Source organism: Halichoeres trimaculatus, unplaced genomic scaffold, assembly GCF_033239565.1.
Source record: "Halichoeres trimaculatus isolate MK-OKI-2021-1 unplaced genomic scaffold, fHalTri1.1 fHalTri1_scaffold_11, whole genome shotgun sequence".
Taxonomy (NCBI): Eukaryota; Metazoa; Chordata; class Actinopteri; order Labriformes; family Labridae; genus Halichoeres; species Halichoeres trimaculatus.
The window spans coordinates 28,799,427-28,943,605 of NW_027437189.1; the positions used below are offsets into that span (position 1 = coordinate 28,799,427).

The 144,179-nt window shown below is 39.9% G+C and overlaps 2 protein-coding genes across 3 annotated transcripts; both read left to right on the forward strand.

Annotated features, from left to right (window-relative positions):
• The first annotated feature begins 9,298 nt into the window (after nucleotides 1-9,298).
• LOC141800054 (E3 ubiquitin/ISG15 ligase TRIM25) lies at nucleotides 9,299-15,578 on the forward strand. The gene is made up of 4 exons (XM_074682512.1): nucleotides 9,299-9,919; nucleotides 12,386-12,525; nucleotides 14,075-14,242; nucleotides 14,870-15,578. The coding sequence occupies exons 1-4, from the start codon at nucleotides 9,299-9,301 to the stop codon at nucleotides 15,576-15,578; spliced, it is 1,638 nt and encodes a 545-aa protein (XP_074538613.1).
• Nucleotides 15,579-16,536: 958 nt separating this feature from the next.
• Nucleotides 16,537-110,820, forward strand: chchd6a (coiled-coil-helix-coiled-coil-helix domain containing 6a). 2 transcript variants are annotated; one of them, XM_074681710.1, is made up of 9 exons: nucleotides 16,537-16,741; nucleotides 18,897-18,990; nucleotides 19,435-19,540; nucleotides 20,273-20,417; nucleotides 47,603-47,626; nucleotides 51,240-51,323; nucleotides 67,412-67,482; nucleotides 82,067-82,202; nucleotides 110,191-110,819. In XM_074681710.1, the coding sequence occupies exons 1-9, from the start codon at nucleotides 16,658-16,660 to the stop codon at nucleotides 110,212-110,214; spliced, it is 768 nt and encodes a 255-aa protein (XP_074537811.1). In that variant the 5' UTR covers nucleotides 16,537-16,657; the 3' UTR covers nucleotides 110,215-110,819. The 2 variants fall into 2 exon arrangements, with proteins under 2 accessions (XP_074537811.1, XP_074537812.1); XM_074681711.1 differs by lacking the exon at nucleotides 47,603-47,626 and having other exon boundaries at nucleotides 110,191-110,820.
• Nucleotides 110,821-144,179: the final 33,359 nt, after the last annotated feature.

Below are 144,179 nucleotides of genomic sequence, written 5' to 3' on the forward strand. Positions count from 1 at the left end.
ACCTGTAAGCATCCTGGAGCTTTTTAAGGTCTTCCTGATCCACAACAAAGAAAGCAGCAGAGAGGAGCTGGCAAAAAGTGCTGAAAAGAGGGTGATGCTCAGAGGTACACTCCTGTGAAAAGCGCCTCAGACAATGAAACAAGTCCAGTTTCACAACAATGACGTTGTTATACTGAGAGCGGGAGGCACAGGTGTTCAGCTTCTCTCCAGAAGTCGCTCTATCAAAAATAGACTGGGTAGTCTTCCAGGCGTCCCAGTTCAGGTGTTCACCAGGGATGCTGTCAGGGATCTTGAGCACAGCACAGCAATCCCTAATGTAAGGCACAAAGACAGAAAGTTTAGAAAAATCATTTGAGAAACCAAATTAAATTAAAAACATATGCATTACTTTTATTTATTAAAGATACCGTTGTTAGTTTAAATTAGATTAAAAGCATAAAAGAGCTGTGCTGACCTGTCCACCCAGTGGTAGCCTGCTTTTTTCACTCCAGCATTGCTGTACCTCGTGTCCAACCCCTGGTACACTGGCTCCAAGGACCTCTCAGTCTCAGACTGAACCATCACCCAGGAAATAATAAGCCAGTGTTCATTCATCACGGCATAACTGGACATGACCCCAGAGGCCAAGGTCACCTTCCTCGCCACTTTTCTGGTGTGGTCAGACCTGAAAACATGTCCAAATATTCCCTGGAGGAGCCTAGTCATAGCTGACTCTTGACGTTTGAACTCCTCCAGCAGGCAGTCAGTCAGGTAGAAACTGGACACAGAGACTCCACCCCAGCCATCCTGCTCGTCATAAGGCCCAAAAGTGCATGGTTGGTTGTCTTTTCTTAAAAACTGCCTGATGGTCTTCTGACCATACACTCCAGCCTCAGCATCTCTGACACTCTCTATGGCTTGAAGGTATACCAGGTGAGCTCGCTCATACTTGAGGTGTATGAGCTCATTCACCTGGTTGGCCATGTCCGTGGGTAATTTGCCAGTGCGCCTCAGCTCATCCATGAAAGACTTACAGATGGCCTTCTTGTAAGTCAGGAATGCAGGCAGTAGGTTGGTGAAACGCTTGGGCAGTTGCTTAGGCCATCGTGGACTGTCAGCGAACCAGGTCTTTTGACAGGCCTTGCAGCAGAATCGTGATGAGAAAATGTAATATTGGCCGCTGGTGCCAACAATCACTCGAGGCCTGCTCATCCCTGCAGAGACAACCTGTGGCTGTGGACAGCCATGGAGACAGGGCAAGATGTAATTGTTCCTGACCATGATGTCACTCTCGGGTTTCCAAATGAAAAACGGATGGAGCTGAAAAAAATTGGGGGATGGGAGCTCAGCCACAGAATCGATCAGCTCAGGTTGTGGAGGGAGACGCCACAATGAAATAGTGTACCCTGGATTACACACTGGACGAGACCCAGGCCACAGTCCAAGATCCTGAAGCTCTGTCTTCATCCAGAGCTTCTGGTGCTGAGAACAGCTCCAGCTGCTGATGTCATGGTTCTGCCTAGGCACAGGAACAGTAACAGGAATTTGGGGCTGAGCTGACGCAACTAGGATTTAAAAAAGAAAAAAGAGACACAAATGATTATTTAGGTTCAGATAACTATTGTGCGTTGCATAGTTTGAAACAGAATGAACAAAATGTGTTAGTTTTCAGGAGTTCAGAAAAATGGAGGGATTGTTTACATTCTCTACGTTCTTACCATCTTCAGCACTGTCTTTGAGTCTGACTTGTGTAGATGAGCAAGAAGCAGTTGTATTGTGGTGAAGAAATATAGAGATATTGTAAAATTATAGTCATTAAAGTCAGTTGTGCATCAATCGGAAATAAACATCAGCCTTGCAATAAAATGAAAACATCCTGTACCTGGAACTGACTTAGGTACCTCTGTTTTAATGGGCACAGCTGTCCCCTTGACTAGGAATGCCAGCTCTTGTGGAAGGGGCAGAGGTGTCTTCCTTGTCACACCTGATGAGGCTGATGCAGCTAATACAACATTTCAGAGGAAAAAGATTATACCAGTATGCCATTATTTTACTCTTAATCATGTTAGTACTATTATTCTTCTTATCCAACATCACTATCTTGTCTTATGTAGGCTTGTACATATAACTTAACTGTTTGTACATGAACAAATAGTGTACTGCAGCCAAATTCCTTGTGTGTGTAAAGATGCCTTGCTAATTAAGATAGTATAGATTCTAATTGTGGTACATAAAAAGCATTACAGTATTTTTACCTTTGTCCTGTGATGCCTGCAGTTCAGAGGTGGTGTCTGGTATGGGTTTGGACAGCGTTGCTGATGGAACTAAAACAGAAAAAGTAATTAAACATTTCAAAGTGAACAAAATATATGACTGTCTTTGTGAGTAGACTCAAAGAGTCAAGATTACTTCTCCTGCTTCTCGAAATTTGTGTTGTTAGATGATAAATTGTCACAGACACACCAAATTAACTTACAATACTATTAACTACTCTCTAGTCTAAGCAGGAGGAGCATTATGACTTAATGAACAAGCATGCATCTAAGTGTTAGCATATATATGCTATGCAGCATATATATTCCTCTATAAGTACAACATGCATAGAAACCAAAATGCTTACTTACCCTCAACGTAGCAGTGATCAATTCATAGTCCTTAGGACAGTTTTTATAATGCCTACTAACAGTATTATTTAAAAACACGGCCGGAACATGGCAACACAAACAAAACAAAGAAATAGTTCAAGTCAAGGTTCAGTTTGAAGGTGGCAATTCATCATGTAAAAGAATCATACTACTGTCTTAAAATCTATTATTTAAAAGCCTGTCTTTGCTCCTGGCCCCAATGGCACTCCTGGTACGACAGCTGCTGGTATGGATGCTGCTGACCCTGAAAATGGGAAGTAGCAGATATCAGATTTAAACAGAGTTTTTCAGCTGCAAGTTTTGACAATCAATCAATGTGAGCAAAGTGAGCTTACTGGTCTGCACTTGAAGTTCAGAGGATTCAATGCTTTTCATTGCACTCTCAAGCTCTTCATCCTCATCCATCACTGTGGTCCAGACAAATATTACAGGGTAAAAAAAAGAAAACATTTACCCAAATTAAGATAGGTAAAAGTATTAGTTACATTTAATCAGAAATGTCAAATACAAATATAAATGAATTAATTAACCCAGGGGTTTGGGGACCCTTGAGGCATGTTTGACAGGTGGGGAAGCTGAGGCTTCTTGCTGCCTCTTTTTCAGGTACTGCTGGAGTTTGAACATGCGTGTCCCTGGGATGCAGCTCTACCCCAAAACGAAGCTCATATACCCATCAGCTCTGCTGTCCCAAATCTCCTTCCAGGTGCTCTTAGCACAAGCGCCAAAGCCAACCAGCTGGTCATCTTCCTGGGAGGCTGAGTACTGTCCTCATAATTTTGGAGGGACTGGATCTCAGGAAATCTGAGGGAATAACTCACAAAGGACTGCAGGCTGTCCTTGCTATGTCCTGCAGTCACACCGACACCTGATGCTTCCTCCTTCTGTACATTCTTTATATGATACATTGTGTACCCTATGTCATTATTCAACAGCCACCTGAAAGACTTCCCTTTGTACTTCCCAAACTGCAGGATGTAGTTTCCCAGCACCTCTGTACGGTCTGAGGCGTCCCCTCCTCTCTGACGGACCACAGCCAGAGCATTCTTGTGGACAAGGTCAGCCCGAATGGGGGCAGACTTGTCCTGCAGAGTGGCGTCCTCCTTCATTCTCCTTGCTTCGATTGTCGGCTCCTGGAGGAGAATTCCAAGTGGTCCCTTGCGGAACAAAACACAGACTTTCCCTGGGAAGAACTGCAGTTTCTTGTGCATCTTCACCAAATACAAGACAATAATACAAATTTAGGTTTAGTTAAAAAAATGCTACAATATTTCAGATCACATGTTATAATCTCACTCAAGTAGAACTGTAAAATTGGCAAATTTGATATTTTACAGCTGCAAAACTTGATATCGATCTAACTCTCTGACATGATCTTAACCAAAAAGTTAAGAAGGCCAAGACGACAATAGCTTTTCACACCTATTTGATCTTTACTGACTCTGGGATCTAAGGGGAGGAGGTGTGTGGGTATATGAGTGACTGTGTGTGTGTGTGTGTGTGTGTGTGTGTGTGTGTGTGTGTGTGTGTGTGTGTGTGTGTGTGTGTGTGTGTGTGTGTGTCTTTACATTTGAGAGTCTGCCTGAGATCTAAGAGGGTGGGGTGAAGCACCAGGAGGGAAATAGCCCAGCATGTGTGAGGGGGGAGTAAGAGGGGCAGTAGATGTGGCAAAAAAACAGTGACCCCCTAAGCACCTGCTTTAAGCTTTTGAGTTTGGACAGGGGCATATAGGACAGGAGAGGGATTTTTATCAAATAATTACGAAAAAAAAAAATGACATTGTAGTTAAGACTTTGTGGAACTTAATTGCTAATCTTATGCTGAGGCCTTCTTTCCTGCTTACTTGTTGTGCACTTATTTCATTGCTTTTTCAATTGTATTTTATTGTTTATTTTATTAACCTATTCCATTTCATTCCAGTTTTATTTCCTACTGCTGTACTGTGTGACAAACAACTGGTAAAAATTTCCTCCTGGGGATTAACAAAGAATAAATTAAGAAAAGTTCTTTTGATTCTGAAGTTACTCTGAAAGCTAGTGTAAACCGACAATGTTTGTTAATACATCATAATAGGGGTTAATAGTATCATATGGCAAATGATTTTAGTTTGAGATAGACTATAAAATTGTTTTAAATCATTCATTTTAATGATCATCTATCTATGATTTAACTTTTAACTATGCCATGAGCAAATCTTAAAACAAACAATTCTTGATGGCCCGAGTTCGCCAAATTTACAAAAACCTAAAACAGAGGTTAGACCCTGTAGAGTTGATTTAGAATGCATTTTTGTCACCCTGGGTGGCATTGGCTTCAATAGGGGACACATATTTCATGGAATTTCTGCCAAAACTGGGAAGTCAGAATCTGAACCAAAATCTAAGGGCCAGCCCTTAAAATTCTGAGCCAAATTTGCGAAAACCTAAAAACCCAGGTGATTTTGCTCAGACTTGACTCAGGATGCATTTTTGTCACCTGGGATGGCGTGGGCTTTGACGGGGGACATATATTTCATGGAATTTCAGCCAAAACTTGGAAGTCAAAATTTGGCTCCAAACCGTAATGGGTTGGCCACGAGGTACAGCAATGCTGGAGTGGAAAAAGCAGGCTACCACTGGGTGGACAGGTCAGCACAGCCATTTTATGCGCTTAATCTCATTTAAACTAGCAATGGTATCTTTAATTAACAAAAGTAATGTATAGGTTTTTAATTTAATTTGATTTCTCAAATGATTTTAAAGATTTCGCGTCTTTGTGCTTTACATTAGGGATTGATGTGCTGTGTTCAGGCGTGGCAGGCGAGAATTCTACCATTGAACCACCAATGCTTAAGGAGAGGCAATTTCATGAACTTCCGGTGGAAATTGTACAAAGTACGGAAAGAATTTAATGATATCTTAGCTATAAAGGACACTAAAAAAAACTCCCAACCACCACTTTAAACACGTTTTTAATCTTTCTCGAGCACAAACATAAAGATGTATTTAGTTTAACACCTTGTAAAACTCACATGAACATAAATTTGCCGAGCCTGGCGAAGACTGATAAAGCCATGGAAATCCCTCGTTCACATTTTTAGGTCATTAAAACATTTCAGAGTATTCCTGATAAAAATCTATTTTGTGCTCACCTGGAGGTCTGGCCTTGCGTCTTGGCTGCCCTCGCAGATCCTGTAGGAAATGTAGCCTGAGGACTGTGGCGTCCTCTCGCGGCTCTTTATCTTTACCAACCGATTCCAGGCCTTTATCTGTAGATATATGAAGCTTCGGGTCAAAGTTCTTCAAAAAGCAGCGACAACACGCTTAAGAAGCAGCAATGGCGGTTTACGCAAAAGCGTGCACAGATTTGATTGGAGGAAAGAGCATGCGCATGGTCTGGATACGACCCCTCTATCATACCTCACTGATCCAAAATGGTTAGATGAAAAGATTTATGCTGAGTGTTATAAATAAAAATCTACATAAACAGAGTGCCATCATTGCTGACGAAAATTGCTTAAAGAAACAGTTTGCATAACATAGTCTGTTTATCTTATATGATTTATTCTATCAATTTGACCCCAAATAGTTAAAACTTTTACAAGCTGTCAACTTCTGGGTCTGATTCTGTATTTCAGTACAAAGTGTGTCATTGTCTTACACTGTTGAGTATAAATAACGATATAAACCAGAATATTAGGGTGTGTTTAATCCTTTAAGTTCTTTAATTTTGTTTCTCATTTCGCCCAAAACAAGTAAACACTTTCAGTCTAAATCCGGGGCCTAAATCAGGGGAACTTTGAAGACATTGGTCCCAGAAGAATCACAAACAGAACTTCAACGAAGTACTCAATGGAGTAAAATTCAAGGTTAGGTTTTCCTTCTTTCTTTAAATTCAGATGTGGGTGGAATTACCTTTAATGTCCACAAGGTGGCATCAGAGATGACGCAAATACTGTGCATTGTGCCCTGGTGGAAGATACTGAAAAGCTGATCATACATAAACTTGAGTGGATCATAGTCAGTCAGCTGACTGTTTTTTTTTTTTTCTTTTTACATCAATTTCAGTTTATACTAATTTAATTGAGGTCATAGCCATTTTAAACGTGGTTTAGTAGCTGGTTTAATAGAGCCTACAATCTTAAAGAGAGTGAAACAGGTTAACATTTTTTTTGTTTTTTTCTCCAAAAGATGGAGGACTGGGAAGAAAAGTTTAAAATATTAAGAGGATGCATTATTTACACATTCTATGCATCAGCTAGTTTTTAATGTGAACACAAGTTGACATTTTAGAGCTACAAACATGCTGATTAAGTTTCAGAAAGTAATCAGCAGTTTGACTGTTTAATAATGAGAATGACATATGTTTGTTTTAATGTAACATATTGAATATGATGGGACACATACCCATAAACTCATATTCATTCTAATCCGGCTCTATGAACTTAAACTTGAACGAAATTTGCAATAGTTTGTTGCTGCTGTGCCTCAATCATTCTTTTAGTGTGCGGATGATCTGCTGTGTGAACTTTTGAGAACAGTGGTAGAATAACCTGAAACAAACAGGAAAGATCAGAGATGACATAATTGGGGTCTTGTTGCGGGAAACAACAAAGGCATGTGCACCATTTACATACGTGATAGGCGTGAGAGGTTCACAGTGTGAGGCTTCTTTAAGTCATATTTTTGGTCAGTCACTGGACCACAGGAACTGAACTTTATGCTTTAATCCTCTTTATGTTTGTCATACATTAACTGATGATTCAGTGCCTACAGTTATCAAATATTTTGAAAACAAACACATAAATGATCAAGTTTCTAATTTTAGCATCATTCCCCCTCTTTCACAGAAATGTTTTTATCTTTCCCCCTCTTGACTTTTTGTTTGTTGACCTTGATAATTCAACAGAAAATACTTACAGAAGCCCAGATACTATATGAAAACATAAAACATAGCAACACTTAAGGAGGTGGGGGTGTTTACAGTCAACAGGCTGTGTCAGAGCGTGTGATCGTACTGTGTGTACAACACCAAGCTCCTCCATTTACCGTACGTCCAGGCAATAATAGGAACAACATTCCTGATGGATAAAACTTTCATCTCTTTTCAGATGATTATCTGTCCTTTGAGTATTTAATGGAGAATAATAATAAAAATAATAATAAAAAAAACGTGTTGAAGCAGAAATCATTAACTTTGATATGTACAAAATTTAGTAAATACAAAGAAACTTTTGCCAACAAAACCCATGTCTAAAAATTTAAAGTAAACTGGTTATTATTTTTTCAGTTGAGGGAAAAGTATGTCATGTGAGTGCTCTGAAAGCCCCCAGGTCTTAGAAGAAATCCTTTGAGAGCACTTTGCCAACAGGCATGTCATCAGTCACTTCAGACATGATACTATGAATAGCATCCTCCAGTCTAGCATGACTCTACACTTTGCCTAGATTGAGGTCTTCACAAAAACCGGTCTGGGTTTACATTTTGCATTAACCTCTTAAGACCCAAGCTTTTTTCTGGTGTGCAACTTTTGATTCACCTTGCTATTTGGGATGAGTAAGACCTAATAAGTGTAATAGCTAAACTTGGTCTTTGCAGGGGAATTTTGATTATTTGTGTTATGAGTTCTTATTAGTCGTTGGTTGGTAGTGTTATTGTATTAAAATATGTTGTTTTTTTTTCACAAAAATGGGTGAAATGTTGTAATTTCACCCAACGATAATGTGGGCTGTGTCCCTAAATGTGACTAATCGGTCAAAGTTAAAAAAATGAAGTATCATGAGTCTGAGAGGCAGAAATGTATTGTGCTTTTTTGCACATCTTTCCAGTACTTCCTGTAAATTTTTAGTGTCAAGTGCTTTTCATTCTCAAGAACCAATCTCTGTATATATCTTGCTCCTATAGAAACATAGAAATAGTAAGTTTTTTCTACTTTCTATATATTTCTTTAAATTTCTAATTTTTTTAATCTTATCATCATTATTCTATTTTTATTGTTATTGCATTATAGCGCTTTTTTGTGAGAAGCTGTGACTAATACATTTCCCCACGGGGGGTCAATAAAGAATATTCTATTCTATTCTATTCTGTATGTGGACGCCTGGTCTTAAGAGGTTAAGATGTTGGAAAGTGTGTCGGAGATGCTTGTCCAAAATCTTAACCTGGTGTCACTTTGGGGAGATAACAAGTAAACCTTCCACTTTTAAGCTCTTTGACTTTTTGTTTTTAATGAAAACTGTATCAGAAACAACAAATGTGATGATCGGATCTAGAAGGTTTTTGCTATTTGGCTGCAAGGAAAGACTGATCTTGACCTTTAACTTCCTTTAAATTTTCCAAAATGAGTCTTGAAGACTTGAGTCACATGTAGCATATTTGTACAGTCAACAGTAGCCCGTATGCCGGTGTGACTTCCAGGTAGCAGAGATGGCAGGGCCTCTCAGAAAGGAATGCTGCCCTACACACAATTATAGATGCACCTCCTGTTGTTCCGATAAATGCTCAGAGGACTGCTGACAAGCTTGTCTGCTCTTCATTCTGCATATATACCTGTTGTCCCTGCAGACTCACCTGTTGGAGCTGTAGTGAGGAAGAAAGGAAAAGAAAGTTGGGGGAGGAGTAAGATGGGTAAGGGGTTTTGACTAAAAGAGACTGGAGAGAAAAGAACTAACTGACTAAAAAAGAGCGTCTAATCTCATCATGTCTTCCTGCAAGCCGGATGAGCAGTTAGCCTACGAGCTGAGCTGTCCCATCTGCCTCCAACTCTACTCTGACCCGGTGGTTCTTCCCTGTGGCCACAACTACTGCCGATCCTGCATCTGCCTGACCGCAAACACTGCTGTTAAGAATGACAAAAGCCATCCACGTTGTCCAGAATGTCGTGTGGAGTTTCAGAGTGTGGACACCCTGCAGAAGAACTTCAAGCTCTGCAGCATCATCGAAGGATACATAGCCACAGCTCCCCTCCTGGACTTGCGCCCTGAGCCTGAGAGGATGGAGGTTTTGTGTGACCACTGCATTGATGAGCAGACCCCTGCTGTGAAGACCTGTCTGAAGTGTGAGGTGTCTCTGTGTTCCAGACACCTCCAGAAACACCAAGACAAGGAGTCGTTCAGAGGCCACATCGTGGTGGGGCCCATGGATGAGCAGGGGATGAGGGGCTGTTCAGTCCACCGGCGCCCCTTTGAGTACTTTTGCTCCAGTGATATGGCCTTGCTGTGTGCCATGTGCTTTAAAGAGGGCTTTCACCAGAAGCATGATGTCCTCACCTTCAACGTAGCTGCGGAGGAGATGAGACGAGCACTGGAGAGCCGTAATAAGGTACCAGACTTTTATCAGAAATAGAAAATACATCCCATCAGGTTGGATGAAAAAAGCATTTAATCTAGGGACTAACCGTTAGAAAAATTGGGATTGTTTGATTGCAAAGGCCTTTAGTGTATATTTTGACAATTTTTTGTATGTTGGTAGTAGAAAATCACTTGGTCTGAAAGGGGATCCAATTATGATCTCTGTAGACCTGCATTCTTCCTACAGGCATGTGGGAGATGACTGTATTGATCCAAATCTATAAAAACAGTGGACAAACCAGGAGGAATCCTCAGTGGAGTCAAAATTTGGGGGGCTCTCTCTGCTGGTTATTTGCTACAGTACAGATCTTGAGCCCCCTTCCTTGTAAAGAACGAAGGTCTGAAACCAGCTAACTTTTTAAAAAATTATGTCCTCAGCCATGTCTATATGTTTTTGTTTCTGAGAAGTTTAGTTTGGATAAGTTATTTTATTTAAAAAAAAGATGACTGAGTGATAGCTCAGCCGAGAGATCCTCCTGCAGCACTGTATCAACAGGGAAGTAAAATAATGTGAAATCATAACATGCCAAACTTAAAACAAACACTCTATTCTACTGTGGATTGGACTGATCTGAAAAATCTTTTTTAATCAGTATATTTCTGCGTGTTCTGATTAAGCAGAACAGGGTTTGGTGCTATCTAGGCATGGGTACCTTTCACATTTGAAACAATACGGTACCAATTACTGGTACTTGGCAATCAGTATCAATACTCAATGGTACCTTTTTTTTGGTACATTTGTGTGTTTATGTGGTAAAATTTATCATTTTTTTTAAATAATAAAAGGTAAATTCTTTTTGATCTAACATATTTATTCCTCAGTATATAATCTTTTAATGCTGTGTTCATGTCCAGCATGGAAAATCACCTACTCTTCCACTCCCTCACAGTCACAAGGATACATTTAGGTACCTAAACATGGTACCTTTTGGTTTTACGTGATTCGGTACTTGGTACTTTTGACAAATTCAGTCAGTACCTATAGGAGTACCTTATTTAGGACCCATAAAGAGTGTATAAAACATGGACGTAGTCTCCTCGACGACACCCGTCTGTTTCTGAAACAGAAAATGAAGCACATCAGCTATAGCGGCCATATTGTTAGTGGCAGGGCCTTCACGTACAGCTATAGGGCGCCTGTCTGTCACGTGACCCTGAGCTGTGCCTCTGATTGGGCGAGCTTGTGATCTTAATATCCTCTGAATGGCCAGATTTGAACTCCCCCCCCCCATACAGTGTGTGCCGTTAGTGAAATCAGCGACTCAGACAGGAGACGTTTTTTGAACCAGGCTGTAAATAGGTTAATTTCTGCTTTGAAAACAGCTTTTTTTTGGCTTGGTGTGTATGTGACTTCTGGTACTTCCAGAGCCAGCCTCAAGCACACACTCAAGAAACTGCACTTCTGCACATTCTTAGACCAGAGGTTGGCGCTTGGATACCCATCCCTAGTGCTATCAGTCCTGTGGTTCCATCACTTTCAACACACCTGTGCCACACCAGCACAATGTGTCCGTGCCTATGGAGGGGATAATTTTGCTTCATATCTCAAAGCTAGGACGGAAGCATACTGTTGACATAAACAGGCAGTCAAAGTTTCAAACACTACCTGCTAGCTGTAAAATCAGCTATCTGGTTATTTATGCTCTTGTATGTGTCATGTTTTATTTACTAAATTACTCCTGTTGGATAATCCCGACCAAAGTGGACAAAAACAGTCTTTTTTGGTTGAATTAGATATGTTCTGATGTATCTAACAATATTTTTCCTTTCCTTTTTGCTTTTCTTGAGTGCCCACTTCTCTAAATATGGTCTCCTCTGTCTCTATAAAGTCAACATGTCATTAGCCAAACTTTAGGATTTAGAACAGTTCAGGAAGTTATGACTGACATCATGGTGGTTACTTCTATCTCTCATACAGTCTATGCAAATAAGGTTTCTGGCCATTCATACTGAATTTTATCATGTTCTGAATCATTCTTTTTTTTATCCTTTAGTTGTATAATACTGAATTACTTTAGGAGGACAACTGAGAATTCAGATACATCAGACCTGTTGAAATAATTGTCAACAAACAGAGGAGATGAGAGAGTTCAGTTTGTGTGTAATGATGATGATGCATCACGTTGTGATCGTGAGAGACAATAAAGGAAACGTGACATTGAAGAGTTTTTAAAAAGAACACCTTGAGGCTGTTGGCACTTTGCCATCATGAAAGTATGCAGGTTAATCATATGGACATGAAGGTTTCTGACTGACAACAGAGACATTTAAACTAATGACACAGACAAAGAGGTCTCCAGTGATGGAATAAAACACTGAAATTACATCTAAGCGCCTTTTCAGCAGTCACTTAAAAGAAAAGAACTTCCAGTCACACCAGATTTTCTCCTAACTGGTGAGCTCTCAGATGTCTAAAGACTCGAACGTGTGTTTGCAGGTGATTTCCAGCCGTCTGCAGATGACAGAGAGTCTCCTGCAGAAGACGACAGAGGAGGTGGGAGCCTCTGAAGCTGTCGGAGATAAACTGGTCAACAGTGCCGTCACTGTGATGGACAACATTGCTATATTGGTGGACAGGTAATATGCATGTAATGTGCACCTGTGTTGAGACTGTCTTCGAAATCAATGTTTCTCATTCCATTTTTCCACCTGTATTACTCCATGAGCAGTAAATGCAGTCGCCTGATAGGATTGCTTTCCCTGCAATGCTTTGTCTGTATCCCTCTCATGAGTTCAGGGCCAAGCTGCCCTGGACAAAATATAAGTTGATGTCACGTACTGTCGTGCACTGTTCAAAGTTTGGACAGATTTTTATCTGATGAAGACTTTTGTTTTGTTTGGTTCATTCGATTGAAATCCAATCTGATCAAACCTTACCTTCATCATCCAGATAAAGCAGATAAGCAAAGCTCTTGACCTCTTAATCTACCATAATGTTATGTAATGGTGTTGATTTGGATTTTCCTGAGTGTTATTGCGTAGTCAGATGTCTTCAGTATTGACAACAGACATAAGCATCATGAATGTTTAATCTTTTATCAATGGCTGTAGAGAGTCCTAAATGAAAGCCATTATAATCTAAGAACTTTTACATACTTTATTTTAATTTTTGTGCAACAATCTCCATTAAAAAAACACATTATCAACTCTTTTGAGATGCAACTACAAGAAAACAAACAAAAACTAAAAAAATAAACAGTCCTACTTCACCTTGCATGCTCTCAAGAGATTGTTATGGATCTAACTTATAATGTGCAGCATTTATTTTGTTTAAATATTCATGTGGGCTTTTATGCTTTATTTGGATATGGTAATTTGAAAGAGACTGGTGGTTGAATTGTGCACTACCATGCCAACACTGAGAACAAAAATCATGGGCACCTGATTCACCTCATGAGTTAAACCAGTGTCCCCTGTGCATCTTATTTTTAATGTAATTTTGCTGCAGGTGGGAGAATTATCTTTAATTACAGCTGTTTATACAGCACAAAGTATGTTTTTTTTTTTTCCTGTGAATTCTCCTTTAGAAAGTATATTGCAAAGAAATGTCGAAAGAAAGACAATTTTTATGGTTCAAAGTATCTGTGGGTTGTATCTCAGTAAGAATGTCTTCTCTGTTTCTTTTTTTTTTTGTAAAGCCATGTCATCAGCAGGGCCAGACAGCTACCTTCACAGATAAAGATCTATGCCCAAACTCATTGCACCCATCACATTGTATAATGAATCTAGTTTATCAACATTTTTAGACTGCCAGTACGTTTTGTAATGAAGTCTCTGTTGGAGTGTCTGACTGGGCAGAACATTCCTCAGACTTTTAGTTCATAAAATGCTGAAAAACAATAACTTTTTATTTTCTTGCAACTTATTGTAAAACAAACAAAAAAAGACTGCCAACTCTATCTTTAGTGATGAGCAGCATGATCAGGTTACAGTCTTGGCAAAGTGATGCTCTACATCTTAATGTTACCAGCTTAACAACACAGTGTTTACATACTGGCTGTTAACTTTATAAGACATTATGTAAGGTGAGGTATGAGGTATCACACAGATGCGATGTTTTGCCTTTGAGAATTAAGCGCTTAAAAGCTGTTTCTATCCTCCTTATCTTCTGTTGTTTTGTGTTCAGGTACAGGGAACGTTTGCATAAGCTGTTGGAAGAGGAGAGAGGCCAACGCAGAAACAGCTGGCAGCAAGGACTGGGTACACTTGAGATTCAAAAGCAGGAGCTACGGGCAGCCCAGCAAAATGTCACACTACTCCTCAATGAGACAGACACCTGCGCATTTATTCACAGGTAAAAAAAAAAAAATAGTGCTGCTCTGAGAACTTAGAGGAATATTTTCAAACAAACTTTTTATTACATTTCAGGTTTCTTGCTTAAAATTGGTAGAATGACTTTGCTGGAAGCCATTCGTCCTACCAAAGTGAACAAATTTGGTTTTATAGAGTGTTGAGGCTCTAAGCAGATGCTCAGGGGTATAAGCAGAGGCAAGGTAAATGCATTATTGGTTAAGAATGCAAGACCAATATACCAGTTATTTCAATTAGGATCAACAAATTTAGAAATTGTGTGGTTTTTCCGAGCTAGGAGAGTGGATTTGAACATGAAGGTGGGAATACTTGGCTGCATCTTATTCCAGGTTTACAGGTGGCTGTGATTCCAACCTTTTGTTGACCAAATTTACAAGTCAGCAGTTGATTGTTTTTTTCTATGTCTCTCAAATGGCAAGTGTCCTGTTTTTGTAGCATTCAAAGTCGCCCCCTGCTGGAATTTAGAAACAATGAATAAATATGATGGTGCCGTTTTAAGTATAAATGTGTCTGCACTTTCATGCAGCCTCCCTAAGTAAAGGCATGTGATGCTGAGAGAGCGCGTGGTAGCTTAGTAAGTCAGCTAAGTGAATTCTTCTCCTCTCTCCAGGTTCATGCTGAATGATCATAGGCTGAGAGAAGTTGTTGCAGGTCCCATTCCCTCCAAGATCCCATCAAAGGCTCCACTCAACACAAAGCGTCTCCAAGCAGGCCTTAAAACCCAGGACTTCCGCACAGAAATGACATGCCTCTTGGAATCTCTTCATATACTCCTGAACCCTCTGGAGCTCACCTTTAATATCTTCACTGCCCACCCCAGCCTGATCATCTCCAATGATCTGCGCACAGTCAAGTACAGCCCCACCAAGCAGTTGTATGTGGAGCACCCAGAGCGGTTTGTGAGTGCCCCTCAGGTCCTGTGCAGCCAGGGGTTCTCTGGAGGAGAACACGTGTGGGTGGTAGAAGTTGGCCCCAACACCCAGTGGTCACTGGGTGTTTGCTACAGGAGCATCCCTCGGCGTGCCGACCACAGTCGCCTAGGACACAACTCGGTGTCCTGGCGGCTGCAGTGGAAAAACGGCAAGCTGACAGTGTGCCAGTCCTCCTGTAATGTGGCTCTGGGAGAAGTTACCAATCATCCACTGAGGATAGAAGTAGCTCTGGACTATGAGGGGGGGACTTTAATTTTTCACAGCACCAAAGGGCGAAGGGAACACCTCCATACCTTTAGGGCTGTGTTCAGGGAGCCGGTTTACCCAGCATTTAGTATCCATTCCAACACACCAGAATCCTGGATCACACTGCAAAGTGGAATTTAAATTGCATTAACCTGCTTTATTTTACTACTCACATTAAAAATAAAATTAAAGTAAAAAAAAAAATGCAGGAAAAATAAAAAATCCATATGTATATGTAGTTCAGATGTAATGTACTGGAGAAATGACTTTCATTTTCTTGAATGTGTCTTTAAATGTCATTGTGTGAAGATTTTGATGCATTAATACGCCTTTAACTACTATAGATCAATACTGTGTAATTCATGCTTTGATAGGAAAAATTTACATTTTATCTGATAGGGCTGCATTATGTAAACAAGGCAATTGATAACAAAATAAACTCTGTATAAAACCATCTTATGCAGGTATTTGTATTTATTTTGACAAAACAGTTACTTATTAAATGTCTGCCTTTAGTTTTTGGAAAGGCAGGGACCAGTGGGAATGGACACTGTGTTTTCTTTGATACTACTACTACTACTACTACTACTACTACTACTACTACTACTAATAATAATAATAATAATAATAATAATGATAATAATAATGATAATGATAATAATCAAAAAGTAAAAATGGTGTACAGGGCAAAGGCAATAAGAAGACATTACTATAGCAGGTCAGTAAAAACGTGTTTTAAGAAGTGATTTAAGACGTGCTTTTATTTGAAGAACAAACAAACTTATGAAAATGTTGCATTTTGGTTTGAACTTCTCTTCATCCAAAGATTTTATTTTATTGTCAATATGTAAGGCTTGATTGGAATGCGGTTGTGTCTAGACGGTTAGTGTCCAGCATTTATAGGATTATGACGGGGTTGCCAGGTTTAGTGAAAATGGGGGATAATAAGTGCATGGGCAGCTTTCATCATACATAGATTTATATGCTAAAAACAAAAGGAAAAAATAGGTATTCTATATTTTTCTTCAATACTTGCTCTATATAAAAATTTAATCAAGCTACAGGGTCGTAGTTACGAGAGGGGGATGGTTGATGAAGACTCTGGCAACCCACATCCCATCTGTCACTTATCTGTCATTGGGCAGGATAGTAACATTGCTTTCGGAAACATTATTCCACGTTTAACAGTTATCAAGTCTGTTGCTTAAAAAGCCGAAGGAATGGGCTCAGGAGAGAGTACGACCAGGAAAGTGTCTTTCGGTGTCGATGATGAGGACAGAGTCCGGATCCTCCGTGGAGTCAAGGTAAAGCTAATTTAGCCTTCGCATTTGATAAGCCATGCTAACATTACTTTTATGTTACACCCATTGCTAACGAGGCTAGCTGTATTAGCATGTAGCTGCATAACCAGCCGAGTTCTTAGTTAATTTTTAATGTAATTATCGTAACGTCTACAACCTGTGAGGAGACCGCAGGCATGAGGGTGTGAGGGATGCAGGGGCTGGGGCAGGTTGACATGAGACCTGAAACAACCCATATTTTCGTCACGCCAAACTCCATCCACAATAAGGTCACATGTAGCTGTTTTGTGAATATCAAAAAACTTTGACACATCTAACAAATGATACATAACTTATTAAACATTTCAGGCTGCCAGAATTAATTCGGCATTCGTCATTTTTACTGAAAAGCCCGACATTATCTTTAATTCACGAGCAATGCTTGCTAACATCATGAGATATTCACCTAGCAGTTAAAATGCTACAAAATCGTCTGTGGAAGTAGAAAGATAAATTTCTGGTAAGTGTTATGTGTTAAAACAGTTTTCCGTTCATGCTAGAACTCTTTTATTTAACTGCACTGTTGCAGTTAAACGAAGGGCCTTTGAATGAACAGATATTGAAAGGAGTTCTGTTATCTGCTCTCCCTCTGACATTGCTGCCTTCACGTGCAACTGGGAATTTCGGAATTTTGCAAACAGCAAGTCATGAAAATTCACCAGTGAAAATACAAGTGGATGGCGATATGGAATAGTAAACTGGCGCAGATTTCAACTGTAATAATGTAATATGTGCATGCGCTGTGGCCCAAAAAAATATCTGAACTGTGTTTTGTTTATTTATTTATTTACTTATTTATTTATTGTGTTTCTCAATGCAGTAATGAACCAACAAAACAAAACAAAACAAAAAAGATTTTCAAGGGTTCCTTATCCTTTCCTGCTTATTTATATCCTGACATGAAAACCTGTGAGCAGATGGAGGAGTGGGAAAATAGGATTATGTGGGAAAAAAAGGAAACTGATTATGCAATTACCAGATAATGAGATCCACTTTTTCATTTACAAGCAGTCTAAACCAAGAGTATACCTAAAAAAAAGACCTGGCTGGGTATGTAATAGTTATTTCTGCATTACTATTTACACCACACATCTTCCATTGTTTGACCTTCAATTTGTGGTTAGATGATCAAATCAATTTATAGTGTCAATCACATAGACGTCAGACGTTTTGTTTTATGAATTAGCCGAAGATCAAATTTACTATAAATGTATTAAGTTTCCAATTTTTCCCTATCACTAACAACACAAAGTTCAAAGGGTCACATCTGCAAGTAAATAAAAATAAAGCATGAAAATTTTACCTTCAATACAAAAAAATATTCACATAATTCATACTCAGAAAGTAAAAGATCAATACCATGCAATGAAAAGTCAATTGCTGAATTTTGAATGTGTGTTTGATAGTTGTAGGTTGGCAGGAAGACTTTGTGTTTATTTGTTTTATTTCTTGAAAGTCAGTAGTCTGGCCTCATTTTGCAGTAAAGATGGAGAAAATGTGTCACTGCACCTTTAACGTACCAGCCTGTTTGAGTGTTGTTACAGGAAGAGCTCACGTCTGACCACACCCAACAGAGATGTTGGTGTTTGGTGTGAACTATGGTTATGACAGAAAAAAACAGCCTGAATAGGCGAGATACACTGCTGCAATTAAAAAAGTGAAAGATTTTAGTTTTGATACCTCAGTGCATCATGTTAATGGTAAAATGTTTGTCAAAATGCACGTAAAACTTAGAAATGTTGAGACACAGAGATAATCCTGTTTCCCTGCTCAGCCTGCACATTCAAATACTATGAGTCACAGAAACAGTGAGTCAGAGACTTGTGCCCTCCTCCTGTGGTTTTTTGGTGAAGCTATGTTTAACTGTTCTGGACACACACACTCTGAGACACACATTAAGAAGAGTTGTGTGACCCTGTTTTCAGGCACAGTTTCCCGTTTAATATGTTCAACCTTAAGGGGGGTAAAGAAAATAAAAGGATTATTGTTTTGAACTGAGATGCCTTATAATGTGCACGATGAACCCTCCTCTGTTCATGCTTAATCCTCAGCTCTCTGCTGTTCCTGCTTGTATAGACTTAACATCTTTTCTGTTTTCATTCCTCGTCTCTCCTGCTAGCTCTCAGAGGATGTTCTCCAGAGGATGAAAGGAGTGGCAAACTTGTCTCCAGAACGCAAACCATCAACAAACTCAAACATCCAAAAAGACACAGGTATAATCCACCTAACAGTGTTATTCTCACATGTTTAATCAACTAGAAACATGTTCCGGCTAACCAGAAGATTTGTGTCATTTAAATATCATATTGAGATCACACTCAAAGGAACTGTGAGGAGTTTTTTTTAGTGGTTTTATTAAAGTCTCACTCTTACAGTAATTACTGTTCATGACCTGAACAGTAAAACAAGATTATCAGGGACAAGACTGGTTGTTTCTTCATACAGTGCACGCTTTGGTTAGGGCCACAGCAGGTGATGATGCTTGTGGGAAATGCAGTCTTCATCCGAAAAGAAAATGCTGCAGATTTTCACATTGCAGATTGTCACATCCACATGAAAACTCCTCACAGTACCTCTAAGCACTGACTGTCATTGAAAGGGAAGTGCAAAATCTATATCTGTGTGTAACTTTGTGGAGCTGTAATTTCTCTTTTCAGTTCCCACAAGTCCACGGCCCCAGCAGAACCCACAGAACCTGGCACCTCCAAAGACCCAGTCCAGCACCAGCAAACCAGCCTCCTACGCAAAAGAAGAACAGAAACGGTGAGTTAAAGCAAATCAGGGAATTTGTTGCAGGCCTGGGTTGGTTGATTAAAGTTGTGGATAAATCATGCTTGGGACACATGCACACAACTGAAGTGACAAAAATAACTTGCTGCAAACATCAAAAAGATTTCAAAGCAGTTATTTTTAGGCCGACAGTTATATAACGTTGCTTTAAATGTTAATGTACAAAAATAGTCACGTCAGATGGAGTCAGCAGAGAGTCAGTCGATCTGGGTTTGAACGATGTAAATCGTTGATGCAGTGATGAACATTGCTATTAAAGGAGGTTAAATGAGAGAGCTGCAGTTGTTTTTCCATATATTCATGCACTGAGACACGCCTCCTCTCAGTAGACTCTATATTACACTGTCCTTATCAGAATAAGCTGTTTTTATTCTGTCTTCAAATCATAGAAACTCTGTCGCACAAAAAAGTAATGAGCTGAAAAAGCAGAATGCTGCTTAAAGCAGTGGAAAACTGAAATTGAAAAGTAAAAAAAAATGAATTAATGAAGTAGTTCTTCTGCAGAGCTAATGAAACACTGAAAAGATTATATTTATCTTCATTACTGGGATGCTTTGCTCTTTCTTCTGATTGTCTTAATAAATCTGACTCAATATAGTCTTTGCTGCCCCCCTGTGGAAGCATATGTTAAAAACATTTTCACTTTATTCAGAAGACTTTGAAGAGCAAAATCCAATGACTTGTGTGTGTTTGTGTGTGTGTCAGGTTTGAACGCCAGCAAACAAAACTGAAGGAGGACTTGGCGAGGGCGGCACAAAAAGAAAGCGAGGCAGCGAAGGAGGAGATGATTAAAGCCATGAGCCGGGACCGACACAACAAACGCCAGGAAGCAGAAAAGGCCAAACAACTGGTACACACACGCACCCACTCAGTGAATACACACATAAAGAATCTCGTTTACACACTTTAACACATAATTAATTCTGTCTCTAGCTGAAAGCTCAGTTGTTTCTGCTTTTCCTCCTCTCATGCCCGTCATGAAGCACAGACCCTCTGCCTCCAGGTGTCTGAAATAGAGATCGTACCGTCTCTCTAATTGGGTTTATTTGTTGGAAAATAAAACAAAATCAAATGGGTCACATTCAAAGGTCGCATCAACAGGAAATACAAATTTTAACCTTAGTAAAACATCAGGAAGTCTTCGTTAACCTCTAAAAATACGTCTGACACACTTATATGATTTGATTGTGATGGATAAATCAAGGCCGCATTACTGATGGGTGAAATACACCAGATGCGTCTGCAGTGCGTCTCCATTCCGTTTCAGCACATGGATCAAATAAGTTTCCATTCAAGTCAACTTACACTGGATCTGTTCTGTTGTGGTACGTCTGCATGGCTGGTCCATCATATCACAGGTAATACACAGCCATCCTATTTTTGACAGACGCAGAGTTGTGACGCATAAGCGTAGGGAAGATCAAGCAGGACAGGAAGTCATGCCCAGAAACTGCCTAAAAACCCCAAGTGACTTTCAAAATGAAACAAACCGTGTCAAAATCTGCTCGTATCTAGATTGTGGACATGATGAGCAGAGTCAACAGGTTTGAGGTTTTACAGCCCAGCATGAATGAAAAGAGACTTATCAATGGAGAGGAAAGCACGGGGACTTCTGGGTCTTGCGAGCTGTCTGTCAGTCATGCAGCTTGTCGGACTGAACAGGCAGCTGGTGTAAGTTGACAAGCGCAGTCAAAACGTGACCAAACACGGCACATCCAGACTGCAGACGAATCTGGTGTATTTGAGGTGTGACTCCTCAGAGATGATAGATGTTTTGTATCTTCTGGGAGTTAGTTCAATATTATACGGCATTCAATGATGAAAACACCACCCTCATCTTTGCACAAAAAATATTTTATACATGATTTGCATTGAGTAGAAGAGTGGCAGCAAAACATGCAGCAAAAAGCCCTTTCAGAGTTCATCGAATGAAGTTCTGCAAACTACAGGATGTTGAGGTATTTTTTTATCATGATTCTTAGAGCACAAAAAATATCACACATCACCTTTTTTACTCATGAACTTCTAACTATTTTAGTCAGTTTGAGGTTTTGGGTCCTGATGTTTCCACACTTCCCTTCTTTTTCGCTCCTTTAAAGTGTGAAATTGTCAATTAGAGATGCACTGATCCAACTTTTCTGGTCCTGATACTGATACCAATACCTGGGCTTTGGGTATCGACCGATACTGATCTTGATCCAGTACTAGTGTTAAATAATAACCTGCATGCCGTACTGTGGGATAAGACTGGTAATGTTTTGAGTTAAAGACAAAAATGAGTGCATATGGAATTACTGAATATTTATTTAACCTATAAGTTTTTAAATTTTTAACAGTAGCTTGGTTAAAAATGCTTTAGAATTTACAGAAATTACTATTTGATTGTAAAATTTTATACCTTGTAGACCAGGGGTGGCCAACCAGTCAGAGACCAAGAGCCACAAAAATCACTGTGATACTACAAAAAGCCACATCACACACGTGGTCGTACAACTGCACTTTCTCTCAAACATATGAAATGACATAAAATGAAAATCAAAGTTTCCAATTTCCAAAGCGAGATTTATTGTGTTTGTAAAAGTGTTTATATCTGTATTTGGAGCTGTGTCAAAAAAAAAAAAGTCTGTTTTACTGCAGAAGAGACGAAGTTCTCTCTCTCTCTCTCTCTCTCTCTCTCTCTCTCTCTCTATCTATCTATCTATCTATCTATCTATCTATCTATCTATCTATCTATCTATCTATCTATCTATCTATCTATCTATCTAGATACATAGATAGATAGACAGATAGATAGATTGATGTAAGCACATGAAATATTAAGAGGAGCACATGTAGAGAAGAGAAACTGAGACTTAAGTATCGATCTCATCACCCAAGTATTGATCAATACTGATCCCAACTTTGGCATGAGTATATGATAATAATATATAATATATAATATTGTAGATTGATTGGCTGTTACTTATAACTATATAGTGGACAGAAGAGCCACACACCCTGTAGACTAAATCATAGTTTAGCCTCAGTGTCAATTTTGGACCGATCCTTTCCCACCAATACCCGATCCAGCTTTGAGGGGCTGGATCAGCGCAGATACCCGGATCGGGTTGGTGCATCCCTATTGTCAATGTGGGACATGTTTTGACTGCGCCAGATCCTCAAATCATTTCAGGTGAAAGGGGTCGGCTGGATGGTTTAGAGAGAGGAGGAAGAATCTTGTGTGATGTTGATGCTTTGAAACTCTTCATGTATTGATGCAGTGCAGTGATGTTATGAGGTTTTCAGTAAGACTCAGACAAGGTGATCTAGGTAGGCTCTTGAAAAGTTGTGGTGTAAAAGTCGTGCTGGATGCTGGTATATTATGACAAGGTAATAAAGAGTCATACTAACAAATGTAAGTTCAAAATGAGGTGAAGGAATCTTTCCACTGTAATGTCTGCTACTGGCCTGTAGGTGGGGCTGTTGTTGTCAAATTCTGAGTTGTGCTCAGCTGTCATTAAAGTACTTTGACTGAAGTTTCAAACGCAGTGATAAAGCCGTAAAAGCGGATTAATAATGGAGTGTCTCTCTTGAGATAGGTTTGTATACAGTCAAGTCAAGACTCAGTCTGGTCAGGTTTTCTCGGCTGTAATCACGTGTAGGAGCGTTTGCACCGATACAAATTGAGTTTCCGGATTGTGTTTGTAATTTCCATGGTTATACTCCCTCTGCCTCCCTCATTCTCCTCCTCCTTTCACTCATCACATCCCCCTTCTCTTTCTATCGCCTCCTCTCTTCCCATTTTCCCTCTCGTTCTTTTCTGTCCCCCACCCCCCTACCTCTATCTCCCTCCGTCGTTCTCTCTGTCTTTTCTATCCCAGCCCATCACTCTCCCCCTCCTGCCCCGGAGACAGTATTATCAGTGCAGTGCAAGCGGTAAATTGCACCCTGAGAGTTTCCTGAGGCTGGAGATAGGAGTGCTGCGGGCCCAGAGGCTTAATCGTGGGAAGGGGAGAGCTTGTTTTACACGCAAGCCGGCGCCTGTTTCACGTGATTCCTCCGCCCCTTCCTCCACCTGCCTCCCCCGTGTCGAGACATGCTGTAGTTCTCGTCTTATCTCCACTCCAACACACTCCCACCACTAATAGAAAGCCGCTGGAGGGACGTCGTGAGCAGAATGACCGGTCGAGCGGGACCGGACCTCCTGATGCTGAGGGCTCTATGTAATTACTGTTGCGTGTGCCGTGAATTCATATGTGCACATACACATGAAGTACAGCAGATTGTGCACATTCTGGAGTCAAATGAGATTTTTCCTCCGTGTTATGAAATCAAAGACGTAATCACTCATCATCTGCGGCTCTTTATTCTCCTCAACTCCCACAAAATCACTGTGCAGTCGAGCATGTAATGTGACAGATTTTTTATCTGTTGAGAACTTGACGGTTAGAAAACTCAATCAAAGGAAGACAGATAGCTATGTTTGTGAACAGATTGTGCAGTATGTTTAGTGACAACTTCACGACATGCATGTGACATGGTTTGACGGAAAGCTGGCACTGGATGTCAGTGTTCAGTCTGAAAGCTGCAAAAACAAAAATATACCTGAAAAAGGAAAAGATGTCATAGCTCTTTTTTGACGGATGAGTGAAAGCGAAAGAAAAACAAAAGTCAGTGGATCTCTGAAGTTTGGAGAGACTTCCAGAATTCAGCCACTGGCCGTCTTTCATACTGTGAGCCTGAAACAGCGCTGTAATGGAGCTCCATCATCATCATCATCATGGCTTTTCTACTTTTATATCGATCAAGTTGTGTCATGTTGGTGTCCCAGAGTCTGATTTCACAGCGTGTTATCATGAGGTAAACACACAGCAGTTTCTCCACATACACACACAGTTTGTGACACCTCGACATTCCTACTGAGAGTGATACGGCAGAGGGATCTGGATCTCGCATCTTTAACTGGCGATATGAGAAATGCCACTGAAACCTAGATTTGTGTCCGCCGTCGTATATCACAGGGGTTAGGCAACCTTTTCCATGATTCAAACCACTTTACAACACACTCATGTCCAAAGTGCAAATACTTCTTTCATAAAATCATCAACAGTCAGTAGGAAAGTCTCCTTTAATGGATTTCCATGCTCAGCTTAGCAGTGAGAAGTGGTATAACTTTCTTCCTTTACCTGATTTTTAACAGTACAGAAAGTTTTGAATGTGTTGCTCTGTTTCACATACTTTGCTATCACTGTTTTGGTGTTTTGTCTCAAAAAAGTGCTTTGCACTTGATGTCCTAATCATTGACTGTATATATAGTGGACAGCGTACCTCCGCCCTTTACCATTGTACGGTTTTGAAGCCAAAATCCCAGGTGCCGCCATTGGTAGCCAGTTGTGCAGCCAGAGTCTGCGCAGTAGAGACTGTGAGGGATTTTGGGAGAGTGGAGTCAAGTGACAAAAAGAATAATTATTTTTTCTTTCAAGAGTCTAATCACTTCTTGACTCTACCTTCCGACATATTTTACAATCCACCCAAAAAAATATGCAAGAACAGCAGCTGTCAATCATCATTAAACGTGATGTGAAATTTGTTTTTAACCTTTTATAGCAAATGAAAACAAAACTCTTCAGAAAAAAAGAGGACTTGAATACAAGACAGCCAAATAATATCTTCAAATCACCACAACAATCACATGTGTGAAACATGTCTACGAGGTGGATTCATTTTTCAAAGTTCGACCACAGCCCATCTGGAATGGCTGGAGAGTCAGATTTTTTTTGCCTATACTGCAGCCAGCCACTAGGGGGAGCAGTTTTGTGGCGACCTCACTTAGAGCTGAGCAAGATGACGTTCATTTTCTTCTACAGTCTATGCTCCTAACATATCACACTTTGACAGTAAAAGTTGCATAATGCTCAAATTCCAGCCATCTCTGGTGATAAATCTACACTCCCTTGTCCAGCTATGTTGGAAAGAATGACTGAAACTTGATTTGTTTGCCTTGATAACACCTCTACATGGATGGGATTGTGAGCTAGCAGACTGACCTCCCAGGAGGTCGCACTTGCAAGACACACCCTTAACGCACCCTTTAACGTCATGATTTGAATTAATTATGTAACGTTATTTATAATTTTTTTATGCAAGAAAATTTATAGTGTGCTCAATTCCTTGTGAAGAGTTGAATAGAATACAACAGTATTTAATTATTTTGATTCCCTCATTGTAATTATTTTCTGCATGCCAACATAAATAGCCTCATGTGCCTGTGGTAGCGTACCCCTGTTATATCAGAATGCTGGATTCTTGGATGAATTCACAATAAAAGATTTATTTTACTAAATATCTTGCATCTTTCACAAACATGTCAACTTTTGTCGGCACTACTAGGAACTCTCTGAACTTGTGTTTTCTACAGATTAGAATGGGAATGTTAGCTATCCAAGAAAAAACTGAAATCCAAGCAAGTGTTTATACATTGTTTTTATTAAAAAATGTCTAAATAGACAATTTGCTTGTCAAGTTTCTGTAAGTGAGAGTAATTTCTAATTGCACGAAACTAAAGATCTTTGCCTCTTTACAATCAAGTCAGACATCATCATAGATTTTAAGAAACTAGAAAAGGGACCCCTGCGATTGACTGGCGACCAGTCCAGGGTGTACCCTGCCTCTCGCCCAATGATTGCTGGGATAGGCTCCAGCCACCTGCGACCCTAAACAGGATAAGCGGTATAGAAAATGGATGGATGGATGGATAGAAAAGGGACATTTTTCTGGACCTGTCAGGTGCATGTGGCTCATATTAGGTCTCATGGACATTTTTTTTTAAATAAGACAATAATTAGCTCAGAGTTCAGTTTTTAAAGTGTTGATTTCCTCCAAAAGGAATCCACATAACTTAAAAAAAAGTTTCTACAAAATATTTTGAATTTGTGTCCACTTATGCTTTAGAAGTAAGATCCATATCAAAGCTGAGTCTCTGGCATTTTGCAGGGATCTCTGTCGAGTCTGAATATATAGTACAAATTTCTGTGTCAGACATTTTCCAAGTTGTTTTGAAACAGATTCCTATCATGGGAAAGCAACTCTGATATTTGCGCTCCATATGGATGTTGGCCCAATTTAGGCTTTAATTAAGCCTCAAGTAAGAGCAGTTTTGGGTGGCCTTATCTTACTTGTGTCGTTTTCATTGCCAACACATTTCCTGCAGCATTAGGTCATAAAAAATGACTGATATTAAATATCTCTACTGATGAGAACTTGTCCAGCTTGTCAGCCGGCAAACTGCCCCCACAAATTTCACACAATTCTAGGATCAATTTCCAGTGATGCAATTCTGCCTGGAGGGAAAAATGGAAAAGACTAAGTATCTGAGGAGATGAGGAGTAAGAGGTGACAGCTGATGAGGCAAGAAGGATGTGAGGATGAAAAAGAAGTGACTGAACATTTTGTGAAGGGGTTAGCATGAAGAACCGAGAGGAGCTGAGACTGAATGGCAGTGAAAGAGGAGATGATATGCGTTTCCTGCAGAATCAAGCTGAGGGGGCGGGAACGAAGCTGAGGGTGAAGAAAAGAAATGTTCACAAGTGATGAAACATTTCCTGGAGGATCATGAAGAGGTGGAGGAGGAAGAGAAGGAGTGACTGTTGCTAATTTAACTTCGCCAATCCTTTACGAAGGATGAAATAAGAGAAGGAGGAGGGAAATGTTTTAGAAGACGACTAAGACTTGACACAATTAAAAGAAGCTTAGGAGAGGAAGAAAGGAAGGACGAGGGTGACTGAAAAAAATCAAACATGATGAATGAGAGACGAGGAAGAAAGGATTGAAGAGAGTAATAACGGTAGATTCTGCAACATTCAAATTGAGAGGAAACATAAGAGGGATGGAGACCAGTAAAAAAACAGTCCCATCCTACAAGTTGTGTTTTCAAAACTATAAGCATCACCTGTAAGGTGGCTTTCTGGCTTTCTCTCAGGCACATACTGCTTCAATGTGTCAAGACTGAGGACTTCAACGCCTAACAACTTGTTTGAAGGTTATCTTTTGTACATTATGCAGGACAGAGTTTGACTGTTACAAAATAGGAAGAAACTGGAGCCATAAAATCGCAAATACTCGTAGGTTAACATCAGTTTTCCTCTGACCCTCCTTTATGGACAATAAACACCAGATAGGGCTGCAAGCCCGACTGCTGCTGACTTATATCACCAGATTTTAGGTGCCCATCTTATCCCTGCAGTGTTCACCCTCTGAAGTAAAGTCTGACAGCTCTGACACAACAAGCCTCTAGAGTCACCCAAACATTTGTCATTGAGATGAAGATGCAGTGAGGAATTATGAAGCAACAGTAACCACAGCTAGCATCAGCACTTACTAAAGGTAGAGTCTGCAGGATTTGTCAACCTTTACAGGAATAGTCCTGCTTAATCTTAGTTGTCACTTCTGGGTCTGCCTCACCCCCCTCCTCTGCCTCTATGTTGATGCTTTGGTGGTGTTAGGACGTTTCTGGGTGGAGAGTAGCTGTCGTCAGCTCAGCCAATCACAGCCCGCCCGGTTTGCATACTTTGGGTGTTGATTAGAGATGTATACCAAATCATTGACTCTTATGGGTACTGACCAAATTCTGTCTTTCGGTGCCCAAATGCATCCCGGTGACTAGGGCTGGACGATTTTGGAAAATAAACAAATTGTGATTTTTTTTGGACTAATATTGCAATTGCAATTTATCATGAGATTTTTGGGGTGGATGTTTTTTAATTTTTTAAAAAATTAAAAAGTAACACTGTATGAACATTAATCAAATGTATAAAAATCTTACTGATCTCCCATCCCTAACAAGATACAAACTGAAGTGCAGAAATATAAATAAAAACTTTTTTTTAGGCTCAACCACTGAAATATGTAAACATGTGGATTGCACTTGGACTTAGACAATTTTTTTTTATTTAAGCCTTTGCGATTTGAAAATTGCATTGAATTACATTGCACTAAATCGGTTTAAAATCAATTTATTGTTCAGCCCTACTGGTGACTTTGAAGGGGGGAAGTGTAAGCGATTTTTTTCATGCTGGACAGGAACACAGCATTGTAAATTTATATATTGAGGAATAAGTATTAAATAGAAAACTCTGAAATTTGTTATAAAACAAATTAATATTTTTTGCCACATAACCACACAAAAAAGTACTAAAATTGGTACTGTTGAGTACTGATACTAATTGCCAGGTACCTGGCATCAGTACAGTGTTGTTTCAAATGTGAAAGGTACCTATCCCTGGTGTTGATGATAGCGAGTGGAGATGGTATCCTGAGCAGCTATGATAGTGGAAGTAGTACAGAGGAAGAAAAACACAACCAAAGTGACAAAACTTAAACAGATAAAGCTTTTTACCGAACAAGGGTGAAGCTTGGCTTGACTTCCATTCACTTTCAGGATCTTAGAGAGCGGGGGACGAAGAGGGACATGAGTTGGCTTTCTGCAAACCAGGTATGTGTGAAATACCCATGATTAGCTTGTGCTAACATGCCAAGTCAGGTACATGGCACTCGAGTCTCTCCCACATAGAAACGCGACACTACAGGTGTACTAGTGAATGTGTTCACATGGTCACAGTCAGAGGCTGTGGGTGTGGGGCTCCCACTGGCACTGAGCTAAGGAGGAGGAGCTCTGTTTAAATGTTGTGTTTACTAACAAGTAACAAAAATTCCTGTAGACCTTGCCTTGAAAAAAATGCTCAAGTTCTGTTTTTTTACTTAAAATCAAACTATTACACTTAAATCTGGAACAGAGGGGTTTTAGAGCAGAGACTGTTTGTCAATGAATGCAGCTGTACCTGCATACAGAGCAATTGCAGTTTAGAAAGATAAAAGAAAAGTAAGAAAGATAATCATTTTGCTGAAGTGAATCCATTTTTCTCCAGTGTTGAGAAGTTGGAGATGTAGGAGTAGAGCAGAGTTTTTGCAGCATGAATTTCGAGACCATTCACTTTGGAAAGAATCACTGAGGGGCAGACAGACTCATGAGTTTAGCCTTGAGAGCAGTACAAAGGTGTGAGCAGCAGGGAGACAGGTGACTAAGTGCTTCCTGTCCTGCATGCGTGGGCACAGCTCTGAGTCAGTCGTCAGAGCGAGCCAGACAATGATGAGCAGCATCTGCTATTTAGTTGTGTTTTTCTCCCCTCTGCCATTCACTCCCTCCCTCATTTCATCCTGTCTTTTGTCCTCCTCCCCGTGAACTGCCTGATCCCACTTTTTCTCTGGCTCCTTCTTCATCACGGAGCCAGAGGCCCTCACCCACTGTATGGCGCTCTGTGAATAGTCTTTGTTAATAGCAAATCTTCTGCAGATTAATTTCAGAATGAGTGTGGGGAATGGGAGAATGGAATGAAAGGAAGTTGAACTAAAAGGCTAAAAGGGATTTTCTCTTTTTATAATGTATTAATGGCCTTTTGGTTCCCGTTGAAAGCAAAAAAAGGTTATAAGTCACATTAGCATATGGTAAATTTGTCTCCCTCTCTCTGCTTTTGCAGAACAATTAGGACGTCTAGTTTATTAGTTACCCTTTAACTTCCTTTTGTGGTGCTTCAGCTAATTCTAAATGTCATCCATGCTTTTCTTATTTTTTCAACACGCCTCTAATAGACAAATACACCATTTAGCATCTCATCTGGACATAATGTGATGGGGAAATGTAAGCTGTTTAAGGTTACTGCAGGTTTTATAAAAGCATTCCTTTCCCTTCCAAGGTCTGAAGACTGATGAAACTTTTGATAAGAATAAAATGTGAACTATGTTGTAAGTGTCCTGCATCTAAAATCTAAGAAGCAATCCACTGTGATGCTGCTTTCAGGAGGCATTAAAAAATATCAAGCCACTTGAATTTGAAAACCAAACCCTCCCTGAATTCCAACTATCTTCCTGTTCTCTGGGAATTCATAAAAGATATTCAGTTTTTGCATGCATTTGATATTTATACTGTGATAGTTTATCCTAAAACAGACTAATTTGGGAAGAAAATATTACAGTAGCGTGTGACAGTTCTGCAGCTCTTTGCAGTTTTCTCTAGTTTTGCTTTTTGAGATGAGTGTGAAGCGGCGTCACTGTCTGCTGCGCAGAGCTGTGGTGTGCTCTCTCTTCTTAAAGTCACTAAGTTATTTTCACTTACTGTGATGAGCTGAATAGAGAGATGAGTCCTTACCTTTCTGATTGTGATTGTGGAGAGGATTAGCTCATTGGCTGCCAGCCATTTTCAGAGCAACTTGACCAATCTTTCAAAACTCACAGAATATTGTTTTTTTATGAATATAAACACTGAAACTACCTAAGAAGAGTAGACTCTCCTCTTTCATATCTCTCTTCCTGTTTTTGATCCAAAAAACCGAGGAAACATACTTCTTTAGATCGCACACCTCTCTGGCGCTCCATATTTTGATTGTCTCCATGATCTCAGCCGTCCTGTCCTGTCAAATGATTGCGCCGCTCTTTCTCTTTCTCTAACTACCTCAACACCATAAGCTGTATAAAACATGGACGGAGTCTCCCCGACATTACCTGTCTGAAATGGAAATTGGAACTGAAATTGGAAGTGGCTAGGGCTTCGCAGTGTTTGCGGATAGTAAATTTAGCGACTCAGACAGGAGAAGTTTTTTGAACCAGGCTGTTAACAGGTTAATTTCTGCTTTGAAAACAGCTTTCTTGGCTTGGTGTGAATGTGACTTCCGGTACTTCTGGAGCCAGCCTGAAGCGGACACTCGAGAAACAGCAGATTTTAGCACTTCAACATTGTTTCATATTCTTAGACCGGAGGTTTCCGCTTGTTCAACACATCCTCAGTTTGAGTGTGAGCTGCCTGAACTTTTCTGTCTCACAATGTTTCTGTCACCTCAAATCTTCTCTTATATCTGCACTGATCTCTCATGCAAAGAGAGCACCACTGCCACAAACAGTAGTTTATGAGACTTATATTGAGGGACAAGTTTCACCAGATCCTGCTCCCCCCCTCTGAAAAACATTATTGACTTCTAAAGACGCAGTCAATGGTTGCAATCGTGTTTGCATCTACTGTGTCAGTGGCAGCCAATGAGTTAATAACAGATGTGATAGAAATCCCACAGTTAGCATTCTGCTGCTCCCCGGAGTGCGCTCATATAAAACAGCTTGTTGAGTTTTTGGAGGAATATGAATCCATTTGTAATGTGGTGGGCTGAGCCTCAGACGTATCTAACCTCTGATTATTACCGTCATAGTGCTGAAGTACTCATAACAGACTTGACGCACAGCTATGTTTTATTTCTAAGTCATTCAGACCACAGTAGACATATTATCTGAACAGGAGTCTGGCTGTGAACACAGATGTAAGGGAAGAAGGTGTTATTTACAATGAGACTCATTTGCATAGGAAGGGTAATATTTATCTCCAAATGAATGTATAATGGCTCATTTATGCAAACAACACCTGCACACAGTGACACTTTTTGCTCTGCAACTCAGTTTGTGGTGCATTTTACCCTTTTTACATGTTTTGTGAATGTTTTAGTGTCTTGTTTGCAAAGGTCTCATATTGTGCTCCTTTTCTGCAGTTTAATATGGATCATTGATGTCTTCATGAAATGGTAGTAACATGTTTTGGCCCCAAAAGCCAATAAATCAAGCACAGCAGCATTGTTTCCAGGCTCTCATAGCCCCTCTGTTCAGACGGGTCTGCTTTAGTGGGCGTGACCTTCATATGTAAATGAGGCACTGCTGATACCGCCCCACTCTTCCACGTCACTGAGAGCGGCGCCATGTAACCATAACTACCGAGCTATGAGTGCACAATGTTTGGAAAACATACCGTTAAATTACAGGCTAAAGCAACAGGCTAACCGCAGCTAAAGTTAGCATCCTGGAGCTAACACAGAGACAGTGGGACACTGAGGAAAAGCTCTTACATCTGCTCCACAGCACACAGCATTTAAAATACTCACATTTCCAGGGTCTGAGGTTTGTTGGCGGATGGTTGGTAATGCGCCTGGATTCAAGACCAGTCTATTCGCTAGCCCTCTGTTGTACTGTCCAAAGTTGGAAAAGCAGTCGGCTGTGAAGTGACTGGCACACACATGCACAGTTTTTCTGAGTGTAGCTGGAACATTTCCTTGAGAAATGAACTCTAGCCACTCAGTCTTGTCTTCTTCCGAGATGGGAAGCTTGTGCATGATGGAACTATGTGGCTGTTTACAGCCAAAAACTGAGCAGTGATGGCTCTTCAACTTTGGCATTCTCCTCCCCACTGCTGGCGAGATTTCTCTCCAGCAGCAGGGAGGGGAGTGGGCGGGAGGAGGTTCAGGGGTATCTGCTCCGGTGGACCAATCAGGTCAGACTTGCTCGTGACTGGTCAAAAAAGGGAATAGCTGACGTCGGCAAATGCCCGAATTCCAAACAGCTCATTTTAGGTCAGGATTTTACATTCACAAGCACCACTAAGTACAGGTTTTGTCATCAAATATGACATTTTGTGGGCTGGGAGGAAAGCCAAAGACCAACAAATTTCACTAAAAGACTTAATAAAGTGATTTTTGCATAATATGGTACCTTTAATGTGTGCAAAGGCTGGGCCATCCTTTTTGTTAACCAGTCTTTGAATGTCTAAGCCTGAGCAGAACAAACATTTAACAGCTCTAAAAGATTGGGGTACTCTCCAAGGTACTAAAACTGGAGTCATGTGATCCACCAGGAGATGGTAATTTGGAGATGGAGGTATGGTTTGATTTTTCTTTTAAAAGCTAAAGACAAAAGGGTTACTTTACAAATCCAGAAATTTAGGAAAGATGTTTAGTTTTATTAAAAATACACACCTGTTAAAACAAATGGATTAACCAGTTCCTCCAAATGACACTAGATGGCAACAAAAGCCTATTCCTGGTTTCTTGAGGGTGGATTCATCCTTTCCTCTTTTCCCCACTCTCTCTCCCTTTCTCTGTCCACTCTATGTCTGTGTCTCTCGGCCCATTATGCGTGCTATTAAGTTAAATTTGAAGTGTGAAATTCTCTCATTGGAGAGCCAGTCACAAATGTTATTGCACAGGTTAATCTAATCCAACTCATCTGTTCTCACACTCTGACCTTTTATCTCCCCTGTTATTCTTAATGCTTCATGATTGGCAGTATAATGATGCAGTGACAGGGAGCCTTTTATTGTAATGTGTTCAAATTATGAGGGTCTTAAAGGATGGCGTCATATGATGGCATTGTTATAAGTTATAAATTGTTAGAATTTCACATGATCGTTTCACAGAAATTAGCCTCATTCAAATTCATGGATTGGACTGTTCATACCTGTATGCGTGCTTGGATTTCTTTGCTGTGTGAGTCAAAAAAGAAGAAAAGGGATCAGACAAAGTAGAGTGAGAATACATCAAGGAAAGAAAGCAGGAGAGTTCTCCATAAAGGCTCTAAAGAATACACCAATAGCATTTTGTAGCGGTCGTGTATTACCTTCCCCACGTGACACAAAATGCATTCAGACACAGTTTTCAGAGTAGGTCAACTGCGTTTTGGCAGCAGTCATGGTACAAGTAAAACACAAGCTGTTACAGTGTCTGTGTGGACAGCAGGATTTATGAGGCTAGAGGCAGAGCTCCCCTGTCAGACGCACGACGACGGAACAATTATCAAAACAGCTTTCTGTGAGGACACGCTGTTATCCAGAGCAGATCATGAATGAGTTTAAATGGGCCAGCCTGCAGTGTGAAAGCTCTGGTCCTAAGTCTGTCTCTCTAGCTTTTTGAATTAGATAATGCACCTAGGTTTTTTTTTCAAATTGTCCTTAGTTAAAAATTTGAGATGTGTAATTGTTCACCTTATATGTACCAGTACCATCACCTGGGCTTTAATATTGGCTAAAACGGATACTGATCTGGTTCACTCTCCTGATTGATTTATATTCTCTATTCCTTAATATGAGGATGAGCCTGAGAAATTCAGTTTTGGCAAATTAAGGCTGTTTTGAATTTATAAACCATAAAGAATTAAAAAATATATTGAAACTGACTGTATCAATTTGTGGGATAATGAATGTGTAAATGTTTGTTGAGTAAACCTCCAAGACTTACAAGAATTACAGTGTAACTGTAAACCTCAGCAGTGGATAAGTGAGGAATTCAAGTTGCACATATTGCAAGTTGCTGTTAGGCTCGTTTGCAAAACAAGCATGAAATACCTCCAAATTGCTCAACCCCTGTAGTTATTTTTCTTCATACTACTTTAGCTCTTACGAGCAAACATGCACAGACCTACTGGTATTGTAAACACAGAAGAGCAAAGAATTGAGCCAAATAGATCTGTCCTATGGATCGCCCTTCGTCACTGATATCAGATCTAACTTTCTGAGTCTGTATCAGAACCAATGCCCAATAATAGGACCAGATCTGTGCATTCCTTGTCTTCTGCAGGTTTAAGCATTCAATCATTAACGTGTTTTCAGTATTTCCCCTCCTGGGTATGTGAGGTTTACATTTAGGATGTTAATAAAAATGAGCTGCAGCACAAGTTTAGAAATTAAATGTTGATGATTTTTAGATGGAATCAGTCTTAATGTGCACACATTATACTATTTTTGTTCTTTTTAATGCACATTTATCTTCTGGTTTGTTGTTGTCAGCGAAATACCTGTCTAACATAAGCCCTTGCTTAGAATATCTGTAAAGTCTCAGGCTCCCAGCAATCCCATTACAACTTTACAACAGAGACCAGAGGGCCAAATGTCGTGCTAAATTCCAAGTCTTTTATTCTCAGATGGTTTTCAGAGGCAGCAGCACCACTCCTGAGTGATATTGTGCAGGGATCCCTCTCCTCTGTCTCCCTGTTTGTTAAGCAGCCCCACAAAATGAGCCAGATGTTGTCTCTGATTGGACAAACCTGGCTTCCTTGTTTATACCCAAACCCATGTAATCAGCCACAGATTCTCCGCTGATGGAGCGACAGTGTTGTGTCTTTCTCACACACTCAGAAAAACTCATTCTGACTTTGGTTAAGAGAAGCAGCTGTGTCCCTGCTTACACACACACACACACACACACACACACACACACACACACACACACACACACACACACACACACACACACACACACACACACAGGAGAGTGGCAGACTGAGGCAGATGGAGTACATGCTTCATTATAGCTGTACATACGAGTTGGTGAGTAGCTTGATGTTTTATCATTTTCTCCTCTGACTGCTTATTTAGTCCGACATATGGTTACACTCTGCTATTATGCCGTTTAGAGCAGCGAGGAGCAGGTTAAATGAGTTGCTTTGCGTAGCAAACAGGTTTAGGTTTTTGAATTTCAAAGGCTTTACATCCTCCAAGCAATGGGAAGATTACCACATGAATACAAATCACACCTCTGGATAATTCAACGGTCATGTGAACGCAGACACAGTTGATCAAGGAGCTGCTATAAAAAGAGAAATAAGCAGGAAATAAGAGCGGAAACAGTAAAAGAGAAGCAAATGTACAAGTATAGATGTGAAAGAATACAAGGATTTAGAAGAGAAGAAAGACAACAGAAGAGTCTAACAGATAGGTTTTGATTATGATTTACATTTAGGGCCAATCCAAATTGTGGATCTTACCCCTTCCCCTTCGTCTTACCCCCTTTGCCCACCCCTTTCCTGTCGCCCTCTGGTTTAAGGGCCAAGGGGAAGGGGTTAAAAAAGGCATCTCTTAGAAATGAGAAACCACTTGATCCCCGCAACGTCATCATTCCCCAGACGCTTGCTGGCTGTCGTAGGCAAAGCGACTTTTTATTCGCTTCCACAGCGAACACATTTTTACAAACTGGTGATACACCAATGTCAGATTTGGACAAACAGACTCTACCACAATCCACCGGATCACAAAAGTAATGAAACAGCTAAGCCATGAAAAGCAAACATTAAGCAAATGGTAAGGTACTCAGAAGCTATATTATGTAGCCTCTGAATACTGTAACATTTGCTTTCATAGCTTATGTAGCTGATGCAGCTCCTGAATGCAGCTTATCTGTCCAATCACTCATGAAACACAGCCCAACACAGTGAAGTCCATCACCCAGGTCTGACATAGGTGTAGCTATTACTAGCTTTAGCTGTAGCTGTAGCTGTTGCTATAGCAGCATTAGTTTGATTGTTATAATGAGCAATTTCAAAATACAACCAACAGTTCAAAACTTGGCCTATATTAACGGGATGTAGCAAAGGATTGGATATCTGATAAAAAATATGTATATCATGTAAAATTTGTCATACCCTTTGGTTTCAAGTGAGGTCTGGGTTTGTCTTTGTTTTAAGTGCTGTGTAGCCCTTCCTCTTGGCTCTTTCCATTAAACTTACAGAGAACTGGGACACCCCTTCACTACATGTGCACCCACATAACCAAGGGCTAAGGGGTAGAATTGGGATTGGCTCTTACTGTCTCTACAAAATTTTAGATTTATGGTTAGCACAAATCGTTATTGATTGTTCTCATTAGTGACAGGTGGCTCTACATTTTGCGTTGGCACTCACTCTTTGGAGTGGTGTAGTGTTGTCATCTGGACTTTTGGGTACTATTGCTATAACATTTAAAAATAGTGTTGAAGCTAATATTCTCATTCAAACCTAAAATTATGAAAAGGCAGAAATGTAAACGTAATACTTTTTCAAGGCCACCTAAGTCTTGATTCAAAGAAATGATCATGTAGAGGATATATTGTGCTAGTAACTGCTATGCTGCGATTGCTACATGATTAACAGCGCATCAGACATAGCGCAACATCATCTATTTGGAAAAACAACCACCCCGTGCTCTCACTGCTGCAGAAACTGAAAAGACTCAGTCATGTTTCTGACAATTTCATCTTTGTTTTTGCAGCTAGTTTAAAAAGTTAGCATAAAGTTGGCTCGGCTAACTAAATAAATAAGACTTATCAACCAGTAGTTGAATTTTGTGACAGTGACTCAAGACAAGAGAAGACGCAGTGGGAATGTTGGGAAATGAGGCAGTGGGAGAGATGGGAAGACAGCAGGAAGTGGGATTGAAGCAAATGGAGGGGAAGAGGTGAGCCAGAGAGCTCATGCAGTGCAGATAAGCCAGCTCTTGTATCGGTAATTGTAATCTGCAGGATGTGACATGGTTCTGCATGTGAAGCTATTAGCTGGCTCTGTGCTCAGGAGCAGCCATTTCTCACCTTGATGACAGATTGTCGGGTGACGCTAGCAAGGGGATATAGCAGGATATACCCAAGAAAGACTATATATTAGAGTAGACTACATTTATCTCTACTTAGGTGACAATGTGAGGAACAAATAATTGTCTTGGCCACTGACATCTGTCAGTACTTGACAGATTATTACATGAGAGATGAGAATGCCCTGGCTCCCTGACACAGTTAACGAGTTAAAGTGTGTCATTATGCTAACTAAGGTGTTTAAACTGTAATAATACTATTCGAGCCAGTAAAGGTGTCTCTGTATTCCTCAATTTAATTTGGTTGAAAATTTGTAATTTTTTTCATTGCAAAATCAATTTTCTCAACACCTGAAGTGGAAGCTCTATGTATTAACCTCCTGAATCTCTTATTTTTCATTAAAAAGTGATAACCTGCCCTTCTTTTACAACTAAAACACCAATTTATGACTTGGTCATGACAGCCATTAGGAAACAACAAGGCAGAAACACCACAGTACAGAAAAACAAATCTACAGCTGAATTTTAGGGACGTCGTTTACTTGTATGTTTGGCTCTCTACTTAAAATTCTCCTCATGGGTGTGAGGGTTGCTGCTTCACCTCATAAAAAATATCACCTACAGATACCAAGACCGGTTTAATGAAGGGTATCAACAGCACAAGATCTCTAGTTAAAAAAGTTTATCTCTCATTTGAGCAGAAGGCCCGAAAATATAAATCATGAAACGAAATAACAAACCTGGACACGTTTGTTGTGGTCAATTAAACTACATCAAACTGTTGCCCAATAGAGGTCTACAACTGGGAAGTAAATGGTAATAAATTAGGAGATTAAAACAGATATTAAAACATTCACTAGTATTTTTGGTGAATAATCCACAGAATATTTCTTTTTTGCTGTTGATAATTTGGGATGAGCTGCTACAGAGGAGCAGATCTTCCATGGAGGCAACCATCTTTCACGGTCATGTTTCTAAAATTACAGAGAACAGACATTATGATATTCATACAGCAGTATTATATTACATTTTTTAGTTTGTTGGAAGACAAAAAGGAACAAAAAGTGTTGGTTGTGCACAAAATAATTTGACCTTCATGAGGGATGTTTTAATGTTTGGTTGGTGAGTAAGCTGTGTGTTTAGGCTTAAAGTAAAGGGTATAACATCGGTACTGCTGCTCCACAAACTTCTGCTTTTGCCTTGGCTCCACCATCACCATCACAATATGCCTGCACAGGATTCAAAATGTGCTGCGAAGAAGGCATTTTGTGCATTGTCTGTGCTATCAATTGTAGGGATGGAACAGTTCACAAAATCCATAGTTGGGATCTTAAAACAGTTTTGTGGTCATGGTTTTCATTTTGGTTCTGTGTACATCATTCTTGTTTATAGCACCCCAGGTTACTGTATACCCTAATAATCCACCTTATCAGATTATTTTTAATCAATTCTATCATGTATAGTCATGAGAAACCTGAAAGATTGAGGCTGTTTCCCATTTAAAACATCATTAAAGCTGAGTAAAACATTGCTAGTTTGAACATGTCAACTCCTCAGTAAGGAAAGTCACTATTGGCTGCCACGGAAGTCACTAAAAGTCACTAAATGATGCTGCTGTCTAATTTGCATAATGAATCAACTTGCATGTAATTTTCATGGACTCTGTAGAAGAGAATAATAACGTGGGAGAGACAGATAGGTAAAACAAACATCATAAATATGTTCAGAACTCCAAACTAATTTTCTTCTGTTGATTCTTTTTTTTTATTTTAATGGCTAAATATCACTCCTCTTTTATCTGGGCTGGAGACTGGCAGAAGTGACCATGATGAGACACACACTTGCCCAAATCATTTGAATGCAGTTGTCTGCTCTGGAGCTGCAGGAGGAGACAATTGTGACTGAGGAGGACTGTCTGTCTGTGTGTTGGATAAGGGAGGGACTTACACACGCTGACCACTGAGGAGATCAAAACACACTTTAACGTCAGATTCTCCAAACTCCAGAAAAGTTGCAAGAATTGTCGTCTTTAAAAAAAACACTCGCCAGAAGGGTCTGAAAAGTCATTAAATGTAGTGACAAAGTCTCGAAGTTGTCGTGGTTTTATCCTCCACTTTCTTACCGCTGCCATCGGAGTTCACACTGAATCTAAAGAGCTCCCAGACAGCAGAATGACACAACGACACAGGTACATCCTCTAACTCTGTCTTCTCTGCTTGTCGTGTACACAACACACAAGCCTCCCCACAAAGTATCCTGCTGCACTCCTTTGCCTTGAGTTGCGCATGCGTATGATCGGAGCTACATATTCACTCCAAACTGAGGTATAAAATGAAGAATAAAAGAAAAACAGAGCCGAACGATGCATATGCACAGAGTGAGGAAAACTGGACAATTCAGATTTTTTTCGTAAACCATTCCATCCCTTATAAATAGTAAAAAACAGAGAGCCATATCACAATGTCAGTCATTTCTGGAAGATAAAAAACACAATGATTCAACTTGTATGGACAACTTTCTGCATTGCAAATGTAGGGGAGGCTTCTGGAAAGCTGATGGAAACTGTGAAAAAGGGCTTGCAAATAAATGAAGATGTTTTTTGAGCTGTTAATCAAGGAAAGCTATACTACAGAAGATCCTGTTATTAAGTCATGAAAATGTTTGGTTTGTCAACACACCTTGTTTTAAAAAAATTGCTCTAATCTCTTATGCATATGGGGCAAGCCAAACATAAAGGCATACGGGCAAAGTTTGAAGATAAGATAGCTCTGGAAGTGATTCCAGTCTATTAAACCTCCATCATTGAGACATTAACATGCACTCTGATCACTCAGGGGATTTAATACTTGCTGGATGAGCAATTGTAATGGGTTTAATTTTTGTTAAACTTTAATAGGGTGCAAAAGTTCCTGTTCGAGTACTGAAAAATTCAAAACCACAAATTATGTTGTGTGTGCTCTTAGCAGGTACACCCTTTGGTCAAACAAATGGAAAAATATTTTAATCATTATGCGTGATTCTCGTTAAAATGAACTTAAATGCACTGAGAGCAACATAAAAAGGCAGCACCACATGAAAGGGAGCAGTCAGAGTGAAAACAGTTAACTATAAACGGAGAAGATGAGTGGAAAAAGAGGAGGAGGAGGAGAGCTAGTGGCCCATATTTTCCCCTCCTTCCTCTGCTTATAGCTGCCTGCCTGTAATTATCAGTCAGATTATTATTGAGTGCTAATTTATTGCCTCGCTGGGAGCTATGTGTTAAATAAACGCAGCGGAGTAAATAAAGAGAGGGGGAGAAGAGGGAATGGGAGAACAGACTGCTGCTATCAGATGGCAACACAGCACACACACTGCCCACAGGGGGAAGAGTGAGACGCGTCAGTGTGTATTTATACGTGTCTGTCCCAGGCACATTCACAAACCCAAACATGGGTGAACCATGCCCATGTGTTGTGTTGACGATCCATTGGGCTGTTAACATTGGGGCACTGCCCTCAGATGCGCACTTCATGTGTTCCTTCTGTACTGGATCAGGGAGTTGGCCCTCCATGGCTGATATCACCGTGGCGTCTACCCGGCAAACACACTGACTAACAGCCGAGACAGACGCCATCTGTTGTCCCTACAGCTTCGCCTCAAAACCTGCAGTACAGTGTGAATGCTGAAGAGCAAAGCTGTAGCGCTGTAATAAATGATCCTCTAATTTAACTCATTCTGAGTGGTGGAGATTTTTGATGTTATTATTACTTAAGTATGTAAAATGTGTCCACTAGGAAAGGTTTTGTCTCAGGGCATGTTGTGCAGTTTTAAACTTGACAGAATGGAAGCATTGTTGTTTTGTGCCCAGTAATTTGAATGCGTCCATGTCTAGACTGGCTGAATAGACTCTGTTAATTCATTGGTTGGACAGCTTTGATGACCCATCATTGTGTTTCATCAGTGCTTCTTCGACAGAGTGGTTAAAATCAAAACAAAGTTTTTGTCCGTCTGGACAGCAGTTTATTTTGCTCTTAACTTTCATCAAAGGTTTTATATTTTCTGCTGGGTGGGCGGATCATCAAAGAGATCACAAAGAAGTTGGTCATTAGTTGAGACTCCAGCTCTTCACTCTCTCTCTGTTATTGATGAGTGGACTGTAGAAACAGAGAGAGCACACAGGAAGTCTCAGCTCTGCAGGAGTGAAACTGTCAGAGCATTTGTTTAGTTTACAAGTATAATCCATCTCAACAACAGAATCCTGGAGTCAGTTTGGTTTTCTTTCTTTTCTCTAATGAACCACACCACAGCTACCTTGGAAGCGGACCAACACCAACAGCTCAGCTTTGTTGCTCTGTCCACACCAAGGCACAACTGGCACTGTGACTTGTAGGTGGAGGACTGCTGCCAACAAGCCAAAAATAGCAAAGAAAACAGGGGTTGGCTAAAGTAGCATTCAGATAATGTAAACTCTTGTGCAAGCTGCTTTCTCATCATTAAAATAACACTTCTTAATACAGACTGAGTCATCAGTGTATTACAAAGCTGTGCCTTTTAAGGCTGAAGTTTGGGATCTATTTCAACTTAGACAAACTTACCACAGTTTCTTCAACAGTGAGTTATGACTCACAACTGATGACTGGGCAACTTCTTCATGCTGTGATAAAATTTTGGCTCTCTTGGAGAAAAAAAGCTGTGGAAAAATTGCTGTTACCACAAAAACTCTTACTTACAAGCCATATTTCTGTCCTGGCTTCTGTGTAGGGTGGCTATTATTGTAACAAGGTAAAAATGGGGACTAGTTTTTTTCAATTCAAGGTGTTGATGTGAAAGCAACACACAGTTGCTGCAGATTTGTCGGCTGAACATTCATGATGAGAAGCTCCTGTTCCACCACATCCCAAAGGTGCTCCATTGGATTGAGATCTGGGGACTGTGGAGGACATTAGAGTACAGTGAACTCATCATCATGTTCAGGAAACCAGTCTGAGATGACTCCAGCTTTATGACATGGAGGGTTATCCTGCTGGTAGTATCCGTCAGAACAGGGGTTTTCAAAGTGTGAGGCACGCCTCCACTGGGGGCCGCCAAAGCGTTCCAGGTTAGGCGCGAGAAGAGGAATAAAAAACAAAGCACAAAATAATAATAGCAATAATAAAAATGTCTGCACTAGCACTAAGCGCAAAAAGTATGGAAAGAAGCATGCCGTGGTTTTATCATTGTTTTCCCCGACAATGTCTACCATACAGAGTGCTCGTCTCTGTGTGTGTACACACGTGTTTGTGTGTCTGTGTGTGCATCAGGGCGGAACTTTGCCATGCGCTATGTAGAGAACGGTGGAAAGTTGTGAACACGCAACTATGCATACAGCTACAGGACAACGCAACAACTGCTCTGCTCTGCAACCAAACAGGACACTCATGGATCCCTCAGGGGCATGTGCCCACAAACACACGCGTAGGTGAACATATGAACTCAGCTAAACAATGTATGGCGAAATGTACTTCTTAAGAGACCTCTGTAAACGCTGCGGTTGAGCCTTTTAGATAGATAGATAGATAGATAGATAGATAGATAGATAGATAGATAGATAGATAGATAGATAGATAGATAGATAGATAGATAGATAGATAGATAGATAGATAGATAGATAGATAGATAAATAGATAGATAGATAGATAGATAGATAGATAGATAGATATAATACTTTATTCATCCCTGAAGGGAAATTCATGTGGTTTGTGCTCATCTTCCAAAGATTAAAGAATTAAAGACTCTGATGGCTACAGGGAGGAACGATCTTCTGTATCTCTCAGTCCTGCAGTGCAGAGAGGTGAGTCGTCCACTGCTGGTGTTTCTCTGGTCAAGGATGATGTGAAGTGGGTGATCAGTGTGACAAATGATGGCCTCCACTTTCTTCTGTGTATACCTTTCCACCACAGCCTCCAGTGAGTCCAAACTGGATCCAACCACAGAGCTAGCTCTCTTCACCAGTTTTTCCAGTCGCCTCTTGTCCTTCTGCTTTAAACTATTTCCCCAGCAGACTTCATCATAAAATAAAACGCTTGCTACCACAGACTGATAAAACATCTGCAGCAGCTTTCCACAGACATCAATTGATCTGAGCTTCCTTAAGAAAAAGAGACGGCTCTGCCCCTTCTTAAAGAGTGCATCTGTATTAAGGGACCAGTCCAACTTGTTGTCCAGATGTACACCAAGATATTTGTAGGTTGGCACCACCTCCACGTCCACCCCATGGATGTTAACTGGCTGATGGCAGAGCCCAGACCTTTGGAAATCAACAATCATTTCTTTTGTTTTTGAACTGTTCAGTAGGAGTCTAGCGGGTCTCATATAACAACTTGGGGTCTCAGACCCTGCTAGACTCCACATATTTTGCACAGTGATGACGACACATATTTAAAGTTGGTTTTTCTTAGACCGGATTTTCCAAGGCCACAGTGTGTACCTAGTTTACTGTGAATTTGTAATCTATCTGCGTTTGAAAAGCTATTCTAAACAGTCTCCTTAAACAAGAAAATTGCAGATGCTAAAAGTAGCTCTGCGTATGATTGATCTATTATTGAATGTTTTTTTATTTACTGCATCTTGATTGATTATTTATTCTTTGCTGTCATAGTGGCCATGCTTTCTCTCTTGGCTCAAGAGCTTTCTTCTAAATTTATTTTGATGTTTGGAGTTCATGTAGTCATTATAATAAACAAACAAATAGGCATTGACCTAAGTTCATCTAATTCTTACCCACTTCAATCAAAATTTGGGAGACTGTATCAGGACAGAATGTTTGAAATAAACATTCATATGTTTTATTTTTAAAAACCAGTGTGGATTATTCATTTATTAGAAGCAGTATTTGTTTTATTAAAATAGGGGAAGCCCCGATGACTTCATGTTCTCTGAAGGGAGGCTCACTGTCGTACATTTTGAAAACCCCTGCGTCAGAATATGAGTACACCATAGCCATAAAGAAATGGACATGGTCGGGAACAGTACTCAGGTAGCCTCAGTTGGCACTAAAGGGCCTAGATTGGGCCAAGAAAGTATCCCCCCTCACCACCACCATCACCAGCAGCCTGAAGTGTTGATAAAGGCAGGAAGGATCCATGCTTTCTTGTTGTTTACATGTGAGAAGATCAGCAGCTTGTGAAATACAAGCCAGTCTGGCACCAACAACCATGCCACGTTCAGTCTTTTAACTCAGTGGCTGCCAGCGATTTTCAGAGCATCTTGAATGATCTTCCAAGACCCACAGAATATTGTGTTTTATAACTGTGTAAACACCAAAACTACCTCTCCTCTTACATCTCTCGTCCTGTTTTTGATCCAAAAAAAACAGAGAAAACGTACTTTTTTAGATCATGCTCATCTCAGATGCTCCACCCTTTGATCCTCTCCATTATCTCTGTCGTCTTTTCTCACGATCGCGCCGCTCTTTCTCTCCCAACTACCGTGACACATCCTCAGTTTGAGCCAGAGTTGCCTGAACTTTTCTGACTTGCAACATCTCACCATGTCTCTATCATCTCACATCTTCTCATGTCTTACTCTCATCCAAAGAGAGCACCACTGCCACCAAAAGTAGTTTACAAGCCTGATGTTGATTGACAAGCTTAGCCAGACCCCACCTACCCCCGCTGAAAAGCAGAAATGACTTCTATAGATGCAGACAAAGGTTGTTGTCGAATTGATGTCTGTAGACTTCAATGGTAGCCAATGAGTAAATCTGCTTTGTTGGATGCTAGCATTGTTTCTTGCTGATAAATCATTGCACCCTTCCCAAACCTTATCAGGATGGCCTGACTGAGAAAAAGAGCTTTGTTTGTGAAAATCTGTTTCCTGTCTTTGAACACCTGTAATCTTCCATTGAGATCTCTTTTATTGTGAATGTTGATTACTGTTTTAACCTTTTGACATCAAAAATGCCGGAGCTATTTCAGCATTGCTGTGAGAAGCATTAAGTCAGTGCAGAGCCAGATGGCAGTGCCTATACTCATGTGGTCAAAGGTCAAACCAGATTTGGAACAAGTTTTTCTTCATCTCGTTAATTTGTTACTCTTTCACTGTCGCTGTAATTTTCTCTTTATGTTGTTTTTAACTTTTAAACCTGACTCTCATTTCTGCTTATCTCTCCCTCTCTGACTCCCACTTGCTTTCTCTGTCTCACACGTTTACACATTTTTCCTGTGTGTGTGTGTGTGTAGCGTCTAAATAGATGCTTCACACCTCTAGCTGTGAACTGAATTGATTTATGTGCAGGAGTCGCCTTGAGCAGGAAGAAACTACGATAATACATTTGTGAGCTAATCTCCATTTTGGCTCATGGCTAGCAGCTGCCCTATTCAATTATGCACCTTGTTAATAATTCAAATTATTTTTGTTAACATTGGTGATGTGTTTGCTCTGCCTCTGTTTTTCTTGAATTGTCCCCTTCTCTTCTCTGTGTCTGACTGACAAGTTTGTCCTTCTTCCATTGCTTCTGTTTTAGCGATTTTCAAACAGCTTGGAGTGGAGTGGGGGTTAATGCAAAGTATGGATATGAAAGCTCAGCATCGTTACGTAATGATATATGAAATGAGGGATGTTCAAAGACAACGGCATGTATTCCCAAATGAGACTGACAAACATGAGCTGCTGCCATTCTCTGCTTCTGTGTGTGCCTTGGTGTGTGTGTGTGTATGAGTGTGTGAAGTCACGCCTGGCTGCCTGTTATCTACCGTAGACTTGAAGGCCCCTGGAGGGACACCAGAGGAGTCATCTGATTCACTTGTAGTAGTTTCTTCTCAGACTGCAAATTAAAACAGGACCAACACACAGATAGGAAGGAGAGCGGTGCTTTTTAATTAAATCCGTTTTGTTTCCGCGTAATCACCGCCCAAACTGATTCTCCTCCAACGTATAAAATTAACACATGAACACTTTCGGCGGCTCTTTTCACCTACATTAACATGCTCCAGCTGCAGCTTTCACCCAGTGCACTGGAAGCATCTCTCCCATCATGAGCGCTCGCTCTTTGTCACTCCTCGCTTAAAGTCTGTTTATGAAACACAGACGATCAGCTCTGATTGGATTTGGCGTTCAGCAGCCCTGATAATTATGATGAATCTTCCTCCTCCTGTGTGTGTGTGTTTGTTGGAATATGCGTGTGGAGTCTCTTTACCTTTTTGTGCTCGTGCTGCTTTCAGTGCCATGGCGCTGTTAGTCAGACCTGGGCCCAAAGTGGTTGTTGATTGGCGTTAATTTGCTGTGTGTACCAGATGTGTAAGACTTGGCATATTAGAGTAGTTTGAAAGTGTCTGACAGGCTGTCTATCTCTGACTTTCTCTGCTGGTAAGAAATGAACTATGTATGAGTTGACTTGACTAATTTGACAGTGGATCCATCTGGTGCCAAAATACTTAAAGTCAAAAGTTTGGTACATTTTCTATGACATAAGGTTTTGGGAGAGTTAACCGAAATGATAATCTGATGATGAAAAACTCTGATGTAAGAAAAGCAACAAGTGGGGCCAGCCAACTGTTTTATAGTGAATGTCAATTTCAGCATGCATTGATTTAAAGTTAGTTTGATTCCCAGCTGTAATCTGGTATTTCATTTGCATGCCTGACATTTTGAATATGAAATGTTGTGCTGTTGGTTGGTTTAAGAAATTAATAGGAAATAAGTCAAAAGGTTACAATCCACTATAAATTTCACTTAAACCTGGACGTTTACTCTTCACTGGTTTTTAATATAAAAATATAAACTTTCCAGCTTTATGAACAAAATGTGAAAACCTGTTAAGGTTTCAGGAAGACCTTATTGTATCCCTCCTTCTGATCACAGATCCCTTGCTTCTTTTCTTCCCTCATCTCCTTTCCCATCCTCTGTAGTCTGCAGAAGACGTAGAAGTGATGGTAAGCGCTCTAACTCCTTAAAACTCCTACTATTGTATCCATTCATTCCACCTTATTCCTTCCTACACCTTGTATCGTTTTATTTTAATGACACTGAGGGTCACTGAGGAGGTTACACTTAAGAGTGATTTTATCTTAATTCAGGTTTTGCTGTTTTCAGTGACTCCCAATTTTTCGCAGGAAGCATGTGTGTTGTGTTAAAAGGGGCTGTGAGGAGTTTCTAAGTGATACTGAAGAAGTCTCCCTTCTAGATATATGCTTCATCGTAACCCACACTTCAAAATGAGATTATCAGCATAAGTATTACAGGTTATTTCAAAATGCTTCATAGTTCATAATTCGTAGCTTCCCAAACAGGTGGAGCAGGACCGGATTGATTTACTGCACGTCTTAGTCTCCATGACAACACCTTGCCAGCCGACGAAGCTGAGAAGTGAGGCGCTAGATCTGTGTTTTTCTCTGTTGAAAACTATTTCTGTGATTAATTTTGTAGTGATGGTGGACACAAGAGCCAAACTCAGACAGAAAAAGGACAGAAGAACAAAAAAAAGATAAACAGGAGAGTGATAGAGCACAAGCTAAAGGCTAACACAGGGGCTAAACTGTTTGTGATAATGTTGATTCTAACCCACAGTCAGCAGTTATTCTGCAGTGGTCTGTTCAAACTTGAGAGTCGATCAAAAAAATGAAGAGTGGGGTTATGTTAGCTCTGTTTGGTAGATGACTGGCAGGACATAGCTAACCAGGATTCACAAACATTACACATTATCAACACGTGTCACAGCATCAGGCTGTCAGCGTTACATATTGATAGCTACTAAGCTACTGTTGAACTGACAATTTTCTTGTTTTTACATCAGCCTACGGATACATTGTAGCACCGGGCAGCTAGTAGCGCTACATATAGCCAGCTACAATGTGCGAATTACAAACTCACGTTTGCTTATTGTCATGTTTCAAACAACAGCAATACATAACTGTAGTGATAAATACCTCACCTTGTTGCGTTGGATCCGGTAAAAAGTTGTCTTGAACAAAGAAAATTTGTTTCAAAACAAAATTGGAAGTTGAGCATCAGTTTTAGGGTACGAAATATTCTGACTAAGACAAAACTACCTACAGTTTTTCTTTTTCTCCAAAGTCTATTAAACCATCCAAAATACTAAAACACAGGCAATCCTATCTTTGGATAAGTGAGATGAAAAAACAATTACTTGTGTTTGACAGAAGAGATTGCAAGCAACTAACTGACAAGATTTATTAGAGAAGAAGGTAGATTTTCAAATTTCAACATTTCTCCGCTATCACACTGTCTCTTTCTCTGTTCATGCCTTATTTACTCTCCTCTTCTTTCACGTCCTCTCCTTTCATATTCCTCTCATTTTCATTTTACCCTTTTTGTCGTTCTCTCGCAGATGCTGTTTTTATGTTTCCCTGTCATTCAGTCATTGAAGTGTGTTTGCATGTGAATGTAAGAGCCTTCTCGTCAGCATGCTTTCACACCTGGGCATGTGCATGTTTATGTGAACACGTGTAAATTTGTCACCTTCAGTGCTTCATAACTACTTGAAAATAGCGTGCGATCTGCAGAGAGATGGTGTGTTATAATTTTCTGTGCTGGCACAAGCACAGGCTCAGTTGAAATGATGAAGATAGACGAATCGATGGGTGGTTGAAGAGAGAAAGACGCGGTTGGAAAGTGAAGATTTTCCAAAGAGGCGTAATTTGAGGCATGTTGCTTTCTGTTTGTGGTTTCTATGTTTTATATGCTGCGGGGTGTCTTATTACTGGTTTGCATGCTCGGAATACCTTTTGCTGTGTATATGTGTGATTCACTCATGTATGCTTGTGCTGTGTGTGATGTTTTAAGAGTCTTTTCATGCTTTTTGTTTGTTTTTGTTTGTGCTCTCTAAAGGAGCTGCAGATAACAGTTCTAAGCTGGTGTTGTCGATGGTCTTATTATCACCTGACTATTGGCAAAGGTAGATGTAGCTGAGACTCCCAACCCCCCTGCATGCAAGAAAAGCTGCTTTGAGAAATTAAATAGTTAAAAAGCAGGGTGGTGAAAGGGACTATAAACATGCCTATGTACTATCCCACCTGCTCAAAACACTTTTACATTACAAGACCAAATGTTGCTAAAAGGAGCTGGGATGAGACAAACTTGAAAGATCAACCACTCTACTACTGAGGCTCTTATAGCAGTGGTTAACACATGATCCTAACCAGTAACTTGTTCCTTACTAATCACCCAGTATTATAAACTTCTCACTGAAAGTAACTTGTGCAACTTGTGTGTGTGGTTGATTACTTCTTTGCTGAAACAATGCCATCAGGTAATAAATTTTACACGGTTGTGGTGCCTCAAGAACAAGCCTTTGTGGCATGAGTAGCAGAGCTTAGTATGTGTGATGAGCCTGTGATAAATTTGCCAAATTTACTCTGCCAATGCCAAACAGCTCACTCTGCCATTGACTCTTGTTCAGTGGATTGGATGATTGAATTTGAAATTCAATAATCAAAGATCATGAAAATAACAGCCTGGGCAGTAGTTTCTGTTCTTAGTAGCCCATGCATTTTGTAAACACATGTCCTTTTTTTAATAATGTGTTTAGTTATTTTATTGTATGTAGGGATGGATACTTTTCACATTTGAAACCAAACAATACCGATGCCCAGTACCTGGCAATCGGTATCAGTACTCAACGGTACTAATTTTTGGTACTTTTTAGTGTTTATGTGGTAGTAAATATTAATTCTTTTAACATTAAAATCTCAAAGTTTTTCAATTTTACATTTTTAATTTTCAATTTATAAACGTGCAGTGCTGTGTCATGTTTAGCATGAAAATCACCTACTGTCCCACTCCCTCACAGTCACAAGGATGTGTTTAGGTACCTAAACATGGTACCATTTAATTTTAAGTGCATCAGTGCTACAGACAGAATTTGGTCAGTACCTATAAAAGTACCTAATATGTTACCCATCCCTAATTGTATGTTGACCTTTTTTTTTTTTTTTTTTTTTGGGGGGGGGGGGGGGGGGGGGGGGGGGGTATTGGGTATTGTCATTTGTTTGTGGCAAGTGCAAATTGAGTGTGTGCAAATATTCTGTCTGTAACTGACTGTATGCTGCACTTGCTGCTCTTTCATTCATTCTTTGATGAATACATCCCTTACTGCAGTGCAAACTTAATTTTTGTTGAGTTAATATTGATGGGAGAAGTTAAACAGATGAAAACTTCTATAACCTCATAAATTAACACAAATCTGAGGCAGATCATTGTTGGTTTCGACCTACCGTACAGTATTTTTGTCATACTGCATTATCACAGAATAGGAACTTTTAATGAATTTTGTTCTTCCTAATCAAAATGAGCCCCATAAAACAAAGTCAGCGTTATTTACTTTGTCAATCTCCAAACACAAAGTGAGAAAAACGGCACTGTTTAATCCCCTCCTCTGTCTTTTTGTCTTTTTCTGTGTGTGTGTGTGTGTGTGTGTGTGTGTGTGTGTGTGTCTGTGTGTGTGTGTGTGTGTGTGTGTGTGTGTGTGTGTGTGCGTGTGTGTGTGTGTGTGCGTGTGTGTGTGCATGTGTGTGTGTGCTCTCCTAGGCTCAGAAGCTACAGAAGAAAGATTCACAGCTGAAAGCGTTGGATGCTTTCTACAAGGAGCAGCTGGCACTACTGGAGAAAAGGGTACGACGCAAAAACACACACACACACACACACACCACACACACACACACACCACACACACACACACACACACACACACACACACACACACACACACACACATACACACACACACACACACACACACACACACACACACACACACACACAGAAGTTGCACGTACAGCACTCCAAAAGTAAGACTGAAAAAATTGCCACCCACCTCCCCAAAAACACATACAATCATAAAATTGCAGGCACAGACATTTTGATTTTCCATGAAACATCTTCCTGCACAGTTGATTTTTGCAAATTTACTCAGTCTAGCTGCATTATAAAAAAATAAATAAAATATAGATATTTCAGTGTCTCTGAACGTTTGTTGAGTAAATTTTTCAACAAGAATGTCGGGAGTTGCCTGTAAGTGGTCAAAGTGACTTTCTGAAATACATCTTCAGTCTTAAAAAGAATTTAATTGATCAATAAGTAAACAAATTGTACTAGTAAGGAACTAGTTGCTGCACTATGGACTGTAAAGAATTGTGGTGCATTGACAAAAAACAGGGACATAGGATGTCTGTAAAAGTGATTTAAAGGAGAACTCAGATTTGAACCATCCTGAGTATCTCCAGAGAGCCCTTATAAGCCCTTTCATCTGTCTGACATTTACCTGGCAGAAAAGGTGTGGGAGCTGCTGGGCTCAAGTTAAGTCTCAGCTTCAGTCGGCAAACACAAAAGAAGGACCTTTACACAGGTTCTCTGGAGGAAGTCCTCATCTGGAGCCCAGAGTGAGGGACCTTTTTAAGACATAATGTGTAAATCACAGTCTTTTGTTCTGTTTACTATGGCTCATTCAGCCATAATATAAGGACGTCTTCACGAAGGTTTACCGTGCAGTTTATCAGCTTGAAGCTGAGGTTAGACTTAATGTACTCAATCAGATTTTAACTGATTTATTTTTACATTTCAGATGATATTTGACACCTTGTCACAGCTGTTGAAAATATATTTGTGCATGTGTGCACGGTTAGCAGAGGTTATGTTTGGTGTCTGCCATAAGAGGATAGAGTTCTTGGGAGCCACTGACTCGAGCAACAAGCCTTTTTCTGTTCGGTTAAGCTTTTTAGTCATAGCATGTCCAATCCTGTCCTGCTATAGAAGAGACAAGAAAAGGGTTTTCTTTCCTCATTTCTCTCTCCCCTTACTTCATTTATTTTCGTGTCACTTCAATTTTTGTTTGGAAAATGTGAAAAAAGGATACAGCATAGAGGCAAACAGAGCAAGTCGCATCATGGCTTGTATCCTAAATTGACTCTATTTAAACTTGATCCCTGCTTGAAACGTGTATAGAATGAAGAACTTATCACATCAAATTCTTTTCTTTTTTTTCAGCTTTAACTGTAGGAGCGATCAAAACAACACCACACAATACACGTGACTAGTGAAGCAGCAAAAACTCAACAGAACAAAATGAGAGACACATCAGTGGACTATGATACTGTTTAGCTTCTTGTTCCTTTGCTGTATATCTGAGGCACAAATCTATACTAGAGTCTATCTTTGTCCAGTTGCAAGCAATATTTTGTTATCTTCATTTAAACAGGGATAACGTACAGTAAGCGTCATCTTACAATTTACAATTTACAGTTTCTCTTAGCAGACACTTTTGTCCAAAGCGACTTACAACACTAAACAGTTGAGGTATGGTGCCTTGCTCATGGGGCACCTCGACAGTGGTGCTAAATTGTAACAACACCTCTCCAGCATTCAGCTTCAATCTCCATGGCCAGAGTATCAAGTACTATATCTTATTGTATCCTGACCATAGACTGTATATAGAGTGGACAGCGTGGCTCTGCTGTTGTGCAGCCAAAGTCTGCTCAGTAGAGGCAATGAGGGACTAAGAGAGAATCTGAGTGGAGCTTGGTGCCAAAAATTATATTCTTTATTTTCTTTCGAGAGTCTAATCACTTCTTGGCTCTACCTCCTGACATATTTTACAGTCCTCAATAAAAATACACAAGAACAGCAGATGTCAGTCATCGTTAAACATGAAATTAGCCTAATGAAAACAAAACTTTCCAGAAAAAAAGAGGACTTGAATTTAATACATTGCAGTCTATGATCCTTATGTATTAAAACCTCACATACTTTAATATAACGTAGCATAACAATGGTAACGTAAAGTAAAATAATGAAAATAATGTAACAATGTTGAAAATGCAATGCAACTTTACGCAATGTTCCCTGCTGCAGAAGACGTTTTTTGAATTTTGTTTGACATTTACCGGTACTTTTAAGCTTCTGTCAAACAGATTTTCTAGATTTTCTTAGAGGTTTCACGCTGATCTGCACTGCACATTTTTTTTCAACTTTATAAAGTATATCTGTCTTCGGCTGTGTCCAAAATCACTCCCTATTCACTATATTGTGAAAACGTCATTTTGTAGTGCTGTCAAAATCTGAGTGAGCATGGTCATTCACTATATAGTACACTCAATGTATCCCACAATGCATTTTGAAAAGTAGTGTAATAGGGATGCTCACTATACTAGCAATATTGACCATCATGCATTGTGGTTTAAACAGGAGGAATGGCTGAATACATGATTACTTATTACTGATAACATGAAACAACATTAAAAACTGCCAGAGAATAGCACTTATCTCTCTGTTCAACTTTCGTAAGCTGCACAAATATATGGTTCATTAATTTTCTAAATAATGTGTAATAAATGATTCTATTGTATTTGGCTGTTGCGGAAAATACACTAAGTATAATATTAGTTATCATTGAAATAAATACCATTTTGCAGTGTTTGGGAAAATGATAACTGTAAATCCCCAACCGTCTCTGAGCGACACAAGAGTAATTATGTCACTGTCAGCGGCTGGTGAGTGAGTGAGTAGTGTCCGAAATGTTGTTTTAATTTAGCCGATTGAGTGGACTATGTAGTCCACTACATTTAATTCACTATACAGTGAGTAGTGAGTAGGGAATGAGTGAATTACTTCAGACACAACCTTAGTGTTTACTTTTCCTGTTTTTAAAAAATTCATTCTCTCATGTCTGTACCTAGTAAATACTGTAGTTATAACATAAATAGTTTGAAGTAGACATGGTCTTCGTGTCTTCAGTTATGAACAGTGGGTTTGTTGATCTTCTCTGACTAAGTTTATTTACAGATCTTGTTGTTTTTCTGAAGGGTGACGATAGGATCCATATCTGTTCCCTCCATTTCCTCCTGAGATCTTGTGGCTTTTTACTTTAAAGAGAGACTCTCACTGGCTTACGTCACCTAAAACAAAGAATTTTAATTAGCATGCAGTCAGCCTCAGACATTTATAAACTCTGAATTGTTTGGACACACACTGGAATAGCAGAAACACACATACACACATGGGTCTTGGTGTCAGATGTTGGCTATTTGTGTTGGTTTCATTAATAACTGGTTGGGTTTACAGAGGGAGCAGAAGACTGGCAGGCTGACACATGGGAGGCACAAGCTGTGTTTGCTGTTGGGCTTTGGATGTTTGTAGAAAGACCTTTATGTGTTGGTATGTGTGAGGCTGTGTGACAGAGACAGACGGAGAGAGAGGGAGCTGAGTGCGTACTGTATGTTCAGGTGTACTGTATATGTAAATGTGTGAATTTCTGTGTCGATCTGCAGGATCAGTGTGTTTGCAGTCAGCACCAGAAGCCTCTTAATGCCCCGGGTTTAGTCTGTTTGAGTGCTCAAAATGTTCTCAGTTTTTAAGGTTTACTTTTTTCTGACTGCACAGCTGAGCTCATCCAAAATGAGTCAAGTCAAACTGAGTGAGGCTTATGCTAATGTTATGTTACCCTTTGCATTGACATACGTCTCGGATTGGGATGTAAAGGAATCTAAAAACTGCGAAAATATGATGCGTGTCGTTAAAGGGAAGGTTTCCAGTCAAAGTGACAGTCCAACTCCTGGGAAACAATCTGGGCAGAGCTTAATGTTTAACAGACTCCTCCAAAGAATCAAGACTGGTTTAGTGATATAGAGAAATATCAATGAATGAAGACTGATTTAAGTGCTGAAACAATTTACTGCAAATCTGGAGTTTGTATGCGTGATTCTCAGATTGCCTTTATCTTTCAGCAGCTTTCTTGGCAACCTATTATTAAGAAAATTATCCAGGGTTTGTGTTTTTTTGTTTGTTCAATTTTACATTGGAAAAACTTTAATATTGAGCTGCTTCCATACAGACAAACACTCTGCCAGCTCGGTACTGTTTAATTTTTCTTTTCTTCAGTTTTGACTGAACAGGAGCCCACCTGTCGAGCAATCCAGCTCCATCTTAGAATTTCTGAGAAAATGTCAATACAGAAAAAAAGTGTGATTCAAAGCTGTTTAAAAAATGAGGGTAGAATGAAGCTTTAAAATGTCAGCTGATGGCCATTTTACTGTTTAGCCAAAGAAGAACAATTGTTCGAAGAATCTGAGAAAACATTTGGTGAATGAAAGACACTTTTAATTCATTTTATGTCATCTATACAGGGAGCTAATCTTCTACTCTGGTGCAACATGTACACAAGTATAAAATGATGAGAGAGCAATTTCATTGTGTTATGGTATCTTACCCAGAAGATGCTATTTTAAAAAGCAAAAAATGCTAAATCACTGGATACAGCTTTTAGCCTTTTTAACCCCCTCATGAGTTTCTAATCTTGCATTTAATGAGATTGGTGGTAAACTGTTAACAAATAAAGCTTTTGGCTTGAACAGTCTCTTCAGTTTCTGAAAATGTAACCAACAGACAGGGACGGCAAAAATCTCTGCAAACTGATCATAGGCAGCAGATTCATCCCTACCTTACAACTGGTTGGCATTAACAAATGGTCCTAGAAAGAGCTACACATCTGCGCAGAAACTGGAAGTTGCTGAACACAGAAGAAGCCTTTATGTAGAAACACAGTTTAAACCTTTTAGTTTCCCAACAACAGGTTATGTCTCATATACCAGTGAGATCTAGTTTCCCAATATCTTATATACTTTGTTGAAGTTTACTGATGACTTTGTGGTCACTATTTAGAGTGCAAAAGGATAGAGGAAGGCAAGCACAAAGACTTGGCTATATATTTGAAGAAATTGCTTGAACTGAAACCTGAAAATGGTTCCTGTAAGCTTTAGAATTTACTAAAATATACTCCCAAAAGTCACCTGTTTGGTTACAAGGAGAGACAACAAGAATTTTTTCTCAATGTGTTTCCATAAACTATAAACTAGCACCCAACCAAATATCATCTCCAGTCATGGATTTTAAGCGTATCGACCATAGACCGTATAATTAGTGGACATAGTCTCCCTGACGTCACCCGTCTGTTTCAGAAACAGATTTTTGAAGCAGATCGGCTATCCCAGCCATTTGGGAAGTGGCGGGGCCTTGAGTACAGTTTTAGGGTGCTCGCCAGTCACGTAAACTGAACTGTGTCTCTGGTTGGGTAAGCTATCCTCTAACTGCAGAGTAAGAAAAAAAAATTCACCCCCGCACAGTGTGTACTGATAGTAAAATTAGCAATTCAGACAGAAGAGGTTTTCTGAACCAGGCTGAAGATATGTTTATGTCTGCTGTAAAACAGCTTTTTTTTGGCATGGTGTGTATGTGACTTCTGGTACTTCTGGAGCCAGCCTCAAGGGCACACTGGAAAAACAGCAGGTTTTACACTACTGCATTGTCTCATATTCTTAGACCAAATGTTGCCTCTTGGCATCCAGAGATTGAGCCAGCAGTGTTGATAGCATAGCTTTTGCATGCACCTTGCTCTTCTTCAACTTATTTCCTCATTTTGATGACATCTTAATCCAATAACATCAATCTTAAAAATCCAAAATGACAGCCACTTAACCAATCAAGACATAGTTGCCAATTCATCCTCTTAAGTCTGTGATATGATTTAAAAAAATGTAATTGACACAGACAAAACTTTGCTCACTTCAGAATGTACCTGCTCGTTTCAGTCCAATTCATGTTTTGTATCTTTGCTTTCTCTCACTACCTGCTTCGTTTCTTACTCTGAAACATACGCACACATGCACGCAGACACACACTCTTTTCATAGCAGAGAATAGTTTGAAGGTGGAGGAAATAGAGCGTACAGAAGGAGATAATAATCCTCCTCCAAGTCTGACAGGTTGCTTGACACGCTGTCAGCAGGGGCCTCCACGTAGTGCACCAAAAGAAAAAAAATCTGCACACTACACTTGCGACTAAAATGCTTTACTCCACGTATTGCCAGTGGCAGCTCTTTATTTCCCAGCCACACAGACTGGCAGAGGACTCTATTTATGATGGCATGAAAGAAAACACGCATACTGTATACACATTAGCTCACACACTAAACACAAATCTACATACACACATATTAGCTGTTCTGTGTGTGTATTCCTGACGCGATGGTTCCTTCTAATCAGAGCTCAAGTTTTTAAACACTTTGTTAAAACTCCCACTTTTTTTGCTGTCTTGCATTTCTTTATGCAATACTCTGTGGGCCCCTTTCAGCCTGAGTCAAAGTTTAACTCTTTCATCCTGTGAAAAGCTATCTGCTCAATATGCTGCAGAGAAAGCTTCAAGTCTGCTTATTAGTTTAGCTTGTTAGCAGTATTTCCACAGAGGCTGCACCCATCTGGAGATGAAGATATGAGTTTTGTATCATTACTAAACACTGCAGAAATGCGGCTTACATTAGAGTTGCCTCATTATTTTCACATCGAAGAAAAGTGCTTGTGTACATTCCTAAACAGTTGTAAACAAATCCCACCAGCCACATTTAATTTAATGTTCCTGTTGAGTTTTAGCTGGTTATAAAACAGACTGAAATTGATTCTGATGCCTTCAGATGACCTACAAAAGTCAACAGACCATCAGGGAGACGGTAGACTCTTTTTTTTAACAGACATTTTAAATTCATTTTACTGCTGCCCCCCAGGTATGTGTCAGACGAATATTTTAACAGCACAGCCTTTATTTACATTTTCCTCTAAAAGGAAAAAAAATGAGTGATGTATTTGACAGTTGAAAGGCAGCAGGGGGATTTTTTTTCTACTGCTTGCACATTGATAGATCAGCAGCAAAGAGATAACATGCGTCTCTAAAAGACGATATGATGATGACGACCTATGTATGATGCATGAGTATTTAGTTATTCTTATCTTATTGTTCTAAAAGAATGTAAAGGAAGCTGAGTAAAAGACGAGTTTGAAAGGGTAGGTACAATAAGCAAAGGCTTTGGCCTACATCTTTTCAGGCCTTTTTTGTTATTTGTTATGTTGATTTCTTTCGTTGTTGTTGTTGTTGTTGTTGTTGTTGTTGTTGTTGTTGTTGTTGTTGTTGTTGTTTGTTGGCTGTTTGTTGGCTGTTTGGTGTCAATGCAGAAATGGCATTTACCCAGTATTTATTCATTTTCACTTCATTGTGCATATAAGTTTTATGTTTAAAGTGACAAACTAAACTAAACTAAAGTGAAATAAACTATCTAAACTCAACTAAACTATCTAAAGTAAACTGATGCTTTGTCATTTAGAGTCACCAAGATAGTCACAAAAGAAAAGTTATTCACAGAAGCCCAGTGTGGGCAAAGATCTTTTTCTAAGCCAGTATTAGACATTTTCCACCTGCTAGGTAGATTGTGTACACTTATAACACAGAACACAGTCAGAATCATGTTTTAAAAGGATTTTCCTCATTTCATGTTGGAAAACCACAATATAATGTCATTATGGCAACATGAAGGAAAAATACAGTGATATAATTTTAGGTCATATCGCCCGCCCCTACTATTTAACACATAGAAACCCTGTGACTTAATTTGTTTAAGCTTTTATTAATGCTAGGGATGGCACTTGATCCCACCAAGCATATCCATTACAAAATAATTTAACTACTAGAAGCCATCGAAACCATTATCTCTTGAAGTTCTTGTCAAAAAGCTCTTTTCATTAGTCAACAACAATTGCCAAACAGCTTGTTTTCAGTGTCAGATCTTTTATTTGTTATTAGGAAAATACTCTTTTTTTGAGATATGGCACTAATATCTAGCTTAATGCGAAATTTGATATCATAGCCATAGCAAAAGTTCATAAACAAGCGTGCAGATAGCTCGTTGGTTGCTCCATTAGTGGCTCCTGTGACCCTTAAATAGCTCCAGTACAGGAGGAAGATCAAATTCATACTTAAAAGAGCATCACTTAGGTGAGACATATATCTTTGTATGTAGAGAATGAGGTACACTGAATGTAAAACACAGAAACACTTCTATTGTGAAGCGCTCACACACACACATTGTACTTACACACTGTCATCACAAAGACCAGGGTCAATGGTGTTACACCAGAGAAAGCTTTTTTGTTGGTGGTGGATGCTGCCCCAGCGTAAGGTCAGAGCAAAAGGTCAGATGAAGTGGGAGTGTGTGTGGGTTAAAAGACTGCACCTTTTTACATTCAGATCAAAGAGTAGTGTGTGTGTGTGTGTGTGTGTGTGTGTGTGTGTGTGTGTGTGTGTGTGTGTGTGCGTGCGTGCGTGCGTGCGTGCGTGCGTGCGTGTGTGTGTGTGCATGTGTGTGTGCGTGTGAATTTTTTTTCCACCCACCTGTGGACATAGGTTTGTAATGTGTCTGCAAAAACAAAACAAAAAAAAGATCCAGCCCTTGGTGAGTGTTTTTATATTTTCTTTTATCTCTTACGCATGTGCAGTCTGAATACAACAACCTCATTAGTTTCAGGGCTGAATGACTGAAGAGAGAAAGAGAAAAGAAAAAAAAACTGATCTGAGACTGTAAGTCTTATTTGGTTTCTATTACAGTTATACTAACACTAATCTTAGATTGTTTGATCAGTCAAGAACAATGGAACCCCAGCCACGACAGCTGCAACAACGTCATAACTAGAATAAAAATAACTTTATTTAATAAATCTGCTATTGAACTGTATATCATTAAAACCACATGTGTTTTTAAGAATTAACCACACCCCGAGACAGTCCTTTCAAATTCTAAAGAAGAGGTGGGGGGGATTTTTCTATTCTTTTGTCTGTCTCAGGTGCCCCTGTCATAGCTTTACATGATTTAAAGCTCAAACAAATCTCTGTTTTTCACACACTGATGTTTTAGGAAACCCTTTACCTCTGTCTGAAATCCTGTTTAGATGTGGTGTCTTTAAGATTCCCTGCTCCACAAACCCCCTACACTCTGATTGGCCAGCCCTCCGGAGGCCTGTAGGAGGCAGAGATATCAGCAGACCTTGGTGTTTGAGGCCCACACCTCCAATGTGTCATGATCCAGTTGGCCTCCTCATTTCAGTAATGATTGTTAAGATCTCATGCTCTTTTTTAAATGGAGCATTTTGATTTTTTTTACAGATGGATTCAGGGGTTTCTACAACAAATGAATATGTAGGTTTAAAAATCTGCACACTTTTAGCATTAGTATCCAACACTGTTACTTCATATCCATGTAGACCATATGGAACCCCTTCCCCCAAACTCACTGACTAAGGAGCTGGCAAGACAGAAATTTTGGTATTTGTAAACATTTCTTAAAGGGGACATATCATGCTGATCCCTGATTTAATACATACATATAATATAATAAATTTGAAAACAAGACCTTTCACCCCCTGAATTGAAAAAAAATGAGATATTGTATTTTTTCTGATATCCTAGAACGAGATTTAATGCCTCTAAAAATAGGTCATTGCCAGTTGGCCGCGAGATTTCGACCGTCGTGACGACACAAGGATCCTTTCTTTTTATTGGAGTAATCTGATAAAGCAGCTCCTCCTCTGTGATGTCAGTTAGTCACACAACCACCACCGAGGGATACACCCACCAAGAGCCGAGTGTTAACGTATAAACTATACATGTTACAGTACCGGTTTGACTCACCACACTGAAGCATCCTGAGATGATCTGTGTCGAGGTGGATTTTCTTCCTCCTGAGCTGCAGAACCGTCCGGGTCTGACTCAGGTCCAATACAAAAGGACGTATCCTACACTCTGCCATTTTATTAGTGCTATCAATGCCTTACGGTGAAGTTTTGGCAAACAGCAAACTCGCTCGGTCTGCTCCATTCAATGTGGTGATTTTGTAAATACTGCCATGCTGCAAAAACTGCCCCCTGGCTCTACCCCCTCTGCCCCTCTGATAGAACTGACCAATCAGAGCACAAAGGGCTGTGACGTTGGGAGGTTACTGGAGGTCATTCTCGAAATGGAGCATTTCAACGAGATCTTCAGAATGGCCTAAAATGAGGATATTGAGAACGCTATTGTGGGGCAATGAAGGAACTAAATGACTTGTACTGAGGGCAGAAATGCTTTACAGGCATCCTAGTCTGGCATAGTGAAAAGGAGAAACAAGCATGATATGTCCCCTTCAACAAATGCCGGAAATCAACATCAGAATACACTACAACAGTTCAAAGTGAGTGTAAGGGGGAGGATGAGTTAAAATACACTAAACAGGATGAGAAAATAGTAGTCATAGTAGTTATAGTGATAATAAATATGTTGTGTTATATTCACTATCTACATAGTGTCACTTACAAACTCACACAGTCCCAAATCAGCTCACAAACTTTGAACAATTCATGATTCTTTGTGTAGCTTTAACAAGCCTGCACTTGAGGCTGCGATTAAACTTCAAACACCAGTATTACTGTTTGATATACTGCTTTGTACCAGAGTGAGCTTAAAGCTATTTTTCCATAGAAAAAGCAACAAAAGAATAACTTTTTAACAATAATTTAATAATGGATGAATTTAAGTTAAGGTTATTGTATAAAAAACAATTAAATCCAAGATGCTTCCTCACACTTGGGCGCCAGAAAATAAGATTTAAGTACTCCCAAAGGCCACTGTACCAATGCAATTAAGGTCTAAAAGAAAAAAAAGAGACAGACACTGTGGCAGGTTTGATTCAGCTTATGCAGATTTAGACAAAATTTGCAGTGAAGCTGCCAGTATCTGTGCTGACAGGTTCCAATGTGTTCTCAGAGTAAAAAAACAACAAAGACTTATTATTTACAAGCCAGTTTGCTTTTTATCCACAGAGGCAAATTTATTTCACTGTTACAAAGCCGGAATGAATCATCTCAGAAGCAAAAGAAACACCAGGGAGAACATAGTCTCATGTGACATGTTAAGTCAATCCTGGCCTGTTGACACTGTGTCAAAAACAGTCATGTCTATCTCAGGCTGCACACCCGGAAAACAATGTCCCCCAAAACCCACTCACTGAACATCATCCCTCATTTAGTTTGAATGAGTTAAAGACAATAAATGACTAATACATGGTGTAAAGCAATGAAGAGAAAGAGAAAGATGTGCAGTAACGAGGTTGAGCAGGAGAGAAGAGGGGGAAGGTTACAGTTCAGTTACGGTGTGAAAACTCTACACTTGAAATGCCAGCTGCTCGATCAGAAAACCAGCAAACACCTCTTAATCACAGATATCACCATGGTAACCGCTGATGTCACCCTTATGCCTTTTGTCCCTTTGTGTAATATTAAAGGCTAATTCCATCTAAATCCACTTTGATTACATGTTTCTGGGGTATCGTGTTCCTGTGCAGGATTGAGACTTTGAATGTTCATCCTGGAACAAATCCTGGAGTGTGTAGGCAATCCTGGGATAAGAAGAATAAATCACATAAGCATGCTCAGACCAAGAAGAAATTAAACAGAATAACAGTGGCAACGCTGATGCAAGAACTGTACAAGTATTAAAGTAGAGAAATATTCAGAGGAAAACACACTGAGACTAAGGCTGAGGTAAAAATAGCTGTTTTGTCAAAGAAGTGCGGTTCCTTTAAAAAGTACAATGCACTGAAGAATACTTTCTTTATCTGTATTGATACATTCACATACAGTGATGTTGTCAGAATAATTTATTTAACAGGCCTGTGTGTGGCAGGAAAGGCACTTAATTGAACTTAATTGGTGGGAAGACCTTGACCTGGGTCTGTTCCACATGATGAGTTAACAAGAAGTGTTTTTTTTTCTAAGTCTAATGTGCGTTTTACATGCAAAAAAAAAAATAGAAGTTATGGAGACTGGCTGTTTTTTTTTCTAGTAGCCATGTAGATCTCAGCCAAAATAAACTGAAAATAATACTTTGAGGTAGGGATAGATCAGTTATTGTCAGGGCCAGTTATCAGCACCGATCTTCGGCATTTTGGCATATCAGCATCAGCCTTTTTTTATCCGACAGCTGATAAGAAATCATTTTCAAACTGGGTTATTTTGGCACTGATGTAGCCGTGCCCCTCTGTCTGCAGTCCCAACCCTGTCCCCAGCATTGTCCCTCCCACAGTACCATCTAATTGGTTACACGCAGAGCCATGGCTCAGGTGACAGCCAATCAGCAGTCAAAGCTGTGGATGCACAGGGCTCATACACACTGTGGAGAGGAGAAAAGGTTTTGCCGAGTGGAGAAACTCCTGAGGGAGGATTTATATGTTTCTGAGGCGAGCTTAGGCGGCAGACTCTCCCAAAATTGTAATAAATATCCCTGTCCCAGTTTTTTCAAGTTTATCATTTAACTTTATAAGACATGCTGCTGAGGCTGCGGGTTGTTTAATCAACATCTGATTAAAGGCATTTAAACAAAGTAAGTGTTGAAGTCTGTATTGCTAAAAATTTTGACACCAATATTTTGACTTTTTCCACAAATGCATATTGGCTCCAGTATCGGGTATCGGCCTTCCCTCACTACTGTTGGTAGCAGCCCTGAAAAAGCCATATCAGTGTATTTCTACTTTGGGGTCTGTATGGGTTCTGACACAGCTGCATGTATGAAAAAGAACATGAAAACATGTTTTAAAAGCACTTCGAGGATGCTGTACAATGCAAGAGCCCAGTCAATTTTACTGTGAAGGGACTGCCCGTCTTTCACATACTGCTTTTATTTTGAAGTCATGTCCATGTATGGTGCTTTCCATAAGCTTTTGGGAAAAAAAAAAAAGTTGTCAGGTATTCTGTTGGCTGATGGTTACAGGAAATATTCCCTCTTGTTTGACCCCCTCTCCTTTTACATCTGTTTCTATGCCACTCTCACTTCTCTGTTGGTGTCAGTATTAAGAATCTGTTTTATACAAGATCCTAATGTGACCAACCCTCTGCCAACCTGTGTAATGTCCAAAGGCATACCCCAACATGAATAAAAACATGCTTCAAACTGGGTCAAAACAAAAGTAAACAATGCTACTGATCAGCTGTAGCTGTAGCTAGGGAGAGAGATGATCAAGTGCAATCTCTCCTCCCCTCTTCCTAAATCAGCAGCGCTCACTGTGTCTAGATCCTCCCTTTGGGGTCAGATTTATACAGTTGATACCTCACAGAAGGGTGCCAAAAAGTTAGCTTCACTGATTAACTACCCTACTGAAGTTTGACAGTGACAAAGCAAATTAACCAAACCCAAATGAGCCAGACTGCTTAGTGGGGATGCTGCTCTGGTAGCTGAGGAACAGTTAAGAAACATTTGAGTCATTTAGACCCTAGATTAAGTAATAATGAAGCCTGGGTTCAATAATGCCCACAGTTTTTTTAACAGAGTGAAACTCTTGTCGTCACGCATTGACCAAATTTGGACTATTTTTGCCTGAATTTGGAAGAAGTGTTGAGACTTTAAGTCCCATCTGTCCATATTTATTCATATGATTAGCCAACAGTAATTTTATCATTAACAGCACAATTGCAAACTAAATTGTGGTCCAATGTTACTCTTTGGCATTTAATATGATGTGTGTTTTTAGCAGCTACTTAGAAAGATAACTAACCTCAGTTTATGGGTCGGACATGACCGGGGCTGTTACTGTGACTGCTCATTTCACAGCTGTGGTCTCTCACTTCGCTCTCATTTTATCGCCCAGCAGAGGAACATTTTGTGATATTTAAATGTTATTTCAGACAGATGTAGCTTTGTGTTGTGTAATCAACTTTTTCCCAAATCACATTCAGATTTAACACCTTGAGCTGCAGAGCACATCTGTGACAGGCAGAGCTCCATTTGTACATCTCGCCTTCTTACGTATACATGCACTCACTCCTCTCCTCTCACCGTTCTCTCTTTGAGGCTTCTCTCCCCTGATTTTTCTGCCTCTCTTCTTGTGTTTTTATTTTCCTCCCCTGTCATTCCTCCCTCCCCAGCTGGTACAGTTTGCTGCTTAAATATTTGGGGGGAGATGCCGAGTGCTGGAAGGCCTAAGGAGGATCAGCGAAAGGAAAGGCTGCAGTTGTTGTGGATTAGCTGCTTGTTTTATCATAATACCACTGCCTGCTTGCTTGGAGTTTGGTGCTCACCGGGCAAGCTGCAATATCACGATTTCTTAAAAAATGCATGAGTAACACGACTCATGACTACTGTGCTCTAGTTTTGCTATAAGAGGGTGGAAACTCAAAGCTCTCCAATGGAATAACTTAAAAATTTCCCCTTTATATGAAGGTTTAGGTTAAGAAGAATGGGAAGAAATCAGATGTGTTGTTAACTCAAAGGAACATATCTCTTAAATTACCTAGAAGGCAGAACATTCAAAGACAAGGGAGATGAAGAAATAGTTTGTTTACATTCACATGTGAGACTTTTGGAAAGAAGGTATATATGTGAGGAAAAACAAGGAAAGCAGAGCATAAAGCAGAAACATCCATCGACATATTTGATATTACATTTTCACTTTTCTGTAACTAGTTGGGAAAATAAAACTTTTTTTTTGCACTTAACAGTATATTTTGCTTGAAAACCGGCTTCTGGCTGCAGTTCATGTTCTGTGGACAGTTATGAGAATTTAACATTTTTATCTTGAAAACAAACATATAACTCCCAAACTGCTAAACTTTTCCCAAGAAGTGATTATTTTTCATTACAAATTTTCATATATGACTAACTGCTCCAATATCCTTCACTTTCCTTCATTTTTGTTAAAAAGTTTTGAAAGTTGACTCAGTGCTTTAAAACATAATTTATTATATTACATAAAGTATGTACCTCGATACCATCTGCCATGCTCTGGACCAGTGGTCCTGGGAGGGGGAACCACTGGTCCCATAAACTGTACACAACTGCATATTTAATCAATGATTCTAAACATATAGACTTGGTTTGAACTGTATATAAAACCAAGAAAATATTTGATCTTTTTTCCACATTTCTTCTTGAAGACCCCCTAGGACAACAACACTATCAATAGAGGTAGGTTAAATCAGGAAACACAGGAGCATGTGCACATAGGTAATTTCACTTTATACCAATAACCTCAATGAAGTGCCCTAGGCCTCATTTTTGTTTGTTTTTGTTTGTTTTTGGATAGGCCTGTAGGTGTAGTCTCATGGCTGGGAGTGTACTGACAACTGTAATTTCAGGGTTGCAGGCTGAAAAATCTGGGACCTCCTTTCCAGGACAGAGCCATCTTCGTCAAACACATCGTCACACACTGCAAGCATTGACTTGAAGTGATAACATCTTCGCATCTTTGCATTTTATGCTAAAGAAAGTCATTTGCAACATTTATTTTTATTTAAAAGTTCAAATAAATCTATTTCTTGCTCCTCATTTCTTGTTAAATTGTATTTGTCACTGTTTGGTTTCTGTTATGTTTTATGATCCACCAGAGGGAATCCTATATTGGCCTCATTTTCATTGATTTCATCAAACTCCAAGAAAGCAATGAGTTTTGTTTTCATACTGGATGCCATCTTCAGTCTGCTAGAAATGGAGTAAATCATTGATTTCTTGATGTTACCTGACTTTTATAACCAACTCATCTGTGTAGATGAATGATGATGCGCTGTTTAAAAGACCACCTTTCCCATCATTAAGTTTCATGAGACTTTACTGGAATTACAAAACTGTAGTAAATGTTTTTTTTTTTGTTTTTTTTTTAATGAGTCTCATACCTAATCACTCTCTCTCTCTCTCTCTCTCTCTCTCTCTCTCTCTCTCTCTCTATATATATATATATATATATATATATATATATATATATATATATATATATATATATATATAAAAACAAAAACACTAATGCACAAATGAAGTCTTGGAATCTCTGTTATAAACTTTCTCCTCTGTGTTTTTCTCCTGCATATCTTTAGAATTTGGAAAGATACGAACAGAGCAAAGGGCAATTCCACCAAGCTGCCTCCAAGGCTGAAGTCAACGTGAGGTGAGACATGCACACATATACTCGTGGAGCTCCACATAAGTTAACTCATTTGCTGTTTAAAAGTGAGAAAATATTATTCCCCTGGGCCCCGGATAACCACCCACAGTTCCCCTTGTGTTCGGGGGCACACACACAGCAGACTAATAAGCAGTGACAGATAGTGATCTGCTCTTTTCCTCATTTTTTAACCAGTTAAATGCAAATGTTCTCTAGAGCACACCTGACTAATGTGATAAGTGTTTTAATTGGCTGCTTTAATTAAGCTCAATTTAACAATACTGTTTCACCACCCTGGCTTCTCACTGTAGACTTGTAATGAGCTGCAGCTGGGGATAAGGTAGCTAATTATGGCCACTGCTGTCTAAAAAACCTCCCACTGAAATCCAAATTAGGAAGTGGGCTTTGACCTGCAGTTAAAGTTTGTGTCATGTAAGTAAACCAGGGTTTCAGTGACAGGAGTTAAAGCGAAAATAACTGAATGTAGCAATAGGTATGCATGTGTGAGAACAGAACACACTTTAACACAGCTGCTGGTTATGTTCGTCTGTGGTTTTGTTGGTAAAAATCTTATTTGTATATTCTTCCATGTTTGGAAATTATTTTAAGAAAAAACTTTCATTATCCAACTTTCTTGCTACTTATTGTAGATTCACACAAGCTCTCCACTTCAGGTTTTTATGTTAACATGGATTTGATTTTTTCCCCAAACATTCAATCATGCACAGTAGTTAAGTCTATTTGACCTCCTTATTATTGTATTATTGTATTGTATTGAAAGACTGGATGCTACTGTCAGCAGCGCAGTGAGATGTGCTTTCCATCATAGTCAGTTTAAAGTAATAACGTTCTGATTCTGATCCGTGCTGATGTTAAAACCAGGTGATTTCACCTCAGGGGACGACTGTACACTGATACTGCTAATCCTCTACATCAGCTCAGTGTGTGAGCATGTGTGTATTTGTGTGTTTAGGGATGGTTTTCTAAATCCTCCTGTGTTTAATTATAGAGGCTGAAATGATCTAATTTACCTGTATGGTATTACCTATGTATTCAATTATACACTGGGTTCACTGGATTTAGGGAGTAGATTATGCTTTTATTCACTCTGTAATCTCATCTGACCCTGACCTCTGGGGAACGAAGTACCGTCGCATTAATGAGTAGATAACGGTGTGAGGATAAATATGTCTGTGTGTCGCCATCGAGGGACGCGCTATGAATGAGGTGTACTGAAAAAGGAACGTTTATGTGTCGAAGGCAACTTGGGCTGGGTATCAAGGGAAAATTTTCAACACCTGTACCATTAACAATACCTTCACTTCAATTTGAGTTCCTGAGCAATATTTTTTTTTTTGATCAATTTTATGATATCAATTCTATCAAAAAGAAAATTGAATTACACATTATGGTTACAATCTTAAGTTTTATTTTTTAGCTTTAGTATTTTTTCGCTAGGAGCAGTTTTCTTACATAGAAAATTTAAAAAAAAGGCCAGTGCAAAAGAACAGTTGCAAACAAAATCAAGGAAGTTCAGGCAGGCCATGACGTCAAGCTCTAACAGCTTAGCTTCATCGGTGCAGATCAGCTGATTGCTTGGTTGACTCCCGTCTCCGCCCCCTACTGGAAAATTGCTGTCAGGCGGGCTATATAAACAGCTCTAGCCCAGCCTCCTACTTCCTCTGCTGGCATTTAGCAACCTGCCTCCACCCCACCTCCTCCTGTCAATGTATTCATGTTGATTGCTCTGCTCTGTCTAGGGTTTTATGTTTGCTGCTGTGCTCCCTGCTTATGCCGTTCATAATAGCAAGGTGTGCTCTTCCTGTTTCAGGCTTTCCATGCAAAATGTGGAAGAGCAGGGAGTCCCAGAACAGAACCATACTGCCAAATAAAACTGGGCAAGTTAAGAAAGAATATTTTGACAAAGTGGTCCTGACTGAACATCAGATCTGTATAAACCGAGTACACAGTAAATGTGTCAATAACTATAAATGAGCTTTCTTCAGTCCATTCTTGTTTTTGTTTTGTTTTGTTTTTTAATGTCAAACTATCAATCTTTCTCCTTTGTCCGGACTTGGGACCCGCAAAAGTGACCTCAAACAAGCTTCAGCCCAGTCAGTTTGCATGCAGTCGCCTGCTCCCACTGTAGCTTGGAGGGACTGCTGCATGAGTGAGGAGAACTGTCACCTTTGTGTGTTTTGGATAGAGGAGGTGCTCAGCACCCATTGCTCATTGAGAAGCAGAGCATACTGGAGATCATCACGTGCTTTCACGTCAGTCTCCAAACCAGAAGAGTTGATAAGTTTGTCCCTAGTCGCTTTTTTGAAAAAAGTCACCAGAGGTGTCTGAAAAGTTGCTAAACATAGCGATAAAGTTTCGAAGCGGGCAAAACTGTTCTGCATGCCTAAACCTCATTTAACATTGAAGCCAGTCACCGGGGACATTATCAGATCTTGATCACGTGATCAACCCTTTGGATACTGACACTTGGCACTGAAAGACGAGGCATATTTTGATACTCGCTACTACGCAGGCATTTTAGTCTGCGCCATAAAAGAACCAAAGTTTCGTACCCAGCCCTAAAGGCTACATTATGTGTTGCTTTAATTGCATATAACTGTTTTATTATTGTTATGTTAAGCAGACATGCAGATTTCTTTGAACTTCTTGTATGAAAACACACAATGCGTAAGTTGATGTGTCAGTTCTAGATTTGTGATCTTTGAGCTCAGAAAGACCTTTTAGTTTTCAGTCCTCTGATAACCAGTATGAAGAGGGAAAAACAAACATATAGACATAATAGCATTTATATTAGAAATTAAATTTTAAGAAATAAATGGACTAGAATAGATTGTTGACTTATAGATGTAAATGGTTTGTTTGCTTGGAAAATCTTTACAGTATACTGTGTTGAAAAATTTCAATAGTGTCAAAGAGATTGTCATTTTTGAAAGTAAACTCAGAAGAAACTTTATTTCTTCCTCAACACAACATCCTCTCTGTCTGTTTGTCAGGAAACACAAAGCCCACATCAACAGTATCAGCACAGCTGCAGGCTGTTTGTTTTACACATAACCAAAAAAATAAATAAATAAAAAACAGGTAGCAGCACTTCAAGAGCACAAAAAAGCTGACTCCAGATAGAAGAGACAGCTCGGGATGAATATTTTATTCAGGATGAAGTAGGATTTTACCAGGTGAAGAGAAAAAGTTATTTGTGGCAGATTTTAGAAAAGGTTCTGGTTAGAGAAGAAAGGTATGTGTGTTTTTATGGCACAGATCTTGCATTAAACACATTAATAATCAGTAAGTGATGTTTGCACTAGAGAGGCAGAGCCCTAACTCTGTAAACAACAGAAAACAGCTCCATATTCTAACATTTTTATTTTCCAAAGTATTGAGTAATCAGTCAGAAACTTTCAGCAGACTCTGGTTTTGTGTTATACGCTGCTGGAGTGAAGCTTCTCTCTGTGCAGAGCTGTAGAACAAAGCTACTGTAAAATATGATGTGGGTGACTTCAACCCCCCCTGGCTCCACCGTCTGTGTCATTCTGTGAAAGTATGTGTGTGTGTGTGTATGAGACTATATGTGTGTGTGGGTGTGTGTTTTGCGTTAATCCGCAGTTTAATCCTTGGAGCAAAACAGACTTTTGCTGCCAGCAGTCTGAAGTTAGACAGATCCAGAGAGCACACTCTGTTAGTTATGTGTGTGCACATGTGCATAAGAATGAAGAGGATGGAAATGAAAAAGAGAGAAAAAAAAACTACAACCTGTAGCTCTCTGACTTGTCAAACTCAGTGAAAAATAATAAAACAGCCTCCACAACTCCACAACTTATTTTCCTCTCCATTTGCATCACTTTATTCGTCTAAACTTTCAAATTTGCCAGCACAGTGTTTGTTTCCAAATCATAAAGTTCACCAAACACCAGTTCTCTGAGCTATTCTTCATTTTTAGAAGGAATGACATATTTTGCTTTGCCCATCAGACTGCCAACATTATGTACCACAAATGCCATGTATAGATAAGTGCCAAACAGATGACTGACAAATTCTGCTCCATGCATGAATAAAAGATATTAAATTGAATATCAGCGGAAAAACACAAAACCACACAGAATTAGGAAGACATAAAAATAACAAGAATGAAAATAAGACTAACTTGACAAATTTAACTGACTCACTGAAATACTTGCTAATCAGTGGAGAACAGTAATGTGATGCACTTCTAGGAGCAGAGGTTGCGTAAACAAAAATCCTCTGCCGCTCTGTGGCTTGATGACCTTGATTACACAGAAACGAGCATCCACTTTAAGTCCACGCTCTCCAGGAGTAAAGTTTGAGCTCAGGCAAACCGGAAAACAAAAGGAAGGGTGACAAAAACTTGACTTGAAGCTTATCTTGAAAACAGTTCAGAGTTTTTTTCGGTTTGATTAAAAAAGCATGTTCCGTTTAGTATGATAGCATTTTTTTTTTTTTTTTTTTTTTGCTGTACAAAGCTCTAGACAGCACGGTCGGTATTATTATTCATATTTTTTATCATTTGTCCATTATTTTCTCTTTCTGCCCAAAAAGCAATATACCATAATTGCCCAGCATAATTAATGCTACAATTTGTATTTGAGTCACTTTTGTGATGACATGCTAAAATATATAATTCATAACTAATAGGTCTCATCATAATTTTTTTTAATCAAGGAGTTAATTAATCATTATGACAGAATTTTTACGACTCTGTCAATCAAAATGCTGGACAAGCAAAATATCTTGCACAACATCTGACTAGGAGAGTTCTGTCTTATGTACTTTTCCATGGCTTAACTATATGCATAAATCTGTAGTGGGAAGTTTCAGTGGTTTCAGAAATCCACACTCAGGTCAACCTGAACTTCCCAATATTGAGGATAAGTATGTCTAACATATGGTTACTAAGCATCAGTGCCATTTGTCTGTTAACCTATCAGGACTTATGTGGCTGTAAAATTCAAGATAAGATATGTTAGAGAAGAAGATAATGGAAACTGTTGTCTTCTTAGTTCAGGTTCGTTTTGTGAGAAAGTAAAGACAGCCTTGTCTGCACAGCTGAAGGTAATAGAATGACAGCGAAACAAGACAGACAAGGCAGAGACCCACGTCTCGCTGCTCAGGTCAGAATCCAAAGCTCTTTAACAAGGCAAACTGTCTGTTGTTGTAGTGGTACATCTTGCCTTAATAGCCGGCCTTTGTCAGATCCTCCCAGTCTGTGTACCAGCCTGCGGATATCACTCAGTGATAAGGTCGGAAACACTGACAAGCTCTGAGTCAAAGTTTCAAAAGCAGACTACAACACACTTTTTTTATCTGCAATGTTTTTCTTGGCATGGTTCACTGAATTTGAACCCCATTACGTTCATATTTGAGCATTTCATGCTACTGAGCTGCTCGAGGAGAACAGAAATTCAGCAAGCAGATTTGGATACAAAAACAAAATCCAGGTATCTCAAGGAGGATAGAAAAGGGACTCAAGTGATGCAGCTAGTTTCTCAGCAGTTCCTAATGGCTTTAACTTACAGCTGCATGGCTTGTGAGCTAATTACTGTGTGTGTTCAGTGTGTTTATGCTGCATTGCTGACAAGGCCAATTACCAAATTAAATATTATTCCAAGCAGCCAATATGATAGAAGCTGGGCAGGAATTAACGCCACTCAATACAGCATTAAACTAAGTTACCAAATGTTCACACCTGCCATAATACCAACCAATCAATACCATACTTTACCTTCAGTTTCATTGAATCTTTAAGGGTGACTCTTGAAATTTGCAGTAATGACCATGCAGAGCTCTACCCAGGGTTAGATGTAATGGCACTTTTTTTTTACATTACCAAATTGGCTTGAATATAAGATGATTTTTTTCCCCCAAATAATTATATAAGAAAAAGTAAAATCATCTGATATCCAGATATTAAGAATTACATACTTATACATTTCAGGACAGCAGACAGAGCCACTTATCTGTAAAGGTTGTACTCCCATATTACTGTCACTCACTGCAACTGTGTCCAAGGATGGACAGACACAGTTGTCATTCAGTTAAAGAGTCACAAATGTGGATTAAGTCATTAAGCAACTGAGGTAGTAATCATGCTAGTTTTGATATGGTGCTTTTAAATGCTGCAAAAATGTTTTGCAATTGTTAAGAAGACAATGGTTGTGAGACCCAAAAAGGAAAATGATCTCAGAAATAGGTGTGAAGGTTTTCCTGACAACCGTCATCCATCCAACAGACTGCAGGATGTTTAAACTTTTATTCACATACACTGTAAACCCCAAAATTTAAATTACTGAATTGGATTAAGCTATGAAAACCTGAAATTTGTTATTGAGTTCAGTTTACTCAAATGTCTGAGTTTTCAGTGTTGAAAATGATGCTTTCTGAGTAGATTGAACTTTTGTTACTGTCTAAGCTAGCACAACTTAAAATCATTAGTTTGTGACTGTGTTTTGTAACTGTAAGTGAGGAGGGAAGCACTTGATATGAGAAATATCATGAAATAGCATGATAGTCCAGTCAGACATTTGATTTATTAATATCTTAACCATTAGGCACACTGCAAAAGTCAGTAGGTACAAGACCCCGTGCCATGGAGCACAGACCACCTGTGCCCCCAGAAGAACAATATTTCAATGTACAGCAGGGTCTTATATCTACTGCCTTCCCACCTCACTCATGGTTACTCAAGTTATGAGATTAGAGCTGATTTTTGTTGTGACAGTGTTTGTAACCATGAGTGAGGAGGAAACGCTGTGGATATGAGACCCAGCTGAACTTTAAAATGTTATCTAATTTAGTTGCTAAGATCTGCTTTAATTTTTAACCATTACATTAACTTAATTCATAAAACAAATTATTGATATCACAATTTTCAGTTTTGAGTAAGGTCAACTCATTATGCTTTACAGTGATATGCAACATTTCTTAACATTACTTGATATTTTGATTTGTAACAAATAAGCATCAGGTTTATTCGATTAAAGACATCCAGTAGAATAATTTTCCATTATAACTGTAACGACTTTAGATGTTGAGTTAAATGAACTTATTTTATAACATTTTTTTTAAATGTTCACAAGTATTTTTCAAGTACACTCATATTATCTGGGTTTACAGTGCACACATTCTTTTTAAATGTAGTGATTTCATTTCAAAAGGTGTTAAATGCCAGATTTTATTGAACAGGTGAAAAAAGACCAACAACTCATGGTAAAAATATTATTTTATCTATGGTTTCAGTTTAATCAATATTCTTTATAATAACAAGTTTCAGTCTTAATCAAATATTTTCCTGAATATGAAACTTAAAATCTTGGAAAGGGGTAGCATAAAATCATGTGATGCCTGTCGCCTTCAGTGTTGAGTGTAACAAGTTTCAAAGTAACGAGTTACAGTAACGTAACTACTTTTTGGGGTAAAAAGTAGTGTACCGTGTTACTACTGAAAATATGGTAATGAAACGTTGTTCCTTTTTCAGTTGGGCACAACATTACTCTTCCCAGGGACCAATTTGACAGCAACACGGCCTAAGCAGTATGAATGTGCAATAGTCCCAGGCTCTCATTCCACACTGAGGCTGGTACTCCCAACAGCATGCAAAGAGCAGTCAGTCATCACGGCATTATTGTTTTTCTTGTCAATTGCTCTGTGGCATTTTTGAAAATAAAGAGCACAGAAGTATTATCTGTTATGTGCTCCATGGTATAACTTTATGTAGGCTTATACACATTTAGGAAATGAGATGGGGTTCTGCTTAAAGTCAACTACCATATAAGTCACGCAAAAGTTTATTTCCATAAAGGGTTACTAAGTAAAGTAAGGGAGTACTTTTTTCCAGAAGTAACGTGTAAGGAGCAAACTACTACTTTTTAAAAGTAACTTCCCTAACACTGGTAGCAGTTTGGTCTCTAATCAAGTACATGGTAAACTATGCTGCAAAATTTGTATTTCTACAACGACAAAAAAAAAAAAGTTTTTCAACCACTAAAATTTGCATCACAACCTCATTTTTATTAATCAAAAATTATACATTGCTGAGCACATCATTCTTGACCGATATGAGAAATCAAAATATTCTACATATGTGAATGCCATGACATACTACATTGTTTTATGTGCTTTTACTTGGATTATCCTTTTATTTTCCATGCTTTCCCTGGTTAAAGCTGCTCCTCCCTTTGCCACTGTGCTTTGCACTGTGCTTTATGTGTGCGTTAATAGAAGCTGTAGAACTGAAAGGGAATTTAATCACTACTACACCATTCACTGAGAGAAAGTGCTGCGCCTCTGCTTGGAGACAAAGAGACAAAGTGAAGCCTAAGTACTGGTACATGGAGGAGCCTCTCCTCCTGGTTGTAGTTGTGATAGGGATGGAGAGATGGGAGAGTGAAGGAGTGTTGAGATACAAGATAGGGGAGAAGAGGATGTGTGCCCTCAGTCAATTGAAAAGCTGTCAGGGTGCAGGTGCATACAAGCTACAAGCAAGAGATAAGAGGCAACTCTGTCTCTCTGGCTGTTTTCCTCTTCACCTCTCCTGCCCTTTTTCTCACTTGTTATCCTCTCCCTGCCTCTCTTTACTTCTCCGCAGCACCAGTATTAATCAAACTGGTAATGTCGAAGCAGCGTGCTCAGTAATTCTGACTCTGACACGTCAAATGCCATTTCCACCTTTAACAGATAAGGATGGCCCTGTTTACCTCACGCTCTTTCATTCTGCCTTCGGAGCACCGAGGTTATTTAGGGCAAAGAGTCAGTCCTCACTTCTTTCTCTCTACACCTGGGATAAACAGATAATAGCACTAAACTGCTTCAAGAAGATTACTTAAACACTGCAAAAACAGTGTAAGTTATCTGCTTCTGTTACTTAAATCAAACTAATCCCAGAGCCGAATGCCTTAACCAGACTAGTTTCATCCAATCATACTATATATATTCATAAAAACACATCAAACACAGTTATTTCTGAAAATGTTAGCAAGTGGTATTTAATATGTGGCAATCCTCTGCACAAACTTAACTCACGTATTTCTACCTAAAATCCACCTGTGATTGGAGCAGGTAAGACAAACTCTCTTCTTTCAAAGACCTGTATTCCCAGGTTACAATGAAACCGCAGAACCAAGTGCAGGGCTTAGACAATAAATCTGTGTGAGCTGAAGGGAAACAAGTAGGAGAGAGTGTAAAACAGAATGTCAAACATAATGTTAATCCTTACGGTGCAGACGCAAGTGTTCAGCGATAAAAGCACTGTTTGACTCCAGGAACTGAGGGCACATATAGATGGAAAAAAAAAACCCTGGATTTAATACTTGAGGATTTGCAATGTCTTTTATATCACTATGTAATATTATAATTTTTTTAAATTACTTTAAAACAAAGAATAGAAATTAACATGAACTCAAAATGTGGAATACTCCTTGTATAGTTTGTATGCTTTTAGATTCCTCGGAAGTTTTTTATCCTTCAAAGAGAGAAATCTCTTTATAAATTTATTTATTTATTTATTTATTTATTGCTAATGAGTGACAAAAATGAGAAATAATCATAGTTAAAATGGAAAAAGTAACCTCCATTCCTGAATTAGACTACCCCCCTATCCCAAGAACAGCAAACCTGCCAGATTAAAACAGACTATCACCTGACGCTGCTCTAGAAAGCCATCTGAATTGTCAACATGGCATAACTCAATATTTAGATCATCAATTCAAAAGCCACATGCCTGGCTGCTGCCATCTTGAACTTTTGGAGTTTTTAACTTTTCATTCTGGAGCAACCACTACTTCTGTTCTGGTTGACTGGTTTCTGTGCAAATATTCGCAACTGTTTTGTTCTCAATGGCAGTATAAGTCAAAAAGTAGATATGTTGTTTGAAGGAGGCAAGAGTAAAACAATTCAGACCACAAATTAATTCAAAATGAACATAAACTGTATAAGGTCAAAGCCCCTTACCAGAAAAACCTTTAACCAGGGGAGCCTCTGCAAAACCACTTTTACACTGTTTTCATATTTACATGAAAAAGACTTAACATTAAACTAGAGCTGCCACAATATTATGTTTACTTCTTATTGAATGAACACGAAAAAACAACAATAACTAGAAAAGCACTCAACACTTCAGTCCTACTTTAATGTTATACTCCCTTTCAGCAGACTGTCTGCTACAATTTGGTGTTAACTGCAGGTTTGTCAATAATTTGTAACATGACAGTGTTGAAAATTATGATGACCCAGTTCATGTTTTCATATTCCTGATCTAAGTATCTAGAATATTGGCAGGATCTGGATCATACTTTTACACCTGTCAGAAATTATGGTGACCTTGTCTTGTTTTGTTTTGCAAAGCAATCCGACCATTTATCGTGGAGTTATATATGGTGAAAACAGCCCTATCTCACAATGATAAAGAATCCTTTAAAAAAATCCTGGATCCAGATGGTGATCCATATCACCTCCAAAATTGAATCACTCCCTCTTTATCCTATTTTGATCATTTCCTGAAAATTTCATCAAGATCTGTTTGTTACTTTTTGAGTTATGTTGTTCACAGACAGACAAACACTCCCCAAAACATAATCTCCTTGTCGAACGTAATAAACAATTGCACTTAAAATGCGTTTTCACAAACTTATTAAATCAGTTGCTTGAGATATTTGTTATGAATTGAGGATATATCAATAAAATGGATTGATAGATCGTTTGATGGATTGATATTTAATCAATTCACCAGCCTGATTTCAAAAACTTTGAAATAAATAAAAACAGGTGGTCTTCTCCTGCCTGTGATTCTGAGTTAGAAATCGTCCACAAACATACCTCCGTTTTTGGAAAATCCAAACTCTGAAACTGGTGAGGACATTTTTGGGGTTTGACAGGAGGAAAGTGGTTGAAACCACATATTCTGTGATGAAGGCTGCTAGGAAACAGGTTACTGAGTCTTTTTCTGCTGCTGCTTCTTCATTGTCCTTCTGTTTTATGACAGGTGGCAACCAGCATACAGTATAAGCATATTTTTAGCACATCAGTTTATATGTATATATATTTAAATGACAGTTACTGTCAGTGCTGGTATGTTGCTACACTGCTATTTTAGAGGGGAATTGAATTGTAGAACCAGAGCTGTTCATTAAAAAACCGAAAGGGCAGAGGAAAAACTGTTCAACATGTATTACAATGTATTCACTGCTGGTGCACAAGCAAAACATGGCAGACTTTAACTGGAACTATATTTTAGCCCTCAAGTCAGTCACATTAATGGATTCTCTTCATTTTTCCCCTTTGGCGCTCTCTGTAAGATGTTAACAAGATTTTCTAATTAGCTGCCTGAAACACAGAAGAGATACCAACACTTTGTAGCAGACAAGATGGAAATAAAATGGCAAGCAGGATAAACAATGCTTCATATGTACAGCCAAGGCTATTAAGGAAAGCACAAAAAACATCAGTCTAACTCAGAGAGAAGCGTGGTTTAGAGGCGATAAAAGCATCTTCCTTATCAGTCCCGTAGCTTTGCCAGAGGCTTTTGTAGTCAGCGGTGTGTTTTGTGTCTTTTCCATTTTCCAATTTCTTTCCTTTCATTCCTCTCCCTCTCTTTGTCTCGGTAAGCTGGTCTGCGTGCTCCACAAGTCTGAGGCCTCTGTGTTCAGTACGCCTCCGCCTTCGCTGGCGGAGATTAAAAATAATGGGCAGCACCATTAATTAAGCAACTAATCTGACTGTTTATGTTTTGTCATATTTACCGCTCATGGGTGCGTAAAAACTCTCCCAAAAATGACTGCTAGACTGCTTTCACGGCACCCCACACACATTCAAAACAACAACATCCTGGAACATGGCTCAACAGGCTGTCAGGGACGCTGCGTTACCTCACTCCAGCTTAAAAACTCAAAGCTTCTCCTCCCTCCCTCCCTCCCGCTTACTCACTCCTTTCTTATTTATTTATTTTTGTAAGCGGCTCAGTTAATATTGTTGATTTAAAAACCTCACCTTCAATTTGTTGAAGCATGTGGACAGAGCTTTAGCTTTCGCTGCGGCTGAGCCAATTTTCTGCTTCAAGCGCCTTTAATAAACCACGCAGCGCTATCAGGAGGCTTTGGCTTCCCTGATGAAGGCCATTTATTTCAAATTAAAGGAGAGTTCCTTATCTTCGTCAGCCTCAAACGGAGAGCTAGATAAAGATGGCGCGCCTTGGTGTCGTCCGCTCTGTGTTGTTAATGTGATGAGAGAAAAGGAGGAGGGGGGAGGAGTGACAAAGGAGACTGAGTTTGAGAGAAGACAGAAAAAAGTAGACAGATTAAAGAGGCCAGATAAAGCACTGGAGGTGGTGTGGGGGTAACGGAGTAATCTGATTGGCTGTCGTCCTTTTTAAATGGTCTTATGATGGAACACCAATGGGTGCTTCATTCCTTCCCCTTTCATCTTTTTATCTCTCTTGCTTCCTTTATATGTTTTTCTTTCCGTCTCTGTTCGTTTTCCTCTTTAACCTCCGTCACCCAGCCGCGGATAAACTTCATGATACTGCCGCTGATGATGAATGGCGTCTGTGCGTTTGTGGACACTGATATGCAGTAATTGAAACGCTGAGGTCAGCGCTCCTATGTGAATCAAAGCCAAAAACAGCGTTTAATTCAGCTTTCAATTAAAGCTGGTGTTAAATGCTCCTCGCTGAGAAGGTGTGTACAAGGCACAGTGTGGAGGACATGCACGTGTGTGTGTGCTGAGCTCTGTTTATAGTCTACTACAAAGTGTGTGTGGGTGTGTACATGTGTGCGTGCCCCTTTCCCACCTCCTTGGTGTGTGTAACTGGCTTGTCTCTGCTTCAATCAGTCAGAATCCATTACAGTGAGGCGCCCAGGCAGCAGGCCTGTCATAGTTAACAATCACACAGATAGACAGGCAACGACCAATTATAACACAGCCCACATATCAAATTAAGCACGGCTGATTCAATCTCTCAAAGCACACTTTTCTGCTGTATTTGATCAGGATGATCCTACCCACTCAATTAAATGTGATTTAGCTCTAATTGCATGATTTGCAGAGAAGCACGTTCTCTGCACATCACAGCCCTTTGAACAGGTTGGTGTGGTTGAGATGATCAATTGTTCTTAATTATTCTAGGATTGTCTTCTGTTGTTCTGTCAGACCATTTCTTAGTTGAAAAAAAATTCTATCTTTTTTTTCCCTTTGTGGATGTATGAAATGAGCATGAGCAATATGCAACTTTTCCAAGCATCTCTTCAATGGAAGTTTTAACAGATACTTCTTATATCTATATGGCTTTTTTGTTTTGGTCATGTCAGACTAAATATTTATACCTTCCCCAATTTTAGATCATTGGGGACAGAGTGAAAATTTGACTTTGGCTCATAACAACAGCACATTTGTGTTGTGTCTGCACAGGGGTCGAGAAACAAACCCTGTGATATTACATCTGATGGCTGAGAGCAACTTGTGCTTGGGTATTTGTCAGGACTATATGCTTTTCTTCCGATGCAATTCTTTCACGATTTTTGGGATGCTGATTCAATTTCAGTTTTTGTGAATTCTAGTTCGCTTTTTTAACACCAGACAATGTGAAAAATTTGAGACTGTACCGAGTCATATTTTCCCCAAAAAACAAACATCACATGTGAGTCAGTTTTTGATATTTATTTAAGGGATCCGACATCACGTTGCTTGATAGTCAAGCTCTGCTTGTTTTTTAAAACAGCTCTGCTTGTTTTCAAGTCTCTTCATGGTTTAGCGCAAAAATACATCTCTTGACATGTTAGAACCATATGATCCAACTCAGTCTCTCAGGAAGGGGGTCTCCTGCTGGTGCCCAGAGTCAGAACTTAACACGATGAGGCTGCAGTCCAGTTTTATGCCCCTAAAATCTGGAACAGTCTTCCAGAAGATGTGAGACAGGCCTTAACTCTGACAAGTATTTTATCTGCACTCCTCTCTTTTAATTCAATTAATCATTTTAATGTTTTATGGTATGATTTTATGCAATGATTTTATTTTGCCTATTGTGTTTTTTTTGTTTGTTTGTTTGTTTTCTTTTTTTTTTTATTAGTGGTAAAGCACTTTGAATTGCCTTGTGTATGAACTGTGCTCTACAAATGAACTTTCCTTTCCTCTGCTGGAGAAAAGGGATAATTTTTTTTCCCACACACCATATTAACAAAGACTTTAATGTTGGAGTTCATTCTGAAAAAAAAAAAAGATTCTTAAACAAAAAAAATGTGATTTAAAAAATCATAAAAAAATCCTGATACTTATTTAAATTATTTTTTTTCTCCCACCCCTAGTATTTGTCGAAGCTAAGCTATGGGCAGATGTGGGTGGGGTTAGCAACAAAGCATATTTAAAACTACTCTGAAAAAAATACCAAATCTAGAATTTCATGCATGAGTTTTAGCACATCATGTGGAGGATATTGTTGCTTTTTTCTAATTAAACTTCAATATAAAATCAAAAAGTCAATTTATGACCATAATATGATAAAACAGGACTGAGGAACTGTACTTTTTTTGCTCAATATTCATCTTCATCTTTCTGTGGTTCTTCACAGGTTTCGTAACATAGAGCCGGTGTGTGCCGGCGTGCAGGCTCAGATTCTGTCCTGTTACAGAGACAACAGAGACCAGACCCTAAAGTGTTCAGACCTGGCCAAAGAGTACATGAAGTGTATTGACGCTGCAAAGAAGGTAAGAGCTTTAACCTCAAGCCTGAAGGGAAATAAGATCAGAGGAGTTAAAATGTCTGAAAGCAAACAAAGATCTCACTCTGTGATTAGCCTCAAGATTTCACCTGTGCCATAAAAAATGTGATATTGTCACCAGAATCTTCCCACAGAAATAAAAGAGGATTATTGATAATAACAACACTAATAGTAATATAAATAAACCTGTATTGTGCTTCACATGGCCCCTCAAAGACCTTACATTCCACTCTGAGTGATGGTGTTTGAAGTTTTCCACAGAGAGATGTGCTGTTATTTTTAAAGCCGCACTCTGTATGATGTAAAAGAAAGAAATTCATTTTTTCTCATGTTCTCTAGATTATTCTGGTGTAGTTAAGGAACAAAAAAGCAGTCGGATTGATAGGACTTTGAGTGCTGTCACTTAAGGTCTTTAGACAAAGAGAAATCTTGTCATTAAAAACAGCTTTCACAGTGATTGTCTGATGTAAAAGTATGAAATCCAAGTTCTCCTGCACGACCAGAGTTGTTTTCCAACCACGGCTGAAATGACACCTTTTCAAAGGCAGACACTCCTTGTGTTTCTTTGAAATAGGTCTTTATTTGAAGTTCAGCTTCAACCTTCACCATTATGCTTCTAATTTTAAGGCGTTATTGGCATTGATTTATTGAAAGGAGGCAACAAAAGAGGGATGGCATTGAAAACAAGCTGTTAAACACCAAACATTTTCCAGCACAGCATTAATAGCATGTTTAACCTTGCTCCAAAGCACAATTCAGGTTCTCTGATATTTTGTCTGTTATTTCCTTTGACAAAAGACAAAAAAAAATGCATGGCGTGTTTTGGAAAACATTTAAAAATCTGAAGGTGAGCTGTTGGGTTTCAAGTAAACAAGACACGGTCTCTGAGTCTGAAATGTCTGCAGAATCAACAAGAATTCAAGCAGAGTGAAGGAGCAGGAATCCAGCTCTTACAAACAGGATTATGTAATCTCAAGGCCAGTTTGAAGCTCCTTTGCTGCTTATTTGCATCAAAAATTTACATTTATTAGGACTGCAAACTCGTGTTTTTACCCAGTCTGCCATCAAGGCAGAGAAGAAGAAACACAGTTAGTGCTGATGTTTATGTAAGACATATTTTACTTAACCTTTGAGTTTTTCAGCATAGTTTGGTGTCTTTTATGAAAGGCATTAAAATTCAAAGCAGGATCTTTCGGTTAGGGGAGAGTGGAAGATTTTAAAAGATGCTTCAATTTAGAGAGCCCCTATATTAAAAGTGACAGGACAAGGATAACAAAAACACATCTGGAATTATCGTTATTAGGAGTATTAGTATAATTATCTTTTGCCAGCTTTGCATGTCTCAGTAATTTTCAAGAACAATCGTTTAAGTATTCAGTTTTGTGCTTTAACACGTGTTTTTGTATTCCAACAAAAAGCACTAGATAAGAGGGATGAGGGATGAAATAAGGTTGTTAAAGTTTAAAAGGGGCAATGATTTAAATTTTAATGCAGCAGTGTTTAAAGGGAAAACTTTTCCTTTTAGACAAAGAAACAATCTAAAATCTCATTCTGAAGTCAAAGGACTTGTTTATGTCTTTAAAGAGGCAAATCAGGTGAAAGACTGTTTTTAATTAGTCAAGGATTTGTGCCCTTTTCCCTTTGTTACATCCTTTATATCTCAGTTACATCCAGAGCAGAAATACTACTTCAGCATGCACTCAGTAAAATCCAACCTTTCTACTTTTTTTTTTACTTTTTTCTCAGCTTTTCTTTTGCATTCCACATTCCTGAACTGGCTCCACAGCTCTATTATTCAAAAGCAAAGACAAGTTCCTGTGCTGGAGTCTGTGCATCTCTGCAGCAGTTTTTAAGTTACAAATTCACAGAAAGTTTGAGAGAATATGTGAGGAAGAGGAGAAGGAGGAGGAGGAGGAGAAAGAGGAGGAGGGGGGCTGGAGGACAGAATACTGGAAGCTTGCCCTTCCAAAGTTTGCACAGTGGAGACATTTGAAGGTGTAGCTGCTCATCATGCACCCTAACAACGTATCCGTCCGCCTCATGCTGCTCTCTGCTCACATCTCCTCTGCATTGCTCAGGGGCACTGAGGTTTCCCCTGGCATACAGTAATACAGCATGTGATAATCAGCTCGCTGCAGCTCGATTCCTCTGCATACTCTTGTGTGTGTGTGTGTGTGTGTGTGTGTGTGTGTGTGTGTGTTTGTGTTGAGAAGTATCAGTAGCTTTGTATCTGTCTTGTATAAACCCTCACAGACACAAATGCACAAAATACACACGAAGCAAACCCTATGCATGTTTTTGTTCTTGTGTTTCTACACTTGTTAGGTCTTCACAAGATTGGCATTGTGCGTGCTTCGTGGGTACGTGTGTGTGTTTGTGTGCGTGTGTGTTTGCACGAAAGTTCCACCCTCATATTAGCTGGTGTGAGATAACGAGGAGTGAAGTGAAGACTCTTTGAAGACTGTCTTTAAACGAGAACGACAGATCATACACATTGTGTGTGTGTGTGTGTGTGTGTGTGTGTGTGTGTGTGTGTGTGTGTGTGTGTGTGTGTGTGTGTGTGTGTGTGTGTGTGTGTGTGTGTGTGTGTGTGTGTGTGTGTGTGTGTGTGTGTGTGTGTGTGTGTGTTTAAGTAGCTTGCCACATTTCAGTCTGCTTTAACTTACACATCAAGGTCTTGCCTCTTGATTAGCCCCTGAGGCATCTCGCTGACTTTCACCTCGTATATTTGAAAGTTTACCAAGTTCTTCCTCCATTTTGTGTCTTTAAAAGCTGTCACTGGTTTGCTCATCGTTGATGAGTTCTTCGTCTTTCTCCTTTGCAATAGACTGCTGAAGTCCAGTTCTGGCTTTGAATTTACTGCATGCATGACACAGACGACAAACAGAAACTGCAAACTTGATTGAAAGAACTACTCTGTGTTTTAATGCCTGTTCATCTGAGCAGACAAAAATTACTTGTGAGGAGTTTAAAAGTGATCTTGAAAAAATCTCCCTTCTAGGATAAATGCCTGATTGTAATCCACACTTAGCTTCCAGTTCAGGTCGACCAGGACCGGTTTGATTTACAGCACATCTAGGCCTCTATGACAACACCACACAGGCTGACAACATTTAGTAGAGAGGAGAGATATAACACAGAGATCTGTGTTTTTCCCTGCTTAAAACGATTTCTGTGATTAATTTAATAGTGATGGTGGACACAGGAGCCTAACTGTCGGATAGAAAAAGGACAGAAGAACAGAAGTAAGTTAAATAAAAGAGTGACACAGCCCGAGCTAAAGGCTAACACAGGGGCTAAACTGTTAATGATAATGGTCATTCCAGCCCACAGTCAGCAGTTATTCTGCTGTGGTCTGTTTCAGGCTTTATTAATGTTAAACATTACAGACATGTCTTAGAGCATGGGCTCCCAGCTGGGCTAAATAAAAACAGCTACTAAACTACTTACAAACTGACAGTGTTTACTTGTTGTTACATCAGCCTACAGAAACGTCAGGGCACTGGGCCGCTGATGTCGCTGCATATAACCGGCTACTACAACGTTTCCTTGATGTTACGTTTCAAACAGTAGCGCTACGTAACTGTACTGAAAAATACCTTACCTTGGTGCGTTGTCTTGAACAAAGAAAATTTGTTTTGATCCATTTAATTCCAAAACAAACACAGGCCTCGTTAAAAGTAATTTACGACAGTCTGCGGAGACTCCAGGCCACAAGGTGGTAAGGGAGTACAATTAAAACAGATCCTCCTCATAGCATCTTTAGTTATGTTTTTAACCTTGACAGGGAATTCATTCCTGATCCTGCACTGTTGCCACTTCCTCAGTAAATATAGTTATTATTGGTTGTCCCAGAAGTCACTAAATTACATCATCATCTGATTTGCATAGTTTTTCAGATGTATGTAATTGTCAGAAGAAGAAGAATGCGAGAATAGTAAGATCAATACATGCTTTCAAATCCGAGTCTCAAAACTTACTAGATTAAAAAACTCACTAAATTTAACCCAAGTTATTTTTTAGTGTCACTGGATCTGAAAACTTCCTACACGGTTAGCACCACTGTGGTCTTGTCATAGCTCGAGCTGAAAAACTCACAAAAAATCAGTTCCCTTCGAAATCTGAAGAATTAAAGTTTCAGTGTTAAAAATGCTGAATTTTGGTCAGCTAATAACAGGTAAAGAAAAAAAGCCAAGGTGAGCCTCTGTACTACCCCAATCAGTCTATGAACTCAGCTGTTGCACTAATAATGCATTTTGGGTTTAATTCCTAGAAGTGGAACTACATTTACATCTAAAGTTCAGCATTTCAGCATGGGACTTGATTGGATCCACTGGGTCTTGCAGCCTACCACCGCTGGTCACTTAAGGAACTTTTGCACTTTTTTACATTTGCATTGGATTCATAGTTCATTACTTGGAGGTTGTCATGTGATGTTGGTGAAATGGGATGGTTCACATTGGATGGTTTTCACAACTAAATTCTGCTGCCCTTATGTTGGAGGAAAAAAAAGAATCTAAAGGAGGGAAAATATCTTGAGTCCAGACAAGAAGCTCATCAAAAACTATAGAAAATCATTTGCAGCATGTGGTTTGTTGACTATTATTCAAACAGTGATGGAAATTTACACATCTCACTCTTCTGAAATGAGTGATTACAGCTCTGTTTTTTACATTATCTGCTGGCATGAGAATGAAATTGACACGACAATTATAGGAAAGCCATTTTTGAGATTTACAAACGCTCTACAGACATTAAGAAATATTGACCCTGTAAAACTTCTGCTGTTTCGTCTGCCTTAAAGGCCAAACTGGTCAACTCTGTGGCGTGCCAAATGACCCATTACAGCTGAGCCAGGCTGACAACTTCTCCAAGGTGAATGTATATATTGTGATATATTGATACATTCTACACAGTTAACTAAGAAAAAAAACTGGGATGACGTTTTTGTAAATAACACATATCAAATTTTAAAGGAAAAATTAAAAATTAAATTAAAACTTATCTGATTGAAAAAAAATGTAGGAAAGCCATTTTTGAGATTTACAAACGCTCTACAGACATTAAGAAATATTGACCCTGTAATACTTCTGCTGTTTGCCTTTAATGTAGGCTGAATGTCTTTTTCCAATCTGAATGCATCCTTAATAACTGCATCTTTAGTTTAGTTATTGTGCTTTACAGCTAAAACACACAAGATGCGTCTGCAGTGCGTCTCCATTCCGTCACGGCAAACGGATCACATAGGTTTCATTCAAATCAATGTGTCAACTTGCACTGGATCCGTTCCTATTTTTGACAGACGCAGAGCTGTAGCACATGAATTCAGTGTAGCTAAGATCAAGCGAACAGGAAGTCATGACTGGAAACTACCTAAAAACACCCAGTGACTTTAAAAATAAAACAGAAAAATTAAAATCAGTTCGTATTTAGCTTGACTACGATGATAAATCGACAAAATGAGAGGCCAGGAGTCAACAGGTTTGAGGTTTTACAGCCCAACATGAATAAATAGACTCTTATCAATGGTGTGGGAAGCACAGGAACTCCTCAGTCTGCAACTCCAGCTGTCTGTAAGTCACATGGCATGACGGACTGAACACGCAGGCGGTGTAAGGTGACAACGGAGTTGCACTGCAGACGTATCTGGTGTATTTCAGGCGTTGGACTTAAAGGAGTATGTGTTACATGTTTTTCTGTGCAGTTAGTTTACCCTATGCCTCTATATTACGAGCATAGGTTCAAATCTCAAAATGAAAGAAGCCTGCTGGAGGGAGTGGTGCTAGATTTGGAAATCAAAGACAATAAAGAAGTAATGTAATGATGCACCTGAGAGGAAGAGGCAAATAGACGTCAACTTTTCATCTCCAGGTTTTTCAAAGCGTTAGAGGAGGCTTCAATGGGACTGTCCGCCGTCCAGTTCCTGTTTTGTCTTTCAAGCCTCACAGGAGCGACTGTGATGTGTTTTGATCAGTGTCACAGCAGGTCAGAGCACTGGCCAGCATATCACAGACGTCTTCCTGCTGGTCACACTACCACATTTCTGTGTGTGTGTGTGCATGTGTGTGTGGACACGTGGGTGTGCTTGGTGGCAAATGAGTAGAGGATACCACAGAGCCTGCAGAGACAGAGCAGACATCTTCCAGTCATTATCCTCTGGGAGGCTTAGCCCGATGTGGGCACAGCTTCATGTGACACATACACACTGTCCAGACCCTCAGTGGGATTTTCCAGTCATTTATCTGCACGCTCAGATGCAAACACACTCTCACACACACTGTCTCTGTGCCTGGCAGGATTTCGGAGTCATTTAGCGCCAATCTCAGTGAGAGCCTGGCTTTGATTCGGATCAATGTTAGAGACTCTGCTTGTGATGGATGAAGGACAGACCAACTGAAAAGTGGAAGAGAGATTTGGGCAGAAATGCACAAGACTGACCAGTGTGGGAGTGAAAATACCTGAATGGAGAGTAAGAGAAGCAGGTGAAGGATAAAAGGGAACACAGAGAAGCAAATTCTGGATCACCCATGTACGCAGCGCAACAGCAAGGTCAAGATCTGTCCAGGCTGCTAGTTGAGACCTCTGAAACTTTAAATACTGTTATTTTCCCCTTCAGCAAGGCCGGACGCTGAGGCATACACACGCATACACACACATATGGACACACACTGCTGTGGAGTGCGGGCAGTGCGGGCTTTAGGTCTAATACCCAGGGAGCTGCTACTGAAGTTAAAGTCTATCTGTCAGAGTGGAGAGAGCGCGAGCAAACGAGCGAAACAAACCCAGACTGAGGATGAAGAAAGAAGGAGAATCGGAGAGTGGAGCTGAAAGTGCTGAGCAGCAGCAGAGTGATTGACAAAGAGATTTAGAGACATTTCTGCTCCTGTGTAGCTCGGCACTTTCCTCCTTTTGGACACAAAGACAGTCCTTCCCACACAGACCTCCACTTTTATCCATCTCATTGGTTATCACCGGATTAAAGTTTTTGATATCATACCATTTAAATTCTCTGGGTTGGACACCCAAGTTGTTAAACTCAGTTCCTGTCAGCCAGAGAAGGCAGTGGTGGTAGGAGGGTTTGGTGATGAGATGTCAGATGTCATACGATAAGACATCTTCCAAAATTACCCTTGCATTAAGATTGGCGGTCCTTCTCCAACATGAAGGGCATTAATTTGTGCTTTTAACTCCCCCATCCTCGTGGTTACCCTGTAATTTAAGTCTTTGGACAGTTGAGTTGTTGGCAGTTGTGACATCCAGGCTCCAGGTGGATGAATCAGTGGGCTGGAGCTTTGACTGATGACATTTAGCTGTCCATCAGAAGACACTTTAAAGACGATACAGGGCTTTGTATCAGAAAGTTTGTCTTAAGGGGCGGACAGAGGGGGACAGTCAGTCCAGGGCCTACTTACTAACCATAAATGTAATTTTGCTCATTTCTACTTTAAAACACTCACTGCTACATCCTTTGAAAAGATTCTTGGAAAACAGGCATCAGAAAAGTTTTAACACCATGCATTAAAGAGAGTATGTTGATAAACCAATAAGACAACCGATACCAAGCTGAAAAATATCCTGTCCGAAAATGAAAAGGAGTAAAACATGTTACCGTTGATGACTCAACAGTTAGACGTTGGGAAAGTTGTAATGTCATGTAATGTGACATGTACAGGAAGATTTCACTGTTGTTTATTTATTTTTAGGGGTGAGTATTGGCAAGAACCTCATTATATGATAAACATAACGATACTTAGGTCATGATATGATTGTATCACCATGTATCAATGCATCAGAATCAGAATCAGAATACTTTATTGATCCCTGGGAGGAAATTTCATTTCAGCTACATCCAGACATATAAGAAAACAAACATGGAGAAACACAGAAATGGGATGAACCTAGGAGCTCACCAGCTACCCAACTATTATTGCCCCATAGCAATAGATATGAAAAAAAACAAGATTGGGAGAAGAGATGGAGCAAAAGGACAATTCCAGACTATTCCAAACGGAGGGCGTAGTTTGCAATCAAGAAAAAGAAGCATCTCAGCATATAAGCACATGATAGCAACAAACATAAACTCGAAGACTTACACAAATGTCACTGCTCAACCAGAGGGGCATGCACGCAGCCTTACTTGGGCACATGCTCATTAACGCTCTGCAGCTGAACTGTAACGGAGCCAAAGAAGGCCATGTGTACCATGTGACCTCATGTGTGTGTGTAAGCCCGTGGTCTTCATCCCCACCCAGACTCAGCAATGTCTTTGCCGTCTGATGATGACAAGGAGACGACCTCGAAGGGTTTTGATCCCGAGACAAGTTCACAGGAGAAAGGTGGGGGATGGGAGGGGGTAGAGCATCTGTTTGCATACTATCCAGGAGAGTAGAGCGCTCATCAGCCAACCAAGGCTGACGCGGAGGAACCAAAAGAGAGATAAAGATTGTTTGGGTCAGGCAGACACACTGAAAACTTTTCGTCTGCCTGAAAGGCCAAACTGGTCAACTCTGTGGCGTGCCAAATGACCCATTACAGCTGAGCCAGGCTGACAACTTCTCCAAGGTGAATGTATATATTGTGATATATTGATACATTCTACACAGTTAACTAGGAAAAAAAATGGAATGACGTTTTTGTAAATAACACATATCAAATTTTAAAGGACAAATTAAAAATTAAATTAAAACTTACCTGATTGAAAAAAACTTTTCTATCGTATTGGTTTTGAAATAATGAAAGTCAGATGCAGTGTTTAATACATATACCTAACTTAAAAACATTAAGTGCATCAAGTTTGTCACTTAAACTAATGTTGCAAAGAAATGTAACGGATAAATGTCTATTGATTTAACCAATGTCACACACAAAAAATCTGATACTGCATGAAAAAGTTACTGTGATTATGATTTTATCAGTTTGCTAAACTGAACAAGTTAAACTGGAAATAACTTTAAACCAACTGACCCAGAAATAGAGAAAAAGCAATGTTGTCTACAGCATCAAAACCTGTATTATCAAGTTTAGGAACAAAATATTTTTTATGTACTCTGTGAGCTAGTGTTGATTCAGTAAAAGTTCATACTCCATGATCAACCCTGCAGCTTCAGTTTCTGTTCCTGTTACTCCTGTGTACAAGTTGATGTACCACAAACTATTAAAATACAGCTTTCTGATGAGATGGACTTACACATATACATGCACTTATACAGTAGGGGACCATACATTTTATCAGCCAATACATTCATACCCACACACACACTGCTAACCAGCAGTGGGAGCAACTTAAGGTTCTCTCTGATTGATAGACAACAACTCTGTCAAAAATGTAGTTACATATTGTGTAATTGATGCATACACTGCAAAAACCTGATATCTTGTTTTATTTTAAGTAAAAAATTGTCTTATCACACTTGACACACTGGAACAAGCTGCCAGAAAATATTAGTTCTGCTGAAACTCACGACTGCTTTAAATCCAGGTTGAAGACTCACCTTTTTACAGCTGCCTTTTATTAGAGCATTTTTACAATTCATTATTATAACTTTTCTTTGAAAAAATAAATGCACAATTTTGCAACTCTGCACTGCGACACTTATCTTAAAATCTGTTTTAAAATCTGTATTACCTTTTTGTAGAATTCTTATTGTTTCCTGTATCTTGTTAATTTTAATCTGCCTTCAAATTGAATTTAAGTTGTTTTCTTGTAATTTGTTCTGTCTGTAAAGTACTTTGAATTGCCTTGCTGAAATGTGAGATAAATTGGCCTTGCCTTGGTATAAGCCATATTCACCTGCCAGTCCAGGAAAATGTCAATATAAGTTATTTAAGTCAAATGATCTCTGAATTGCTTGTTATAAGTTTTTTTTTTTAAATCTACCGATGGTGTAACAAATTAATTGCCAGAAAATTTTCTTGAAACTACAATAATGTCTCAATACAAGTAACTTTTCTCTTGTTCCACTGACATATTCTTTATAACCTGTTACAAGCAACTCAGACCTCATTTTTGTCTTTAACTAACTTGAAAGACATTTTTTTCTAGACTGGTCAGGTGAATTTGGCTCATATTAAGTCTAAAAGGCATTTTCTACTGAAAATAAGACAAAAAAACTTGATAAGATTTCAGTTTTTTGTAGTGTATGAGCTGGTCTACCTGTAAGACGGTCCCTGGTTCGATTCCCTGACTTGTCCAATAACACGCTTCTCACTCTAAATTCCCCTTTAAGTGCTATTTCGTGTGTGAATGGTTGTCTGGTCTGTCTCTTCGTGTTAACCCTGTAATAGACTGCTGACCTGTTCAGATTGAACCCATCCTTTCACCCAATGACTTCTGTAATTGGCCACAACCCCTCACGACCCCAAGAGGATAGAGCGGTAAAGACAATGGATGGATTTTGTCGAATTTGGATTTTCCAGTTTACAGCGTACTGTGTTCAATATCAGATCATTTGTACCAGAGTTTAAATTTGGGTTTGTTACATTGGCTTGTGTGCAGACTCTTTAAAAGCAACAAGTTTAACTCTCTGGGTGCTGAATTTCTTTGTGCCTACCAGAAACAAACTCTCTGCTGTTGTCCAGTTTGACATTTTGAACTTCATCTCTGCAACTAGATAAAATATCTCTCATTTTGAGACTTTTTTTTTTCCGATGAGCTGTTGAGATTAAACATTTTCCTGCTTTTGGGCTTTTAAACAGTTTCCACTCATCACTGCATTTTCCTCCATGTGAACACATTTGATGTCTTTTATGTTCTTTATCTTCCCTTTGAGGATCTGCTTCTGGACGCAAATTGTGGTAAAAACGCACTGTCTCTGGTTTAATTGTGGCACAATTAAAGAAAAATCTCATCTGACAGAGGGACTGTGTGGGACAGTATGTTTAAGCAGGGTTGTTTTACATTTGATTTATGCAGCCAGAGATTTTTACAGACCACAGTGGGATTGTGTCACATTTTTAGGACCACTGTTGTGACTCAAAATGTCCAAGCTTTATTGAGCAGGAGCCTCTGAGCGGATTCTGTGGCATGCTTAGTGTGCAAGTTTGATCCCCTGCAGACAGCAGGCGAGAAGATAAGGCGGGGAGAGAAAATAGTTTCATCAAGTTTTGATAAGTCCATTCTGAAAGAAAAACCTGATCGACAGCGCTGATCTGCTGATAATAAATCAGTCTGTTGTGGATTTGAATGCATGCTGACTTCTGCTGAACCAGTGAATCACAGCGGTCTAAAACCTCGTATTGATTTCTTTTTCCTTTTACCTTCAGTCTTATTGTTGATTGAACAGGAGTCACGCAGGTACAAAGATCACAGCAGCTCAGCTACTCTGCCGGCAGATAACAATGTAGATAAACAAACTGAGAGAAAATAAGAAGAGAAGGCTGAGGATAAAGGCTTGCGTTGAGGGGCTGAAAAACACGCCGAAGATGTATAGAAACGTCCAGACTGTCATCCCTAATGTTAGATATGAAGGATAGTGAACCGGCAATAGAAAGACCTTGATAAACATGGGATGGAGAAAAAGCACAATAAAATAGAAGCAAAGTGGAGGAGAGCACCGAAACATGACTGGAAAGCAGTGAATGGAGGAATGATTAGGTCTAAAGTGAAAGAGGATTAAATGTTGACACGCAGAAGCTTAGGATCAGCACAAGTCAAACAAATAATGGGACAGACTTCCTTTAAAGGCAGTGTGAAGGATAAAAATGAGCACGGTTCTGACTGAAGGTGCAAAGCTGGAGAGACTTTACAAGAAAACAAACCAGGAAAATGAATGAGAGGCAAACAGTTGAGGATCATAAAGTGAAAATATGAGTAGTGAGAGGGAGAGAAAGCTTTGAAAACACCATGAACTCTGAGAAATTGAAAAGGACGAGGGGTAAATAGAATGGGGAGATGTGCAAAAGTGAGGATTAAAAAGTGGAGAGAGGGAGCATAACAGAAGGGGAGGCAGACGAGGGATGATGGGAGACGCAGGAGGGAGAAAGGGATGCAGGAGAAAGAGTCAGATGGATGGGGGGATGAGTGGAGGAGGCTTGTCAGGACGCAGTATCTATACGGAGAGATGAGTGGATCCTATGAGGAGAGAAGTGGTCAAGGAGGGAGGATGGAGATGGACAGAGGATGAAAGGATGCAGAGGGAGAGGAAGAGACGGCAGGCCCCTCAGCGGTCAACACTAATGAAGAAGAATGAGGGTCCTCAGCTGCTCTGTGGACCCACCACTGACCACACAAACACACACTCACACACAAAGTTTCACATAATTTAACCTAAATATTCTTCATTTTAGGGCGAGGAAGAAGTCAACTCCACACTCAGTCTCTGCTACGCATGAATAATATCACAAAGTGTCACAGAGACTCTTTGAACTGGAGCTAATTAAGGAACAGAGTTTTTCTCACTTTTTATATTTGTTCTAAAGGGAAACATCTCAGATTAATAAATCAGACATGGGACTAACACAGCATGCTTCTGAGGAAGTGTGGGTTGCTTTAATTGGGGATAAAGTCTTGCCATTTTCCTACATCCTCATTGCAAAACTTTAGTTTTAAAGCAGATGCACCATGGAGCAGGCAGCACTTTCATCCTCTGACACCCTGTTTGTGAATCTGTGCTTTGACTTCTTTACCTCTCTCTGCCCACCGGAGAAAAACAGGTAACAACAGAATTTGATAATCTCATTACGAATTGTTCAGTAGTAGTTTTCTAAATTTTTTTGTCACAGACACATATTTAGAAAAAAAAAGGTGACTTTCTTTTGAAGAACATTTTTGTCACATTCTTGTGTCTGCTCTGCTTTTAGTTGAAGGTTTGTTTGTGCCTCATTAGCTGTGACTGCCTACAGACAAGGGAAAAAAACATCTGAGGGATGCTTGAACTTTTATCCCACCCCAGCTCACAGTGGTGAACAAAAGTTGATTAAGATTTGCCACAACACAGTGGTGTGATATATAGTTTGGTTTTTAAACCAGAAGTTTAGAAAAGTTTGTTTGTCAACAGTTTGACAGAAAAGTCCTGACCCAGTTTTTGCGTCGGCTGAGAGAGAAACGTCTAATCATAAAACACACAGGGATCTGACATGCAAATACACTGACCAACTGTTGCAAGTAAAATGTGGTCCTGCTAAAAACACAACAAAACATTTAAGATGTCTGTACTTCAGTCCTGTCACATGATGTGTACAGAGAGTTTCATGGGACAAGTTTACGAGTTGATTGCTACTTAAACACGTGAAAATGCTTATGGGAAACAGTGGCTCGGTTTTCTGTCAGTGAATCAGTCAATATTTGGGTAGAGTCAATTTTGGTTTATGAAAAATTCGGATTAACTGTTTACATGCATGCAACGCAAACAGGGTCATTCCTTTTACATAGTATCCAGATTAAAACAGTGGCGCACGGGCAACAACTTAAAGGAACGGAGAACATCATGACGCAATGTGTGTCGTTTCCGCTTCTTCTTACTGTTTCTATAGCAAGAGCAGCAACAACAGGACTTCCTGTACTCAAAAGACCAAGATTTTATTAACATTAACAGGTCTAGACCTGTAAATGTTTGTCATGATTTAGTGCTATATAAAAAAAACATTGATTGATAAATTGAAGATTCCTTGTGAACAGCTAATGCTGGCAGAGCTGACAGCACCAGCCTCAGACCTCCCTGCATGTTTGTTTACATGCATGAGTCTGTTGCACATTGCATCCAGTCGAGTTAACTAGACAGTAGACACAGCCCTCTTCCAACTTTATCCCCATTTTCTAATTCATTACATGCCAAACCACGCCGTGCAAAGACAGGCCTCCTGCCAGCTGAGCTTGTTTACCACCGATACTAATTGTTTTGATGTTTGTTTGTCCTGTTGAATCATGTCATATAAGCGCAGGTTTACAAAAGCACATCGCGATTCACTGTGCTATGATACACCCCTATAACCCACTCAATACAGTTTTTATTACCTGGTCTTGGTCATGGATATATTATCATTCAAATACTGAAATTTGTTTCCGAACTCCCCATAGCCATCATTTCTGAACTGCTGAACCTGCAGTACATTTTCAAAATTATGGTTGAGGAATCATAACTTTTGTGTGTCCATTCCGTTTAATAATGGAGTGTCATGGTTTCTGACTCACTAAGAAAAAGCCAGATCAGAGTGATGAAGTTGGAGCTAAAACACAAACCCACAGCTGGATGGAAAACTCAGTGAATACAACCAGCAATGTCATCCAAGAGCTTAGATTAGTATAAGATAAGACATGATAGTTGTTTGCCAATGCTGTCAGGTAACAATATGATATAATATAATAATAATACAATATAATACAATATAATATAACATAATAAATCCACAAAAACCCAGTAAAGAGGGGTTATCAGAGAAGTGGTCTGTGACACTGAGTCCATCAGGGGAACAACTGCTACAAACACTGACATCGGGACAGGTATCAGCTCCGTGGGTTTGTCGAAAAAGTTGTCGTCAGTCAGTTTATCTGATTGTTTGTCAGTTTGTTTTTGCTCTTGCCGCTTTTTATCTATCTTTAATGAACCTTCCTTCATCTGTCAATTGTGTTTTTCTGCCTCTTCTTTCTTTAAACCAACGCCTTTCATCTTGCTTCCTCGTCTGTTTGCAGCACACCTTTTTTTTCAGTTTGCTCCACTCTCTTTGTCTCTCTGGTCTTACTCTGTCTCCTACGATCTGTTTTCCTTTTTCCAAACCCTTTTCTTCTTTCTCTCTGCCACTTCCTTCATTTCTCTCTCACACTGCTCTGCAGTTGACTTATTGATTTCATTTTCATACTGTTGGCAGTTGTTCCTGCCGTCATAAACCATCGCTGCAGCCTCCTTTCAAACAGGCATTGATCACCGTACGCCAATCACAACCAATCACCACTGAGCATCATTGTCTGCCCTCAATCTCTCTTTTGTCGTTTGTCTATCTGCTATTGTCTGCTCTGTTGGTTATAGTTTTTAATCTTGTGGGTTTTTTTTGCTCTAGTAAAAAGAAAATAAAACAAACAAAACCAACAGTATGTTGAGAAAAAAGAATAAAGACTTTTTTTCTGTGTTGTGAAAAATAGCTCAGTCTGAGGGCTTTCAAACAAAACTACATGAGAAAAAATCAATAAAAAATTTCTTAACATTTGGTCTCTTTGTTGGAAAAAAAAAGAAAGAAAATCACTTTTATAGTCCATCTTTGTATTTGTATGGCAACTTTAAGAATGAATGCACAAGCCAAAATCTTCAGGGTTTTAAAAGAGTGCAGCTGAAGCTTAATGTGTTATGAAAAGTAAGCAAGCAACCTTAGCATTTCTGAACATGTTGCTTAAGTTCTTGTCGCACTGATGTATAAATCACAGCCTGCTTAAGGGTTTGTTTGCATTCAGAAAAGTGCTGTTCTTATGCACATGCACAGCCCGTTCAAGCAACACGTTATCAACATGTAGCGCTGATAAGCTTGTAGCACTGACAGATTCACTGCTGGTGACTTATTTCTTTCTTAGATTGAGGAGTCTTTTGGTAAAACCAGCCATCAACAGGGTTACTCTTCCTTTAGATAATGGTGCATTATGGGGGCTTCTTTATTCTTTGGTAGCCATTATTGATGTTAAATCTGAGAACGCTGCTCAAACAAAATGTATGCAGTTATAATGTTGCTTATTCTTAATAAAATAGGAATTCAAAACACCAAAATTAAAAAGAAAGGAGATGTTTTCGATGATAAAGTCTACTGTGTTGCTTTTTTTTCACCTTCAGTTTGTATTTTTTCATTTCAAACTGTAAGAGCAAAGACATTAACCACCGTTAAATAACGTAAATAAAAGTCTACAGTCTTTCCCAAAACTGATCTGATCCTGTCCACATGGAGCTGAATGTTTCATTACTTTTTTCATCAGTGACAAAATTTTACCATAGTTTATAAAGAAATGATTAAAAAAATATATAACAATTACAAGAAAAGTTTAGAGTGGGCGGGGACCCTTTGACCCACCCATAACGCCACCCCTGGTCCAGACAGAGTACATGCTTTAAATTTTTTTCTAATATGTTTAGTTTTTGCTCTCACCTTTCTTTTGGTCTTATTTTAGGTGGATCATCATTAAAGTAACACAGTGTGCGCCCTGATCCGGTTTCTTCAGGTGTTAGTATAAATGGCGGTGATATAAATGAACCTGACTTGGACTCAAATGGATCAAGTCAAACAGAAATCCAAATCATCTCCTTTGGTGCCCAACAGGAATTCCAGATTTGGTCTTCTATTTCCCAAATGGCCAAACGTGAATGATCCCTGATGGGTTGATTGATGGGCTGTTAATGGGCTTGAGTTTGACTCTGTATCCACTTCTCTTTGTTTTGTCAGTCTGTGGTCCGTTTAACCATTGTGGGTGTTGCTAGGACAGTTTGGACTAAGTATACACAGATTGGCTCAAACCGACAGAACTCTTAACCATCCAGGTTTAGCACACTCTGTGCGTCTCTGAGCGTCACCGTTCATTCTGTCCCATCCTTCCTTTCATTTTTTTCTCTTTTCCAGTCTTTTGTTGCATCACAATGTTCGATTGAACAGCCCAACAGGCCATTTCTGGAGCTTCTGTTTCCTCTTCCGTGTCCCTCCTGGACCTCAGACACCTCAGAGCTTTAAAAAGAGGGATGAGTCAGGGGTCTGAAGATATGAATGAAGGGGGTGGAGTTCAGGGTTCCAACAACTGCATTTCTTCTTGCTTTTGTAACCCTCGCTCACTGTACTCTGACCTTTCTGGGCACCTCCATGCCGTCGGCTCGCGCCAGCAGACCTCCCGCTCTCTCTGCCTTTTCGGTGTTCTCTGATGGGGGTCCTGATAATAATCCAGCTCAGGCCTGTATTGTGTTCTGTGTTCAGAGCCACTACAGCTGCATAAGCAATTGACACACTCTTTATTTCGGGCACATTTCACACTGATATTCAGGTCAGCATTTTATCGCCCTCACTCCCTCGTGTGCTTACCGGAGGCTTTGTGGCACCAAGACCACCAGCTGGGATAAGAGGGGACAACAGCAGGACTCTTAGGTGGGTTTTATTCTGGCTTTTGTTGCCATGAAGCAGCCGCAACATTATCGGAACAGTCCACTTTGTAGCAGCGTCTCTTTTGTGTCCCATTGTCACTCAATCCGTGTGTCCCCACCTCTTCTTTCTCTTCATGAGTTGAGGCCTGCTTCTCCTTTGTGATTGCTCCCCAATTCACTCCCTGTACTCCCAGAGAGATCGATCTCTCTCTGGCTCTGGCCTTTTTGTATATAAATAAATACCATTGTGTTATTGTGTTCTCCCTGGGCTGTGATGCCGAGTTCACTTCATGTGAAACTTTGAAATTGCTTTTTTAAAGTTGTACTTCAGTTATTTAAGGAAGTTTATGTTGCAAAGGCAACTGCTCATTGTTATAAAATGTCTTTGGGGCTCATCATTAGGGATGTCTACATCCGTGCTTCTGCAACAGAATGCACAGACACATTGTTGAATTTAGAAAGAGTCTGCTCTGCTTGCCTTTACCTCTGCAATATATAAAAACAAACATCTGAACCTAGTGAGCAGCTATGCTGCCCTTAGATAAGTATTTTGTTTGCCTTTATACCTAAAATGTCACTGCTGTTCCCCTCTCTTTTAGCCTCCAACAGTTCAGGTGTTTGATGTTGGTATGTTGGAGAATAAAGAAACAAAGATAGAGGACATAAAGAAGAGAGTTGCCTGCATTACACTAGAAAAACATGTGCCTGGGACAGGAGCAGTGTCTTCTGTTTGGGAGGGTTTTTTGTTTGTTTTAAAGTATCTGCTATTGGTTAAAAATAGGATCTATCATAAAATATGATGAGCATTTGGTATTACATTTGTCAGATCTGAGACCCTGATGTTGCGTGAGCAGAAGGGGCAGAAATCGATTGAGGAGGTGATAAATTCTGCAATCTTGGCGTTGATGTTTGGGTTTGTGTTTTGTTGATTCTGTTTCTACTCTGACACGGATGTGCTGTCAGCAGTGTTTGTGAGATTTGTCCTCAGACGGTTAGTGCAGTGGTTCTGCCTGTGTCTGACTATTTTTGTACCTTTATGCAACCAATTATCTGACATCCACAGTCCCTTCACACTGCGAGTGACCCGCTGTGAGGAGGTGAAAGAGGAGCTGCAGTTTGAAACATCTCAATTTCTTCGTTTGTTGTTGAACTATTTGTTGAAAGTCAGCGCTCTGAATAGCTAGTCTGAAAATGTGCGCCATTATCACCAAATTTAAACTCTTCCACATTTCTCCACTTTTCAGCAAAAACAGGCTTTTAACTTGCTTTCAAGTTTCAGTCAGAGCTGCAAAACACAAATTCACTCTTTGATTCTGCATCAGTTTTATTGTTGATTACTTATAAATGTAGTTCCAATCAGCAGCTACTGGAAAAGCATGAATGTTTGAAATATTAAAACCCTGCTCTCTGCTCATGAAGTAAAACAATCTCCTCCTGCTCTCATGTGTTTTGTATCATCTGAGAAGGGATTGTAATATTTAGTTTTTAATCTAATTGAAAGTTAATTGACAGATGAACTGATGATGAAGGTGTTTGTTAGTCACCGTGTTAACTACTCGATCTTTGATAAAAGTGAGGTGAGATTATTATCTCAGTAACCTCATATGAACTCTGTTAGTGGAGACAATCTTTGTGGTGCGTGCTCCTCTCTGCATTCCCCTCCATCTCCATCTCCATCTCCATCCCTCCATCCCTCAGCAGCAGAGTAGGCAGACCTATCAACCACACAGCCTCAGCCTATCACCTGGGAGCCCCAATTGCCTGCCAGTCATCAGATAAAATGGATTTCCAATTGAGTCAGGGCTCTGATGCTGGGTCGGACAGAATGGAGTACAGACAAACTCCTGCTCCTCTTCTACCTCTCCTCACTCCTCTTTGTTTTTCTCCTTCTATCTCCTGCTGTGCTCAGGCCATCTCCCACTTCTCCTCTCCTCACATCTCTCACACCTTCTCCATAATCTGCTGATCCGACCCTCACGAAATCAAAGTGGGCTGGTTGTAAAAGCCCAGATACCAGCATGTTATCTTGGAGGCAGTTTGATGCAGGCGTTGCAAGTTCTGAAAGTGAGCAAGTATTTTTACTCAGGTGGATGTTCAATTAAAGCAACAGGTGGAAATCTTTTCGTCTGTTAGTGCTGGACGTGTGAGGTGTCACTGGTTGTTTTATTTTTCTGACCAGAGTGCAGTCGCCTTTTTGAGATTTAGGCCCCGTTTACACGACAATGTTTCATCTGAAAAGCTAAAACGCAGTGAAAAAAATCTGTGTTAACACAGAAACGCTGAGGGACTAAAAACGCTGTAGTACGCATGCTAGGCCTGTAGTTGGTGCTATAACTGTCTTGTCCAGAAGGGGCTTTTTGTGGATCTCCACTGAAGTGGTGTTGGGCTGATCATCTGGGCCCAGTATTTCAGACATAATTCACCAGGATTAATCCTGGTTGATCGGATTAAACCCAGATCTGATCCAAAATTGGGTATTTCAAACAACATTTAATCTTGATAATTTAAATCCAGATTTGGAAATCCAATCCTGCCTTTAATCCAGATTTGAGCCTGTGTTGGGTATTTCAAAACTTCAGTCCCAAATCTGGATCAGGTTTGTCCTGAAAAACAGCATTAAATTAAGCCCACCTCAGGGTAGGATCAGAGTGTGATCCCATGTTTTAGTTCCACATATACTCATCCATAGATAGCTTTTACTTGCATTTCTCGCAATCATTAGTATAAAAAGATATTTTTAATGAATTAAACCTATTCATGTACAGTTTTTTTTTATTGAACAGAAAAAAATCCAAATTTCACAATTGTCAGAAAAGTAATTTAAACAACACACATTTCCTCAACCCAAAATTGTACCACCTAAACTTAAAGTTTTCGCACTACTTTTCCATTTGCTTTTCCAGCAACTGTAATTTTAACTGGATGTGTTCTTGCTGAAGCATGGTAAGTTTTATTTGTTCCTTAGCAAGTAGAATTTGCTGGTGTGCTTGCTCAGTTTCCATCTTAAAGAGATTTTGGTAGGCATGATCCTCATCATGATGCCTCTTCCGGTGATGTCTTGGTGGAGGTACAGGGGGAACCTCCCCACTGCTCTGACTTGTGCTTGGCTCCCCTTCTGGTCTGTCTGTCTGTGACCCTGAGGGCGGGTTGATCCTAGGAGGTGGATGGATTTGAAAATCTCAATTCGAGAGGATCAGGATTGTTCTGATCCAATCTAGCAAAGTTTTGAAATACCAAGATAGAAGATTTCTGATCCATGGATCAGGAAAATGGAATTTGGAAATCTGGATGAATTTAATCTGGATTTAATTTTTTTGAAATACTGGGCCCTGGTGTATTTGTGAATACTTAAGTGGAGCAACAGATGCACATTTATTTGAAAGACAGTCAGCAGATTCAGCAGATTGAGTAGCACAAGCACAACACGGTAGTTTACGGCAAACATAGCAATGGGACTGTTGTCCTGTTGTATGCGCTTGCGCGAAGAGGAGTGTGATGTCAGCGTTTCCACTGAAAACGCCGGCTCACTGTTTACACAGTAACAGTGTCAGCAGTGTTTTAGAAAACATCCACTCTGGAGGCCGTTTTCAAAAGTTTGCGTTTTAGGTCGGCTCAAACGCTGTCTCTGTGTAAACACGAGGCTGAAATGCAACAAAACTTTTGCGTTTCACCCTAAAACTGTTGTCATGTAAATGGCTTCTTAGAAAATACTGATTAGGACGATCTACACCAGGGATGGGCAACTAATTCTTACAAGGGGCCACATGAGAAATCTGAATTGTGTCATTGGGCCACACTAATAATAACATGAACTTCATTCTGCTCAATATTAACTTTTTTCCATGATAATAAGAACTTACTTATATTTGATTAACTGCTGCTGGTAAGCTGAAGAATGAGGATATTCTGTAAACATGTTGAACCGTGGTGTCAAATGGGAAAATACTCCTATAGAAGTAATAGACATTATAAACAAAGACAATAGCATTGGTGTTTCATTTTATTTTTAGCTTGCTAGTCTCCACAAATGCTGGAAAACTATATCACAACTTCATACAAAAAAAAACAGTAACTTGAATGTTTTTCACTTCAGTTTACCTCTGCAGTGAGAAAAATCCAGTCAGTCTTGTGAATAAATGAGCTCATTAAAATGTGGATGAATTTCTGAGGTGGCTAGGAGGACAGCAGAGAACTGATCATCAGTGATGGAGGATCTGTGTTTGGATTTGTTGAACTTCACTTGATGCTGTTAACATGCCCAGCACAATTTTTGTTTTTAATCTTTATTCTAATTTATGATTGACCTCACTTGGGCCAGATAAGGAAACCCAAAGGACTGGATCTACCCCACGGGCTATATTTTGCCCATGTTCAAACTATGCCAAGCATTTCATTTTCAGAATTCTTAAACAGAACGGTCACCTTAAAATCTCTGTTACATGTTCTTTTCAGAAAACATATTTAACAACTTTTTGGTCCAAGAACAAAAGAACATTTTTTTACAAGACGTCCTTCTTTTTCAGGATTAATTTTTCAGCCAATAATTTTTTTACTTTAGAATTGTGTTTTGTAAGGGTAAAGTACATGGTCCGTTGACTGAAGCTATAGTTGTCACAATTGTTGCCCAAAATCAAGGATGGAGGAACAAAGTGCAGACAAAGGAATAGATTCATTAAACAAACAAACAAACAAACAAACAAAAAACGCTTTCGCTGCAAAGAGAAGGCAACAGAGGAACTCACAGGAAGCATAGATGCGATGATGTGAGGTTGATTGATGCAACAAACTGTCCAAGAAAAGAGGAAACACAAAGAAAGTAAATTAACAAAGGTGTGAAAAAGTGACAAGTGAATCCAATGAGTGCAACCAAACAGGAAGATAACACAAGGGCAGGAAATAAAACTAAACCAGACACAGGGAGCAAGAAATTGGAAATAAAACAGGAAACTTGACGGACACTTACCAGAGGTGGATCACTTATGAATGAGACAGAAAAGGATAAATACTTACACAAAGAAACCCAAGATAAATACACAAAAAAAGGAAATTAAAGACAGATTATAACAGAGAATACACGGAACAAAAAGGCCACAACTTTTTGCTGCATGTCACCCCAACTCCCTGTACTCCCCATGTTTTCCTGACCCCCTCAAACTGAGCTCCTCATAAAAACCTGCAAATGCCTGAAGTTAGTCCCTTGAAAGCAGCTGCTCTATGAACCATGGGAAGAATTCCTCTGACCACCATCGCACTATGTGACACCACTTCATCAGTTCGGTGGCAGTTGTAATAGTTGTGATACCCTAGAACCAACATGCTAATCACAAAATAAAGTCTGTAATAACACTGATCTCATCTTTCATGCAAACCCTTGTGTTTCCTAATTCAAGTGAATCATGTGCTGAAATAATAAACCAAAGGGGAGACAATATTTTGCAAATCAAGAAAATAAAGGAGGTAAGAGTAGAATCGAGGAGAAAGGAGCAGAGAATGGAGGAGCGAGGGAGGAAATCAGAGGCTGAGATGAGAGGACAGCAGAGAGGAGCTGTATCGATCACACTGCTCTGGGAGTCTCTCTGTGGTTTTAATGGTTTGAGTTTCACAGCTGGAGTGAACTCTGCAGTCCTTAGAACAGATACTTTGACAGCAGTGCACACGCAGTACACACAAGCAGTCTGCCTCTCTACCTGCTGGGTTCAGGTCAATGCACCCCAGCCACAAGTCAATTTAGCTCATCGCATCGTTCCACATGGACTACTGGAGCTGTAGGACTTCAGTGAGACCAGACGTCATTCTGAAATAAACCTCCTCCCTGCTGCTGTCCAGCGTGTGGAACCGAGCCGGACTGAGAAAACAACAGATTCCAAAAATGTTGGTTGATAGCTCAGATCTTTAACATACAGACTCTGCTTTACTTAAATGTTGTCATGTAATTGAATCCAAGAAAGCAGAATGTAGGTTAAAAATATGAAAGGTTTGTCTCATGTTTTTGAAAGTCATTCACAGACATAAATCATTCCCAGTTCTTTAATAGTCTTAATAACACAGTTAGGTGTCATGATGTAGCGGTTAAAGACATGCTTGCTGCTTCACGAGGCTGTACTCTGACATAGTAAACGCTTTGTGCTCTGAGTTACAACCTAACATGTTAATTTTAAAGGATTCTGTCTTTTGTTTCTGTTCAGAATGGAAAATTCAGTGCCATGCCTGGCTTTTGAAGGTGGTCCAAGAACATTAGAATTCTGAAGTTAAGGTTTGTGTTCGCAAGCCTTGTTAATTTTTTGTAAGAAAGTGATTCTAATGACCTGTTTTTCCAAGTTTAAAATGCTTTATTAATAAATATAATGGGAAAACATTCAATTTAAAAGTAGACTTAAACCACAAAAAAAAAGAAAAAAAAGAAGACAATGTGACTTAAAGGAGCTGTGAGTAGTTTCTCAGTTATCTTGAAAAAGTCTTCCTTCTAGATGTATGCCTGATCATAATCCACACTTAAAAAATGAGATTATCAGCACCAATATAGGTTATTTCCAAATGCTACTTCTTAGCTACTCGATCAGGTCAAGCAAGACTGAATTCATTTACGACACATTGTAAAAGAGAGCTATGTGTTTTTCTCTGCTAAAAACGTCTTCTGTGCTTAATTTTGTAGTGATGATGGACACAGGAGCCTAACTGTCAGACACAAACAGGACAGGAGAGCAGCGCAGGAAAGTGATAGAGCACAAGCTAAAGGCCAACACAGGAGCTAAACTGTTTGTGCTAATGTTTACTCCAACCCACAGTCAGCAGTTATTCTGCAGTGGTCTGTTCAAACTTGAGAGCCTATCAATAAAATGAAGAGTGAGGTTACGTTAGCTCTGTTTGGTGGATGACTGGCAGGACATAACCAGGATTTACTAACGTTACACATTATAGACATATCTTAGAGCACCTGGCTGCCAGCTGCACTAAACTTGGACAGCTACTAAACTACTTACAACATTTGCTTGTTGTCACGTTTCAAACCATATCCCTATGTAACTTTACATATTAATACCTAACCACAGCTCATTGTATCTGGTAAAAAGTTTTCCAGAACAGATAATTGTTTTTTTGATCAGATCTCAATTTAATTCCAAAACAAACACACGCCTTAAATTTTGTCACAAAAGTGTGTGTGAGACTCCAGGCCAGGAGGTGGCGAGGCAGTCCAATTAAAACAGATCCTCCTCATTGCATCTTTAAGCTAACAGGTATTTTGCAATATAATAATCTAAAATAGCTAGCAAAATTAACTCAAGATTTCATGAGTATTTACCCAGGCGGTCATGTCTGGAAAATGACCGCCCAACTTTATATCTAGGAATAAAGTCTGATTTACTGACTTAAACTTCCTCCTGTGGCTTTAAAGGAAGCTTTATTGAAAAATCGCTTCATTCCCTGTAACACTTAAAATTAGTACATTTGTGAGCCTGGCCTCACAGCTAAGAATCTAAGTCATTAACACGTTAAATTCTCTCGTTTTCCTCATTGCTTCTGTTATCCTGTCAGAGAAATTTCTTCACATTTACTTCTTTGTCTTTTCAGCATGACCCCAATTATCCCTCCATCTTAACACATGTACATCACACTGTCTTATCAAAGCCTCACATAAAGAAGAGGTAAACCTCGAGACACTCACACAAACTGAAAAAATGTGATCCTGGCTTTGTGCAGCTGTGTGATAATCACACTGCTTGTATCAGGAGTTGAACCTGTCGCTTGTTCTTCTTGAAAAACAGGCTGATCAGCCTCCCTCCCTCCATCTGGCCTTCAATTTATTGAGATTCTGTGTGGGAGGTGCAGTTGTCAGGGTCAGGCCTCCCTGTGGTAATTAGCTTATATAATCATAGCCACAAGCTGTCTTGTTAGATATTGTCTCTCTTGGAAGGAATAATGATAACTAATAAGGCTTCAAAGAGTTTGTTGACCTTCTCATAGAGGCCAATCACATACTATAAAACATCCATGAGCGTCACTTTCGTACGCGCTGAATCTATATGCTCTGTTGAAACTGTCTATATATCAGCAGGCTTTTTTTAATCATATGTTAAGTTTGTATTCTAAGGTTTTAGAAATGTGTCAGCATTGTGGCTAAGCTTTATTTAAACTGCCTCATTATCACCTCTCTCTGGATTATTCTTCAAATATTAAAAGGTGTTAATTGATCACAGGCATTTCAGGGGGCTAAAGGTTTTAATGAGTCAAAGCTCCCTCACGTGCTTATTAAGAAGTCCACACACAGTCGCTCCAAATCACGATGTCAGACCACTTGTGTTCTTTGAGAGACAATGATTTCTGCGTTTCAAGGACCTCATTGATCGCCAGTTGAAAAATGGAGGTCGCACTGCTTGGATCAATTGTTTGTAGGGCTGTTTCGTTGTTGTTTTTTTCAAACGGGGGTTTGTTGGGGGACACAAGTCCCTTGCTGAAGAGGTTTACAAGGTTTTGCATTCAATTAGCTTATTAAAGCTGAAACTCGAGCTGCACTACTTTCATGTTTATCATGCATCATTCTCAACCAGGGGTCACTCATATTACCTGTACTGCAGCAATCCACCAGGGGAAGATTGCAATGATTTAGGTTTAATATTTGTGAGGCTGTCAAGCTGTCCATCACCGTCCAATGCAGTACCTTTGGGCCTCATTTACAACAAAAATATGGCTCTTGTTTAAGAATATAATTTGAGGCAACATCACAACACAAAACATGCAAGCTTCAAGGAGTCATATCCTGAACAGGAGACCCTTCAGTCAGACAAACATTTCTACTTTAAAAGCTCAATAGTCCCATACAAGACAAATTATCAACCCAACTTCAGCTTAACAAGAGAGGGCAACAAGTGCATCATTGCATGGAATGAGTCGGTTTGTTTTTAATGGAAGGCTGGCTACTGCACAGGCTTCTTTTTAGAGAGCTGATTTGAAAAATGGATAAAGAAAGTAACATATTTTGCTCTTATCACTGAGGTATTTTTCAGTAACAGTTTAGCCCTGGGTGGAAAGCTCTGGCTGGCTGGTTTTGGCCCTTGGGCCGCTAGCCCCAGCACCTCCCCAACTCAACCCAACTCAACTCAACTTCGCTTTATTTATACAGGACCTTTCATAAATAAAAGCATGCAGCCCAAAGTGCTTCACAACATGAAAAGAGACAGGAGAAGTTAAAACTAGAAAAGCCCTCAGAGAGCGCAGACCTCTGCCAAGCAAATTGTGATTGTCACCAACACTTTAGTCCTACTTTAATGTTATACTCCCTTTCAGCAAACTGTCTGCTACAATTTGGTGTTAGTTGCAGGTTTGTATGATAATTTGTTACCTGACAGTGTTGAAAATTATGATGACCCAGTACATATTTCATATTCCTGATCTTAGTATCTAGAATATTTCCAGGATCTGGATCGTACTTTTACATCTGCCAGAAATTATGGTGACCTTGTCTTGTATTGTTTTGCAAAGCAATCCGACCATTTATCATGGAATTATATACACATATGGTGAAAATGGCCCTAGCTCGCAATAATAAAGAATCCTTTAAAAAATCCTGGATCCAGACGGTGATCCAGATCACCTCCAAGATTTAATAACTTTTTCCTTATCCCATTTTGAACATTTCCTGAAAAGTTGATCAAGATCTGTCTGTTACTTTTTGAGTCATGTTTTTACAGACAAACAGACAATCTGCCCCAACAACACAACCAGTAAAGACATTGTAAAGCTTTAAAAACAAGCAAAAACTTAAAAAAAAACATTTTTTTAAGAAACAAGGAGCGAGTGCAGAGTTTTAATAACGGGGTGATCTGATTATATTTTATGTGTTGAAACTCTTGTCACAGCGTTCTGAGAAAGCTTTGTAGACTTTGGTAACCCAGTGAAAAGTACGTTACTGTAGTCTTTGCAAAATGTTAGAAAAGCACAAGTTCAAATTTTTTGCGTTTTCTGGGTTAAAGCGGTATGCCTAAGATGATGAAATGAAGTGTTTATGAACATATTAAAACAACATGTTAAATTTAATCCTGGATCTAAAACCACATATGGCGTTTACCTTAACTTCTTAACACCTACTTGCATTGAATGCACTTTGTCTTTGACTGGTTTGTGCTCCTGGGACAAGAATTCCAATTGTTCTAGTTCATCCATGCTTTGATGTCAGTGAAACACAAAATAAGAGAGTTGTTTTGTCATGGGTATTTAATGATTTTCATCATGATGGTGTGTAACGATATTACCAAGCGGAAGGATGTAAAGTGTTGCATGCATCTGCAGGTCCCACCTGTACACACTGATCACCTCTTCATTTCTGCAGGTAGTTAGTCTGTGAGGAGTAATAAAATGTGTGAAGATTGGCTGAACTTACACTTTTGTGATGCCAGCTTTGACCTAAATGCCACTTCTCCTTATGTCCAGTTATATCTGAAGTTCCTATCAAGTCAAGTCCTCTGAACATGCAGTTATCAAAAGACCCAGCTGACACTCCTGAAAGTCACTTCTGTGCTCCTTGAAATGCACAAACACAGACTGCATCACTCAGAATATCGTTAACTTTGTAAGTATTTTGAAATAAAAAATATCTTTCAATTTCTTAGATACGAATATCTGCACAGACTAAATCAACAAAGATAAACTTCAGGCACACATTGACTCTGGCAAAGAAGGAGATGATCTTGTAGTTACTCTGTGTTGCGCTTCGTACAAACCTCTTTGGTGTTAACATCACCCTGAGTAAAATCAGTCAGCAGCTTCATGTCTCCTCCTTTCTGGGATAATCTCTACTATTACCAGGTCTGACCTTTCTGCTCTGGTCAATTAGACAGTAAAACTCTGACAAGTCCTAACACCTAAGAGCATCTCAAAGGTCACAGGGGGGAGTCCAAGTGCAAATGGACTCGTACTTATTTATTTTTTCTTCTTCTTCCTCAGAGCCAGCTGGTCAACCACGGATGAAGACAGGAAGGAAAAGGGTAAAACAGTTATTTGTCGGAGGCTCTTTACCTTGGCACCGCGAGGGCAGCACACGTCGCATTCCTGTTCTGAAATATGAAAGAGTTGAATTTCTTTTAGAATGCCTTGATCTTAAAAGTTTCTTTTAATGCTATTTATCTGAGTTATCCTCCATTAAAGTTGCTTTATTATTCTGCACAGCTACTTTACACAGGAGAGCAGCTTTTGAAAAGAAGTGAGTGTGTGTATTAGGTTCATGGCCTGGAGGAGTACACTTTCAATCCAGCCTTTGACAACATCAGCAGAAAGAATTTCTGATATCTGAGTTGTAAGGATCCGTTCAGGGTCATTCCTCCATCATCTGAATGTGAGATTCAGTCTGTCACATCCTCTGCGGCTTTTGTTGGAATGAAGAAAAGAAAAATCCTTTCAGGTAGGAGCTGAATCCAGTGCATTAGGACCGTCCTTGTTTTGATCTCGGACTGAAAGAAGGACTGATTGAGTTTTGTTGCTTTGAGTTTTATAGTTTTGTATTTTTTTAAAGACAGGGGGAAAAAAACACTCAGGTAATCCTGGCCATGACATCGATTCACCACGCCTGTGATGTAGTGTATGATTTTATTAAAACACTTATTTCCTTTGACTCTCTCTGGTTTGTCAGTTATTCTCTCTGCTCTTTGCTGTCAAATCAAACATTTTTCTTTCTTTTTACTTCATTTTTATATCACTTCTAAATTTCTATTCTACCAAAACAGTTGAACAAACATGTGTATAGTTAACACAAGTTAAAACCAGTATGTTTTACAACATCTGCACATTTTTCTGCATAACATTTGAATAATTTACATTTATGGGCTGAGATTTGTGCCGCTGGAAACTAAATTTCAGTTTTTAATCTATTTGAAAAGCATGATCTAAAACTTAACTTTGTGTTTTGAAACTGAGACCAGGGACTGAGGAATCAGGTTTGCCCGAAACTTAAGTTCTCTGAGATGGGAGGATTTCTGTGAATCTGTGCTCGATTACTTTTCCTCTCAGATGTAGATGACTTACTGATTGTGCCACACTAAACTGAAAGTTGAATTTTCAAGTTAAGGTTAAATATATTTCTAAAGCAAATCAATTGAATTTTTTAAACACTTGATTCAATTTCAGATTATGCTTTTAAGTTCAGTTTCTTGTGGCCCAAATCTCAGTCCATACACATTTGTTAGAGATAATCTCTGAATGTTCAACCCTCCAACTACACCATACACAAATAATACACAATACTACTCAAACTCAGACGTAAACACGACTCTATATTCTCCCCACTTTCATCATGGCTAATGTCTGGATCAACCACTTGCTGCACCCAGCTCTTGTGGCTGACTGGTGCCCAGTTTGATGACCAGATCACCCGCTCAGGTTGGACTTGGCCCGCTGTCAGAGTGTTTGGATGTGTTTTGTGAGCTGCACCTCTGTCAGGTAAGTGATGGTTTGTCTGTTTGAAGTCATCCGTCTACCTAAATATCTCTGTGACAACCTGAGGATTTTTTGCCGTTTCATCCAAAAATAATGTGTCTGTCAGCTGAAGGACTTGTCTGTTAGCTGGTGTCAATACCACAGCTCCACCAGCAGATCCCTGAAGCACAGACCAGCTCCAAACTTTGGCTTCAGTTTTGCACAGAAAGAAGTCAGTGCTTTCACCTCTATTTACAATCTTTGCTATGACTTTAGATGTTCACAGTCCAGGTCCAAGACCATCAAATCTCAGAACTTTCAACTTTCACAGATTTGTGTAAGATAATAGGAAGTAGAGCCAACAGACAGCGATGCTAGGAAAAAAGAGCTGCATATCTCCAACTCCTGCGAAATGGTAAGAAAGTCTTGATATGTCTGAAGAAAGAAAAAAAATACTTCTTTGTCAAACTTATGAATGAAACCACAAACAAAATACATTTTGTCAGATCTACTGATAAAAAGACTTACCAGTTGTGTAAAGTAGTTAATTATGCAGGTAAACACTTACAATCCCAATGTGCCACAATCACACTGCACAGTCTCATCGACCAATCGTTGCTTGATCTCTAAAAATATGCCAGTAACACCTAAAACGTGTTTTTTTTTTCTTGAAGATGCTATGAGGAGGATCTATTTTAATTGGACTGCCTGGCCACCAGGTTTCGAATTATGGGGCTGACACACGAGAATAGAATCGAACTTTATTGTCATTGTAACAAGTACAACAAAAATGAAGTCACAGCAACAATCAAGAAAACAAAAGCAAGAAAGTGTGTAGAAAGTGCAAAAAGGTCCACAAGAAAACAGATGATGACAGCCATCATCCCCCAGTTCAGCCAGCCTCCACCTCCACAGGGTCCAGGACAGAGCCTCCTCAGTCATGCTCCATGTCCGTCTCCTGTATCCAGCCCGCCCACAGCAGGTGAAGCTCCTCCAAGGCAGCGCTGGCGTCCGATGTTAGCTCTGTTAGCCTGTATCTGTGAATAGCATGATACTATTCTGCCCTATGGTATTCCCTTTGTTGCTGGGTTAGCACAGCTAGCTCGTCCATCTTTATTGAGATAGATCTTATGTTCCCAATAACGTTGGATGGAAGGACAGGTCCATGTTGTCACTTCTTAGCTCACACCTGAGAACCAGCACGTCGTCCTCACCTCCTGCTCCTCACCTTGTGGGGAAACATCAGGCCTTGCACGAGTTAGCATTGACATGCTACATGCACTAACAGCTGATTTCACATGTAAATGTAGCCATGGTTACATGTAGGATCTCCAGACAAACACAGGAGCGAAAGTAGTAAAAATATCACTGAAGGCACAAAAAGTTTGGTGTCCATGACCAAAAAATGAACCATACAAAGTAATGACCCACTCCAAATACAAAGATTACAAAAAAGAGATGAAAAAAACACAAGAAACGGACAAAGAAGAGAGAGCTGCTGCAAAAGGCAGCCGTAGCCAACAGGGCGGCGCTTAGCAAGGATTCAGGGGGAGCTCTGGAAATTTTCAGGTTTGTAATGTGCCTGTTTCTGCACTGAGATGGAATTGATTTTTAATGATCCTCACTTGATATCGGAGCTTGTTTCAGCACCCCGGATAGCACTGCTTGTTGTGTGTGACGTTTCAGTGCGCTGCTGCACCTGAGCAGAGGCTACCTTTGCACCCTTCAATTAACTTACTACATACCTTTGTGTGGGATTTGACCAGCTGTTTAAGTCTTACATGCTGTTTTTTTTTCCTGGAAAACATAAATGAGGGGCAGTTTAGAGATTTGGGAGCCAGGAAAGCTGCCACTGCTACATTGATCTGAACAGTTGACATGACATGGTCCAATAAGTTGCAGAGGGATGTCCTGAGGTATTTTTATTGCTTCAGATCTGACAGTACTTAAGCCAAAACAGCTTTTCCATCTGCAGAGGACACTTTGCAGAGATCTTCTCTCCATGCTGCACATTACTAAAGGATTCGATTCATCACACTGTGATTCATAGTTACTGTGAATTTTAGCAACTCAGCTAAAAAGCAGAAAAATTCCCTGACACTTTTTGGATTGCTGCTATGGTGACTAAATGAAATTTTAAATACAGTATCAGACAATTGCTGTAGTTGAAGTGGAGTTTTTTTCTTTGTAAACACATGTGAGTTAAAAAGTTGTGGTGCACACGGTAAAAAATAGGGCCCCCCCGAAAGGCCACTGTGTAATTCCAAACCCTGCTCGCCACCTTCTGGCACGGCCTCGCACACTGTGGTAAATAACTTTTAGCGAGGTGTGTGTTTGTTTTGGAATTAAATGGAGATTGGATCGATGTAGTGCTATCGGCAGCCCAGTGCTCCAATGTATCTGTAGGCTAATGTGACAACTAGTACACACTGTCAGTTCATACAGTAGTTAAGTAGCTGTCCATGTTTTGTGCAGCTGGCATCACTCTTGTTTATCTTTTTTCTGCTCTAATGTCTTTCTTCTTTCCGACAGTTAGGCTCATGTGTCTACCATCAGTACAAGATTAATTACAGAAATCGTTTTTAGCTCTGAGAAACACAGATCTCTCTTTCCGCAACTGAACTTTGTCAGCTGGCGTGGTGTCACAGAGACCTCGACATTGCGTAAATCAATCCAGTCCTGCTCGACCCGAGCTGGAAGCTAGGAAGTAGCGATTAAGAATGACCTGTAGCCGGCAATATTGGTGCTGATAATCTCATTTTAAAGAGTGGATAACTATCAGGCTCCTCACAGCCCCTTTAAACATGAAAACAAAATGTTCACTCTGTGTGATCCTGAAAAATGACCCCAGTTAAAACAGTAATTCTGATAAACACTCATCAAGCCTCTTCAGGGGAATCTTGCCAAGTTTTTCACAAATTTGAAGAATATTTGCAGGTGTATGATAAAACAGCCCGACAGTAAGTAGCTTCCACAGTCACCTTCATGATGTGAAATATGGGAGTGGATTTCTTTGTGGATTTTTCCGCGGCAGCTTTGTGGCTGTTCAGCTGGAGACTTCCCCTCTGAGGTGTACCCAGGTGTGCAATAATGTACTTGATTGACTTAATGTAACAAGTTTGACTCAAGTGGCGGTGATTTCTCTGCTCGGGTGATTCTCTCTGAGTCGTAGCTTTCAGTTCTGTACTGAGGCGCTGGTAATTGGCTTGGAACAAGGTCTGCTGCTATGCACCTCAGAAATTCACACACGTTTGGGCACCAGCGGCCAATCTTAATAAAAGAAATGACACGGGGGTGGAGGAGGGGAGACAGAGGATGCGGTCTCGCAGATGTTGCTACGGTAACAGTGGAGAGCCAGGGCTCGGAGCTGGAAGGCAGCAGGTTAGAAAAGAGAAGTGAGGAAGACGACGTTAAGCGCATTCAAATGCATCCTCGCGCTCTCCCTGTTGATCCCGTGTCATACCCAATTACCACTGCAGCGAGGGGAAGGAGGAGCGCAGAGTGGGGAGCAGGGGGGAGACGGTGTGGGACGTACAGAGAATACAGAAAGAGAAAGAGGAGGATTCTGGTGTCTGCTTGAACCTTTGAGAGAGATTCTGCACGTGTGAGTGCAGAGGTAAACACCCACGCCTGTCGTTACAGGTTTATAAAAGGCAGAAATCTTTCTTATCTGCAGCTTCAAGAGAGTGTGTGACACGCAGGTGAAGATTTCAGAGTGTGACAACTTCTCTGTGCTACACAGGCGCCTGTGGAGTGTGTGTGGACCACAGATTCAGCTCTACAAACACAGCTCTGTACGCTGTAATGTTAGGAGAAGTCTGCACATATTCACAGGGTATCTGAAATATTGTATCTGTCTGCATGAAATTTCACAAGAAAACACTAGTGTACTGCTTCTGCTTTATCACAAACTGTGTCTTTTACAGCAGATCGAGCCAACATTTGTAAGAATGGTTTGAAAGATTTCTATTCACTGAAATGCTGAGATCAGGGACATCACTAATCCCACTAATGCGTCCCATTTACCAGCAGTCTTAAAAGAGGTTTAGAGAGGGAATCCAAAGTACTGAAGTCAGAAACCTTTTCACACCCAAAGACAAGTCAGACACAGACATGAAGATTTGGGGGATTTTTCAGGGTCACTAATGAGACTTCTGTGAGACTCAGGTAGATTTTATCCGATCACACTCCAGGTAAAGCCTGCACTGAAAAAAACAAATAACGAGGCACACAGAAGAAGCTGATGTCCTTGTGTGAGAGTGTTGAGATGTAGTAGCAAGCCAGCAGATGAGGAGACATTTCTCTCTTCATGATATGAGTTTTTATCGGTTAAATACGGACTCACTTCTGCAGCCTTTCAGAGTCCTCACCACATTTATTCTCTGTTTTTCTTTGCTCCTGTTTGGAGAGCAAAAGCTATTGTGTGAAACTAACTGATTTATTTGCAAAATGCAAAATTTAAACCTTACTCAAGTACCCAGCGTATGCACGATGTTTTTCATAGTTTCAGTAAGATACAAAAGACAGACTTAAATGTCCAATGTGTTTCTTGACTCAGTATAAGTCACATTCACTCAACAAAACCAGACAGATGTCAGTAATTCAGGACTTCTTTAAAGCTAAGGGAAACCAAAAATAAATCCTGAATTGCTTTTAATGAGTACAAAATAAAGCCCGTATTAGTTTCTTGAAGGAGGTTATTGAAATTTAAGAAGTAATATTCTTATCACAATGGCTGATTTTTAACTTTTTACAAAGTAATTCAAGCTTTATTATAGGCATAATATGTTGTAATTTTTTTTTTTCTAGGGGTGGGGTGTACTTGGTAAATCTAGCAAAAATGAAACTTTAATTTTTTCTTACTCAAAATAAGAAAAAACATTTGCTTGGTTTTGCCTTTTAACTGTGCTAGTCGGTAAAATGTTTTTGTGTTCAATTAAATTATAGTCATAACTTTGAAATCGCTGGAAATCACTTTTAATTCTCTTTTCCTCCTCTACTTGAGTGGCCGCTCAGTGCAGAAGTGCTTTCGTCCTTTTTCTCTTGTCTTTTGAGTTATTTTTGCATATAAAGTCTGTCATTACTTCTTATGGCTCATTCATTGGTCACTTACATCAAAGTGGTTATGTCTGCTGTGTTGTTTTTGTTTTTTTTATTTTGTGTGCAGGGATCCTGTGTGTAACCATGGTCACATTGTTTTCACATGAGATCAGTCAGTAGCTTGTGGCATGTTAATGCTAACCGATGCTAGGCCTGTTGTTCCCTGTGAGCTGAAGAGAATGAAGCGAGGGTGATGTGCTGGTACTGCACTACCAGCTAAGACAAGACAATGTTTATCTGTCTTTCCATCCTTGCTATAGGGAATGTATGATCTATCTCCAGTAAGATGGACTGACCTAGAACCAGAGGAAGTACTGGCATAGTGGCATCATGCTATTTACAGAGACGTGGCTAATGAAGCTAATGCCCTATACAAATGCCACATTGGAGGGTTTTTTTTTTTTTTGAGGAGTCCAGGGCCTGGATTCTATTGAGTGCCAAGGACCCCAAGTCCACACATAACAAGGTGCCATAAATAAGGCCTGAGCAATAAATAGCTACTGATGTGTCAGTCAGTCAGAATTAAATTGATGGGTAATTTGAGACAAAAAAACACATTTTATTTCAAGAAATATGACAGTTATGATAAGCTTCTAGATATTTTAACCCAAAACAAAAATGCAACATACATGCAAGGTGAGTGTGTGAGGAGATATTTTGACAATACATAAGCATGCTGCTATTTGACATGAGGGCATGTGTGTTTCCTCATAAAATACATGGGTTCTTAGCGTAGACCAACAAGCTTTAAGATCAAATGTTGGATCAGAATCTTTAAAAAAAAAAGCTAGTTTGTTACTGGCTGAATATTGTTTCTTTCACTTCAGGCAGTATGGCTCACAAAACATGCTCTGTCTCTCACACACACAGACACATACTCACAGGAATACATAAATCATGTTCACACACACTCTCTTACACACCTGCCTCAAGGGAAATCAATGACTCTTTCTGTTATCTCTCTTCTCCATCAGATTATCAGAAACACTGACATCTATTAGCCCGACACTCCATCTGTTCAACAGCGTCTCAGCACAAGTGTGTGTGTGTGTGTGTGTGTGTGTGTGTGTGTGTGTGTGTGTGTGTGTGTGTGTGTGTGTGTGTGAGGTGCTCCGCAGAAGCCTCCCTCACCGCATTTCTGCTCCGATTAAAGACTTCCACCTCTCTAATGCCATTAGAGGGCTGAAAAAGGTGGTGGAGGGGATGAGAGGAGAGCAGGAAAAGCGTCCGGGAGGGAGCGGTCTGCTTAACCTCCGCCGTCTGACGGAACAGGAAAACGTGCAGCGCGAGGACGATTTAATCCCTCTGTAGTGGCTGGGATTAGTCCTCAGATTTATCGCTGCCTCGCTCTTTTCTCTGGGCCTCGCTGTCACTCTCTCTCCGCTCTCATCCTTTTCTTTAGCCCCTCTTTCTCCCTGGGTAATGCGTCTGGTACTGAGTGGCTTAATGCTGTTTAATGTGGTGACTTCCCTTTATCTGCCCATTGTCATTACTCTCTCAGGGACAAAAGACTCCTGTACTGACGCTCCTATGGTGCACAGACCGTTCAGAATAAATAAATAAATGACCATAAGAGCTGTGTCCACAAGCCTTCAATCAAACACTGTGGGAATTAATATATACATAAATACATATATACATACATATACATCTCTCTCTCTCTCTCTCTCTCTCCCCCCCCCCTCTCTCTCTCTCTCTCTCTCTCTCTCTCTCTCTCTATATATACATATATATATATATATATATATATATATATATATATATATATATATATATATATATATATATATATATATATATATATACACATACATACATACATAGTCACTAAAAACATACATCAACACTTTGTTAACTATCTTTGTGCGTTTTAAAGATGCACTTTTTTCCTTAAAACTGGCCTTAAAGAATCCATCTTAATCCAGATGCTGCTATCCTTGCTTTTGGTCTTTTTGCAGAAGCTAAACTAACCATTGCTTAGACATCTGCAAATTAACTATCTTGTGCAGTCTCCTGCTACAGCCTTGGCTGGCGGTTTGACTATTTTGGATCAACTAACAGGGTTGGTATTCAGTACTAAACAAACAATAACACCCTATCCTTCTTAACATTTGACATCTGATGGACGTGCAGATCAGAGAAAGTCATAAGAAATCAGAGTAAACATGTCTGTGCTTTTGGCTGCATCTGGTACCCCGCCCAGTAAAAAGCAAAGGATGCAAAATTACAGATATAAATAGGACAATTCAAATGACTGGCTTGACAGTGTCAGTGAAATGATATCAAAGCACAGGGCAAAATGTGCAGGCATACATACATTACCACAACTGGTGCCCCACTCTACACCCACCCTACAGTGTGTGCTGACAGCGAAATTAGCGTTTCAGACCCAAGAGTTTTTTTTTATTTCGTTTGTTTGTTTGTTTTTAACCAGGCTGTAAATATGCTTTTCAACGACGTAAAAGTCTGTTCTTTTGGCCTGGTGCGTATGTGGCGTCCGGTCTTTCTGCAGCCTGCCTCAAGCGGATTCTTGATGAACAGCGACTTTTCGCACTTCTGCCTAGGCTTCACTTTTCTAAACCACATATTGCTACAGACCAACATTACCTCACATGGAGTGTAGCTATTTTTGTAACATTTTGTGATTGGTTGGACGCAAGGTTTGATCCAGCCTTCCTCAAGTTTTTATTTTTGAATCTACGGTTAAACAATGAGCCTTGCTTCAATCTGATTGGCTAATACAGGCTGTGTTTTTATTTTCTCCAGGGGAGTCAAGGTGAAGTTGACAGAACAGGAACTGACAGAAAGGGCAGAGGGCACGAGACATGCAGTGTAATACACAATGAGTGCTTGACAGGCAGGGAGCTTTTCTGCTCCTCATGCGCCGCCAAAGCAGAAGTATGCTGATTTGTGTTTTGACAACAAAGAAATGACAAAATGATTATATGCACCCAAAACCTCTAAAGGGAGGCTTCCTGGATTTATCCTTCCCAGATTCCCAAACCATCCCAACAGATAGGGATGTATATCGTTATGATACTCCTTATTGGTATTGATACTTATCGATACTGTTGTTGTCGTTTTTTTTAATAAAAAAAAAGACTTTACAAGATTTTAAAAGATTCAACCTTTTTTTATTACCACAAGTTCTAAAACAGCTTCAATAGAATAGAAGTAATACATTACTAATGCTTCTCAGAGGCAAAAAGAAAGCTGAGGAGTTTGCAAAACCCATTCATCGTCCAACAGACTGTATGTACAGACAGACCCACATATCAAACAGAACAGAGCAAACAGTGTAGAGAAGGCACTTCTTCTGCCTTATTTGGCCCTGACAGTTATTTTTAAGGAACAGCAACATATAAGCTTTCTCTGGCAGCAGCTGAGACCTCTCCAGACAGAGTGTGTCTCCAGTGGTTGATAACACTTGTTCAGGTGGTGTTGAAGAGGCCTGGACGCAGAGGTAGGTGAAAGATAGCGGCGACAGTAAGAGAAGTGTCACAACACTTCTCTGGAAGGGGCGGGGGTGTAACCTGGGTTAAGGGCTCTGGTCATCTCCCTAACATCATCACGAGAAAAGCAATACACAATGAGTTAATAATAGGATAGCTAACAGTGCTCACACTAACTTCAAGTGGACTTACTATTAACTATTTACCTAAACCACTTGGATTTGACTATTGCAAATGGCTGGAAAGCCTTCACAATGAACTTTGAGACGACCCTATGGCGTTCCTGCACTTTTTCTGCTGTCTTCTTCATTAGCCTGGTGATTGTGAACGGGGTCGTCTGCGATGTTAGCAGACCTGTGGTTGCTGCTGCCTGGTTTATGCTGCTTACAGGATTAAGGTTAAGGATAAAGATTAATTTATCAGTGGTGCTAAAATCGACGCTGTAATGATGACTAAAACTAGACAAAAATGTTACCATGACTTGACATAGCAGGAACGAAACAATCTTTAGTGTTAGCCAGGCTGCAGTCTTTACTCGTGTTGCTGTAGCAATTTAACAGCCCGCACTCCTTTAGCTTTAAACTGTGCGCACGCTCCAAGTGTTTGGTGATGTTGCTAGTCTTCCCAAGCAACTTCTGTCCGTCAAAGATTGCATTGGGACGAGTTTTCATTAACTTTACTAAAGTGAGCCCAAACCCTCAAGTGCTTAGCCCTCACTGGCATGCTTGGGCCAGCTGCGTCATCACCTGTCGACGACAGTAATGTCATTACTACGTGACAATTGAAGAGACAAGTACCGATAAAAGTACCTTTTTTTCCAGATCCTTTACGGTATTCGGGTATCGACCCAATTAGGGACCGGTACATTAAAAGTCCCATATTATGCAATAATTACTTTATTAAGTCTTTTAGTGAAATTTTTGGGTCTTTGGATTTCCTCCCAGCCCACAAAATGTGATATTTAATGACAAAACCTGTACTTAGTTGTGCTTGTGAATGTAAAATCCTGACCTAAAACAAGCTGTTTGGATTTTGGAGATTCGCCATCATCTGCGATTCCCTTTTTTGACCAATCAGGAGCAAGTCTGACCTGACTGGTCCACTGGAGCAGTGGGGAGAAGAATGCTGAAATTAAAGAGCCATCACTGCTTTGTTTTTGGCTGTAAGCAGCCACATAGTTCCACGCACAAGCTTCCCATCTCAGAAGAAGACAAGACTAAGTGGCTAGAGTTAATTTATCAAGGAAATGTGCCAGCTACACTCAGTAAAACTGTGCATGTGTGTGCTAGTCACTTCACGGCCAACTGCTTTTCCAACTTTGGATAGTACAACAGAGGGCTAGTGAATAGACTGGTCCTGAACCAGGCGCATTCCCAACCATCCGCCAACAAACCTCAGACCCTGGAAATGTGAGTAATTTATATGCTGTGTGCTGTGGAGCAGATGTAAGAGCTTTTCCTCAGTGTCCCTCCTGTCTCTGTGTTAGCTTCAGGATGCTAACTTTAGCTGTGGTTAGCCTGTTGTTTTGGCCTGTAATGTTACAGTAACTTAGCTTCGCTGTTTTCTAAACATTGTGCACTCTGAGCTCAGTAGTCATGGTTACATGGCGCCGCTCACAGTGACGTGGAAGAGCGGGGCGAATCAGCAGTGGCTCATTTATATATGAAGGCCATGCCCACTACATCAGAGCGTTCTGAACAGAGGGGCTATGGGAGCCTGGAAACAATTCTGCTGTGCTTGATTTATTGACTTTTTGGGCCAAAACATGTTACTACCATTTCATGAAGACATCAATGATCCATATTAAACTGCAAAAAAGGAGCATAATATGGACCTTTAAAGTACCAGTCCGGGGTAAACTTCCCTACCAACAGACTCTTCTCGATCTGCCCTGAGCCTCCTCCTGATGTCAGAGATACTGACCCGCACTCCAAGGCTGAGTCCAGACGCCTTTCAGAGGAAACTCATCTCAGCTGGATGTATCTGTGGCCTCACTTTTTTAATCTGAACCCAGAGCTCCTGACCAAAGGTGAGGGTTGATTTCCAGCTCAGCTCTCTCTTTACCACAACAGTCCAGTACAACGCCTGCACTCGAGGTAAAGACTTTCCTTCCCAGCCCAGAAGGAGCAATCCAATGTTTTCCTGGCCATAAACTTCCAGGAGCTGACTCTCAGCCCAAATGACTGCTGAGGGTCCTGGCCTGAAGAAACCAGCAGAGCTGCATCATCTGCAAAAAAAAGCAGAGATGGCCCCAAAGCCAAAGACCCTCCACCCCTGGCTGTGCCTTGAGAGCCTCAGTAAATGGAAGACATGGCAAACAGATTGTTGCATGTTTTGGCAGAATTTTGCTTAGTCACCTTCTCAGAGTCTGGGCTTTGCTTTAGAGAAACAGAAATTGGACATGGAACTGCATCAAATTTCTCATGTCCTCAGAATAAAAAGAGGATGTTTCTTGCAGAATTTCCTGTTTTATTTCAACACTTTAAAAAGAAAGTGAAGGGTCAACATTGAAATGCTAATAGAAAAATACATCATGCCAGTGTTAAAGCTGTCATCCTCACCACGTGCGCCATCAGAGACCGATGTGTCAGTTTGTTGTGACCTGTTTTGCAGCTCATGTCCTGGGCAGTGAATCCTTGTACACCAGTGACATGAATCCCTCCCTCCAGGCTGTCACCATCTGATGAGCGCTGTCCGAGGTGACTCGTGTGACAGACAGAAGAATGAACGTGGAGCGAGCCTGAGTCCACCATCCTTGTTAAATTTTAACAAACTGACTGCAGCTCCCATGCTGTCAACATGTTTGCTCTCTGAGCTGCTGTCAGCCGGCTCACATTAAATTGAATCCACCTTGTTAGGGAAAAAGTCTGACCTGCTGCCTGCTTATTAAATATTGTTTTTAGGCGAAAAAGTGAAGAATGTACATAAATGTAATGTCCACCCACCTTGTTAAAAGTCAGCAAATCACTGTCTTCTCGTTGATTCTGGGTTAAGTGACGATTTTTCATTCCTGCCTGTTTAGCATAACACTGCTGTTTTAACACGATCTGCATGTCAGCAAACAGCAAAACTGTTATATTTCTTGTGTTTTTCTGCATGTGTAGTGTAATGTAGCTCGAGTGTTAAGGAAGGTGGCAGGAAGGCAACACTGCAGATGTCTTTTTACCCAAAAGTGCGTATTTATTTACAGTGGAAAAAAACGACATGTGTCAACTCAACAAAACTAGCACAAATGCAACAGAAACTAAGGCAAATTTACTCATAATCAAATAAAAAAAGGCACGTTTAAGCGGCAGCATGGACTCCACCCCTTCCCAAAAAACACACTACTGCTAGCCTTTATTGCCTCCCATTATCCCATTTGCACACAGGTAAATAGCTGAGAGCAACTAAAAGCAGCTAAGATGTCACAGCACAAGAAACATCCATTACTCTTGCACTGAAAACAAAGAGAATCAACTTCACAATTTAGCCTTAGCTTTCTTGAACTAAATGACCTTCTAGAGAGAAAAAAATGTTCCCCCAAACAATACGATAACAAAAACAAAAACACCATCCAGCAGCAAATCCCCCCACACAGTTGGTACGGCCTGGTGATGTTAGTAATGACATCACCACTCCTATAAAAACCAGGAAGTGCGGGGCCGACTTCTTCTACACTGGTGGGCACTGCATGGCAACTAAACAGAACAAACAAAAGGTTAGTTTGAACAAAGAAAAGTTATGATGATAAAGATGCTAACTCCTTGTGTGGGTCTCTTTCGCTTGCTAGGCAGATTTTTCTTGCTGACTGAGTCCTTCACTATACATTTTAGTGTGGTCAGTGTGTTTTTCCACATGGCTGATAAGACATCTTAAAATCATATTTTACTGTGCACTTCTATCTCCATCCATTCAGTGTTAATGTTGGAGTACCTCCAATGTGGCCACACATCCAGGTAACTACGCAAATCGTGACATCAGCAAAAACACTCTACATTAAAGTGATACTCCGGGATGGAACAAGTTGGGTACTATCACAAGGTTTAGGGCAAAAATTACCCCTACAGCAGTGTTTTTGTGCAGCAGAAGCCTAGAGCGCTCGCACCAAACACCCCCTCCCTGCTCATCAGCCGGTTTCCTCTGCACTCAGATGGGGCCAATTTTTACTTGACCCAAAAAACAAATAAATGGACTCCCACCGATAAAATCAGTCTGCATTCACTCTTTAGAGAATTTTCAGCGCGTTACTTTCACACAAAAACATCGCTAAATAAGGCTCTAGTTCTCATCGTGTCTCTTTGTCCTGGCAGACTACCTACGTATGTTTATATCTGGCACGCCGTGCGCACGGACTGATACATTAAGTGGGGAGCGCTTTTAAAGGGCAACTCTGGTTTTTTGACACCTGGGGCTCTAGTTTCGTAGACCAGGCGCAGGCGCAGGCGCACCTGCCCTGCGCCAGCCTTCGCCGTGCGCACAGGGCATGACCGGCACACTTTGCAAGTTTCCTGCATTGCCAAGAGAGGCGCAGTACAGGCGCACATTAGCGCAGAGCTGCGCGTCCACGCCTCCCTCCGTGCAAATGGCAGAGAGGGAGGAGAAAAGCCGTGAGTGGGTTTAACACAGCCGAGCGCTGTTTTCACCAATCAAATGAGCGCCTCTCCTCGCCTTTAAATGCCCTGCGACTGAGGCGCAGCGTCTGATTGGTCTGAGTGATCTTCAGCACCACGGAGAGAGTGTTGGTAGCGGAGATGGTCAGAGCCGCTGTGCCTGCAGCAGGTCAATGGACAGCGGGGCGCATCGGAGGACACGACGCGCGTCACCGTGTGGACCAGCTCCAGACAGATGTAATCTGTTCCTTTGTCTTTATCCGGAGTAAAAAATTAAGAGGCAGTTACACAGCTGGCTTATCCATTCAGAATACTTTTGATCCACCTGCACTCCTGGTTTGTCATCGCCAAGCAAAGCCTCTGGTGATACACCGTATACTCTCCCAGTGTCTCCACCTCATCCTCCTTACAATAATGTACTCCATCATTTTAGATCACGTTAAAAATAAAGACTAAAACAGAGAAATATGGGAAATCACGGGTAAATCCTGAGTGACATACATTTATTTTGTCTGTTTTTTTCTTCGTCTTTTCTCTCCCTCTTTTCTTTGAATTAAATGAAATGAGAGAACCAGATATACTCAGTATCAGATGTTAAGGCTGTTTATTGTTTAACTGTAAGATGTGCATCAAACTTCCAGCTGTCGTCAGGTTAACTTTCCATCATGACAAACGGCTTTAATCTGACATCAGATGTGACGGGACAGTTAATATAGAAATAAATGTATATGCTGGTTCAGACAGTTACATTAAATAGTGATTGCTGTGATTGTTTATTGCATTAAAATGTGCCTGACACTCTGGAAACCTGCCTCTGAGGCTTTGATGACATGTGCGCACATGTGCGCCTGTCACCAAATTACAGCTGCGTGGGGTGCGCTCCACCTTGCGCCGACAATAGACCAGGTTGGAGCTGGCGAGCTTTCAGCGCACTTTATTGGCACGAAATTGTCACTGCGCCAACATGAATCTGCTGACACCTCCCCCTGGTGCGCCGTCAACTCCCCCTGGCGCGCCGTCACACCCATCTCTGCGCAGACGGTCTACCAAATTGTCAAATTGGCAGCGCACGGCAGTGCGCCATACGAAATTAGCACTGCGCAGGCTGCGCCAGGCTTGCGCCCCCTGCGCACGAAATTAGAGCCCCTGGACCTTATTTATAGGTCATGCTCATATACTCACTGAGACAAACATCGTGCAGCTCGGAGTCCTTCAGAAGTTATTTATATCCAGCTGATTTTAGCCGCACTTAGCAGGGGCCAAGGGAGCTTCAGCGCGGGACATGATCTCTGCAAAATCGCTCATTTCGGCTATATTTTTTCATCCATCGCTATCCATCGTTATCACAAACACATTCCTCTTCTGTTGCCATAGGCGAACACGGTCCACAAACGCACCACCAGTTCGCATCGAGACGTGTACATGCTCCTGTTTGTTGTTGTCGAGCCAGCTCTTTGTCTCTCTCCCTCTGCATCCTTCTTTCATGGAGCTCCTCGTCCGTGTACTCAGGCTCAAACCGGTAAGGACAACCGTCAAACTCGAAGTCGTAGTCTGAAGATGGTAGACGCGCTGACTTTATGATAACACTGGCAATGGATGAAAAAATATAGCCGAAATGCCCCTCTCCCCATGCTTGTTTTGGATACTCATCGTGTTTTTCCGCCAATTTCACTTCCGGTCAGCGACAGACATTTACAAAATAAAAGCATGTGAGCAACATGCACTAATGTGAGATAAAATATTTAACGGCATTAATAGATTGACGGGTTAACGCGAAAATAACGCGTTAACTTGCCCAGCACTGAATAAAACATTTCTTCAAGTGAGATAAATTAAGTTAGCGTAAGTTCATGCAGGACACGGAAGTCTTAAGCCCAGCTGTGATCAGCTGACAGGCGGATGTTCAATCTCTAATCCCTCTCAACCAGTCACAGCATATGTCTAACAATAAGGCGGCGTATTTAAATCACGTCTTCACTCTTTGTTATCCCTGCTACCTCTTTGCCACCCAGCTGCTGCTGTCTCAATAATTCCTCCTCTACCCCAGCCTCCACCAATTAGGGCTCCATGTTTGTATCCTATTGATCTGTATGTGCTCTTTTTAATCTTTATGTATGTATGGGGGTTTGCTATACACTTCCTGGAAAGCTCAAGCAGGCTGCTCAGCTAACCCAGGGAGTACTCTGAAAAGCAGAGCTGTAACGCCAATTCTAACTGTATCCATTTGGCAATTAATGGTTTAATCTATGACAAGAGTGTTCCTGACTGAACTTAGCCAAGCACGTGAATGAGTTTTTCTGTCTCAGTATTGTCAGCCTGTGATGTTTTTTGTTTAAGCTCTCTGCGGAAAGCCCTGAACCACTTTCCAAAGCAGTCACGTGGTGCAGTCGGTCAGCGAGGCTTCGGCATCATTTCCGGCTCCTACCCCTAATGAAGCAAGCCTCGATATGCGCTTCGCGGAAACATCCCCTCCATTTTTCGGAACACACTTCGGAGCCTCGGCACATCTCCTAACATCAGTACCCCATAGCCTGAATAAAATATGGATATAGTCTCCACTACATCGCCTGTTTGTTCCCGATGCAGAGTAATGAAGCTTCATCTTTAGTGGGGGCCATACTGGAAATACGGACACATGAGGCAGAGTTTGAGCCTACAACCTATCAGGCTGTAAATAGGTTTTTAATGCTGCAAAAGTCAGGTCTTTTGGCTCAGTGTGTACATAGTTTCTGGTCTTTCTGCAGCCTTACGCAGATTTTTGATGAACAGCAACTTTTAGAGCTTCTGTATAAGCTTCATTCTTCCAAACTGGATGTTGCCTCTTGAGTGTCCCCAGCAGTCTTTTCTCCACTATTAGGATGGTCTGTTAATAGAAGTAACACACTGCTGCTATCTAAAGTTGCTATAAAATGACCAATCAGAATCAAGTGTTTAGAATAGACAAAACTACATTTATCTTCTTGCTCTACCTTAAAGTAGATCTGAGCATTAGATGCACTCAACCTACAAATAATATGTAGGAAACTATACAGTCACAGCATCTATCACAGTCTGAAAGAGTTTGCTACCTCTCACACTTCTTTTAGCATGGTGTGAAACAGCTGCAGTGTTTTTATCACCGCTGTGTACTTGGTTAGAGTTGTGACAAACTTTGTCTTGTTGTTTTATTCGTTACATGTGACTCCATGTCTTTTTTCTAAATGCACCAGGCCTAAGTGAATGTCTTTCCTGCCCTTTGATGTGAGTCTGTGTGTGGGTGAGTTACTGCAAGCGCGTCTGAATCTGCAGGTTCCAGCACGATATCTGGATTTAGATATTACGTCTGTAATCTTAGTAGAGCAGAGAGGAAGGTGATGAAGATTGTGAGCAACAAACGAGGTTCATGTTTACTGTGATGACCCACACACACCTCGTTACGGAGAAAAACTCTTACTTTACGTTGCATCACGTATTTATGTATGTGTGCATGTGGGTGTGAAGGTGGCTACATGAGAAAGGGAATAAACATCTCGTGATTGAAGTAAACAAAGCCTCTGCTGCATTCTCATTATCAGTGCAGCGCAGTCGTTTGTTTCAGGCTTAAAAGAAGAGAGCAGCTGTTAGAGAGGTCACTTTTATGTGTTTGTCTGATGTGAACATAAATACAAGGTTCATCCGCATTTGTCTCAATTCATTTCCATAACTTTTCCATATCTCTGAGGTCAGTTTTGATAGCCATACATTTTCTCAGACATCTGTGTGTGCATGAAAAGTAAGTTGGATGTCCAATGGCTTCCTGCACACTTTCTTAAATCTAGTTTTTGACCATTTCAGGCCTAATGAGTGAAACTTTGTTTTTTTTTTCTTAACTAAAAATGTTGTCTTATTTGACGTTTTACACTGTAAAAACTGAAATCCACGCATTTTTTAAAATTTTATTTTAAGAAAAAAATGTTTTAGACTTAACATGAGCAACATTCAACTTGATATGATCCACATTTAACTGACAAGTCTGGAAACATGTCTTATGCCAAGTAATTTAGAGACAAAAATGAGGTCTGAATCGCTTGTATCAAGGAAAAGAAAATCTGCTACTGAGGTAAGAAAAATGTGCTTCTCAAGTTTCTTGAAAAAAATAACGTGTTTAGAAAGGTAAAAACGTTTCCTACCCCACTGGTATATATATATATATATATATATATATATATATATATATATATATATATATATATATATATATATATATATATATTTTACTCTTTACAAACAATTCAGACCTCATTTTAGTCTCAAAAGAACTTGAAATAAGACATTCTTTCTGAACTGACAGGTGAATGTGGCTCATATAATCTTAAAAATATTTTCTTTTAACTGATAATAAGACAAAACTGCAGATCCCAAGTTAAGGCTCTTTCACACAGCTTGCAATTCAACTTAATGTCATTATTTACCTCCTTGAACCCTTTCTACAGGGTAAAGCCAGAAAAGACTGTGAAAAATTCCAACAAATAGTGCGTTGCCGTCTTTGCTAGATATATCATTTTATATTAATCTGATCATGGGCAAAAATATATGAACACCTGCCATAAATTGCTGAGTCTTTCTCTTATCTCTCTTCTCCATCAGGTTATCAGAAACACTGACATCTAATAACCTCACAATCCATCTGTTTAACAGCATCAGAGGGAGAGTCTGTGTCTGTTTCTCTTTCAGATGTCTGCCACTTTTGATACTTTGTGGGTAAAAAGAATACTTTTTTTTGGCTGAAAACATGACTAACACATGCAGGACAAAAATCAGGTTAGACATACTGCATTGTCCACAAGAGATGCCAAAATTCAAAGGCACCAAAAATCCCACACAGGAGCTTCAAAGGGGCTGTGAGAAGTTTGAAAGTGATCTTGAAAAAGTCTCCCTTCTAGATTTATGCCTGATCATAATCTACACTTAAAAATGAGATTATCAGTGCTAATATTGGCGGTTACAGGTTACTCTAAATTGCTACTTCTTAGGTTCCTGATCGGGTCATCCAGGAAAAGATAGATTTACAGAGATCTGTGTTTTTCTCTGCTAAAAATGATGGTGGACACTGGAGCCTTACTGTCAGACAGAAAGAGGACAGAAGAGCAGAAGAAAGATAAACAGGAGAGTGATACAGCCCTGAGCTAAGGGCCAATTAGCCTTTAGCATTGGCTGTATAACTCTATAACACAGGGGCTAAACTGTTTATGCTAATGTTCATTCCAACCCACAGTCAGCAGTTATTCTGCAGTGGTCTGTTCAAACTTGAGTCTATCAATAAAATAAAGAGTGAGGTTACGTTAGCTCTGCTTGGTAGATGACTGGCAGGACATAACCAGGATTTACTGACGTTACACATTACGGACATGTCTCAGAGCACTGGGCTGCCAGCTGCGCTAAATATAAACAGCTACTAAAGTACTTACAAACTGACAGTGTTTACTTGTTGACACGTTAACCAACAGATACGGTGGAGCACCAGGCTAACATATAGCAGGCTGCTACAACATCTGCTTAATGTCATGTTTCAAACTGTAGTGCTACATAACTGTACTGATAAATACCTTACCTCAGTGTGTTGTACCCAGTAAAAAGTTGACTTGAACAAAGAAAATTTGTTTCAGTCCAATCTCCAATTAATTTGAAAATAAACACACACCTCACTAAAAGTAATTTACAACAGTGTGCAGAGACTACGGACCACAAGGTGGTGGGGTGCAGTTAAAACAGATCCTCCTCATAGCAGCTTTAAGTTGGCTTTCTTTTCTTTTTTTCTTTTTTTGGTATGTTACAGCAAAAAAAAGAGAAAAAAACGTACTTTTATAACCTATAAATTTCAATGTTACATAGTTTCCTTCATACTTCCTTTTAAATTTGATCTGAGTTCTGAGTAAATCTCTCTTTAGATGAAATGTTACCGGGGCAAAAAAGATGAATATTAATAATCAATCCTATAAGAATATTTAATTAAGAACAATGAACCAGTACTTTGAAAAGAATCTAAGATTTACTAATCTTTTGAAATGCAGTTTATCGAACTTTTTAATCTTAATCTTGTTTTAGTTCTGACACTTCTGCCATGAAACATGTGTTGCTCTTGTTAAATTCCAGCAGACACTGTGCACTGGAACAACTAAAGACTTTTACTCCTGCTGCTTATTTACATCAGTACAGAGCTTCCTGTGGGCGTCCTTTGAACTGTTTTTTTTTCTTGTTGCAATCATAAGAAATAAAAAAATTTGGTGCATCTTTTTACGTGTTCAAAAAGCTACATCTGAATAATGTCACTGGAAAAGAAGACAGCTCTGTGTTTGTGTGAGACAGACCTGGCCTCTGATAATTGAAAGGTTCAGCACTCTTTCCCTCATGCACTGTGACACGTGGATTGCTGCTGGATCAATAACAGATTTGTCTCTTCTGGACATAAAGAAAGGTATGAAAAGAGACTTGTGATTGAGGTCCTATCAGGCTGGACTAACTGCTCCGCTCTGCTGTGTTTCCTCCTGCAGAGAATCATGTTATTTGTTCTGATGCTGTTTGGATGGAGCTCTCTCCAGGTATCATATTTTTCAAGGTAACATAATACACAAACCATACATCTGCTTTCTGCTACAGAGACTAAAAACGCTCAGTGTCCAGAACTTTCATCATCTGATGTCTGATGGCACTATCAGGAAAAATATTCTTTGACTCGTTCAATGTGTCTTCCTTGTGTTGTGAATGTGGCTGGATGCACCTCATCCTGAGTTGTGCTCTACTAAAGTTCTGCAGACCAAGCAGCGTGTAAAGATAGACAACACTCCCTAGACTCTTTCTTTGTGCAAAAGTGATGCCAAGATAAAGTAGAAAGTTGATTCATAATCACTCAGTACTTGGTTAAGTCTTATTTAGCATGAATTCCTGAATCAGTGTGGTATGTCATGGCAGTGATCAGCCTGTGGCTCTGGAGTCTCATCTTTCTCTTTACAGTATCTTATAGATTCTCTCTGGGGCTCAGGTCTGGGCAGCTGGCTGGCCAATCCAGCACAGTAATACCATGGCCATACAACCAGATTCTGAATATTCTGGCGTTGTGGACAGGAGCCAAGTCCTTTTGGAAAACGAAAAAAGCGTCTTTATAAAACTTGTCAGCAGAAGGCAGCATGAAGTGCTCTGAAACGTCCAGGTAAATGGTCGCATTGACTCTGGGCTTCGGAAAACACAGTGGATCCACAGCAAACCTGTGCCACTGCTGCACGTCTAGAAGTACAGCAGGGTCTCATATCGACTGCATCCCTTCCTCACTCACAGTTACAAAATGCAGCCACAAACTAATTATTTTATGTGGAGCTTACAGTAACAAAAGTTAAATTGACTCAGAAATCACTATTGTCAACACTGAAAACGCAGACATTTCAGTAAATTGAACTTACTAACAAATTTTAAGTTTTCATAGCTTAGCATAGCCAGTGGAGTCATTTGAACTTTGGGGTCTACAGAGCAGAGTCTGGGTCTTTCCCAAAATTCCCAAATGGAACACAACAATGGCTTTTATCTGATAAGAGGACTTTGGTCCAGTACTTTTCCTCCCTGGCCCATGTGAAAACTCATCTGATGTTGTCTCTGGTTTCTTGATCCATCTGTGCATGGTGGCTCCTGACGCTCCAACTCCAGCTTCAGTCCACTCTGCTCTGGATACTGTGGCTTCACTTTTTTGAGAGCTGTCATTTCATTTATAATTTTATACAGCCCATGTTTAGAAAGAAAAGTATTTTTAGATAACAGTAGATTCCCAAATCTTCTCTTCAACGAGTTAAAGAAAGCCTCATTTTTGAAAGTGAAGCAGAAATGTGAAGTGAAAAGCTGCCGTGACACCAGGAGACTCCGAATAATTAAGGGTGTGAGACTGAAGATTCTCTGTTAAGGTTGTAAATTCCCCACGTGGAGATAAAGTCAAAATTATGATGGTTACCGAGCTCATTATGAACACGGGTCCTCAGGTTTGATGCCTGCAGTTTAATGATGTTACCTTTGATTTTTAAACGTGTCTTTAGCTCCTCTTCTCTTTCTTTTTAATGAGACCTCGGCTCAACGTGTTGGTTTCTCTAAAGCAGATCTAACTGTGGCCTAGAGACACTGTAACATTCTGCTTATTACCCGTGTAGAGCAATTAGAGAGCAGTTTTTACATTTCCTGATGTTTTTCAGCCGGCAGAAGGTCTGACATATCATGTCACATCTGTTACTAAGGGCAACCGAGCACATGAATTAAGGAAGTGTGGCCCAACTGTCTTAACAAATCTTTGCAAAATCTGTGGCTGAGATGCTGCAGGATTACAGCGATGAGCACAAACAGACATGATGTTTAATCCATAGAAGCTGCCTGTTTTTCACATCGGTGTAAGGTTTTTAAGATGAAATGATTTGAATGTAATTAAATGTTCTGGTTTTCACTAAAAGTGCTCCTACAGTCATTACATTAGGCGTTTTGTTGCCTTTGGTGATTTACTGCAGAGCGGTTGATAAATCCTGGACAAATACTCTTCGAGATTTCTTTAAATCTCAGGGACAGAATCGTTTAAAGAGACAAAGACCCACGGTAAGTCTTACGAATAAAAACCAAAGCACGTTGCTTTGTACAAACACCATTTTTAACATGTGTTTAACCAATTAGCAACCATTTGTACGAATTCTTAGATGTAGCAGAGAGCTGTTCCCTTATCTCTATGAGCAGATATGTTTAATGAATGCAGAATCTGTAGGCGAGGGATTTTGGTGTCTGAAGGCTCCTGGTTTGGTTTGTGTTAACTCAAAGCTGCGGTTTTCCTGCAAATAAAAAATAAACTATCTGTGTGGTAAACAACCCTGGCAAACTCCAGACAAAACGATCTTCCCAGGAAGCTTTGCCAAATTAGATTTAAGTTTATTTCAATTCATTATCACAACTCCTTTGCTCTTGTGTCATATTTAAACAGCTGGTATTCTGTGTCATTTAGTTTTGAACATGGACATAAAGTAGCAATGCTGGATATTCAATTTACTGCATCTTGGCAAATTTTTTTTTTTTTTTTTTTTAATAATAACACCAATTTGATGGATGGTAAAAGACTCACAGGTTTGTGAGAAATCAGTGAGTGGACAGAAACAACAATAAGTGGACAGACATTCAGTGGACAGACATTTTTAGTGGCGAAATCTAGCGTGTACCCCAGAGAAGAGTTTGCACGCACAAGCCACTCCATGCTTATGACTGCATTATTCATTGACACCTACCAGACTGTGGTCAAAGACATGAACACCTCCCAAACCAAAAAGAGTATCCAGTAAATTCATAGTGAACATAAAATCGGTGTTGTTGACTCAAGGGATGTTCGATACCACTTTTTTTTCAGACAGATACCAGTACGAGTACTCCCTCTTGAGAACTTACCAATACTGAGTACCGATACCATTAGTACTTTTATCCATAAAATCTCAATTAATAGTGACAGATTACTTTGATCAAAGACAGCACAGTCACTCTGACATTAAGTACAAAATAAAACACTAACAACTCTCTCTGAGTTTTTTTTTTTTTTTTTTCGATAAATATTAAAAAAATACACTAAAAGCATGCAATAAAACTAACAACTTACATAGTTTAAGAATTTTTTAAAGTAAACCAAAGTGCAAAATAAAACAGTTTAACTGTTGTCCCTCCCTGGTTCATTCATGTTGTCTGAACAGGACCTGATGCACATTTGCCGTGGTTTTAAACCGCAGCAATTAGCTAATTAGTGTGGTATAACACCAATTAACTCATGGCAATCTGCTGCTGGTATCTGCAGCACAAGTACAGATACCTTGAAAAAACCTGGTATCAGCCTGATACCTGGTATAAGTACTCGCCCATCCCTTGTTAATATATAGGTTCACTATAGTTACCCTCCATAATGAATCCATGTCGTAACATCGACCCAGAACCAACTTTTTTCATTCAATGCACAAAGTAAAAATCTGGGTTTATAATATCAGAAGTTAAAATTATTTCTTTGCGTTCATACCTGAGGCTGAATAGAGAAGACAAATTTAATGACATAGCCGCAGACATCAATAGGAATGGGAATTGATAAGATTTTGTCAATATCAATTCTGCTTATCGATCTGATTCTTCATCTATTCCCTTATCGATTCCTGTTGTGACTTTTCTTTGTACAAAAAGTAGCTTTACAGGTTTTCTGTGTCAACAACATTTAATTGAGTTTATACAGTAAGTAAATAAAATGTAGTTGGTCCCTGAGTCTGGATATTTCTGGGCATAATTATACAGAAACAGGTAAAAAATGCACACAATGTGACGTTGATGTACTGTGTCGTAATATATTAATAATTCAAGTACGCCATCTAGTGTCTCAAAGTGGTTATAGCAATGGTTTAAGTTGTTTGGAAGCTTTCCATAGTTATGAAGTCAGACATGAGCCTTTCAATTGCCTGTTAGCTTTTGACATTTGAAATTATCAGTATTTTTTACAAAGAGTTGATGTGATATGTTTCTGTGATGAAAGTTGACATTCTATTCTGAAGCTGAAGTTATATTGATGTATGCTAACTGCTAGCATATCAATGCAGTATACATTAGCATCAATTTGCGCTATTTTGTTATATTGGTATATAAGGTGATTTATACCGTTTGGAATGTACTGAATATGGATCTTCTGAGAGAGAGTAATGTACATTTCTTTATGAAGTCAGTTCTTCAGTAAAACCTCAAGCTGAAAATCCTGATTCAGAGTTTTCTTGGGAAACGTTATCTAACTGCTAAGCTAAGATAGCTGTAGCAGACTAGTCGACGTAAGGCCCAGCTCCGGTACAATGTAAAAAGTTGATAAAGGAATCGTTAAGCACAAAGGCTCATGATTTCGATGGGTTGAAACATTTCTTATTGATTCTCAACAGGAACCGGTTTTCGATTCACATCCCTAGACATCAATGGTGTTTCAGTGTAAAGTGTGACTCTGTTAACTTGTCAGCTGAGTCAACAGTTAGCACGGTCATTCTTCGCCCCCAAAACACTGGTAGTTATGTGACGGTCAGAACAAGACAGAAGTTAACTTTATGGTATTGTACCATTTCTGAGAACTGACCACAGAACAAACAGAATGTTTGAGGTGCTTTCAGCTTTAATTTGGTATAAAATTGTAAATTGATCTATTGAGCATTAAGATTTTCAAACCTCTGTGTTTATTTGTTGTAGAAATCCCCGAATCTGTTAACTGTTGAAAAAGCTTCGTTTTAAAGATCCTAACTGGCTCATGACACATTGAAGAGTAAGGCCTCAAACACCAAGGTCTGCCCATAGGTCTGCCCATAGCTCTGCGACCGGCCTCCAGAGAGCTGACCAATCAGAAAAAAGTGGGTTTATGAAGTTGGGAGCCTTAAAGAGACTTCTAAAAACAAACAGCATGAGAAAACAAGATATTCTTTGGTGTAAATTATGTGAAGCTGCTACAAGGTACCAGAGAGACAGTAGAAAAAAAAATCACAATATCACCTCTTCAACTTCCACTTATACTGACCTTTGAAGACACCAATTAAATTATAAATAATGTTCTCTAAAGTGAAAGGAAGTTCAGCCCAGAGAGCAGTTCCTTTGTGGTGATCAGTCACTGAGAGATGTGCTCCTAGGCTCTGCTGCCAGAAATATCCAAGCAGTTGTGTGATCTGATAGGCAGAGTCAATAGCCATTGTCAGTGGTTCTGACCAATCAGGATTAAGTATTTACTGGAGCCAGGTGACAAAGCAGGCTAATAACTGATACTGTTGTTACTGCTCTCTTTGCCTCTTTCTGTCTGTCTCCTGCTTCTCGTCCTGACGCCAGATTGTACAAAGTGCTTGTTCACAGTGGATTCATGCTGGGTCTATGTCTCTGTATAATACACACCAGCAGTGAGTTATCCATTTATAATTATGATTATTATATGATTATGCTATAAACAAGGAAATCAACTCAATGACTGACTTTCTGACGCCTAAAGGAGCCAGGTCAAGCTTCTCTTTTCCTCCGGCATTTTAAATCTCATTTTACAATCAGTGTTGTTCAAATAGCAGGCTTGTTAACTGAAATCATAGCATACAAACATTATTCTAACCCCCTTTTCTAAATCCATGAATTAAATTGAACAGCCTGGGTTGAATCAGCACATGGGTAGAACATCTGCTCACCTGCTTCCTAAAAAAATCCATTATTAACACCGAACCTGGAGCTAAAAACATTTATTTATTTCCTAGCAGCAGGTCTCACGCTCCCTCCAACTGCCCCCTGGACATGCCATTATTTACCCAATTATAACAAGGCTGCATTTTTATATTGCTATATCCACAGCTCTCCAACTGAGCCCTGTTTAATGATGTATGACATGGTGTCTGCTTTACCTCCTCCTATGGGGCTCCTGATTGGCTGACAGACACTTGACACAAGAGGAAAACACACCTGCTTTTATTTTCAGATAAATGTATTTTTAATGTCCCACATTTTCAGAAACGTGCGATGAGAAGTGAGGCGTGATTTTCCTCCCTCTAATTGTAGACCTTGTGTGATAAAAGGCAGCGATAATTCACACCCTCACACTGCTTTAGGTAAGGATGAACGCTTGCCTTCATCTCCTCACACGGTTAAATGTAAAGCTCCACTTTGTTAGAGTCCAATTTCAGGCGGATATGCAGAGCTACATTTGTGGAATAAAAAGCCCTCTGGGAAGAATATTTGTGCGGTTTCCTCTCTGGCCTTCTAAATTTGTGTGGGCTGACTTAATTGGGGCTAAGTCTTATCAAAACACTGTACTATTTTTCTTGCCTAACTAGAGGTTGCTATAGCAATGTGCCTGTAGGTACCAGAGGTCTCAAACACAATTGGAGGACCAAAAGGAATCTCACAAGCTGGAGACACGAGGTTGAGCTTCCAATACTGCCTAATGAGCATCTAAGTTTGGCCGGTTTGTCAACATGGGAAAAACAGGTTGTTTAAATCATAACCCATAAGGACTGTGTGACAAATGCCAATGCTGTGGAGGACAAACACTGGGGGTTTCAAATAGGAAAGGATATTCACAAGATTCACAGATGAAGCATGTTTACACTTTCTCTAAATACATTTTAGACAAGTCTACAGCAGAGGAGTCCAAACTTCTTCCAAAGAGGACTGGGTTTAACTTTTTTAACTCTTACTGGCATATTTGTTAACTATGAAAGTAACATATGAATGTACTTTCCTCCTAATGATTTCTGTTGAAAAATAAGTCCCTCAGTGTCGTCAAACAGACTTGTGCCATCATTACAGACTTATGACATCAAACCTCACCTGTCCCTTTATTGTATCTTAATACCAGATGATACTTTAAGCGATCAGTGTTCTACCGTGTTACATACAGTGGACAGTACGTGTCAGACAATTTACAAAAGCTATAACAGAAGTTAAGAGGACAGTTATCTCAACAGACCCATATAAAATGGTCTATGCAATGGACACAGGAAAGTTGTGAAAGTAAGTAAATAATGTTTTCTTTTTTAACTTTAGCTATGATAAATATGGCTATGATGCTAACGCCATGGCATGACAAATGTAACATGTGATGACACATTACCAGAACATACACTACCACAAAGGATATCACAAGGTGTGGCCCCTATGAAGCTACATTTATCAAAGCTGAAATAGAATAAGAAAAAAAAAATACTTTTGCTATTTTCCTCTGCCTGTTGAATAAAGAACCTCTTTTAATTTCTGTTGTGGCTGTGCATTCATGCTGTTCTGTTTGAATTCTTGTTTTGGCTTTTGCAAATCATCCAACACCTACCGGCCACCGTAGTCACTTGCTGCAGATGCATCAGCAAACTCTACTTCTTCTCAAGGAAAATATTCTCCAGTAGAGGTCAATATGGGGACAATATGTCAGGCTTTTTTCATGGCAGGATCAGGATCTAAACACAAGGGGGGCACTGTAGGCTGTGGAAACACAAACAGGTTCAGGCTTTACCGATCCAACCCGTACCAAACTGTACGAATCCAAAGCAGTCTTTTTGGTGGAAACAGGGCTTAAAGGGCAACTCCGGTTTTTTGACACCTGGACCTTATTTATAGGTGTGTGCATGCTCATATACTCACTCAGACAAACATCGTGCAGCTCTGAGTCCTTCAGAAGTTATTTAGATCCAACCGATTTTAGCCGCACTTAGCGGGGGCCACGGCAACGGAGCTTCAGCGCGGGACATAATCTCTGTAAAATCGCTCATTTCGGCTATATTTTTTCATCCATCGCTATCCATTGTTATCACAAACACACTCCTCTACTGTTGCCATAGGCGAACACTGTCCACAAGCACACCACCAGTTTGCATTGAGTCGTGGACGTGCTCCTGTTTGTTGTTCTCGAGCCAGCTCTGCGTCTCTCTCCCTGCATCCTTTCATGGAGCTCCTCGTCCTGTACTCAGGCTCAAACCGGTAAGGACAACCGTCAAACTCAAAGTCATAGTCTGAAGACGGTGGACGAGCTGACTTTATGATAACACTGGCAATGGATGAAAAAATATAGCCGAAATGAACGATTTTGCAGAGATTATGTCCCGCGCTGAAGCTCCCTTGCCGTGGCCCCCGCTAAGTGCAGCTAAAATCGGTTGGATCTAAATAACTTCTGAAGGACTCCGAGCTGCACGATGTTTGTCCGAGTGAGTATATGAGCATGCACACACCTAAAAATAAGGTCCAGGTGTCAAAAAACCAGAGTTGCCCTTTAAGATGAAAGTTGGAGGCTGTGTGAAAATGGACCCCTGGCCTGACTTTGGACATGCATGATCTGCAGTGACTGTGATGATGAGAAAACTGTATATTAAGAGAAGAAAATAGTCTCAGCACAGGTTGTTGTTTTTTTCATCCTAAAGCTGCAAACATACATTTTTCGAGGGAACTCATCCATTAATTTGCAGCAACATCTCAAACCTAAGCCCCAAAACATAATCCAGCAACATTGGAGCAAAACGAAGCAGATAATTTTTAGCTTGAACACACGTTTGGAGGAATGCAATTTTCTCCTGGAGAACTTTATTGAGTCAGGAGGAGTTTGAGGAGTAAAGAAATATATTGGTTTTTGACTCAGAGGCTCAGACTTGCCAAACATCACAGTGCTCTTTGTGCTTAGATGTTGCAGCTCGTATCGAATCTTTAGGCAAACAACTTCACTGCAGAGTCTTTTGAGAAATCTGGGCAATTAAGTTTCTTTCTGTGTTTGTGCAGGAGTCCACAAACTGCATCTTTAAGTAATAGTTCATGAAAGTCTCATAAGGTATGCAGCATGATAAATCATGTTTAGGAGCATCAGATCCACTGCTGTCAAAACTCAGCCTGGAGAAAGACGAGTTCCAGGTCAATACTAAAGTGCTATTTATAATTCATTATCTCCAGCTAAAACTCATCCAAAGTGGCAAACAAAGGAGATCTGCCTTCGCGAAACTTTCCAGAAGAAAACAGTTCAGTAATGTGAAAACATCAAGAGAAAAGTTCTGGTTTTAACTTCTTTGGCTCAGGGAGTAGGAGATGCAGACATGTCTGAAGGGGTGACACGACTCACTCCATGATTCTGTCTGTGCAACCGAATTCTCGACTGACTTCACTTGAATGTTGCATAATTTGTGCAAAAGCCAAACAAATTCAGAGACAGTGAAGTTTCAGATATTTCATTTTATTCGTTAACTCGTTACGTAACTTTATTTATAGCGCTATGGAGCTGGTCCAGAGCAGCTTGTACATAAAATATGAAAATAGCTCATCAAGCAGTCAGTATGTACTTTAATCAAATGGGTAAAAAATGGTTTGAGATCTAAAATTCACACTTGTTCTTACACTGAATGATTAAAATGTTGGTTTTGAAAAGAAAAATAATAGACAAAGGAAGTTTTTAGAAATCAGAATGATATAACATTTGTGTAGAAGCACATAAAACACGCTGACAGCGGCACGCACAAAAAGTTGAGTCAGAGGATCATGTATGGGAGGGGGCCGGGATACCTGCTGTCATCTGGAGGATTTTCTAATTTTCTGCAAAAATAATTTTCTGGTTTTAGCTTCCTTACATTCAAACAACTGTTTGTACCAAGTTTTCTCCTGGTGATGAAAGTAATGGCAGAAAACTGAATGAAAGCATGACTGCAGCCCTGTTTGGCTCCACACGTGGTGAGATCACGAGGAGACGATAGATGGCAGCCTTGCCCTCAGTTTACACACACACATTCACATACACACACACACACGCACACACACACACACACACACACACACACACACACACACACACACACAAACACACACACACCTCATGCCTCAGCACAGTGCTCACTGTGTCTTTCATCGAGCAAACATTTTTTAATTCATGCCTGAAACATTCACTCTAAAGAAAGTCAGATCAAACCTGGAGAGAAAGAGGAGAAAGGATGAAATGAATTTAAAATTTAACCTCAAGTGAAGAAATCTAGCATTCATGCAAAGCTGGTTAATGTACGTTTAATATATTTATAGTTCAAAATCCCAACTAACACAGCATACACTGTGATTTAGAGGCAACCCGAGGGCAACATGTGGATTATTAATCGCACAAGGTTGAAAAACATAGAGAAAATACACAGAATGAAACATTAATGTGATTATTAATGTAGTTCTGTGAGTACGATTCCTTTTTTTTTTTCAATATAAATTTATTAATTATAGCTTTAGGTTTGCCAGATGTTCGGCGTCTCACGTCTGACCCTGCAGCATCTGTGTTTAGTGATCTAAGGCGTCAACTCTTCACTTCACCTTCCTCCCAAACAGGTGCTCAAATGGTGGTTTTAGACTGCTAAAAGGAGGTAAGAGGAAGGAGAAGAAAAGGAAAAAAAGTGGAGAGATGAAGAAGAGGAGAAGGTGAGCAGAAGAAGACAACACAAGATGTTTTCAGTGGCGACAAATAGTTGAAGAAATGGAGGATTGAAGGATGTGCAGAGAAATGAGAGAGCAGAGAGAAGCAAAACATGGGAAACAGGGCAACAGGTGAGGAGAGAAAATAGAGATGTAGAAGAGGGAAAGGAAGTGCAAAAAATGTCAACATTAAGAGGCCATTTACACAACTGTTTAAGGGTGAAACACAAAAGTATTGTTGCGTTTCGGCCTTGTGTTTACACACTAGCGTTCTGGACGACCTTAAAACTCACATTTCTGAAAACGGCCTCCAGAGTGGATTTTTCTGAAATGTTACAGCATCCATGTAAATAGTAAGGCGGCGTTTTCTTCGGAAACGCTGACATCATGCTTTGCTTCGTGCAAGTGCATACTACAGTCCAACAGTATCATTGTCAGGATCGTCAAGGACTGCCGTGTTGTGCTTGTGCTGCTCAATCCGCTCAATCTGCTGACTGTCTTTATACAAAATGTGCATCTGTTGCTCCACTTCTGCACTTAGTATTCACAAATACACCAGATGATCTGCCCAACCCTACTTCAGTGGAGATCCACCAAATGCGGTTTCTGGGCAAGAGAGTCGTAGCGCTGACTACAGTCCTGGCATGCTCACTACAGCGTTTTCAGTCCCTCAGCGTTTCCATGTAAACAGATTTATTTTTTTTAGTAACACTTTACAAATTTTATCACACATAGGTAATAATTGGACAAAGTTTTTTTGATTTCTTTGAAATTAGCACATAACTTCTTTAAAATAATGTCCACATTTAGTGTCGCAAGTCACAATCGGTAGGTTACAGTTTTTTCCAGTTTCTTTGAAATTTACTCCAAATTGCAAGGTAAGAAGGTGATGATTAGCAAATAATTTATTTGAAGTTAAATCACAACCCACCACAAAATGTTTTTAGAAGTATCCCAACGTTTCTGCTCATTCCAGAGAAGCAGGTGATAAATAGCTGCTTAGTTCTTGAATACAGAAGTTAGGTTCATTGTTTCCTCAGATAATTACCTTTGAAATGTTCAGTGAATAATTCAATGTCCCAATGAGCAGTTGATAGTTCGCTATTTGTTATTAAATTTCACCAAGTTCTTTAGTACCTAGTTTGTTGATATGCATAATTGAGATCACATTCAAAATGATAAACCTTTACGATTAGGTCTATAATGTTTTACATGATACAACTGAAGGCTTCAGATGTGATATTCACCAAGAGAGGGATTGTAAATTGACCTTAACTGATTGTGATAGACACTGTGAGTACAGGCGCACTGCAAAACAGAATCTGGACAGAAGTTAAGTGCTAATTTTTACTGAATCCTCATAAAATTAAGAATAAAGAAAATAAAGAAATAAGAAAAAACTTTGTCGAGTTATTACCTAAGTGCGATGAAATTTGCGGACCTCCAAAGTAAAATCTTACCTTTTTTTTTTTTACTGGATTTTAGTGTTTTGGAATGCCTAAGTGCAAATCTAAAGAACAGTTTTCTAAAGAGCAAAAAAAAAAGAGATTGAGAGGGGAAAAGAAACAAGGATGAGTCCAGAAGGTTCACCAGGAAAAGGACGAGATGATTGGGGAGAAGAAAAGTAGAGGGAGGGACAGAGAAAGGAAGAGATGAGCAAAAAAAAAAAAAAATGTCTTGAAGCGGGGAGAGGAGAAGAGGATGACGTAACCTATGACGGAGAGGAACCGTAGCACCAAGACAGCGATGGTCAGAGTGGTGTTAAGGGAAGATTAAAGAGAAAATTGTTGGGAGGTGAAAAAAAAGAAAAAATTGATGCATAAAAATAAAGAAAGGGAAAAAAATACAAAAAGAAGAAGCAGTAGAGGGATGACCAGGAGATCAGATAAAAGCAAAAAGAGCCCAAATACAAAATAAAAGATGTCAAAAAATGAAAGCTGAGGAATTGAGACAGAAAACATGAGAAAGAGGAAGAAAAACAAGTAAGAAAAAAAAGGAAGGAGGAAACGAAGGAGCAGAGGAAAGCAGAGCAGATGCCAGCCAAAGCGATGCTCCACTAATCTGTGTCTGTCATGCTCCACATATGAAACACCAAGTGATGACCGCTGTGATTCACGACTGCTGGCTACAGACCAGCCACTGGCCTCTGCATGTGTGTGTGTGTGTGTGTGTGTGTGTGTGTGTGTGTGTGTGTGTGTGTGTGTGTGTGTGTGTGTGTGTGTGTGTGTGTGTGTGTGTGTGTGTGTGTGTGTGTGTGTGTGCGTGTGTGTGTGTGTGTGTGTGTGACTTTCCATTCAGCGCGCAGGGCTCCTTTCAACAGCAGATTTGCTCTGACATGATTCATGACGACCTGCCTCCAGGGGGGGCACAAGGGACACACACGCTCTCACAAACACTTAAAATGCTTCAAGTCCGCAGAATGAGATTAGAATTTTACATAAAATTGAAATCCTGCAGGAATTCGCCATCGCTTGGGGTACTGTGA

What these genes read in the sequence shown, in the direction of transcription:
- LOC141800054 (XM_074682512.1), top strand. Translation starts at nt 9,299, where the DNA reads ATGTCTTCCTGCAAGCCGGATGAGCAGTTAGCCTACGAGCTGAGCTGT. An exon ending in ATTGCTATATTGGTGGACAG is followed by an intron (nt 12,526 to 14,074) that starts GTAATATGCATG and finishes TTTTGTGTTCAG; the next exon opens with GTACAGGGAACGTTTGCATA. An exon ending in ACCTGCGCATTTATTCACAG is followed by an intron (nt 14,243 to 14,869) that starts GTAAAAAAAAAA and finishes TCCTCTCTCCAG; the next exon opens with GTTCATGCTGAATGATCATA.
- chchd6a (XM_074681710.1), top strand. Translation starts at nt 16,658, where the DNA reads ATGGGCTCAGGAGAGAGTACGACCAGGAAAGTGTCTTTCGGTGTCGAT. An exon ending in CAGAAGACGTAGAAGTGATG is followed by an intron (nt 47,627 to 51,239) that starts GTAAGCGCTCTA and finishes GTGCTCTCCTAG; the next exon opens with GCTCAGAAGCTACAGAAGAA. An exon ending in TGGCACTACTGGAGAAAAGG is followed by an intron (nt 51,324 to 67,411) that starts GTACGACGCAAA and finishes GCATATCTTTAG; the next exon opens with AATTTGGAAAGATACGAACA.